This window comes from Amblyomma mixtum, chromosome 8, assembly GCF_055824585.1.
Source record: "Amblyomma mixtum isolate Tamu chromosome 8, ASM5582458v1, whole genome shotgun sequence".
NCBI lineage: Eukaryota > Metazoa > Arthropoda > Arachnida > Ixodida > Ixodidae > Amblyomma > Amblyomma mixtum.
In genome coordinates this window covers 6,844,777-6,966,672 of record NC_143019.1, presented here as the reverse complement: position 1 = coordinate 6,966,672, position 121,896 = coordinate 6,844,777, and the positions used below count along the sequence as shown (strand labels likewise).

Sequence of the window (121,896 nt, the reverse complement as noted above, 5' to 3'; positions counted from 1 at the left end):
TCGCTCTGACGAAGTTCAATTACTGAATGTTTCGCAAACGTGTCATTTACATAGAGTTAATATAACAAACTCATTTATTAGAAACACGGTCATTTATTAGAAACACGGCAGTTCGAAGGGCTGTTGTATCTTTCAAAACATTTACGAGAGTTGCATTTCGTTCAAGAATAGCGCTTCGAATAAAAGGACATTTCATCACTGGTAATTTTTCGAAAAAGTGGCGCAACGCGATCGCGACGCGTCACCAAGCGGCCGTCAGGCGCGCTCTCTGGCAGCTGTTACAAAACATAGGTGGCGGCACTTGTAACGACGGACGCAGACATTTGTGTTGATAATGGATGATGCCTGACCACCAGAAACTGTAAGTTATCGCCTCGTGCGTTTTTCACCCGCTTCGAATCGCATGCATTTCGTCGCCTTGGGCTCGCGGAAACGTCCGAGCACCCATTGCTACGCGCGACACTGCGAATCCTCGCGCAACCGGCGCCGTAGCAACGGCTTTTCACATGAACAACGACTCTCGGCTTGGGCTGCTAGCAGCAGCTAGCGGCGGTACGGTCGTTTGATAATAAACCGCTCCTTGCTGCGTTATTCACCTTTTCTTGTTTCGTTTCCGCTGGAAACGCCGCCGTATTTCTCATCGTGTGAATGTGGTTCTCGAGTTCTAATTCCACGAAGTGGGCGACGCATTCTCAGGTCGCCGTTTTTTTTTTTAAGCTCTCGTGCGACAACAAACAAAAACATTCTCACCCCCTCCGTGGCACATCGTTTGGCACGGTTGTTTCGACGCGCGCACATCTCGGTTTCTCACTCGGCGTTGTATTTCACTCCGCGACGGCTTCAGCTCGAGATTTTTTTCTCGCGCCTAGATATCGAAGCTGTAGTCTTCCCGTCTGGTCGAGCGACCCACGTTTTTTGTCGGGGTCCCCGAAAAAAACTAGCGTGTGGGAGACGTCGGTTGTCGGGACACGCAGCGCGTTGAACAGGTTTGTATAATAGTCTGACGACTGCAGGCCCGAGATCGTATACGCCGCCGCCGCCGCGCTGTTCGCAGTCAACGACAGGTTTGGGCTTGTGGCTGCTGCTCCGAAAAAATCAGTCAAGGCTGTTCTGACCAGCTCACTTTCTTTTTTTATTATCTTTCGCCGTTCCGATCTCGCGGCGAGAAAAAAAAACGCGGACACTACTCCGAGGCGTGTTTCAGCACACCACACGAAGTCGCCGACTTGCCAACTGAGCACCTTTTTCGCGAAGCGAGATCTCTCTCTCCCCCTTTCGAAAGGTGCTTGTGTGTCGGCGATGTCGTGTGTGTTTTCCCACGAGCGGCAGGGTTCCAAAGTCCCTGCCCGTCGCTGGCGTGTTCGGGACCCGCGACGAGGGAGCTCGGATTGCACGCATCTCGCTGCGGGTCTTGTCTCTGCTGCTGGGTTTCGGGCGTGTGTTTTGGTCATCGAACTTGGCTCGGCGCCGAAACGTCGGCCTTGCATGTTCGGCCGCCCTCCAGTCGTGACGGGAAAAGTAACGGCCTCGGAAGAACGACGCCGCTGTCGCCTTTGTATCTTGCGTTTTACTTTTTTTTTTAGGCGCGGGCGTTCCTACTTTCACGTGGGACGCGCGTAGATGCGCCCCTGGAAGTCTCTTTTCGTGATTTGTGTTGTTGTTTTGTTTGTTTTCTGCCTTGTTTCCATCGAGGGGATTTCCGAGGGTTATCACACAGTTCGCGGTACCTACGCGTCGCAACATGACTGGGCATGATATCAGTTTGTAGCCGGCGCTGCCGAACGACCTGGTATATTGAACCGAGATATGTGGAGGTGTATAGCAGGAGGAAGTATGAGTAATTTGTGTGAACGGAGTCGATACTGGTAAAACCTCTTCCAGCTTATTCACCCTTTTTGTGGTTTCCCTCGTGTCGCTGTCCTGTGCAGCTACAAATGTTAGTAAAACGAAAAAAAAAAAAAAAGACAATTCGTTCGCGTTACTCTTGTTTGACACGTCTCCAAAGGTGCGCTCGTATGTAAAAAAGAAATGAGAGACTTGCTTTTGAGACACATTTCTTGCCTTAAATGAAGCGTCTAACTTGCCTGTAACTGATAGGGAGTACTTTTTGAGAAGAAAAAAAAGCAAACTACAAAAAACTTTTGTCTTTACTGTCTGCAGACTACTGCTTACAGCAGTAAGATATGCATACACGCGGTTAGGTCATAAGACCTTTCTCACTGCATTCTTGAACTTCGTCATTTTAAGTTGTGAGCTCCGCACAGCCAGCTAAATGTTGACTTTGCATCGGATGTTTTTTCAGCAGAGTCACTTTGCTTCGGATGCAGCTGCTGGTGAAATCAGTGTAGAGGTTGGCCTTCACCGTGGCCATTGCCTTGCTGTTGGTGACGTAACAATGACACATTGGCACTTAGCAGGTAGTACTGCAGTGGCAAACAGGTGTAGGCATTCTTTACGGGTGAAAGGCTGTAAAGTACCCATTGTGCTTGTCTTGGTGTCTGTCTTTTGTGGTTAGCCAAAACGCCAATTGAGTGGATTCCCTCTTCACAGTGTAATGCTTCCTGAGGGCCTAGCAGAGGGCAAGAAATAGCAAAGAATGATCAAAAAACAAGCACAGGTGCAATCATAATGCAACGCTAAAGAAAAAAAACGATGTTTGTGATCCATCTTGCATGTGCACAGAATATTTGCTTGTAATATACTGCAGCTCGAGGACAAAAGCCTTAGCCTTAAGCAGAAGTCTTGGATCGACTCAGGCACGTCTTGTCACATATTTGCTATCCAGCCCCGTACAAAGGGCAGGGTTTCTTTGGTGCCCCTATCAGGGCTTTGTTAGTGTGCTCAAACAGTGGGCTTTAGTCCATAAGTTATGTACACTAAGGCACCATGTGATGTGTTCTCGTAGGTTGGTGATAGCATTTACACTACTGTTGTCACTTGGACTTCACTCAGTTGGGTTTCTGCATGAAGGGTTGAGTTGAGATATTTAAAAAAACCACTTGCTACCATTTTGGTTGTTTTTTTATTCTCTGGGCAGGTTTACTTGATTATCATCGCCTTTTCGGTCTTCCTTGGTTGATTTGTAGTGTCAACGCAGATTTTTGTTGATGTTGTAATTTTTGTGTAGAACCTTGATCAGTTGCAGTGTATTTGGCGAGAGTAGGTATGTGCAGCTTCACAGTGCCATTCTTGTTTGAGCAGAAACGGGGAAATTTTGGTATGGGTGCCTGAGTTTCAGCATTTCGTTTTGGCGGAGATTTGTTGGCAAGTCGCTGTTGCAGAACAGATTGAGTACATGTGCAAGGCATTGCCAGTGAGGGCTATAGACTGTGGACATTTTATTATTAGTGCGAATTATGCAGGCGCAATTTTTAGTTCAAGCTGTAGTGCAAGCATAGTGGCACAAGGGTCTAATTGAGGAGTGCATGAGTACAATGCGGGAAATGCATGCCACTTGCACATTGTTATGGGTGCTTCATATGCTGTTTCAATGGCTCTTGTGTTTTTGCCGTCGTTTGACGTAAGTTGCCTCTTGGTACGCTCTTGCCATGCAAGTGTCAGCTTAGACCTCGCTTGTGTTTTAGCCTTACTTGCTTCGAACATGAGCTTATGTTGGCAGCAGACCATTTTGTGTTCCTTGTGAACTCTTAACATTGCAGAACAGTACACAGAGATATCCTGATAAGGGATGCCACTGCTCATGTCTGGTGCCTGAAATCTGCAAATTGACTTGTCATTAAGGTGGCAAACATTGGACTTGGGTTTCTTCTGGAGGCCAGATTCAATATCTTGTTTCTTGGAACCCGTTTTCAGAATGAGTTGGTGTCATGTGTTTCATAAGTGTTGTGGGAAAGTTTTGATTCCTGTTCACTTTGCAAGACTGAGTGATGAAGATAAAGTTTGAAGATGATCTGGATGAAGTGAACAAAATGTGCAGGAGCATTTCTTTCAAGAGCTGCACAGCTTCAGGCCTGTTCAGCTGTGATGTAACGATGTGCACAATAAGAGAGTCACTCTCTGTACTGTGCAAGGATGCCAACCTTAATCTCTCTTTCAATCGTACAGACTCTTCACACCGTCTTTGGTCTTTTCCATCAGCGCATGTTCCAAGCTGAGCGGTCATAATCTTCCATGATACTGCAATTGGAGCACTGTCTTTTCCTTCTGGTTGGGGACAGAGTTCTGTCTTTTGCCACTACATTCTTTACTGCACCCATCTCCTCATCTGCATCTCAGGGCGCTCAGCTTGCTTGATGACTTGCCAATTGTCGCCAGCTTTGCTAAATGTATGTCTGGGCCATTTGGCAAGAACGCAAACACTGCTATGACCAGCACCATCACATCGTGTCCTTTTTGCTTTGGTGATGCAGTTCTGCAAACTTCTGCACTTCTGCATGTGCAGTTCCTCAACCATTTCCTTGAGCCATGCGTGAATCTCGTTGAACAGACATCCTCTGTTAACTATCTGCCCGGTTGCTCTCACATTGTGTCCAATCACTGTGAGTGTGCTGTTGAGATTGTTAATATCTAGCTACTGAAGCCTTGTGGCACAAGGGTTACTGTTTTGAGTAGAGATACATTCTCTGCTGCCGTCTCTTTCTCTCGTTATTTCTCATCATCATCATCAGCCTACTTACGCCCACTGCAGAACACAGGCTTCCCCCCATATCCCTCAGTTAAGCCTGGTAACTGTGCAAGCTGTAGCCGCCTTATTCCCACAGGCTTCCTGATCTCATCTGCCTACATGGCTTGCTGCCTTCCTCTGCTGCGCTTGCCTTCTGTCATTATTTTGGATTCGGTGACAAAGGCATGACTGAATAGCAGCACATCATCAAAGGTAGCTAAGCAGACGTCCGCAGGTCATGCAAGATATAGTGTTCACAGAATCTTAAACATGGGATTGCTATGATGAAAATTATGTGTAGTCGGGGCATAGTGCTCAGTGAATACATGCTCTAGCTGTCAGGAAGTTCACAGACTGTAGTGTGAAGCAGCATGACAGGACTTTAGAGATTCATTGCAGTATTGTGCTAATGAACTGGACAAGTAGTTATCCTTTTTTTAAGGTATCATGTTCTTGGGCACAACAAAGGTTCTCATTGTATCGAGTGTTGTCATCATAAAACACGAAAAAGTGGCATTGTTTCCAGGGATGAATCTGTGGGTCACTTTTGGAGGGGCTGGGAGGGGGGGGGGGTGCAGTTTTGCTTGAACCATGCATGTCTTGCACTTTTGTCTTCGATGAGGTTCAGCATGGTATTTGTATGTGAAATTTCATGCAGGAAGTTGGGGGGGGGGGGGGGGGGGGGGTGACTGCATTGCTTAACCAACCACTGTGCCGTTAGTGGTACGAGGACTTGGCATGATCGATCAGTGTGCACGTTGTGAGTAGTTACCACAGCCGGAGTTAACAAACAACCAGAGATGACACAATGGGAGATGGGGAGATGATGCAATTTGTGTAAAATATGAGTTGGAATAAATTGATGAGTGAAAGAAGAATGCTGTTGCATTTCCTCCACATCAGTGTGCCAGTTGACCACCTCTGTTTCTTTTTCTTTGGTGCTTTAGCACGTTTACCTGCCTTGTCAAGTATTGATTGATTGATGGTCTGTGCCTAGATTGGTCTGCATGGGTCCAGACTAAACTTGTGAGTGATGTTAAAATCACCTGTCTTGCACTCTCTAAGGAACAGTTTGCTTACTATAGTAGGTGTGGTCTTATTGTGACTTAAGCAGTGTAGCATAAATATTTAAAAAAAAATGAGTAGTTTTGTGGCGCAGGTTCTCAACCGAGATTTTTGTCTGGTGGCATAATTGATCATGAAAGCCTGCAAGATGGAAACTCCATGAAGAGTTCATAATGTGCTCCTTATCATTGAAATATTTTTTTTTATTTTGGGAACAAACAAAATGGTTGCTATTGTCAATCAAACCTGGGCTTTTGTTGGGCCCATCTTCATGAAAATAGCGTTTGTGTTAGGTGTCAGCTTGAAAGTGCGCGTGTCGTAAGAAACTGCACATTCTAAGAAGTGACCACATATTTTGTCTGATGTTTGTGGGGGTGGTAAATTGGTGCTAATTTATTGCATGCCTGTAATTCCTTTTTTGTACTATCGGTTTTGTTTTCCACATATAAAGTCTCTGACTAACTTTGACTGCTTCCCTTGCAGGCAGGAATTGTTAGTGTTTTCTTGCCTTGAGCTGAGGTAAAGTGTTCAGACATGTTGTAGGTCATAACGTAACGGAGAATAAGGCAGCTTGAGGCCTTTTATTCTGGAAGTCGTGGCATTTTGCAATATAATCTTGGATTGAGTGGATGGGGAAGTTGCTAGTTTAAATCTGCGTGATTTCTGTAGTTCTTATTGTTGCTTTTTTTCATACTTGTTTATATTGTTGCTTGGGTGCGTGGTCTCCTTTACGTCGTTACTTGAGGAAGGCCTGCAATCTGTACGGCATCATGTCACAGTGCCTGTTGTGTTGTCAGAAAGCAAAAAGAAATAGGGAAAAAGGTGCCCCAACTTCTGCATAGATTATTGGGAAGAACACTGCATGCATCGTACAGACGTTGTGAATTTGTTTTCATTAGGACAAAAGCAGGGGTTCCCACATGTCCTTCAGCAGGAAGCATGGCCACTAGCACAGAATGATTACATGCTAATTGCGTGTCTTGTATTGTCATTACCTTTGCTGTACCCTGCCTAGTACCTTTTCTGGTAGCATCCACCCATCATTGTAATGCCTCATACTTTCTGCATAGTCAGCATTAGCTTTCTCAAATGCGTGTCTTTGTTGACAAATTCCAAGCTTGACGATGAATGCGTTTACAGCTGCCTGTTTTAAGGCGAAAGCCTTTAATGTCTCATCGTTGTAAGCAGCAGTTGTCGACAGAAATGTCCCGCTTTTCAATTGGTCGAAACGGCCGAGACGTCACAGTGCGCAAATTTCAAACGGGGCCAATTGTACTTTGGCTAGTAACCATGCAACCAACTGAAGGGAACGTATAGTGATGCTTCAAGTCAGTGGGACTGAGCTTAGTTAATTGCTTAATTACCCAATTAGCCTAATTAACTTTCTAGTCAGGCCATATAAATAAATAAAACTGAGTAAGAAATTGGTCGAGCTAGGGAATCGGCGTGCGTGGTCTTCGGCGTGCGAGATGAGCATGCTATCCACTCGGCCATGCCAGCTTGATGGTTTGGAATGAACAAAGGCACGTCTAATGAATGCGGTGTCTCCGCTCACTCCCATCCTCCTCCCTTCCCTTCCAGCGAGGTTTAGGTGTCCACCGAGATATGAGAGACATATACATTTCCTTTCCTCAAAAAACTGACGAGCGAGGCGTAGAACCGAATGGGCAATGGCGTTCTCTGGACTCCCTGGCAGCATTGCAAGACGCTGTCACGTTCCACTCTTAGAGGCGAAGCTTAACATCTTAACCACACATCAGTGACCACACTTTAAGTCAAAAAATTGCCCCCCTGAATTTTGACAGGTGTTCACCGAGATATGTGAGACAGTTACTGCGTAATTTCCTTTCCTCAAATACAATTTTCATTTTCTTCATTACGGGCCCTCTTTGTCTTTCTTCTTTGACTCCCACTTCCTCCCTTCCTCTACGGTGCGGTTCAGGTGTCCACCGAGATGACAGAGAATTACTGCGCCATTTCCTCAAAAAGCGTTGCGTTCAAAGGGCAAGGCATCCGCATCGCGCCGAACGGGTGGTGGCGTTCCGTGGACTCCCTGGCAGCGCTACAACATGCTGTTGCGTTCCACTGCTAAAGGCGAAGCTTAAGCGTCATTAATTAGCAGTTAATTAATGTTCAGGCATTAATCAGTAATTAACCATTAATTAGTGATTTGTCATATCACTTAGTAATTAGTACTCAATTATATGTGATGCCACCAGTGCCACAGAAGCAGCGAAAGTGGTTCGGAAAACGCTTTCGCCTCTACGCACTTTAGACAGTCAAAGTGCCCCCTGAATTTTCATACCATTTTGGTATGTTGACGCAGATACCCTGCTGTGGAGTGGCATTGGGAATATATTGTTGAATCAGTCGTTTATGAGCGGTTTCATTTAACAATGGGCATTTCAGTAAGTGTCTTACCCTGAGGAAATCAGTGCTGTTACCTCTCCAGACAAAATTTGACTGAGCATCAGGCGCATGTGAGCTACGAAACCAGAAAACAGCGTGACGCATTGGTCGCATTGTCTGAAAAAGCAGAGCTCATTCACCTGTAACGTGCATAAAGTGCTTTGCAGCTTGTTGCAGAAATGAAACTTTTCATTGATTAGCCCCCTTCTTCAACTGAACAACCAGATTGACGCATGATGTACCTCCCCGCGTAGACTGCATGATAAACATAGCAAATAGACGTAAAATGTCAAAACGTGGTCATAGGAAAGGAGTGTGTTATGCTGTTTGAGAAACGCCTGCTTTTTGTTCAAAAAGATTAAACTATGGTCGGCACCTTTAATAATTCCAATAGTTCTTGCCTGTCCTCCTATTTTGTTCTTGTTTTTGAGATGTATCAGAATTGTTAACAAAGGGTTATGAATTAACTGGCTTGGGGCTCATCACCTGTGTACAGAACTTGATGTTCCATATCATGATATTAAATTTTGGCTTGTGCTGCAGACTGTGTAGAACCAGTGCCATGTCAACACCCAATCAGTGTATGCCAATTTCGTAAAAATTGATGTCCATGATGCGTGTTAGATCAAAAAACACTGATGGAATAGAGTCATTGCTAGAAGGAAGGGCAGAAATTTGAATGAACTTAGTGCTCACTGTGGTGAATAATATACTGTTAATAAATTGTTGCTCGTGAAATATGCGGTGGCTAGACTCCAAGCAGGAGTAAGAAAAAAAAAACAACTATGGGCCCACGGTTGGGTCATAAGTGTGCTGTTCTTGGAATCAACAGGTCAGTGGTTAGGTCAATGGTTTGGTTCTTCGCTAAACTAGCGGCGCTTGCTTGCTTGTTGTGCAGCATCTAGTGAAGGACATTGTTTTGGCAAGAGTCGTGAGGTGGCTGTCACATTGTGCAAGAATACGCGAGAATCTTGGAAGGTTTTTCTTGATATCTAATCAGGCTTAACTTTTGAGTGTTTTATGCTAATTATTCAGCACAAACGCGTGTCCTCCATCTCATAATCGGTAGTGCGGTAACAACCAAGGCTCACCAAGCAGTGATTTGTCATTCATCCTCGAGTGGATTCCGCTTTGACCTGTTACTAACTGTGATTTCCTCCGCAATTCTTTTTGCCAAGTTTTTGTGAACCTGTACATGCCACCTTTGATGTTAGCTGTTGGGCTATACTACGACTTCATGGATCCGTTGTTGCGAACAGTGCTCTCATTTCATTCCAGTATAATATTTCTCTTTTTCGAGAGCTCGCGTGCACTCGTAACCTTGAATTTGCGAGATGCAACAGTTGCCTGGCTTCGGATGAGCGGATGTTGCATGCACAGTCAACTTTTTTTTTTTCCCAGATCCAGTTGATATCAAACATGACGTCGTTGCTATGTGGTGTGTTTTAACCGATTGAAATCAAGCACGACTTCGTTGCCATGCGGTGTGTTTGAAAAATATAAAACATAGAAAATTGGAATAGCATCAGAGCACACTGCTTTCAGCTCGTGTTGACATTGTGTTAGGCCTGTGTGTTGACAGCCTTCCCGCTTTGCACGGGTTTGGTTGCGCGGCATGCTATCTGTAAAATGAACGAGCGCCTGCTTTGCGACACACTTGGCTAGCAGCGATGAGTCGGTCTGTGGTGTGCATTATGTTTTAGCTTGCCGAGAAATGACGCAGCTGTGAGGCCTTTTTTTTCTTGTTTGTTAGCTTGAGCCTGCCATTACAAAACTTGCTTTAGACAGCCTGTAGACTGCACATAGACTTTTGTCTACGTAGTCTATAGACTTTCTATAGATATAGGCTAATACAAATCCTATAGATAATCTGTAGATTTATGGCCATGCATTTTTTTTTTACTTTTTCTATAGACAGTCTGTATGCACTATGAATAAACAAGAGGAAATATCTATGGGAAGGGAATAAAGTCCATGAGAAGTGTGTAGACAGTCTATAGACCATTTTTGTAAGTGCATAGCCGCCCTCAGCATTTGTTGACCCTGGAAAAAAAATAGAGTGTGCAATGGAGAAGGCCAGGTGACTCTTGTTACGCGCGAAACTCAGGGACAGGCACGGGTGGGGACACATGCGAGTGCCCTCTGTACTTGCATTGTATGTGCCTGGTGGTCTGTGTGTTTGCAGATATGTCCTACTGAGAACTCCGGCGCCTCAACCCTTGTGGATGAAGTCCTTGCCGTCTTTGAGAGCATTGCCATGAGTGACGTCATTAAGTTGACGCCATCATGGCTGCTATACGTGCATCATGGTCCGGGGCATTGTGTGCCCTGTTTGGTGGGGTGCAAGATGATTGCCTTACTCAGATATTTTGTGCGGCAGCTCTGATACTGAAGGTAATGGGCGAGACGCGCGGCTGGTAATGGCGGCCAGTTTCCTAAAACTCTCTGATGCTAAAGGCCAGCAGTTGTTACAACTCCGTAAACGGCAAACCTGATTGGAATGGCGTGCAGTAGTGCGCGACAGAAGACTGGCAAACGGTAGGAAAAAATAGCCTCATTTGTGGCTAGGGGTTTCTGTCACTGTTCAGTTATAGAAATCTAACTTTACAAAGCAGCAGTTAAAAAGCATTGCTGCTGCTCCTGTAATCTGTGTCCAGCGTGTGCTGCATGGTTTCATAAATGAACGCGGACACCTTGTGTGCTGTTTAATCACTGCTTTAATATAATCACCCACAGCGGCCCAAAGGTATTACACTCTTTAGGAGGGCCTTGAAGAATATAGTGTGCTCAGACCGCGCTTCAGGCACTATTGCATTAATTTCATTTCTTTTTAAGGCGTCACCATCATTCTAAACTAGGTGGATTGCCAGGACAAACACCTTTCCCACTGACCTCCAGTTAACCGTGACCTTCTCCAAGGGAGGCTACCATACCTCGGAAGACATTGCATTAATTTTGGTGGGCAAGCAAAGTGAAGAAGAAAAAGTGATCCCCTGCCCCATGGCACTACCGGCTCGTGAGGCATTTCATTCGATGGTTTGGGGCTGTCCTAAGATGATTTCAAAAAAAAAAAAAACTCGCAGCGAAACGTTCGTTATGTCAGTTGTCAATGCACAAAAATTTGTTTGGAAGGTCGTTATATGTCTGAGGTGGCATACTAAGGTTTGTTACATTTGAGGTTGGCACCCAGCAGTGGGCAGGTTGCTCTTCCCGGGCGGCCAATCATTAGACACCTTGAGCATACCGTGTTACGGTTACCGTTAACGAAGTACCGGGAGCCCGCCCACCGCCGGTGGGCACGCGCTGATTGGTCCCGATGCTGCGTACGCGCGCGCAGCTGCCGGGTACCTAGCGCCATCTGTCGCCGTCAAGGCTATATGCGAAAGTGCATTGGCTGCACGCAGGCTCCCGGTACTCCGGTACCACTCTGGTACCGGTAACGGTAACACGGGGCACGGTATGCTAAAGGTGTCTGCCACGGTGGGCAGGTTGATGACTCCGCAAGGTCACGTGACCTATAGGTGGCCCTTCTGCCTCCTAGGTTGCCTTTCGGCCCCACTTGCCAGAGTGAAATTGGTAAATTGGTTTTTGAGGGAAGGAAGTGGCGCAGTATCTGTCTCGCATATATTGGCGGACACCTGAACCGCGCCGTAAGGGAAGGGAGGAAGGTGGGAATGAAAGAGAGAAAGAGGTCTCCGGAATAATTTCGACCACCTGGCGATCTTTAACGTGCACTGACATCGCAGAGCACACGGGCGCCTTCTGCGTTCCGTGTCCATCGAAACGCGGCCGCCGCGGTCGGGTTCATGCTCGTGTTTTTCGCCCCCAAAACCGACGCCGGATTTGCTGGGTAACGGGGCCTTTAACGGTATCGCGTTAATAACTGGGAAAGAGGGGTTATTGTACGCACTACAGGGATCACTGTGCTACAGGCCGCGTAACCTGGAGAGTTTTTTCGTCCCGTCAGCGCTCTCGCAAGCGGACTACCCACTGAATGGCGCGCGCTGGGCCCGCGAAGGCGAATCTGGGCCAAGGAAAGCGAAAGCGCGCGACGCGTGGACGGGGGGCGTTTCACGTGCGCGCGTCCTGGCGTTTTCTGTTCTGCGGCACTGCACGTCACTCCGTGAGATTGAATGTGTTATACGCGCTTGATCCTGCAACGAATGGGACGGACAGTCTTTGTCAAAAGTAACCAGGCTGCATGGTTTGTTTCTAGCTCGTACAGTGGAGCCCTACAGCTTCCCTGAAGCTGAAATTGTCGTTCAAGGTAAGGACTGGGGGTCTTCTTACCTTCCAACATCTTTTGATCTTTAGGAAGGCCACAAGGGCTCCACTATACAAGCTAGAAGCAAACCATGCAGCCTGGTTACTTTTGGCAAAGACTGTATGCATATGCGTTGGTTCTGTCGCGGTTTGGATGCACCACAACAGAGCTGGCGGAGCCAGCTATATTGCGGACTTTGTAGCAGAGTAAAAGCTGATAGCTGGGCTTCTTTGTTTTTGTCTTTATATTGGCGCTTATTCGGCACAGGAGCACGCTTTTTCGTTTACGACGAAATTTGAGGGCAGTCTTAAAATTGCGATATTTTTTTTGTCCCAACACTGATTCAAACGTTACGTAATAATGTCGAGAGATTGTGGCTGGGCTTTGTTTAATTATCCATATTTAGTTTTGTCTTAACGTTTTATGTATACGTAGCATCAATACGTTCACTTTCGCCAGACCTCTCCATGAGGCGTTGTGTGATGCCTCCACCAAAAAATTGGCAGCGGTTTAGCTACGGTTAAACCTGGAGTGACGCGAGAGCTCCGCCGAGCCGCCTGCTTGTACAGCTGCGACACCCCTCCCCCTCTCCACTCCCCCCCACCTCCACTCGACAAGCCACATGCGCACAGGTGTTGCAGCTCGGTTTCGCCGCCGCGCCGCTCCGCCGGCAGCTGCTCCGCACCACGTGACCAACCGGCTCAAGGCCACGGCGCCGTCACGGAGCTCACGGGGTGCCGCGCTGAAGGCTCGAAGAGCTGGCGTTGTGTAGCTCTCGCTACAGAAGAATGCAATAATAATGCGGCGCTATATAGACAGCAGATACAGCAGCGATGTGTCTCCTCAAGCCCACATTGACGGGATTTGAAGGCGCAGGCTCCTTTCCCAAGCTGTGCAACCCTAGGAAACCGAGCACCAGACCGGTGCATAGCTCGTACCCATTTTGAGAAAACTGGTGGGTACCCGGCCGGCAGCGGGAGTCGAACCCACCACCTCCCGAAATCGAGGCGGGAGCTCTACCACGGTGACATATGCGTCAAGGTACAATTATACACATGCATATGCAATGCACGTCTGCAGCAGTCGCTACGCGTGGACATGTCAAGCTTTCGGATCCGTTTTAGCCAAACGTGCTAATGCCGTCTACGACGGTATCAGCGCTGTGCCAGATAAGTTTTGGCTGTCAGCGACATCCCCTCTGACAACATCGGGGTTGTTGTCACCCGCCGTCTTGCGGGTCTTTCTGCTTTTTTTTTCTTTTTAGGTTCCTAGCTTTGTCCGCGAAAGCCGCATCTACAGAGGCTTTCGGCAGGTGCATACTGGGCATATCAGCAGCGAAGAACAGGGTTCTTGGCCATCGTGTACTCGCTGGTTAGGAGAGCCTGCAGGTCAGCGACTTTGGCGCCGGGAGTCGGCTTCAGGATGCGTCGACAGGTGCCTGGGAGGTGTACAGAAAGGGGGGCTCGCTTGGCCGACCTCCCTGCGTGCTGCTGGCTTAGCGTGACGCCGTGCATTGTTGTTGTCCCTCTGTCCGTTGAGCGACGTCGCAGCTGCTGTTTGTCCGTGCTCGCGTTTGAGAGAAGAAAAGGGACTCAGACGTCGCTGCGCTGCGTGTATACCCCTGGTACAAAGAAAGGGGGAAAGAAAAAATAAAGAAAGAAAAGGAAAAAGTCCCGTTGGTGAGCCCTGGCCCGTATCTCGGCAGTCGGCGCAACGGAAGATTGCAGCGGTTGGCAGTCCCCGCGCTGTCGGACTGTTGTGAGGCAGCCTTCCGAGTCGTGTGTGGTCGCGGACTCGTGTCCCTGTGCGAGTCGTCATTCATCTCCGAGCAAGCGCGACGCGTGTCTGTGGTCTCGCGTCCACATCGTCTTGACAGAAGCGCGCTGCTGAGCTCGCTTAACGGTGCATGTTTCGTGAAGGTTTAGCGGAGGGTGACGACGCCGGGTTTGCTCTCTTTTTTTGTTTGTCAAAGAGAAACCAGGGGGCGCGTCGGTCACGTAAACGTCGCCTTATCGCAACGCTTACAGCGATCGAAATCACCGTTTTTCTTCTGGGAACGAACATTTATTGGCGAATAAATATTTTCCTTGTTAGTGCCTGTGTTAGTATGATCACCTAGCGGAGTTCACGCGTGAAGTGTGTATACTTCCGAACTGATGCCGGGCGGCCCGCTCCAGCGAAGGCGTCCTGGAAATTGCGGTGCATTTTGCCCTCCTATCCGCGTTTTCAGTATACTTACTCCCCGGTTTCTTGTTTGTTTTTTTTTCGCCAGTTTCTTCTTTCTCGGAGAAAGTGGTCGTTATGTGTAAGTGTTCTACCGCGGCGGAATGCCGCCGACTCGATGACCCCTCTCGAGGCCTCGAAGTGCAGCTTACTTTGCGCTCGCGTGGCTTGACCTCTGGCGATTTCATTTTGCCGCGGCGTATTTTTGCTCGCGTCTGCGTCTCCTTCCACTTCTTTTATCGCCGAGCAGTGCTGCATTCTCTTTTTTGTTTTTCTCTTTTTGCTTTCGCTTGAAAATCTCTCCGGCACTGTGTGGCGTCGTCGCGGCCGCAAGGTCATGACTGTCTCTGCGGTCTCGTGGTATGATTCAGCGCGTGCCAAGCAGTGATCACCGCAACCGGCGACTCTAGAGGAGGCGATAGAGGAGGAGGAGGAGGTGATGGTGATGACGGTGTGGCTTGACGCGCCGTTGGCAAATGGTTGTCTGCTGAGAAAGTTCGGAGAAAATGCGGCCGCGCTTTCGAACCCCCCCCTCCCCAACCCAGACTGTCTTCCGGCCAGTTGAAAAGAGGGGGCGCTGCTCTGCGAGAGTCGATTTGAAAAGGAAGCGTTTAAAAGTGAGAGAGCAGGGGAGGAGGATGGCGGGGAATGCACGGGTCGGTTATTCGCTCGTTCTGCTCACTATGCTACTTTCATAAGAGGCTGCGTTCACGGTCTTGATGGAAGCCAATTTCCTGGCGCGAATGTTTCAGTATGCGTTGTGTCTTCCGCGGCGACTGAACGAAGGAAAGAATGAATTTGCGCGGCGTGGGAGAGACGTATAGGAAATGTAACGCTTAAACGTTCCGCTGAGCGCGCAGCGCCACAGCCAGCCACTGGTCCGCTAAAGCGGCGACTGCCGTGTTCGAATGCATTGGGGACCACGAAAATGTTTTTTTTTTTTTTCACTTGTTAGAGTTTTGCAACCGTGTAATGCTTCTAGCTTCTATTCTCGCCGAACTCACTTGAGCACCGTTCCGGAACCACGTTGAAGTTCGAAGCCAACGGTGAAAATTTTCCTCCGGGACCGAAATTTTCTCTCGAATGGTGTCTGTAGTCAGGTACAACTCAAAAATGACATCCAGTGAGGTCGGTCTATTCTCTGACAGCGCAGTGAGTGGCAGATGAAAGGGGACATTCCCCTCCCTCCATGGTAGGGGATAGTCCCCTCCTTGTATGTTCACGCTATAGGAGGCTCATGAGAATCGGCCGACGCCATTGGCTGGAATGGGGGGTCCCTTGACGGGGATAAGCTACTTCGTTCTTGAGTTGTATCCCACTACAGTAGAAAATAACGCATCTCCGACGTCTGACGCTTCGAAAACCACTCGCGGTCATCACGGCTGCGACAAGCGCTGCGTGTTCATGCTGCCATTTCTATTACAGAACGGTGCCACCGACTTAGCGACCAAACTGACGCCGATGGGTGCCGACTGCGCCTTTGGGATCCTCGTGTGAGTTTAGGCAAATCCTGCCCTCGCTGGGGTCGCATTGTGACAAGTACAGGCATAGGTCAAGGAAAACATTATCCGTATTCACTCAGTGGCTGTCTCAATAAGTGCGAGTGGAAATAACTCCACTGTGGAAGTAGCAACAGAATTCATTATTGTGTGCAAACGGAGTGTTCCCTTTCGTATTGGCGCTACCTGTACTCTGGTCCAGTATTTAGGGGAATCCCCCTACGTGGAGTACACTTGTAGTAAGTGACCTTATTAGCATCGGCACAGGGGCAGCCATACGGCCACAAAGGAAAGCTGTATACGACTTTCACAGAAACTTCATAGCTGAAGAAGACTAAAGACTGAAGAGGGCACTGCTCTGCATAGACTACAGACGGGCTCCTTCGTAAACTTGCATAAGCTACACAAGATACACCCCACAGATTCTAGGGGCATATGCCCAGGTCTCCTTGGTTAGAAGAGCCAACAGGCTTGCAGAAGCCAACGGAACCGTTGTGTGGGCGACCGCGGCGACGTTTATTAGAAGGCTGCCGGAGGGATGATAGCGGCGGCGTCCAGCCGAGGCCAAGGTCCCGAGCGTTCTCCAGCGCGTGCTAGCCGCACTTTGTCCTCTTCGGCATTGCACCGCTGCGGGTCGCTACACCGTGAATGTTTAGGGGAAATACCCCGCGTGGAGCATGGTTTACAAATTCTGGCTCTACCCTATAACTGCGCCACCTTGGGAGATTCCCTGGGCCGGCCAACACCGCTCGCGTGCCCTCTTTCAGTCGTTGATCAATTCACTCTCGCCTTACCGTGTGCTATAGCTGTCCCGGTTAGCTGAGCTGGCAGAGCGACTGCCTCGGTGAGGCGGTTGTCCCGCATTCGAATGCCGGGCCAGTACGAATTTTTCATGAGCTGCGAAGTTTCTGTGGAAGCTGTATAGGTTTCCCCTGTGGCCGCATGGCTCCGCTTGGGTGGATGCTAATAATTACTCCCTTGTGTGCCACTGCCGCTCATGAAGTGTTGTTGAAAAAACGAGAAAATTGGAGGCACTCAAGTTCCGCCTTAAGGGTATGACGCTATAGCGTATTGGGTCAATTGCCACAAATGCAGAAGGTCATTCTCTGCATTCATAGATCCATGAGACTCCTTTCTACCCCTCCTGGCGCAGTGGCGCAGCTGTTAAGCGATGCGCCACTCACTGCCCTGCGATGGCAGGTGCTCCCAGCGGTGGCCCAGGTTGCTCTTCCCGAGCGACCAATCGTTAACTGCCACCTGCCACGGTGGGCAGTTTGCTCGCTGTCTGGTGGACTGGGTGCGATGAACTGGCCGTAAGGTCACGTGACCTAGACGGCTCTGGGGAGGTTCAACAAGGGGAAGCTTTGGGCCAGTTGGTCAGACATGTTGGGGAGGAGGAATAACCGCAAACTTGACAGGACTGAAGATCGAGAAGAGGACAGGACGAGCGGTAAAATAAGGTTCAACAAGGGGAAGCTTTGGGCCAGTTGGTCAGACATGTTGGGGAGGAGGAATAACCGCAAACTTGACAGGACTGAAGATCGAGAAGAGAAGAGAGAGATCCCCTTGTTGAACCTTATTTTACCGCTCGTCCTGTCCTCTTCTCGATCTTCAGTCCTGTCAAGTTTGCGGTTATTCCTCCTCCCCAACATCTCTGGGGAGGGCATGCCTGAGTCATGCCTGTTATTTTTCGCTCACAACGCCGACGCCGGGTTTTCTGGGTAAGGGGGCCTTTAACAAGCTTTATCGCGTTAATAGACTATGAACGCTCACATGTGCACGTCTTTGTCCTGCGCGAGCGTACGCGGTGTCTGCTTCGAAGCGGAAGACTTCCATAGTCCGTCCGTCCGTCTGTGCAGAGGTGGCGCGAGAGAAAAGTTTCTTCCCCGCGGGGTGTTCCTGGCCGGGGGTCAGCGCTATTCTCGTGATTCGCTCAGGGATAAACCGCCGGCGGCACCGCGGTGCGTTATAAGCTCATCCGTTGCGCCAACACACCCGAGGAGTGGACTCTCTCGCTTCTTCTCTTTCGCGCGGATTCGTTGTCTCCTCCCGAGAAGGACGCATACTGCGTGTCTCCGCGCCTTATGCGCCGTGGCGCACGCGCATTTGGACGCCCGGGCGTTGCGGAAGGACGCGATAGCCACGCGTTTTCCTTTCTCGCCTGGCTGCGCGCCCGCCGTTATTTGTTTTCTTTCTTCGTTTTAAGGCGAAAGCCTTTAATGGCTCATACTGTCGTCCGTTAAAAATGCGCGTCACACGCATTTTACTCGGGAACTAAAAAAAAGATAGAAGGAAACCAATGGTTGCTTCAGATAGAGCAGGAAAAAATGAACCTACAAGCGAAGTTTGATGACTATAGAGTAATTAGTTTATTGTAGTAAAAAATGTCGAAACTGCGTCGAAATAGCGCGGACGTCGATATAGCCACGGGTACGGTGTGACGTCACATTCACCGGAAGTCGTCACGGCATAGTGAAAATTGTCACCGAATGGTCGGAAAAACGTCGTATTTGTGTCAAATTGGGTGGAAAAATGTGTAATGAAGCTTAGTTAACACTGAAGATCCCCGAAAGATGCATAATTTGGTTATCGATATAGCCAGCGGAACGGTGTGACGTTACATCCACCGGAAGTCGTCACGGCATGGTGTCCTCAGCTTTCGCCTCTCAGCACTTTAGTTGCCAAAATGTCCTCGCATTTTTTTTTGCTTTCTACGTTTGAAAGGCCTGTGGGTGGCGAATCTCTATTCGCTATAGGAGGTATTCACTGAGGCCGCGCTACCAGACGGCGCGAGCGTCGTCGCGGCAAGCGCGCCATGTTTGCGGTCGTTTCAGGCCAGCTCGCGCAGTGTCACGGTGCGCCATGAGGTGCCCGGCCTGAACTGTTAGTGATCCGTAAAATATTTGTATGTTGTTGAATACGTCAGCGACCACTTTTCTTTGTGGAGCGCGTATTGTGCATGAAGTTTGCAGCAGAATTCTTCTGCGCCGTGATATAACCGAGCTGCCTCAACTCGGCAGCAAAACTGGCTGGCTGCGCTGCACGCAAGAATGTACACGACTTGCAGCTTTTAATATCAGTTGATAACTGTCAGCTAGTCATGCAGGGCTCATCGTGGATAAACAGCCCGATTAATTACCGAAATTCCAAAACTGCCGCCGCAGAAATTGATAATTCAAGCGCCTGTAGTCCGCGAACTGCTGACGCTTCTCAGACGGTCTTTCAGCAGAAAGGAAAAGCGTCATAGCTGCCCTATTTACACGACAGAACGGTCAAACAAATACTGTCATGCGCTCGCAGCACGAACGGCAGACACAGCGAGAATGTTGCAGTTTTGACTGTAGCTACTTAGCGCTGCTTCGTATGCACAAGACGTTTAGCGCTTTCGCAGCAACGCAGTGTGCAGCCATTCCGCTAGATTCAGTAGTAACACGTCACTTTCAGCAGATGGAGATGACAAATTAAGCTACAGCTAAGCGAACAGACCCTTCGAATTACTCACCTCTTCAAAAACAGCACTTCGGCCGTCGGCACCCTCAGCACGGCTCTTGGACTCACCCGCTTGTCAAGTAATTGCACCCTCTCATAGGTTTATATCCTTTAATTCCTTGGCCTGCCAGCAGACTTAAGCCGTGCACAAGGTGGGCCTCGATACCGATGAATTCAACGCGCGGCAGCAGTCCTGCTGCGCCGGCGCCTCCGCTTTCTTACGGGCCGACCTTTTCACAAAGTGGAACCTTTTCAGCGTGACCGCTCTTTCCTGCTTCGCGCAGTTCCCGGAACACCCTCTCAGTAACGGGGTGTTACGGGCCGGACAGTAATTGTCTATGGCGAGACGCGAAATACTGCCACGTATCATTGTAGTGTTTGTTCGTTCACGCTCAAGGCTGCAGGAAAGGGTTGTTATCACTTTTGTTCGTGACGCGAGAAGCGACCAGACTAATCTCGAATGATCGCAGCCATGAAAGGCTGCATCTAGGTTTTTCCAGATTAGTGTAGATGATCTTGTCCTGCTATCTGGAAGTTTCCTTGCCGGCTTTAAATTGAGCGATGCCGCGAGCGGCGGACATTCGTAGTTCGACGACCGCCGAGCACGCCTGTTGCTTACGCCGCCGCCGAGTGATTCAGTTCTTTTGAGGGCGCAAGTCAGCCCAAATAAAGAGCTTCGTTTGCAAGTATTTCTGGTGTCTTCCTGACCGCTGGACTGCCGTCACTACAACGTGACATCTGGTGGAGGTGCTGGGTACCCTTCCATGTACCAGACACCCCCAGCAAGTCGCGATGCCAGCCCTTCGAGTCATTCACCGGAGGACTTGACTCCAGTCTACCACGCAGCCTCTTGGAGCCTCCAGCCATGACTTACGCCGGAGCAGTGCGCCGTCCTGCGCCTCCACCAGATGTCACGTTGTAGTGACGGCAGTCCAGCGGTCAGGAAGACACCAGAAATACTTGCAAACGAAGCTCTTTATTTGGGCTGACTTGCGCCCTCAAAAGAACTGAATCACTCGGCGGCGGCGTAAGCAACAGGCGTGCTCGGCGGTCGTCGAACTACGAATGTCCGCCGCTCGCGGCATCGCTCAATTTAAAGCCGGCAAGGAAACTTCCAGATAGCAGGACAAGATCATCTACACTAATCTGGAAAAACCTAGATGCAGCCTTTCATGGCTGCGATCATTCGAGATTAGTCTGGTCGCTTCTCGCGTCACGAACAAAAGTGATAACAACCCTTTCCTGCAGCCTTGAGCGTGAACGAACAAACACTACAATGATACGTGGCATTACCCCCCTTCCAAAGAAGCATCGCCTCGATGCTTTACAATGAAATTAAACACGGAGAATGCTTCGAGAACTTAAGAGTCCTTTAGCGTTCCTAATAATGTGTAAGGGCCGCGGTAAAAGCTTCAAGTCTGGCCGTGTCGTCGGTGTTGTCGTCGTATTTGTCGTCGTCGTAGTAGTCGTCGTCGTAGTAGTCGTCGTCGTCGTAGGGATCGTCGTCGTCGTAGGGATCGTCGTCGTCGTAGGGGTCGTCGTCTTCGTAGGGGTCGTCGTCTTCGTAGGGGTCGTCGTCTTCGTAGGGGTCGTCGTCTTCGTAGGGGTCGTCGTCTTCGTAGGGGTCGTCGTCGTCGTAGGGGTCGTCGTTGTCGTAGGGTTCGTCGTTGTCGTAGGGTTCGTCGTTGTCGTAGGGTTCGTCGTTGTCGTAGGGTTCGTCGTCGTCGTAGGGGGCATGGTCTTCTGTTTTCGTCGATGGAGGATCTTAGTTCTTGCGCTCAGAAGCAACCTCACCTCCAGAGGCTGCTTTATTCAGTTTAACCTTCGGGGCTGGGGAAGCGTCCACGCACTGCGTACCCTCGGCTAGGAGATACTTAGCGCGGTGACGATGTCGACGCAGAACGCGATAGGCAGCTCGGCGATGAGTGTCCTTCCCGACGCAAAAAATCCTCGATTTCGGCTGGTCGCTGGCCGGGTCGGGGTCGTGGGGCGTCGTAAGAGAATCCTCGGATGCCCATTCTCCTGTATGGGCAGTACCGGAGAATGTCACCGGTTTCTCCGCAGTGGAAGCATAGTTGGCGGCGCTGGTCGGGTGTTCTCCACTCGTCGCATTTTCTAGGCCGTGTGCGACGCTCGTAGGACGGGCGAGTTGGGGCGAGAGGGCGGCGCTCCAGCGCAGCTGGCTAATGGCGATAGGAGCTTAGGTGCCGTCGTCGAGGTGCAGGACGGCGCACTGCTCCGGCGTAAGTCATGGCTGGAGGCTCCAAGAGGCTGCGTGGTAGACTGGAGTCAAGTCCTCCGGTGAATGACTCGAAGGGCTGGCATCGCGACTTGCTGGGGGTGTCTGGTACATGGAAGGGTACCCAGCACCTCCACCAGATGTCACGTTGTAGTGACGGCAGTCCAGCGGTCAGGAAGACACCAGAAATACTTGCAAACGAAGCTCTTTATTTGGGCTGACTTGCGCCCTCAAAAGAACTGAATCACTCGGCGGCGGCGTAAGCAACAGGCGTGCTCGGCGGTCGTCGAACTACGAATGTCCGCCGCTCGCGGCATCGCTCAATTTAAAGCCGGCAAGGGAACTTCCAGATAGCAGGACAAGATCATCTACACTAATCTGGAAAAACCTAGATGCAGCCTTTCATGGCTGCGATCATTCGAGATTAGTCTGGTCGCTTCTCGCGTCACGAACAAAAGTGATAACAACCCTTTCCTGCAGCCTTGAGCGTGAACGAACAAACACTACAATGATACGTGGCAATACACACATTTCACACACCGGCTACTTAACGATGCGGCTGGCTACGGCGGCCGCGCGCGCGTGACCACCAACATGGCGAATGCCGCGCCGGCCGCTAGCGCCCCTTGCGGATGACGTCATGTGAATACCTCCTATAGTAACGGCCACCAGGGCCCCGTATTTTGGAAGTGTAAGCGGACGTACGTTCAACCTTTCGTGGCTGAAACTTAGTGCGTTCTCTTGCACCGAAAAACGGTAAACCCTTCGCGATGGCTCAGTTGTTACGACGCTCGGCTACCGAGCCGGAGTTCCCGGGTTCGAACCCGACCGCGGCGGCCGCGTTTCGATGGAGGCGAAACGCACAAGGCGTCCGTGTGCTGCGCGATGTCAGTCCCCATGAAGGTCGAAATTGTTCCGGAACCCTCCTGTACGGCTCTATTTGCTCTGTGTCGTCTTTCACTCCCTTCCTTACGGTGCAGTTCAGGCGTCCACCGAGATGTAAGGCAATTATTGCACCATTTCGTTTCTTAAAAAACCAATTTCAAAAACCAATTTTCACTGCCGCTGCCGCTTCCGCCCTGCATCGCATTAGAGAACTGTAGCATAGCGCGGTCTGCGAACCGGTTCCTTCAGGCGCTAACTGCGCATGCGCTGATTGCTCCGAGTGGCGCCCTCGAGCCAGTACACAGGAGCGGCTGGAGTGGCCGCGGATCGCGTTGTACTAAATCGGTCTATTATTAGAGACTTGTAGCATAGCGCGATCCGTTACTGTCATGCCCTTCCGTGTTGTGGGTCGCCACTGCGCATGTGCAGATGGCCCCGAGGGCGATGGCGCCAGATGCGGGCCCGCCTTCCGCGTCGAGACCAATCAGCGCGTACGCACCGGCGACCCGTGGTAGCGGACAACGGTAGCAGATCGCGCTATGCTATAACTCTCTATTGGTTTTAGCACAACGCGATTCGGTATCGTATTCCCCGCGTTGATGGCCGGCACCTGGCACCCTCAGGGCGAACTGCGCATGCCCTGTAGTTCTCGCTGAAGGGAATCGCGCGTGCTAAATATCTATTTGTAGGTAGTTTCAGCATAGAAGTACTTGAAGCTGGGCTTGTTGGTGCATATTCGTGAAAGATATGAGAGCGCAAAACGGCAACAGCGCTCGTTCTGTTCCCTTACTCGTCCGTGTTGCCGTTTTGCGCTCTCATGTCTTTCACAAAGTCATAGCGCGGTGCAGTTCCGCGAGGCGCCGACTGAGCATGCGCAGTGGCAAGTGTGTGCGCCTCTCGGGGCCATGTGATATTCACTTTTTGCATTACAACTGTTGATGCAGCCAAGTTGGCGTTACGGAAAAGTCTGGTTTGATATCGCTCCGTAGCCGCCACTTTGGAGTTCGAGGTTCCTGCCAATCGGCGCAGAATGGAGTGGACCGAGTCGCACACTGTTCTCTTCCGAAATACTGGCCTGGGTTCTCGCTTATAGTAGCCACTGCGGATTCGGGTCTGAACCTGACTGCGCTTATACAGCTGTCTCATTTCTTCGTAGTGGAAGAAATCTTTATCTCGGCCCGGGGTTCTGTCCCGGCCGCGGCGGTCGAATTTCGATGGAGGCGAAATTCTAGAGGCCCGCGTACTGTGCGACGTCAGCGCACGTTAAAGAAGCCCAGGTGGTGGAAATTCCCGGAGCCCTCCACACGGCGTCCCTCATAGCCTGAGTCGCTTTGGGTACGTTAAACCCCCCACAAAACCAAATCTCGGCCCGGGGATGGAATCCTGGACCAGACGGCTTTCTAGTGTTCAGTGCTGTCACTGCTGTATCATTCAGGGACCATTGGCGGTATAGTTTTGAGTTTCGTAAGCGACTCCAGAGCTCATGCTCTTGGAGCACTGCCCCATCTCGCTTGCACAATTCCTTCGTGCTCGTCACCACGTGCCCATTACAGTCCAGATGCAATATGGCGACGCACAGAGGGCGCTTCGTGCAAAGCGGTACACACTCTAGCGTCGATTCCAACCGCTCCGTCGCTTACCCCTCCCCCCTCTTGCTTCGCACGCGCCGTTCGCTGTCTTGCTTCGCGTGTACAGTTCCCCCATCGGCGTGTCTAAGGAGCGGCATAAACAAAACGTTTCGGTGTTTATGCAACGCACAGCCGGTCGTGTGTGCGCTCATACTCGGCATATACCTGGTCACGAGGCTGAGACGAAGACCCACCGCGTGAGCGCGCTTTAACTCGTAGCGTTGCCGGACCACGCCCATCCCGAGCCGCATGGAGAATGAGGGGCGCGCAGATTCGCGCACGTCTACTATGCCTGCCTCCTCCTGCGCGTCTTCGGCGCACGGGCGTGAATCGCTTTGCGTGTGAGAGCGGGCTTATTAAAACTCGCCGCACCCAAAAGCGTGAGCAAGATATTGCTCGCGCGTGAACTGCGCCGACGAAAAAAAAAATGAAAAGTAGTAGAGCCGCTCGTGTGGGTCCGTTTGGTTACGGGGTTCCCTCTTGGTGTACAAGCCTGCTGGCTTCTCTGGCTTTTGTCGGGCCACGAGCGTCTCATGTTTTCTCTTCGCTTTTCAAAGTCCTCCCTTTCTCTCTCTGACTATGCCTCCTTTCCTTTAACGCCGTGGCTTGTCTATAAAGCGCCGATTAGCTCGAGGCGGCGCGGTTCTTTTGTTTGTCTCGGCTGGCAGCGTGGCCAGGAAGCTCGGCTGTGTTCGTGTCTGGTGTCCCGGGACATTAGGCGTGAGCGCGGCGGGTCTTCGCCGAAGTGGCTTGATTGACGAGCTCCACTTGCCGAAGGGATCTCGTTACTGTATACGGCGCCTGGACACAACCGGCGCGTGACGGTGCCGGCGCGGAAGTGGTGCGACAGGTTGAAGCTGTCCAGGACAGAGGAACATTGGCCCGTTGGAAAGGATCTGCGTTTTTGGGAGGATACCGAAGGAAAGGAAGCTGGCGCTGATCGTTGGACTCTACTTATCACGTCACCTCGTGGAAGTTGAAGGGCTTGCCCTGCTGTCTTCTACGTCTCCTCGAGCGGACGTATGCGCCGATGTTTCCTTAGGGTTGCGAGGATTGCGGGTCCTTAATTCAGACTTCTGTGTGCTAGTAAGGTGGCAGGTCTTCGTTATCGTCGGTCTGGCAATACTGATTGGCTAGCTGGCGGGCCGCCTTATGCGAAGCCAGCGTTGGAGAAAAGAGCGGTCCGAGCTCTGAGCGCCAACTCCGCAGGAGACCGACTAGAGAGCGTTCGTTTTGCAGTTTTTCGTGCCACGGACAAGGGTTGACATCTTCAGGGTTTTGTTTGGCGCCGTGAAGGGTTCCCCTGAAGACAGCCAGACTTCCGAATTCCTGGTGGAAAGAACGTCTTGAGAAGCTCATGAGCCAGGCTGCAGCATAGGCGTCGGTGCCATTTGGATAGTGCATTCTATCTGCCGCTTCCATTCTGACTGTTGACACTAATTAATGATCGCTGGCAGCGCCAATACTTCTACCTAGCCAGCTGGTTTACTTCAGCGGTAGCCTTTAATTGGAGTTGTGCCCCAGTGTAAAAAGAGAAACTAACGCCCTCTCGCGCTCGTCGTTGAACGTTGCTGGACACTTGAATGCACTGATTTATTCGCCTGTCATCGATATACCAGCCAGTCACCATCAAGTCTTTGCCGGACTACGTCTTACAGAAGGGCGGCGAGATTTCGAAGCTGCGTCGCCGAAAACAGATGCGCTGAGCCTGCTGATGTCGAAGGATTAGCGTTTCCGGCCGTTGTTCGCCTGCCGTTGTCTCAGTAGTCTGCCACATTGGAATTGACCGGGCATCTCTCCTGTCTGGACAATCGGGACGTTTCGGAGAGTCGGGGCAATCTTGCGTGCGTCTGGCCGCTGTCCTCCAGCGCGGGAAGTGAACCACCGGGTTACGCGTCAAACTGCGGGCGCCACGAGACACGGCCGCCGCCACGTCGCAGCCGCCCCGGAAGACCTCGGACCGCAGCCCTAGCATCTCCGGCGCGTCCTCCAGGTCGGACCGGCACCACCATCGCCGTTGCAGGCCGTGCTGGAACCCGAGCACGTCGCCGAATTCAACGGGCGGCGGCGGCGCCAGGGGAGGAGGGCGGCAGTCCCGCACCCTGGCCGCTCTGGATCGCCAAGCTCCGGCCGAGCCGTCAGCGGCCGCGGAACTGCGCGCCGCCGCCTTGCCCATGTGGGAGGAGCTCGTCGCGCTGGTCGCCAGCGTCTTCATCTTCCTGGGCGCCCTGGTGCAGATCTTCTGGAGGCACGTCGTCCAGAGGAGGCGCCGCCCCGCCCAGGGACCCGCCGGTGACTCGTCAGCCTCCGGCTCGAAGACGTCCTCGTCCTCGCCCGCTGCCGAGAAGGTCCGGTCCTCTGGCGGCGGCAGCGCGGGTCCCTTCGCCAACTCCGAAGACACCGGCAGCGGCGGAAGCGCGGGGTCTTCACCGACGCCGAAGCAGCTCGCGGCGTCGTCCGACCTGGGCGAGGAGGTGGGCCTGGGCGACCTTCCTGCGGGGGACTACCCCGAAGACGTCCTGGAAGGCGTCGGCGACGGCAGTCGCGTCGTGCGTCGCGGTTCCCTCCGGCCTACGTACAAGGACCCGCCGCCCGTCTACAAGGAGCCGGTAAGGGGCCGGCGGCGCGCGGGCTACCCTGACCTAGCTATACTCGCCTCGTTTATCGCGCTGGCTGCTGTATAGTCCAGCCCGAACAAGTCGGGTTCATTAGTTCGCTTAGATCGTCGCGCAAGATGGGACACGTCGAGCATTGCCTTCAGACCTGTGCCGTCTGTTGGTGACCTGATTGGGGAAAGTACTTCATTTTGCTAGGGTATCGCTGTCGCTCGTCCGTCGTTGAGTTGTTTAGCCCAGCGGGGATTATGCGACCTAAAGGCATCTGTAGGATGTCCTGCCATGCACTCAGCGTTGCATGCATTAGCTGGGTAAGAGCGCGTCGGCGAGTGCCGTGGAAAGGAGATAGCCTGAGCTCGCTGTCGCTGTCAGTGCGGTTTATTTCGGCACCTCCCGTTGGAGGTCCGCGTCTTTCGCCTTTAGGGAATTAAAACCTTAGATATTTGTGGAGGCGAAAGCCCGCAAGTTACTTTTCCTTGCGACGGGTTAAGCGGTGCAACATCTCTCAGCGAAGCGCGAGTGAGAAAGAGGGTCGCCAAGCTAGTCGTCTGAACTAGACTGCGCAGCATGTCGCTCTTGCGAGATCGTGTTTGGTCGAGGACACACACACTGGGGTGGACATGGTGAATCGTTGCATGCCGGTCTGCTCACAAGGCTATTAATAAGGTTCACCGATGTTAAGCGTGCCCTGACCGTGTGCTGAAAGCGCTCACTGTGATCGTCGTCATCATTCTGTCCGGCTGCACCCTTCCGACCGAATCAACCTCCGTTTCCAATCAGTCATTCTTGCGTAACCGCCTCGGTGGCTCAGTGGCTTTGGTGTTTGACTGCCGAGCCCGAGGACGCGGTGTCGAATCCCGGCCATGGCGGCCTCGTTCCGATGGATGCGAAGCGCAAATGACACCCGTGCGCTGTGCAATGGGAGTTAAAGAACCCTATAGGTTCCGGAGTTCTCCACTGCGGCGCCCATCATTAGCCCATGTGCAGCGTCCGGACGTTGAACCGCACAAACTAAACCTCACGGTGCACCGCCTTATCATCAGCCTGACTGCGTCCACTACAGGACAAAGGCCTCTCCCGTATTTCTCCAATGAACCCTGTCCTTCGCCAGTTGCGGCCACCGTATCCCGGCAAACTTCTTAATCTCATCCGCCCACCCAACTTTCTGCCGCCCCCTGCTACGCTTTCTTCTCTTGGCATCCAGTCCTTACCCTTAACGAGAATCTTTTATGTTTCCTTCGTATTACACGCCCTGCCCATGTCATTATCGACTAGGATATCATTAACCGGCGTTTGTTCCCTCTCCCACTATGCTCTCTTCCTGTCTCTGAACGTCACACCTCTCATTTTTCTCTCCTTAGCTCTACTTCCGGCCTGTTCTGTGGTGGCGCACTGTGTGCCAGCTTGTGTGCCAACAACCGAAACGTTCTGACCCGCTACGGCTCCTCTGAGGGGAGACGTACTCAAAAGCCTTTTGCGCTGTATCGCGAGGAAACAGGATATTTAGTACACCTGTACAAAGTGACGCAAAGAAGAAGAAGAAAGAACTGAGCGTTAGAAATACGGTTACGTGGTTCCTAATTGTTAATCTTATAAGCATCTCCCAGCGCCCGCACGGCGCCGCGGTCACGTGTTCGAACTGGTGCTCATCTCCTTACAATAGCGCGCACTGGGGCCGCATCGAAAGGCGGTTGCAGCGGCGCCAGGAACGACGGCCACGCCATGGCGAGCCTGTAGCAGGCAGTAGAGGGACGGTCGGTGCAGCAACAGCGAGAGGAAGAACGCGTTGTAAAGGGGGGGGGGGGGGGGGGGGGGAAGCAGCGCTACGAGAGACCCCCCCCCCCCCCCCCCCTCGAGCAGAATCAGGGTCACGCACGCTCGAATTATGCACACGCGTACGGTTGCGCAAGACCCCGGCGAGGTTGGGACGTGTCCAACGCCCCCTCCTCTTCCGCCCTCGCTCCCTTCCAGCCTCCTCCTGTCTCTCCTTCAGCCCCGGTCGTGTGTATCGGTGTCGGCCGTGGGATCACTTGCCTTGCAGGCAGTGTAGTGTGTCGCGGTGCGTGTTTGCTCGCGCGGTCGCGCCTGTAATCACGCTAATAAGCGTCGCATTGGCCGCCGCATTGCCGCTGACACGTGCAATACAGCGCACCCCCCCCCCCCCCCCCCCCCCCTCCTCCCCTCGCTTCCACTGGCACTGAGTCGACTCGAAGAATGCCCCCCTCTGGGGTAATATTGCGGTATTGCGGCGAAAGTGCTGGCGCACGGACAAGGCACGTGCGCGTGTGTGCCGCGCTGAGCAAATATGGCCTAATCGATAGCAGCTGTTGCGTGCATAGGAGGCACACACACGACACGCCCTAGCGCTGAATTATAACGGGGCACCCCTTCGACCCGGTTGGAGCTTCAGCGGCGGTTCAAACGACGGATGTGTTTGTTCGTTTGTGTGCGTGTTTAAATTTCACTCCGAAATGACACTGTGGGCAGCAGAGGTCGATAACAGATTTTGTCCCTTTGGGAACAGAGTGCAGTCCGAAACGACAGTGGGAATGGGAGGAACGAGGTCGCCTTCTGTTTGGGCTCTCGGCTCTGCGGTTAGGGACGAATGTTTTAAGGGTGCGGATTCGACGAAAAAAAAAACCAAAAACTATTTCTGCGGGGTCGGACAACGAACTTCAGTGAAAAAGAGCTGAGGCAGCCTATGAGTGTCCAGCGTTAGCGATTGCGTCATTAACCATCTTCGCTATGCCCGGTACAAATTTTTCGTTATATCCGGATATCTACTTTCATAATGTGATCACATACAGTGCAAGAAGAGAAATCGTTTGACACCACTTTGAATGTCCTACGTCAATTATTTTGGCTGTAATGGACGTTTGAAGTTTCAAGAAGTCACGGTATGCAGAACCAAAGGTCGTCGTTGCGAATCCCTGTGATGAGCTACGCTCTTATTCATCTAGTAATCTTATGCTCCGCAGTGCGCTGAATCGTTTGATACCACTCCGAACATTCTACGCCAATTAGGTGGTCCACAATTTGTGTGTACCAGTGGTACCAGCCACTTGAATGGCCTTGTGTTTCATACTAACGCGACCCTGAGTAATGCGAGCATTAGAGCCAACGCTGTGAAAGCATTGGCACGCATTGAGGACATGCGTGCTCCATTCTGCGGGGGGAGTGCCAGCTGACTGATGAGCGATGCAATGCATAAATAACCTTTTTTTTTTTGTTGCGAATCTGTATCCCGCAATTTTTTTTTACCCACGACTGCGCATACAGGCAACTTATTGCCGCTCAACAAACCGTCGTGTTCCCCTTTAGGGGAGTGGAAGGCGTAGCTCGTTCCCTCGTCCCCCCCCCCCCCCCCTTTTTTTTTCGTGGTCGAAAGATATCCGCAATGATTTTTAAGCTCTCTTCAAAAGTAGAAAATATATCCGCGAAACGGTTCGATTCTCAGCGGTCCGCCGCGCGTGATTGGCCGCTTCGCTGCTTGACGTCGTCAGGCCGGCTACGTCACCCGGCGAAGCGGCCAATCACGCGCAGGGAACCGCGGAGAACCGGGCCGGTTCCAAAGCGAACCGTTTCGTGGATGTACCCCCCAGTTCTTAATTTCGCACCAATTCTCTCTCTCTCCCCCCCCCCCCCCCTTCCCCTCTACCCCTTTGTTTTCTGGCGCCCTGTACAACATGGCCTCAGCCGCGGAGGTATGTGGAGTTGCACAAGGACAGCTCGAGCGTGTACTTTGACGCACTTCGCTGTGTATACCGCACGTGTAGCGGCGAGCACGCGCAGCTATTTATTTTTGTCGGTGCTGTTTTAATTTTTTTTTCTTCGCGTCTGCACTTCCGCCTGGGTTTTGATGTACCGTCGCGAGCGCCTCTGCCTATGTCGCCGTCAGAGCAGTTGGTTCGGTCAGCTTAGCGACTGTAGAGCTATGAGTGCGATTCGTTCGCAGCATGTTCCTTGTCCAGGCCGTTGTCATTCCTTCCGAGATCCCTCCCAGCTCGATGGAATGGATATGTGGATCTTGGATACAGCGCGTGTGCTTGTTCGGTAAGCGCAGGTGCTTATTCTTGCGAGGCCTTGTCTTGTGAGCTGTCGGTTCTCGTGCAGACGGCGCCGGTGTACTCGTTCGAAGCTGGTATCAAAAATTCATGCTGAGCTTGTTGGTTCACTGTAGTCTTAGAAATGTCTTTTCCAGCCCAAACGGGACGACACAGAGCAGAGCAGAGAACAAGACAGAGCTACTGTTCCCCTTCCAGCCAATGGCGTCAGCCGATTCTCATGACCATGCAAGTGTCACAAAACAGGGGGTGGTAGATAAAAGGTGGTAGTCCCCTCCCTCCATAGTCAGGGATAGACCCTTCTCCCCATTGTGGCACCGCTCCCTGCATTGTCACGCTAGCAGGGTCATGAGAATCGGCCGACGCCATTGGCTGGAAGGGGGGGGGGGGGGGGGGTCCTTTTGAGACTGGGAAAAGCCTCTTCGTTCTTGAGTTGTATGCTACTATAGGCTGGCATATGCAGTGAGTATAGCAGTGAGCCAACCAGGCTAAACACATGCTTCCGCATGTCTGCTCGGTTTAACTGCGATAACACCATGACATTTTTTTTTTATTTTCGCCTATATCTAAATGCGGGCGCCGCGACTGGCATTCGATCTCGCGACTTGGGCTTGAGGAACAGCTGCCGAACGCTTAAACCGCGGCTGGTGCCCAGACGAGAGGGAAAGCTTTATAGGCGGCTTCTAAACGGATGCTTTATTGATGGACTGCTCGGGGTCCCTTTCAGAATGTAGATGATCCTTACGATGCTCGGGGAGGTCGGGACAAATTCGTATTCAACGGAGTGGCGGTACTGTCTCCTACGCATATGACGACGGCGCATTTCTGCGATCACGAACGCTATTAGCGATCATTCGCACTCTCGTGGTACTCTTACCAATTCGAGAGAAAAGTATACAACAGCTGTATCTTACCGGTACTCACCTATGGGGCAGAAACGCGGAGGCTAACAGAGGGTTCAGCTTATGTTAAGGACAACGCAGCGAGCTATGAAAAGGAAAATGATAGGTGTAACGTTAAGAGACCGGAACCGGTAGAGTGGGTGAGGGCACAAACGCGGGTTAATGACATTCTAGTGGAGATCAAGAGCAAGAAATGAGCTTTGGCAGGGCATGCACTGCAAAGGCAAGACAACCGCTGGTCCTTAAGGGTAACGGAGTGGATTCCAAGAGAAGGCAAGCGTTGCAGGGGGCGGCGAAAGTTAGGTGGGCGGATGAGATTAAGAAGTTTGCGGGGATACGGTGGCCGCAGCAGGCAAATGACAGGGTTAATTGGAGAGACATGGGAGATGCCTTTGCGCTGCAGTGGGCATAGTCAGGCTGATGATGATTATGATACTCTAGCCCCTCACAACCACTATCACTATGCCTTGCGCCCCCCCCCCCCCCCCCCCCCCCCCCCCTCAACTTCCCCGTGTCGAAACGTAGCTCGCGTAACTGCTGTCGCGCGTGTGACGCACACTTGGAAAGAGAGAAAGCCTCTCGCGTGACCGTTATGCATGCGGCGCTCTGCTCTGCGTATGACGTCATCGCGCGGGGACGGTCGCAACTAGCGGCAACCGCGTCGCACGTGTCCGACGTCGGCGCCGAGTCGCAACGCAGGCTGTAACACGTTGGACGTCGCCGGTAATTGGCGAACCTGCCGGCTTGGAAAACAAATGAAAAACCGCGCAGTAAGTGTCACCGCGTCTGTTCGCTGTGAAGGTTCGAAGCGAGGGGGGTGGCCTTTGTGAGGGGGGCAGCTGTGGGTTGAGCAATGCGTGGAAGTTGCTGACAGCGCGTATAGCAACAGCAGCATTGCACGAGGAAGAGGAAACACCTGACGAGGTGCGCTTCGTAAGCTGCCGGCGAAAAAAGCGAAAAAAAAATGGCACTGATAGACAAGCAGTGCCATTTTTTTTTTCGCTTTTTCTATCCTCTACCGTAGGAAGATCCCTGGAGAAAAACGGATGTTCTATGACGAGGCAAGCTTAGATTCTAACTGCGAAGATTTTTGCTGCAGCTATTCCCCCCCGCTTCTTTTAAGGATTCGATCTTTTTTTTTTGTATTTTGCTTGGGCGAGAAAAGACGCAGCCGACACAGAGGAGAGACATACGAGGTACGCGGTGGTCTTGCTGTGTCGTCTGCGTCGTTTTGCGCCGAGGCCAAGAAATTCAGTGATTGAAACTTCGCCCAACTAACCAGCTGCCTCCGCGCCTTCAGTGTCAGTCTTTCCAGGTCGAAATTTTTGTTGTCACTGTGCGCAAGGTGTCTGGAGGAAAAGCGGGTGGGAATTTGCGACCGCCCGCCAGTGCCCAACGATTCCTCGTCTCTCACTTTGTGACAACTGTTGCGGGGAAAGATATATCTGCCGAACAAGAAGGAAAAAAACTATTAGTTCGAAAAAAAAAAGAAAACAGAACTTGAGGTCAAGGCTAGGTGATCAGATTATCTCGAACCAGCGCGAAGGCCTAAGGGCAGTGGGCATTTTTTTTTTTTATCTGCGAAAAGGATAGCTTCGAACGCTTTGTCGTATTTAAAAAAAAAAATGTGTGCTATCCTTCGACCTCGGGGCTTGTTCGAGGCCTTCGTGTTAGTCTTTCACACTACTCGGGGCTATAGAAGCGCAAAATGGGCCAAGTGCTGATTGTTGCTAACTGGCGACAATTTTAAGCTTGCAAACGAAATTTTGATGCTTGCTTTTGAATGTGGGCACATTAGCTGGCATGGCATGAAGGTGGTGGTTTGGCTATTTTCATTGATTTCTTCGTAATTTGGGCATTAAAGGGCTGAAGACCAGTTTATTCGTGACATGAGCGCGCTCTGCTCAGGGCGTCCCTTTTCTCTTATTGCCCGGTTCTCGAAAAAACGGAACAGGATGTAGGCACGGTAGAAGTACTACGCTGCTGTACCCACCCCCTCCTCCTCTCCCTCAGAGAGCGCTCATCCGCTCCCGTCAGCGGCTCCAGTCCGCAGGTCCTGAACGTGACAGCTTATAGTGCGCTGTAATCGCCTTCCGTTACCTGCGAACGAGACCGTCGTAGTACATGTGTACGGTCGTACAACAAACAAACAAAACTTTCTGTTCGACCTGCTCCTGCTTGTTATGTATGTTCCAGATTCTGTTTCGTTCAGGCAAGCCGCCAGTGGAAGTATCCGTGGAAACACGGTCATCGTTAATGATTAATTGTTCGTGTGCCTGTTGAGTGCCAGCATGCATGTTGTTATCCTCGTCGTTCTGATGGCCAGGGAGGCCGGTAACTGGTGGTGATTGAAAACTGAATTTTTTTGTGGCGCAAGGGCATCTGTGGCCAAAGAGCGCCATGGCACAAGGCATTTTTCTTCTACTAAAGCTGGGGTCGAAGACCAAATTTCCAGGCATTTCACCCTAAAGAGGCCGAGCACCAGCCCAGCGGAAAGCTTGTACCCATTGTATAACCGGTGGGTACCCGGTGGCACTGGGGATCGAACCCCACACCTCCCGCATGCATGGGGGCTGCTCAGACCACTAGTCCGCCGCCGCGGTATAAACAAACGAACAAACCTTTTAGTCATACTTGCTCCTGCTTCATCTTTATTTCGTTCGGGCAAGCCGCCAGTGATGGTGGAAACACGGTCATCGTGAGTGACTAATTGTTGGTGTACCTGTTGTGGATCTTATCGTCAGGGTCTCACTGACCTCAGCTAAAGTGGCCGGTGCTAGCGCAGCGTAGGCAAACAAACACCGCCAATTTTAAACTGGGTCCATCACTGCTCATTTCCTTTCCTCTCGTTTCCTTTCCTGTTCGTATCGTTCGGCCTGTTCTGTTAGAAAGTGTTCAAATAAATAAATAAAGACGTCTGCATCAAACGAGAAAGGAAAACGAAGTTCTCTCTGCGCGAGCGCCCCCCCCCCCCCCCCCCCTCCCCCCTCCGTCCACGTGTCCAAGGTGGGAACGGACGGTCGCACTTCCTCGCAGGGCGGCTCGGAAACGGAGAGCTGGAAATTGAATCGCTAAATCATGTCGATCGCGGTGGGGGGGTGCACCGGAAACTGGCCAGCCCAGAGTCTGTCCCCTTCCGGGTAGCCACGTCGCCGCTTCCCGGGCGCGTTAATTACTGGCCCTGCCAATGGGCACTGCGGCCAGGCGTGTTCGGTTGGCGTGCATTGCAGCGTGCACCACGCGCCGTACAGCCGCTTATTACTGCGGGCGTGGCCCCGTGGGGGAGGGACGGGCGTTGCGGGTGGCGTGGCGATCGCCGAGTGCTACGCAGTGTACTGCGTACTGTGCGCTACGTGTTGTGCGCGCTGGCGAAAGGCGACACGCTGCGCGGTGCCCCGCCGCGAGTACCGCATTCTCCCCGCGTATAGGTCGGCATGAGTATGAGGTAATGAATGAATTCCATAAAGTGTGCAGTTATTGTGGATATGAGGAAGGCGGTTTTCAGTTGTGTTCTGTACAAACTGCTGCGTGTTCATGTGTGCTCCCGTATCGCCTTGCAGAGGGGACCGTGAGCTGATCACGCTGTCTAGCAGTTTTTATCGTGTTGGTGAAAAAATAATTATTATTGTTAGTAGTAGTAGCAGTATAGCGGCAGTACCAGTAGTAGCAGCAGTAAGCAGCAGTAGTAGTACCAGTAGTAGTAGTAGTAGTAGTATTAAAAGTTGCAAACGGCACTTTGACTGGTCGTCAACTCGTGTGTCATATGGCAAAAGCTGCACTGCAGATGCAGACGATCACAAATGACGCAAGCATAACTCACGCGAGACTCTCCCGTTTCGCGACACGTGCGTGCGTATTCTTCACTTCTGAAAACGTACTGCGCTATGCGTGGCCCAGCACCCGTCACTTCTACAATTCCTCCAAACAGGGGGCACCTTACGTGCGAGTGAATGCGGCATGTGCGCTCCTAGGAGCTTGCATCCTGCCGCGTCATTTCCTTCCGCTTCCGCGCGTCTTCGCCGCTCCCGCACATGGCGCGCACGTGGGGCTTTTGGGTAAAGGGGGAGGGGGACATCCCTTCTACTGCCCCCCTCCCACACACACACACACTCTTCGTTCATTCCACGCGTTCACGGGCGCATATTTCGCTGCTTGCCAGCACAGCGCGTGCCTGTTTGGCTGACCCGTCGTTGGAGTCTTCGGCACCGCTCGGAAAAACGAGCGAGGAGTAGGGTGGGCGTGGTGGTGCAGTGCAGCGTCCAGCTGCGACTAGCCCCCGGGGGTATGCACCGTCACGCCCTGTTCTCATTGGAGCCGGCGCTTCCAGCAGCGTGTTCGTGACGACGCCTTTTTTCTTTTTTGCTTTCTAGCGCACGTGCGCGACTGAGTGCGTCGGCGCCGATGCTTCTCGACTCGTTTATTTCGTCACGGTGGGAGTGTGGTTCGAAGGAGAATGCGGCTCATTAAAGCTTGGGCGCTTGGTTGTTTCTGCTGCGTTTCATGCTGGCTGTAGTCAACGGGGGACTGAGGGTAAATCTATCCCGTTTCTGTAGGTTGATACTGGAGGTTTCCCCATCTTCGTCTGTGACCCTTCCCCCCCTCCCTTCTACATCCTCGCATACACTCTAAACAGAAAGCAGTAAAAAGGGAGTAAAGGTGTTTCTATTACGCACTCTCTTTTATAAAAGGGAGGACAGGTCACTCCCCTTTTTTACTCCCACATAGGCGTATTCGTGTTCAGAGATCATCGTACCGTACATGTTGGGGTTTAAAGTCGCTGAGACGCTCGCGACCTATGAGGGTCGGCGTAATGAAGGGCTGAGCCGAATTAGTTTAGAGCATCTGGGTGTCCCTTAGCGGTAACCGATATCTCGCAGCACGAGGGCGTCTTCGAATTTTCCCTCCGTCGAGATGCAGCCGGGATTCGATCCCGCGACCTACAGCTATGGCTGAGTAGCCGAAGTCGCTGAGCGTCCGTCGTGGCTTTATGTTAATGAAGCCGGGGAAAATGGCAGCGCAAAAAAAAAAAAAAACGCTGGCGTAGCGAAGGCACAGAGACCTCAGGACAAGCGCTGAAATTGCAGAAAAAAAAAAAAATCGGAGCGTTCCGAAATTTGAGATTCGGCCTGTGGCGTAGGTGATGACGCCGAGTGTCGTGCGTCAGCTGCTTCGCTTGAATTATCCTGTTCACTTTTTCAATTCGTCGCAACTTTCTGCGATTAAGTTGCACAAAGTTGTTTTATCCTCACTGAGAACTGTTTGAGAGCAAGTAATTCTTTTGATTGCCATTTGTTTTGTTTCTGTCCGCTAGTGTATAGTTGTGCCTAAACGTCGAGTACCTGTATGCATTGTATTATCTCATGTTAACCGCTGTGTGCCGCCAAATGTTAAGGGCGGGTGCCCGTGGCCTAGTCAAGCCGTCAGAAGACAGCTTTTACTATGGGCACCCTGCCGTCATGCACTGCATGGTGGCAAATAAACTGATTATTATTATTATTATTATTATTATTATTATTATAAAAGTGGCGATGTAAAAGTCACATTTAGAATCAATGGTTTGGTTTCCCGGCTTATGCTCTGCGATGAAAAAAAAAAGTAAAGATAAAAACTCATCTGATGTCAGGGCAACGCCGAAACGGTTGGTGGCTGCGACACCTATTTGTCATTTCTCGCTCTTCTATAGCTTATAAAAACTTCGTTTTCTCTAAAAACAGTGTCTTTCTGAAGGGAAAGTCGTGATTGATTAGTCTGGGTTAACTTCGTTTCGCGTTCTGTGTATCTCTGATAAAATATCGGAAACGACAGTCTACTGTCAAATAAAGAGCCCGAGAAAGCATGGGGCGAGCGCGGCCATCCACGGCGCACTGAATTGGGGCTTAGTGAAGCGGATGGTCCTCCGAACGGCCTTTGCAAGAAAAGCGAAGAAAGAAATGTGGGTTTTGAAAGTGGGCTAATGGCCGAGATTTCGCGACTGCGGGAAAAGGAAAAGGGGGCCGTTTAGAGATCGGCTTGGCGGCGCGCGCCCCGAACCAAAGTTGGGGCTTTATAAAAAACGACGGTGATGCATTCGCTGAAGGGCACAGAAGCTCACTGTGCAGAGTTACACGAAGGCGCGCTCGCATAGCTCGAACCGCACGTGGCAGTAATAACCGTCGGCTGGGCGGTTGACGTATTCGATCCGATTAGGCTCGGGTATACAGTTCCGGACGCCACCGGAAATGGCTGCAGGCGCGTTGTGCCCTTGGGAGACTAGTCCATTGGAGCGTGTTTTGTGCTGTCGTCGGTCTTCCTTAAAAATGGGATAAATGGTTCACGGACTGTGTGATACGTGAGCACGGAGTCTGTAGGGAATTTCATTTCTATAGCATGCTTGAAGAGCATATGCCAGTTATTACTATATAGGTGTTTGTAACATAAAATTACGTTGGCTGGGTTTACGAAATCGATATCGCGATCTATTATCAGCAGTAACTTTAAAATCACTGCAGGAGGATGAAAAAAAGAGGAGGGGGGGGGGGATATTGCAACGATAAGGCCCGACTTTGTTTTATGCGGTGGCATGGAACCCTGATCGATGCGAAAACCTGGCGTCGTCCGGTATACTCCCGATTGGCTGGTGGGCAGTGACGCCATCAGTGACGCCACCAGACCGGAGAATGCCCATTGGATGGAGTGAAGTTACGTCGCCGTACTAGGTTCGCCTGTCAAGCCTGCACCGGCCAACCGTGAAAGATGCTGTAGAGGAAGTGCAAGCTGAGACTCGCAAGCCCCGTCAGTGCGTCACTTCCGGCATAGGCATCAACAGCTTCAAGTGCTGTAGAATTATCATCATGATTATGAATGGGATCAGATGTCCCGATATTATTTGCTTTTATTTTTATGCAGGTGGACGCGTTATCCTTTCATTCCTGCTTGCGCTGCCGGACTTTGTGTGTGTGTGTGTGTGTGTGTGTGTGTGTGTGTGTGTGTGTGTGTGTGTGTGTGTGTGTGCGTGTGCGTGTGTGCGTGTGTGTGTGCGTGCGCGTAAATGCGGGAGCATTATACGGCTCTGATGCGTCAGCAAAAAGCGTCCGCAATTTTGTCCGCGTGATTACGTCCTTCTCTGAAGATAAACGTATGCAGGTGGGGCTGTGACAGATAGTGGGTGATAAAATGTTGCCGTGGGAAAAATTTCGTTGATGAGATAAACGCGGAAAAATGCACTTAGACGTCAAAGTAGCCACGGACGTCGATATAGTACATGAACGTCAGAACAGCCACGGACGTCGATAGTATGTGGGCGTTTTCCTTTCGCGTTGCTCCAATGTGGAGAGTCGTCGCAGTGCTGTCGAAGGTTTTTGTTCCCCTCCCCCCCTTTCCCCTTTTATACGCGTCATGCGTTGTTGCATCACGAAAGAACGTCCCGTGTAGTATGTATTCTCTTCGGTGACTGTGGTCCTTACCGGGCATGCAGTGCCACAAGTCGTAATTCCTGTGAACGTACAAGTCGGATGAACGCAATAAGTGGCTCAGTATGTTTAACCTTATGTGCCCTGCCCTCGAACCATTTTTACTTTCTTTTTCTTTTTGTTTTTCTCGTTTGCAGCGGCATCGACTTCGACCTAGTTTTTCGGTATGTGGAAATAACGCCGTTTCTTTTTTTTGTCCCCCACTCGCAGTCCGCCGCGGCATGAGACCGGATGGATTGTTTGTGCAAACAGAAAGGCGCGTAATCTTGTTAGCGCTCCGAGCGTTTGCGCTGTGTTTGCATGTTCAGCGTGTTGATAGTATAGCGTTAATTTGACCCGAATGTATGCGTTCATCGACGCCCGATCTCCCACCGTGCATCGTGCGACCACCGGACTGCGGGGTGATTGTTAGGGAAATAACTAGAATAAGAATTGGGTAGAGCGCATATGACAGGTTCCCTGAGGTCATGAATGGCAGTTTACCCACATCCCCCAGGAGAATGTTTCGTCGCAGTATTTTGCGGCTAAAGTGTAGGGGGAAAGTTTTTCTGGTTTTATATTAGCACCCGCGTTAACTTCCAAGTCACTCGCTTTTTTTTTTGTATGTGTGGGTGAAATGAGGAGGAATTTACAAGGGATAGAAAGTCGGGCATTAATACTATAGCCACGCCCGTCACGGTGGCGCAGTGGTTACGGTGTTCGGCTGTTGAGTCCGGGTTTGCGGGCCGCGACGTCGGCCGCAGTGGCCGCAGGCTATGTGGGACGCCGTAGTGGAGGGCTCCGCATAATTTAGACCACCTCGCTTTATTTTTTTTTTCATTGTGCGATGCAATTTCACAGTACACGGGCCTCTAGCATTTCGCCTGCATCGAAATGCGACCGCTGCGGCCGGGATCGAACCCACGTCTTTCTGCTCAGCAGCCGAACGTCGTCACCTCTGAGCTACTGCGGTGGCGGACCGACCAAAGCGTTAGCTCTAATACTCGCATAACTCGAGGTCGCGTTAGTGTGAAACACGAGCTCATTCAAGTGGGGGAGTACCACTGGTACACACAAATTGTGGACCACCTAATTGGCGTGGAATGTTCGGAGTGGAATCAAACGATTCAGCGTGTTACGGAGCATGAGATTACTTGTCGAATCAGAGCGTAGCGCGTCACAGGGATTCGCACCGACGACCTTTGGTTCCCCCAAACCGTGCTTGAAACTTCAAACGTCCATTTACGGCCAAACTGCTTGACGTAGGACATTCGAAGGGGTGTCAAACGATTTGTCATCTTGCACTGTATGTGATCACATTATGAAAGTAGATATCCGGATATAACGAAAAATTTGTTCCGGGTATAGCGAAGATGGCTAATGACGCAATATTCGCTCGATGTTGCTAGCGCTCGATACTCATACGCTGCCTCAGCGTATTGCTCTTTTTTTTTTATTAGGTGCGTCGTGCGTATTCGGAGCTGCCGCTATCCCTGCTTGTTTCAGGTTGGCGTCGTCTTGTATTCATGCCCGGGGCGGCCGAATCGTTCGTTCGCGAGTTCGGCGCCATTTCTTCGCCGGTGGCGTCCGCGTGTCTTCGGCGACTGGGCCCCGGGCTGCAGGTTTTCTGGGGCTGCGTCGCGTCCTCTCTCTCCCCACAGCGTCTCCAAACCGAATTACGGGCGCAAACGAAAGCCTTTTCTCGAGCGCCGCGAAAACTCGCGAAGCCGCGGGGCCCGCTCGAATTCTGCGAGGCAGATATCCGCCTAGCGGCGCTGGTGTAGTACTCGCTTCTCCCCGGCTGTCGTCGCTGTGTTATCTAGGCACCCGTAGCTGTACACGCATAGACGCGCTCGTCGCTCTAGAGGGCGCTTTCCTGAAGCCGCTTGACTTGTAGGGTCCACAGTTAAAGGGAACATGCGATCGCGTGGCCTCCGCGCTTCGCGGCGCACCGCCATCGAGAGTTTGTGGGAATTGTCGGCACAAGACGCATGCGTAGTAAGCATAGCGGCTGGTCTTTCCACGCATGCGCCTCATGCCGCCTGTTCTCGCCGCATCTAGGTAGCAGGGCTTCGTGAAACGTGGAGGACCCTACTGTAGTAGTACAGTATACTTGCGGTGAAAAACAAAAAAAAAATTCCAAAAAAGCGAGGTCCTTACGCCGTGCACCGAAGCGAAAATGTTTGACAAACCTCGATGTTGTTGTTCGTCTTCGCTTGCTTTACAGAGAAAACTCTGATACGAAGCCGCCCCTCCTCAACCCCCTCCCTCGCCCCGCTCCCCCTGACGGATTTATAGCGCACTCCGCCAATGTTCTGTCACGTGACCGGGCGTTTGACGGTCTTTGCTGCGAGCATTCCAGCGTTTTGTGATGGTCGTTTGTTACTTTTCAGGTGGGATTGCGACGAATATATGTATAAGTGTGACGTGTCTCTGAAGTAAAACTCGGTTGAAGTTCCGCGATTACAAGATGCGTCCGAGTACAAACCATCAGCGGACCCGCCTTTCCCTGTTATGTTTGCGCCAAGCACGTTGCAATGGGCGACATCTGTAGCCTAGTTTATGGGTCACACAGCATAGCGTGCAGGCAGTTGGCGGTGTACGCCGTGAGCGCTGCCTGTAGGGGCGTGAGAACAGCGTTTGCCGGTCTCGTTGCCTGCTTCCCTTACAAAAAAAGTTTTAGACACTTCTATAGAGTGTCTATAGACTAATGCCATAGACAGTTCATAGATAATCTATAGATTTATGGCCATACACTTTTAGTAGACTTTTGTCTATAGACAGTCTATAGACTTTGAATAGATAAAAAGCAATATCTATAAGAAGTCAATAGGGTCATTAAGAAGTCTGTAAACTGTCTATAGACCATTTTTGTAAGGGTTGTCGCAGCCACAGCGGTTCAAGTCAGTGGCTGAGGTTTCATCTTCGTGCCTTCCAGTGAACGATATTTCTATAGCTGCAGAAATAAGATGCAGAGGTGGACCGGCCCTCAACGAGGCTGGTCGCATCTTCGACGCCGCTGTAGCACGGCGAGCCCAATGCGCGTTCGCGCTAACTGCAGCCGTGCGCCACGGATGGAATGTCTTGCCTTCAAATTACCACACCAATTCAGAAACCTAACCTTTCGGTGCACTTACCGAAGAGTTTTGACAAAGCGGTGCTATACTCGACGCAGTTATATTCTGTGCCACCACCGTAACCCGGCCAGTTATTGACGCCTGAGCAGACTGAAAAAAAAAAAAAGGGGGGGGGGGAGGATGAGGGGAAATGATCTCCTCCTATGCTGCGTTTAGGGATCCACCACCGATGTGCTCGTTTTGAAAGCACTGCGGTGCAAAACATAATATGTAAGAGCACTTAGTGAAGCACCTATAGCGTATGTTTTCCTTTGATTGCCGCACTAGCAACAGGACATAATTAAAAAAAAAATATTCGTAATCCGACGTAACCTCTAAAATATCCAGTTTTCGATGGTAACCTTTCGAACTCCGAACTACTGCACTACAGGTAATATTCGCGGTGTAATGCGTGCTATAGCCTTTGACGCTCGAGGCTCCTTTGTTCAAAGGCAAAACAAAATGCTAGTGATTTTAACCCGAAATTAACAAAGCAAAAATAACAAAATAAACAAAATTATCGCAAGCAAATAGGTACGCTATGAAGTTTCATGCTTCAGTAAATATGCCTTTCGATCTGCGGAGCAGCGTCAGGTGGCAATCACAGAATCGCGCACAGGTGTTGTAGTGAAGCCTATGTTAGTAAAATCGCAAGGACGTCCGCATGTTGTACAGATAATGCAGCCGTTTAATCGAGCGCACAGGAATGAGTCAGAAGCGCGGCATGCTACGGCACAGTACATGACAGAGGTAAATACAGCGCATGTCACCTATAGGGACCAATGAAGCTTGCCATACCAGTGCACGGTTGCACAGTTAGGAGTTCCGAACAGTGCTTAACAGCCTAACGCTGTTCATGCGCAAAAGAAAACCAGTGCAGGGATAAACTCAGATTGATCACATCCCCAGAACAGTTTCTTTTTTCGCGATATTTATCCACGGGTAGGTTGCGAGTCACGCCACAAGCAAGAGAGCGCGCCCGAATTTGCGCAGGAAGGAAAGCCGTGATTTCCGATGAAAAACCTGCCTCTTAGATTAATAGCATGCTTGTCCGATTATTACCTCAATCCGTAAAGCCTCCGTATGACGGCACATGCGTGTATGCAGAGTTTCCGAGAGAGACGCATAATCAAATGGCCACCGAACAGCAGGAAAAGCCAGCGGCAAGCAGCAAGTCAGCGGGAGCCGCCCCGTCGCTGCTTCGCAAGAGCGGCGACAGGCGGCGCAGCCGGCGCAAAGCTCATGGTTTCGGTTTATAAGTTCCTCTGCAAGGTCGCGATCGCTACTATAGTAGGATACAACTTAAAAAAACAGCAGTTGCTAACACTGGGCCCCGGTCCGCGGCGTCCTGTATTACTCCGCTGGCCAACCGCGACTATAAACGAAACCAGCCTTTTAATGCTTGACTATATCAAACAATCCACGTGTCAAAATCCTAGAGCTCATAATTTTTTTCTTGTGATAAGCTTCTTGTTTACGTAACAAGAAACATTTAACCAGCGGACTACTTTTTTGTCGTGGAGGAATTCCGTGCGCGGAGGCTGAATGTGGGCGGAGCTTCACTGCAGACTTAAGTTGTATCCGACTATAATTGCATGCTACGCCGCGCTTACCCCGCTGAAGGACCCTCGTTCAGTACGTAATATATTCGGCAGTACTCCGAAACAGTCGTCGCGCGATCAGAACACTCTTATTGAGGAACATTTTATTTGAAAAGCGTTACTCAGACTCATTTTTTTTTTCGAGAGAGAGAGAGCATGCGGGAAAAAGGCGAAAAAAAAAATAGATAAAACACACTGCCGAGCGCTTGCATCCAAAGGTGATGCTTCTGACGCATGTTCTGCTCTGCTCGTGTGTCGTGGTCCAGTTTCCGCGGTTCCAGTGTGGCCAGTCAGTACCACCAGTCCGCCCTGCAATCGGTCCTGCTAAATAAATGTGTTTGCCGAACTGGGCCGGCTCTCCATTTCCCGCCAACTCGTTGTTTATTCGCACGCGCCTTGATGATGGGGGGGCCTTCGCGAAGAGTGGAGGATGTGGGAAGGTTGGGGGAAGGGGGGGTCGAGATTATTCTCGTGGCTTCTTCGCGCTTGTGAAAGAATGGTATTGTTTTTGTTCTACTTCTCGAGAGAATGTCGGGAACTGAAATATCCTCCATTGTTCGGTGTATCGGCGTCCCTTTGTGTCGCGTCAAACCCGGCTTGCAAGCCGGGACATTGCGTCTCTGGTTCCAAGACGCGCGCTCTCTCCCCAGCTCCGGAAATTCCCTAGAGGCCCGTGTGAACAGCCGCCCAGTCCGGAAGGAATACCGCGAGGAAGAAAAAAAGAAAACAATAAATTGAAAAAAAAAAAGAGACAAAAACAGAGGCTCGCAGATAAAAGCGCCTGGCGTTGACCAGATAAGATATACGCACCTCTGTTATCCGCGCTGTTTGTGTGCGCGTATACGAATACGGCCTTGCGGTTAGCGCGTGATGCTCCTTCCAGCCAGCAAGGGTGACGGGGGAGATGCTCTTTGATGGCCTTATTTGCCACGCTTCGTGTCACACGTCTGTTCCTCCCCGACGAAAAGCTCCTGCGCGCGAAGAGCTCGCGCTCACGGGTGACTCGTGACGCCCGCGTGACTTCCACGTTTTGTTCTGCGTACTCCGTCGGGGCTGTCCATGCTTGTGTTTGGTTCTTCGTGACGTCTCCAGCCTTCGGTGGCCGCCGTTGGTCGTCCTAAATGTGCGTATGCAGTTGGTCTTTGCCGGTTTTGTTTCCAGTGACGCCGACCGGCTAGTGTAGTGAGCTTCAGGGAATGGGAGACGCGCTAGGTGGACCGTAAAGCGCGCACTCCTGTCTCTGCGCATGCGCCGCTGACTCCCCGCGGAAGCTGATGGTGGTAGCGAATCGCGCTGTGCTCAATATATTTTATGTTGTGCTGCCTGAAGCCTGCGCCTCCGGGCATTTTGCACATGCCAAAGACGGCTCTGAGCGTGCCCACTGTGTATTCCCCGTTCGCTAAAACTCTCGGCCGTACTACATGGCAGGCTGTACACTTAATTCTACAGAGCGAATTTTCCGTTGCGATCTTTATACAGCTTTAGGGCCCTGGAGATGAGAAGGCTGTACCCTGTACAAAAGAGTGCTTGTCGGTGAGTTCCACTGGCCATAGCTTGCGCGCATTTTTGCGTTGTGGTCAGCGTGGGAATGTGGGAAAAGTTTGGCGGTGCATTCTGTGAAGTGTAGTTGGCGAAAAAGCGTTTTTAAGTTTAAATTAACCGGATGTTAATGTGGCCGAAACGAATCTCCAAAGGAAGCGTCGTTGTCGGCCGCGCAGTTTCTCTTAACAGCGTGCGAAACCCACACCCCGATATGTGTCCTCTTTTTTTTTGTCGTTTTCTTTTTTTTCTCTCTTTCGCGCAGATAGCGCCTGGAGCACTTGTTTACAAACCTTGTGAAAGCACGTGGTACGGCTTCTTCTTGCGTGTAGTCGTGTGTGTTAACGCTCAAACTGCGACTGCGCACAGCACGTGTTTCCTTAGGTCGTTGTTCCTGCGAAATGTAAATGACAGGACAACGCAGTAAAGGTTCCGGCCCTGCCCTCCTCGCCCCTTACCGCCATTGTTTGATTGCAACTCGACAGGTGTTCCTTTTCCGTGGTTTTTCTCTGCGTGATGGTCGGGGAAAGACCGCGTTTTATTGCGAGGGACTGCTTGACGCCGCCTGGTTCAGTGTCGTTTCTGGAACGTTCCCTTTAGCTCTGGTGGTGAATTAATGAATACATTAGGTTTATGTGGGTTTAAAGGGGCCCAGAAACACAATCTTAGTTGACTGTTTTGCCTGCTGATGGCGTACAGTGAGTTACAATGATGCTATTAGCGTCTTTAACGCCGCGTATATTTAGTTTTTTAGTATTTTAATGTCCTCCCAAAAACACATTCAGGGCTCTGATGGTGTCCCCACACAGTGGCGGGTTTTAGCAGCGGATATGACATCACCTGGCGCGAGCTTGATGATTGGACAAACAGTAAATATACTGCAAATTGTGTGAATAAATAGTCACATTTTGTCACCAGTCTGCGTTTTATATTAGATCAACAAAAACAACTTGTTTGTCTTAGATAAAAGTCCTGAAAAGCAAGTAAAATAAAAATACACCACCAGGGGCTCTGGCATGATGGAAACGACGCTGCCAGCCTCAGCAAGAACGAGTTACAGAGAGCAGGCAACCATGGAGTGCAAACTTCCGCGACGTGCTCTGGCAGGCTGTTTTGATTGGTTGCGCCAGGTGCCGTTATCGGGAGAGCGAAAGAGTGGGAAGCCCCACCAAAATCGAGTTGGGGGCAGCGTTTTGTTTGCTTGTATTTTGAAATTTCTTCATTGAATAACTCCCGATCCTGTGCATCGATTCCTGTAATTCCTGTAATCTGTGTGACATAAAGAATCCACCTGCAGTATAGCCGGTATCCCCCCAAGCAGTGTTTCGCAGCCCCTTTAACCTCCAAAAGCGACTCGGACTATGAGGGACGCCGTAGTGGAGGGCTCCGGATGATTTCCACCACTTGGGGTTCTTCAACGTGCACTGACATCGCACAGTACACGGTATAGACACACTAACTGATCGCTTGCTTGATTGATTGCTTGATTGATTGGTTGATGAACTGGCACGATGGAATTAATTGATTGAAGGGTTGGCATTGAGGTTCATTGAAGGATTTACATTGATTGATTGAAGGATTGAAATTGATTGATTGATTGAAACACCCGCATCGTTCGGCGCGGGCAGTACCTGTGAAGGTGTGACAAGTGCAAAGGGAACAGAAAGCCCCGGCTGTAAGCCAGCGAGAAAAAAAGGGGGGGGGGGGGGGGGACGCGACGACGCGTTTCAGAACACACGACACGCCGTGTTTTAAACGCATCCCAAATGCGTATACAGGAAGTGCAGACGCCCTTATTCGTTGCCATTCGAAAGCGTCAAGCGTGGAATCTCGAGCTGTTCCTCTTTTTCTTTTTTTTTTCTTGTCATTCGCTTCCGACTTTTCACGCTTTTCGTATGGGGGCGGGGGGTTCGGTTCCTCGAAGGATCGCTGATCCGATCACACTTTGGCACGCGTGTCATGTGCGTGTGTGTGTGTGTATAATATAAACTTTCCATCCGGGTTCTCCCGGGCCCACCGAAAATTGGCTTCGCTTCGTGCAGTGGCGTCTACTTTTTTGCCCGGTCGTGCGCGGCGACGGGAGTGTGTTCGCCCCGCGACACGTTCTGCGATCTTTTTGCTACGGTGTTTTCGAAGCGGACATTTTTTTTTTAAATCCCGCCCACAACAGCGCGGCCTTTTTGTTTTTATTCTGGTGCTTTTTGTTGTTGTTGTTGAGCGTGCGAGATTCTTTCGGGCCGCAGTCAGAGCAGCTGACGCAGACGATGTTCGTCTCTTCTGTCGTACGGTGTCGTCGAACCCGCCTGTAGGTGTCGCGAGTTTGGCGCGTTTGTAATTTAAAGAAGGCCAGGGTGTACTAAGTTTTCAGGAAGTGAGAAATGGTTTAAAGAAGATTTCTATAGAAGATAGTGGATTGGGATCGGAGAGAGGGAAAGTTATTTAGCTTAGGGAGAGACGGCGATTGACATAACGGATTGGAGGTAGTCGCCTTAGGTGTGAACACTTATCAGGTTGCTGACAATTCTTACGGGCGCGATATAACGGTGTCTGGCTTCCTATTACGTGTGCGTGCGTGTGCGCGCGTGTGTGTGTGGGATACCAAATCACGGAAATCAAGTCGCATATGGGAATGTTTATTTTTTTAATTTGTGGGCTTAATCAATGGGATAAGTGTAATCGTTCTAACTGATCAGGAAGCAGACGAAAGAACAACCACATGCCACCGGTGCGATCAGAACCGACGACCTCCGAATTTCTCGTCCGTGCTCCAGCGACAGCTGCTGTTTCGAGGTTATGTATATGACGTGTTACCTAAACTTCAGAATGTTCAAGCCAATCTCCCGCGCGCGCACACACACGCGCACGCACGCACGCACCACGAGGGAAGGACTAATTATTCGTCAGTTTGAATGAACGGGCAATTCGAATTTTCGACATTTTCACAGCATACGTCCTCAGCCGGCTGTCACTTTTGTCTGCGCTGTATATAGAACGAAATTTGAGGGTTCGTCTGCGAACCTTCGTAACGTTGCGTGCTGCACGCCCGTTTTTGGTTTTTCTGAGCGCCCACTCTCCTGCTGTGTTTTTGTTTTTTCGAGAAGAGATGGGTTATTGTGCCGTGACGGACATCTGTGGTAATTTCGTCTGTCTCCCACTTCTCGTATACTCGTCTCGACTGCAGTTGGTGCGATCCACGGAAGTTAGACTTGGGTAGAATTTGGCGTTGTTTTTTTTTTTTTTTTCTACCCCATACTTCGAGTTATTTTGCTTTTATCGCTAAATGCGAGACCGAACTGCGCAGAACGCTCGCTTCAATAGGCCACCGTCACGCAACTCAATTTCGCGGTGCGTTCAATTTAGTTTCCCGCCTTTTCTTTTTCCTTTTTTTTCCAGCAGCAGACGACGTATCGTTGCGTCGCAGCGTCTTCCGTCTGCTGCTGCTTTCGGTCTTAGCTGACGACGACGACCGTACTTAAGCACTATATCGCGTCGGATTTCTTTCAGGCTTGGCGCTCCGGGGACGCCATTGAGCTAGCGTGTCGTGACACGTCTATCTCCGTACGTGTATATACTCACCGAGCACGCCGACGTCATCGCGCCTCTACCCAACCCGCACTTATTTCATCGCTCGCGAGTGATTGAACTTTTCTATTTTTTTTTGTTCATTTTTCTTTTCTCCTTGACCTGCGAACGTCGTTTCGCGGCCTCTGTACTCCACTGCTTAGAAGAGAGAGAGAGGAAAAAAAATCGTTCCAGTTTTCCCGAAAAGATCGTGTATATTTTATTTCTGTTATTTTTTTTACAGTCTCGCCGTCTTCCGGGCGTCGTTTAGAAAAAGGCCGCGACGACCGGTCCTGCGCGCTGTTAGAATTCCTGAGTGGAAAAAGAATAAAAAAGAGAGAGAAATGGAGGCGCTTTCGCTTTCCGCGACCTTTCGTTGGTGGCTCCAGCGGGGTACGGATTGCGCAACGCGCTTTCTTTCCCGGAGGACCTTGCCCGCGACGGCGGTGGGAACAGGAAGTGAGCGGCAGCCGCTGGCGACGTCATTCTCTGACGTCGTTCCCTGCTCTCTTCCGGTTTGGGGCGCGAGCGTACGACGCTCTCCCAAGGACGGAATAGAGATGTGTGTACGTGCAGGCTGCCGTCTTTCAATGCAGAATGCATTTTTGTTTTGTTAAAGAATCACCCAGTGCAACTCCGCGCAGTTTTCGTTCGTAGTAAAAATCGATTGTTTGGCTTTCTGTGGCATTGTTGACGTTCGGTCAGGATATGAGCTGTTTTTTTTTCTTCTTTGTAACTGCGGCTACCTAATTATGCATTAAATTTAGTTAATCCTTGCGGCAGGAGTGTCAGAGACCTGATACATGGTGACGTCGAGAGCCCTGCGCCCAATGCAGGGCAAAGGTCTCTCCCATGTCTCTCCAATTAACCCTGTCTTTCGCCAGTTGCGGCCACCGTATTCCCGCAAATTTCTTAATCTCATCCGCCCACCCAACTTTCTGCCGCCCCCTGCTACGCTTGCCTTCTCTTGGAATCCACTCTGTTACCCTTAAGCCCACTGTCGTACAGGTTTGAATGGAGTGGCCAGAGTCTTCCTGTATTAAGGCGAAAGCCTTTAATGACCCATACTGTCGTCCGTTAACAGAGGGTGTCGCACCTTTGGCAGCGTTTAACTCTCGTTAACTGAGGAACTAAAAGAGATAGGAGAAAACGAATGGTTGCATCAGATAGAAGAGGAAAAAATGGACCTAGAAGCTACGTTTGATGACTGTAGAGTAATTATCTAATTATAGACAAAAATGGCGAAATTTCGTCCAAATAACGCGGACGTCGATATAGTCACGGGAACAGTGTGTCGTCACATCCACCGGAAGTCATCACGGCGTAGTGAAAATTGTCACAGAACGGTCGGAAGAAGGTCGGATTTGTGTCAAATTAGATGAGAAATGTGTAGTTTAGCGTAATTAACACTTAAGATCCCTGAAAGATGTATAATTTAGGTACCGATATAGCCACGGGAACGGTGTGACGTCACACGCACATAAAGGTCGGAAGAAGCGCCGGATTTGTGTCAAATTCGGGGGTAAATGTGTAATTAAGCGTAATTAACACTTAGGATCCGCGAAAGATGTACAATTTGGGTATCGATATAGCCACGGGAACGGTGTGACGTCACATCCACCGCAAGTCGTCGCGGCATGGGGTCCTCGCAAATTTTTGTAGAGAACGTGGCCCAACAAGGCGAACGAAGTCGCTGTGTAATCCCCGTGCTTCGATCGACACCTTGACCTCTCGGACTTTCTCGCGCTTTCCGCAATATAAGCCGTGGGGGAGAATTGAGCGTTCCCGGTGGGAGCGCATTTGGCTTTGTAAGTCGGAATCAGTATACCGCAATAAGCTACGCTACGCGTGTAGGCCGACGGCGTGTGGTGTGTGTGTACTGTGCTTGTGCAACTGCGGAAGGAGCTTGTGGTTGGCGCGGGGGATGAGCCAAGCGGGCGACGCTTTAAAGCGACACCGCAGTCGTTAGACGATGGCGAAACGGGAAGTCCGAGGCTGCGCCGTTAATTATCGCCGGCCCGAAGCCAAGCCCGGATAGGGTGGTGACGCAAAAGGTTATCCTCTTGTGTGCGCAGGCGCGGCTTATTAAACGTGTAGTTGTATTTACAGCTGTAATTATGCGGGTGGGCCTGCCTTGGGTAAACGAACGGCTGGGCGTTGTATTATACCGTATATCGGCGATCTGCTACACCTGTACCTGCTGCTTATGCCCGGTGTTTCAAGTAGTTCGGCATTTTTCGACGCGGTGGCTCGGTGGTTATGGTGCTCGGCTGCTGGCCCGAAGGACGCGGGTTCGATCCCGGCCGCGGCAGTCGCATTTCGATGGAGGCGAAATGCTAGAGGCCCGTGTACTGTGCGATGTCAGTGCACATTGAAGAACCCCAGGTGGTCGAAATTGCCGGAGCCCTTCAATACGGCGTCCCTCATAGCCTGAGTCGCTTTGGGACGTTAAATCCCGTAAACCAAACCAAGATAGGTTTTTTGAGTTAGGACAGCGCTTTTTTCGGCATAGCATTGTCAGTGGTGTAACGCGTAAGAAATTAGCTAAGACGTGCTAACTTGTAGGCTGGTTGAGTATAGTGTTGAGTAGTCAACTTTTTAACCATTATTTACCCTCGGCGCTGTGGCGCAATAAATTTTGGCTACATCGCGCCAAAATGCACGCGCTGTCAATAAGCTTGCAGGCTAAGAAACCCCTCCAGTTTCCAACTTTCTATGAATTTCAAGTTTCTAAGAATGCTCGGAACGTGTAGATGGAGTCCTCGCGGTAAAAACACGAGTTCAGATTCCTGTTTAGTGCACCTTTAAGCTCCGCCTGAAAGGTATGACGCGATAGCGCAATTCCCATATAAGCAGAAGGTCATTCTCTGCATTCCTAGATCCCTGGGAGTCCTCACACCACTCCTGGCGCAGTGGCGCAGCGGTTGAGCGATGCGCCACTGCCCTGCGATGGCAGGTGCTCCTAGCGGTGAGCCTTGTGTAGCCCAGCTTGCTCTTCCCGACCGACCAATCATTAACAGCCACCTGCCACGGTGGGCAGGTTGTGATATTGCCACGTATCATTGTAGTGTTTGTTCGTTCACGCTCAAGGCTGCAGGAAAGGGCTGTTATCATTTTTGTTCCTGACGCGAGAAGCGACCGGACTACTCTCGATTGTTCACAGCCATGAACAGCTTCGCCTACGTGTTTCCAGATTACTCTAGATGATTTTCGACCTGTTATCTCGAAGTTTCCTAGCCGGCTTTAAATTGAACGATGCCGTGAGCAGCGGGCATTCGTAGTTCGACGACCGACGAGCACGTTTGTTGCTTACGCCGCCGCCGAGTGATTCAGTTATTTTGTGGGCGCAAGTCAGCCCAAATAAAGAGCTTCGTTTCCAAGACTGGTTGGTGTCTTCCTGACCGCTGGACTGCCGTCACTACAACGTGACAATATGACGCCAAGGTAGATATACCATGGTAGCGAAGGCTCCATAGACGCCCATTGGTCTAAAACATGGCGGCTCATGGGGGCACCCCAGCGCCCCTAATTTGGGGGGCAAACTACGTATGAGTGACGTTGAATGACGTCACGCATACCTACGCTTTTGGCGCGAATTATGAAGTGGTCTTTTTATAGAACCCGCATTTTCGAGCCGGTATCGCTTTAAGGTTGCCTTTCAGTGCGCACCAACCTTTGCCAGTCAAATGTGCTCGAGTTCCTGCTAGTTATGGCCTTGTTAATGTGCAATTGGGAACCCAATGAAAGTGACTGGCAAAGAAGGCAGCACAGAAAGGCAGCAACACTTGCAGACGGTGGGTAAGAATGCATGATTCGTAGTGGAAACCTTGGTGGAAATGCTGGTGCTAGTACTTTTGAGTATATCAAGGTATGATGCACAAAGCACAGGCTCAAGTGCACAGTTTGCAATACAGTGCACGGCAAGTATGGTTTTCATATTCATGGTTTATTACAGCAACCAAACAAATACAGCGATAAAGCACACCAACAAAAAATGCGCGTCACAGGCAGCTCAAGCAGTAGTTTTTTTAAGCTGGCTATTCATCTCAATGGTCACAGTGCGGTTAGGAAAAAGCCCTTAAGTTCCACGAACGTTGCCAGGTAGGAAATTGAAAAGTATAGAAAACAATGCTACGACAGCTTCCATTGAGGCAAACGTGACATGACATAGTACGCGCATCAACACATAGACCATGCAGCACACAGGGATTACTCTTCACATTTCATTTCTTCAACTGAAAGAATACAGCAGCTATGTTCACACCTGCATGACAGTATTAACAAGTTTTAGCATCAACAAATCTGCTCAACGCTAGAGCATTACACCATACATAGGGCCTGCGCACAACCTCAACAGCTCCTTCTTGTCGCTAACCGAAGTAATTTGAAGCAATTCTAATCAAACCAAAATATACATGAAGTGCAGTTTGAAGTGAAGTGCAGGGATATTCAATACAGCCACTCTTTCCTCGAGTAGGCACAGCATCGAGACGCAGCCATCCTGGCCGCAGATACACAAACAGTTCGAAGTGCTTGGAAGAAACCCTCAGGTCTCCCAGCTGGCACGGCGTCTTCTCCAGGCTGAGGTTGCGGCAGAACTCCACCCACGTTTTGCACCTGGACATGAAGCAGCATACACGTTATACACCTGCACCCAAATGAATACCATATACTCCAAACGTCAATACGCCAAGATTCCTTTCACCTAAATGCAGTACGTTATAACTATGGCAGAAAATGCTCGCGCCAAGCCTCCGCGCCTCAGAGTGCGGTTAAGCTCGCCTGATACCACGCGGCTAGCTACTTTTCTATGCTCAAAGAGTGACGAGAGCGATGCAGCAAAATGAGTCTAAAACTACATTGACGGTCATGTATACGTAGAACGGCAATAACTACTGCTGGGTGAATTCAGTTAAGGCACAGTCAATGCGGCGCACATACACATGGTTGAGTTTCGATACTTTCAGTTGCGAGGGGATCCTCAAATTGGCTTCACGGTGCTGCAAAACCCATTAATGTCATGCTCAGAGCTGTTAGGCAACGCAGTTGGTTTTAAATTGAACATGCGGCAAGTCAATTTACTAAAACATCCCGATAACATGAAGCCAAGTGCGTATGAAACGGTTACAGCTACGAATGGGCGCGGAAAGCCCGACAAAAGCATATCTAGAGCAGACGAAAACGGCAATAGCTCACCTGCGAAAGTCCAGAGGGAAGCGGTGCAGGCTTGGTAAGACACCCACGGTACAACCCACGCTGTCACAATGTGCCACGGAGCAAGGTTTCTTCACATGCCGCAACCTCATCTTGAAATGCAGAGCTAAGCGCTTGAAACGATGAGCGCGAAGCCTCGGGAAAAGGTTTCGCACTGGCCGTACACCGAAGGAAACGCTGCAGCGTTGCAGCGGGGTGCAGATCTTGCCAAACGGTGACAGAGAAGCGACGGGCAAGGACGACAAAAACTTCTTAAAGGTGCCATTTCGAGACCGGCGAGCTTAATTTGCACGCTTTCCAAGGCGCGCCATAGCAGGCAGCTGGAGATAAGAAATCGCTTCGTAAGCTCCCGCAGCCACTGTGGTCGGGGGGGCCGGGTACCGAAACAAGGCCTGCAAAATCGCGCTGGAAATGCACAGAGGGCGCAACAAGAGCATTGCAAAAATTACAAAATTCGGCTTAATATGTTTTGCTGAAATAGTTTATGTATTTTATAAAACGTGGCATTAAAATATTCATTTGTTTTTGTTGTTTTATAGCATTTTTATTTGTGCTTTTGAATTTCATTATATAAGTGTTTCGGCCGCCCAAAGTGGCTGTGCTGCAGTCGCGCTAGACCGTTTTTGGGCCCAGCCTTCGCCACCATTCTACATCCACCTTAATGACGCCGCAAGGTCACGTGACCTCGGTGGCCCACCTGCCTCCTAGGTTGCTCTCAGGGGATCGCCTGCCAAAGTCATGCTCGTGACATTTCGCTCACAACGCCAACGTCGGATTTTCTGTTGAACGGGCCTTTAACGCGGTCGCGTCAAAAAGGGAGTGTGCTTGAGGTTAGGTTGCTCCCTTTTTACTCCCATGCAGGCGTGTGTAGGCGTATTACCCTCTAATGGTCAGTTTACCTGTTCTTCGCTTGTCTTTTGTGACCACCTAGTTGTTCCTGAAAGCCGCGGTCAGGAGGAAGCATAGCACTGCTTTGTGTTCAGCGCTGTTGGCGAGCGAATGCATTGCTGGCTCTCTGGCACGTGGCTTGGCGGGTGTGGCAGAATGTGCTGTCCTTGAGGTGTTCGAAGATGCTCGCTGGCGAAAGTTTGGAGTCCGGCTTCCGCCAGTACTAGTTAGTGAAGGGACCGGTTATAAACGGGGCGTTGTTTTTACAGCTGCGATAAGGCGGCGGGCACGAATGCACTTGGCACGCGGCAGTAGTTAGGGGATTTCGACTTTCCTTAACCTGAAGTCCAAATCGGCCGTTAAAATAGAAACGCGCTGTTCGTCGAAGTGTGGCCCAGTGCTGTTACGATGGGCTTTCCTTAATTCAAACTCGCCTGATTCGAACTTCCGGTTCATTCGAACTGACGTCCCGATCCTGTCGACATCGCTTGTATGGTAGCTCAGAGGCTACTACGTTCGGACGGTGAGCCCAAGGTATCGGATCCGGCGCCGCGTTTTTCAGAGGAGGCGCCAGTGTGCTATGCCATTCACTACTCGATAATGGATCTCATGTGCAGCTTCGGGACCTCAAGCCCACCATACCATACATATCATACCATACGATACCATACATACCTTACCGTGCATGCCATACGTTAAAGAAATCGCAGGTGGTGGAAATTTCCGGAGCCCTCCACTACGGCGTCATAGCCTGAGTCGCTTTGGGACGTTAAAGACCCATAAACCGTACATAGCATACCTTACCATACGTACTATACCGTACCATACATACCCTAAAGTACCATACCGTATACCTTAGCATACCGTGCAATACCGGCCGCTGCGGCGGCTCAGTGGTTACGGCGCTCGGCTGCTGACCCGAAAGACGAGGGTACGATCCTGGCCTCGGAGGTCGCATTTCGATGGAGGCGAAATTGTCGAGACCCGTGTACAGTGCGATGTCAGTGCTCGTTAAAGGGATACTGAGGCGGTTTTCGAATCAGCTAACCTTCTAGGATTTTGAAGTAGTGTCATTGCTGATCACGTCTGTGAAATTATTTTTTCGATTTTGGCTAAAACAGCGGCGCAATCACCAATTAAAAACGCGATGTTCAAAATTCCCGCGCCCCGCGCGAGCGCAGGAGAGGGGAACAGCGGAGAGGGAAACCTCGTCCATGTCGGCCAGCGTGACGTCATGTTGAGGAGCCGGGGATGCTTCGGCGCACCCGAGCGCGCTTTCAGCGCGCGTTGTTTCTCGTGCTGCATGCGTTGTTCCTCGTACTGCGTGCGTTGCGACGTACAAAACGTGTCAGCCGATCTTGAGAATCAGATTCAACAGGTACTACTCTGCGTTCGTGTCCACGAACAACTACGGCCGCGACTGTGTCGTCTTCCACTGTTTTCCGCAATACTACAAGCTCGCAGCACAACCGCTCGCTGCTGTGACGAAGAATTCAAGCCGACTAAAGCAAGCTTACTCTGCTCGACACACTTTCGTAAGAGCGGCTACAGGCAAAGCTTGTCCTAGTGTGATCTCTGGAGATTTCTGTCGAAAAGGCGCGGCTTAACCATGACACAGTTCCATCGATTTCCTCGCGCATAAGAGGCGTGTCACCATTCCGAAGAAGCGCCTCTTTTAAAAGTAGAAACATGCTCACTTAGCCCCTGAAGAAACCTTATAGAGGCTTAAGCATGTGTCGCTCTCCTCAGCTTAGGTGCGGCCAGACCACCTGAGACGTGCTCAGCAAGGCTCGGTTAGTGATTTTATACTCGGTTCGACGTGTCCAAGCAAGCAAGCAAGCAAGCAAGCAAGCAAGCAAGCAAGCAAGCAAGCAAGCAAGCAAGCAAGCAAGCAAGCAAGCAAGCAAGCAAGCAGAGCAAAGCACAATAAAGCAAAGCAAGCAAGCATCGAAGCTCTTCATATGCGGCATCTCGTTTAATCCTAGCTAAGCAATTAATATGAAAGCGTTCGACGTTGATTTCGGATGCAAATTTATGAGAGAAATGAATGCCAACCGAGTTTTTGCAAAAAAAACACCGCAACCTTACTCGGTTTCTTCATCAAGTTGTTGCAGCGGGCGAGTTGCAGCTAGCTGGGCTTTTAAACACACATATAGTTGGCAACTACTTCACTGAACCTAAACTGCAAATCTAGGAAGGGCGAACGTTTCCGAGGCAGCGATTAATATTTTGTGGCATCTGCTGAACGCGCCAGGAGTGAAGCGTATTTGTGCGCGTATTTGGCTTGGTTTCCAGCGCACCATGATTGCGTCACTATCTTGTGGTCACATGCCTCGCAGTGCTTGGCCACTGCGCTTCGCTTATTTTGACACCAACTTTGTGCTCCTTAATCGTTCACTTGAAATACTTTCTTGCCCCAACCTGCAACGCCGGGTATTGAGAACAGGATTTACACAGTGCTTTGGGCCTTTTCTTTAGGATGACGCTCTTCCGGGCGAGCCAGGAGGCGTCCGGTGGTGGTAATTGACTTACTTGAGTATTGTTCGCACCCCTTCCTTTCCGAGAATACGAGCCGATGTTGTGCTGGCACCTTTTACGCATGGTCTGTATCGCGTCTTTGACGCTGGCGTATGCTTGTGCTAGGCATAGAATTTTTTGCTTGTGTCTTTTTTGGTTTCAGGCGATACGTGGAATGAGCAAACTGTAGTATCTTTTACTTCGGTGGTCAGTAAAAAAAAAATAGTCGCCGTATTCGCTTTTACAACGACACGGAAAGCTGCGATCTGCCCTCAACGCAGCGCCGGATCCGCATCGGCAGCTGCTCCAGTCCTCAAAGTGACGTCACGACCTCTCTTGACCAATCACGGGCGGCGGCGCGCCGCGCGGCGTGCCCCGCGGCACAGCCCGCATATTTCGGCTAAAAAAGGCAATTCGCGCTTGTTTTTGCCTTATTTGGATGCAATATTCCAGTATATAGCATGAAAAACTATAGGATGCCGCTGCCAGCCCGATTTTCAGAAAAAGTGCTTCAGTCTCCCTTTAAAGGGCTGGAGACACCAAATTTGTGGGTGGCGCGTTCTTTGTTTCAAACGTTTCTTATTGCACCAGGAAGCATGATATACACTCGAAGATTCATATATTCAGAGTGAATAATTTAATATCGCATTTTTAGGTGAACGATTTTCGGTTTCTGAACGCCGAGTTGGACAGTGACGTCACTATCGGATGCTCAACTGTTTTGCCTGGTCACGTGGGCCCACAAAGTTGGGACGCACCTACTGCTGCATCGTCTGCTTTCTCACACACGTGCTTGACCAGCGCATGAAAACAAACAACGGCATGGCTAGTTTCAGCAGCTCGGATTTTGACGAATCTGATTCCAATGAGAACATCGACTTTTTTTTAACGCACGATCGCACGCTAATATCGCCTTCGCAGGTTCGCGTGAGGATGCGAAGCACTGTGCAAAATGCCAGTAACTTGTATGGCTAGTTCGGCAATACGTTGACAAAAACTAACTGAGCGAGTGGCGGTTCGCAGCATATGCGGCTCGCTGGTGCGTCAATTGCGCTCACGTGGCTCGTCACTCGTACCTCATGGCGGCAGCTGTGCCCCGCTCATCGTACGTCACTGTATTTTGGTATGACGTCACTAAAACGTTGGTTACTCTATCAGCGTAGTGACGTCAGCGTTGATCACGCTAGCGATGGCTCTAGATCGTGAGAGTGAGCATTAAGGTAATCTTTGGAACCGAATTAAAATATTTTTTGAACTTTTGTTGTGTCCAACACCTGGCTCTCAGTGTCCTTGCGTACAGAGGAATCTCATAGCAGGCTTTTTATAGCCTCAAAATTTGATGTCTCCATGGACCCCTTTAAAGAACCCCAGGTGGTCGAAATCTCCCCATAAACCTAAGCCGAAATCTTACCACACATAATTTACCGTATACGTACTACACCGTACGTTACCATACATACCTTAGCCTCCCTTAGTTCGACCTCCGCATTATTCATACAATTGTTAGTCCCTTTCGCCTTCGAATTTTTGCGAGTCGACTGCAGCTGATTAGTAAGCGCCGCTGATATCAAAGTCCGATAGCGCGCCGACGAAGTGTCAGAAATATACAAGCCACCTAGTTCGCTACTTGGCCAAGCAGTGGGGTTGCTGTCGCACCTCTTCTTAGAGTTCCGAGCACGGCGATCTAAGCTAGTGTTCCGTGTATATTTGTCACGCAGAGGCTGTGCACCGCGTGTTTCGGTTCCGTCCTGGCCCGGGCAGAACGGGAATGCGCTCGGGAGACGCCGGCTCCGTTCCTTTTCTATGCCCCCCACCCGTAATAAGCGCGTATTTCGGACCACGCGTTGGGGAAAGTAATAAGCGAACAGCGGGGATCGCGGAAGCGCGTTAGAAACGCCGCAAACCGGCCGGGCAACATCTTATTTCTCTGTCATGCGCCGCGGTCGGTGGCAGCGCCCATCGGTAAGTGGTAGCACACACACACACACAGCCCGGAATAGAAGAAGAAAGGCCGGTTGGCGGGCTCCCTTACAGAGCGGGGAAAAGGAGTGCACTCTCTCGATAGAAACGCTAGCCCGCCGCATTCTGCCGCCAAGTGCCGCTTTCTTGCGGCCGCCGGGCGTTTAGGGCAGAGCCACTCGTTGGCGGCCCCGCCAGGATGAATGCACAGCGCGAGGGCGACGCCGGGGCGGCCGGGTTTGTTGTGCTGCGGAGGGGGTGAGAAAATGCGTGCGCGCGGTTGCTTTGGTACGTCGCCGACTCCGGGTTGAAGAATGCCGCCACGCCGGCGACGTGTGTGCATGGCCTCCGAGAGCGTTGTTAAGAGTGTGGGGGATCTCTGAGACCATGGTGTGTGGATGGTAGTGGCGGTGGTTACCGTTAGTGTCGCTGCTGATGATGATGGTGATGACGATGGTGTATTGCGTGCCGTTACCGCTGTTAGCGGGGATTGATATGGGCGCTGCGGGCTGGGTAGTGTTTATTTTGACCCCAATTTTATTGCGCACTGTCGAATGTTGGTGGAGGCCCGCGTGAATTCACGCCCACACCCCCACCCCTCCCTCCCCGCCTTCCTTGGGCAGTGATATTCCGTACCGTAGACGAAAATTCCCCCCAATTAGATAAAAGAAATTTCCATTTCAGGGTCGTTCTCCATTTCCAGTTCCCATTTCAGGCTCTTGAAAACTCCGTCAATTTGAAAAAAAGCCGGACAATTTGGTTTTGAAATGTTGCTGAAATTCTGTAAAATTTCTTTCGCCAAATTTTCGCTAAATTTTACCCCACAGATATTTTTGGAGCAGGAGAATTCTGCGAATGGAACATCACTACCCCGAGTTGCTGCTTCTAAATTTCGGCTGCTGACGGAGTATTCGATGACGTCACAGCGGCCGCCATTTTGTTTTCTTCGGAGCATGCGCAAGCCCGCCCGCTCGCGTTTAATGGGCTTGTTGCCTCCTGCTCGCTCGTTAAAGAACCCCAGGTGGTCGAAATTTCCGGAGCCCTTCTCTATACGGCGTCCCTCATATCCCGAGGAGGCGTTAAACCCACATAAACAAACAATCGTCCTTCTCGGGCCTGCGCACTGCTGAAGCGGCCCTCTGGGCAACAAAATGACGCCCGTGATGTCACGCGAATAACCTGGTCATCACCGACGTGTGGGTCACGTGGCAAGGTCACATGACCCCTTTAGTGTGACCTCTGGGTCACGATACTGCCGAGACGACGTGGTCAAGTATCGAAGTGTGCTTATATTTTCGGGACGTGGCTCTGTGCTTACGATGTGATGCGGTCATCAGAAGGGTCCGGTCAAGTTAAGGGGAGGAGAGCACCCAATATATTTCCACTATCGCGGGGGGTGGTCAAATAGGTGAAACAGAATGGCGTCACGCCAGCTCGAGGACCACGAAGCCATAAACGCGAAATAAATGAGGGAGCTGTGGTTGTTGAGTGGGGCGATAGAGGGAGACTGCCGAGGGAGAGAGGGGCAGACTAGAAAGCGCGATGTTTTGAGCGTCGATCGTTAACGGTCCGGATAAAGGCAACGCGGAAGAGTGGAGGATCGTAAGCCAGAAAGATGAGGGAGCGGTGAAAAAGGCTCGCTTGACGTCGTATGTGCGGTGCTTTGGAAACTGTGGTGTGGCTGTACCGCAGCAATTCTAGCGCCGTTATCTTTACTTTTCACATCTTCTTTATGCGCAGCAGCTCCGTCGTGGCAGGCACGGGTAAAGCGCAGACCGTTTTTTCAAGCTGTGCACTTTCTGACGCGCTTCGTCCGGTTTTTAATAAGCGTTTTTCTTTTCCTTTTTTTTTTTTTTGCTTGCGCGCCTCGTTCTCAACGTCTGCACGCGCTTGTGCATGCGTCTGCTAAAGCAGTTGTCGTCTGCTCGCGCGCGCGTCGTCTGCTATCGACGTCGCCGGCGGCGTTTTCCGAGCGCACAAAAACGCCGGGCGTTTTTCGCGGTCGGTCGCTCGGTTCCGCACAGTTCCGCGCCGTCCGCTGTCGCCTTCTTCTCCTTCCGCATCTGTTTTTTTGTTTCTTCTAAACTTCTTTAGAACGGTATATACACTCTCTCCTTTTTATCTCCGACGTCGTTGGCGCACTGCCCGTCTTTGTGAAAACCCGATACGCTCTCAGCTCTATTTTTTTCTGTTGGTGTTGCTTCTTTTTTTGCCAGAGTTTCGTCGTCTTCCCGGGGGCAGCGAGGGAGGAAATGTAGATACGTACAAAGGGAGAGAGAAGTAGTCTAGCCTAGCCGCCTTTGCGGTGGTCGTCGTCTAAGTTTAGGGCCGTATTTCTTCTATTTATTTTTTTCTCTCTCATTCTCCCCCCACCTAGAAGACCGGCCCGCGCGGACGACTATAGCAGACGACGCCGAAAAACCCGCTTTCATTTCTGTGTTGTCCGGTACGGCGCGCGCGTGTATGTGTGTGTGTTCGCGAAAGTTTTCGTCTGCGCACGCGAACGCGTTTTTTGTCGGAGATCTCGGAGCTTGCTAGCAGTGGATACGTCCTACATCTACCGGCTGTCATCGTCTGTGGATATATATTCGTCTCGCCGATCTCGACTGGGCCATTGTTCTTGATTGCGAGCAGAAGTGACGGCTTAGTCATTCTAGTGGTGACAGTGACGCAATTAGCGCGGTACGCGGTGTTGGAACCCCCCCCTGCGGAGCGCGATATGTGAATGGCGCCCGACTGTGGAGGTCTTCGACCGCGAACGCAAGTGCAGCCTCTGCCATTCCTTCCGCTCTTTTGTCTTTGCCCCCATTGTTTCTACCCATTTCCTCCCCCCTTATCTACCGGATTCCTCCACCTTTTCCGTTTTTGAACGTCATTGTGTTTCGCGGTGTCGTCGTGTAGTTGTAAACATTCGCAAGGTCGTCTGTGCCAGGGTACTTCTCGCTTGGAGGGTCGTCTTGTAGAGTGCAACTGCCTAGCATATTTGCTTGTTCGTTCCATGGGTGTCATGAAAGTGAATTGAGCCATGAAAGGGGCCCAGCTTGATGGGGGGCTGAGGTATGGAACTGCGTAATGCGACCTTTTTATTCAGTTAGGTATGCTCCTTTACCTATAACATACTGTGTGCAAATTGTTATGCAGTATTATTACTTCAGGAGAAAAATTCTCAACTGTGCCAGAATACTCCGTGCTTGGAGGGTCGTCTTGTAGAGTGCAACTGCCTAGCATCTTTGCTTGTTTGTTCCATGGGTGTCATGAAAGTGCCTTGAGCCTTGAAAGCGGCCCAGCGTGATGAGGGGCTGCGGTATGGAACTGCGTAATGCGACCTTTTTATGCAGTTAGGTATGCTTGTTTACCTATAATATACTGTGTGCAAATGGTTTGTGCAGTAGTATTACTGCAGGAGGTATATAGGTTCTTTACCTGTAACATACTGTCTACAAATTGTTTGTGCAGCAGTATTTGCAGGAGAAAAGGTTGTTCCCTGTTGCAATTATTGCCCTGTACATCCTTTCCACTTTTCACTGTTGTGTGCATCCGTAAACGATGTGACCAGTGCTACCGTTTCGTGGCAGTTGACGCTAGTGTTTGCTACCTGACCGCACATTTCAGAGATTTAGTGCTATATTTAACTCTTCTATGAAGAATATCAGAAGTTCTTTTTGCTAGGTTTTTGCTGGATGGCTTTCGTTGGCAAAAATTAAGTCATAAACTCGGTTTCCCGGCGCGTTTTCCTGTTTCTTCATTGCGGTCTTTGCATCTCGGCACTTCCTGCAGTAATCGTGGCGTTTGCTCACTGATATGCAGTGAGAGAGCCTTCTTGCCTTATCCAGCAATGCCAGTGGGTCATTCCTCGGCTGTGCTTTTGAGTGCCGAGAATGAGTGCAGCATATGTACGACTTGGAGCAAAAGTTTGTGCATGAGAGAGCGACCTTTTACCATACATGTACAGTCCTTGTCGGAAGTTTAAGACCCAAGGGTTTTGTTTCTGGACGATGCTGCGGGGGACTTGTTACACATTCCCGGCTTTCCAAACTTTTCAAGGCACATGGGGTACAACTGCGTGCTCTTGCTTTGTGCCGGCCAGATGTGTGTTGTGGTCTTGACTGTGTCGGTGGCTGGTGTGCAGGGCCGACAGCAGTACTACCACCGGCGCCAGTGCCAGCTGCCTCAGCAGCCGGGGGGGAGGCCAGTCGAGTGACAGCGGTGGATCGTCCGGCCCCTCGTCACCCCACCAGGAGGAGGCCGACCCCATCAGCGACCGCCTGCTGCTCGGACCCCCCAGCGACAGCCCCCACGCACCCGGCCACCACCCTCCGCCCGTCAAGTTCGGCGAGCTCGTGCTACTAGGGTGAGGGCGCCACTTGCACCTGTGACAGAGCTACGCGTGAAGACACCACGCATAGTCTGGCTATGGCTGTACTGCTTGAAACAGCAGAAGGGCTGGCCTTGTATTTTATTTATTTATTTATTTATTTATTTATTTATTTATTTATAGATACTGCGGTCTTGAACAACAAGACCATCGCAGGTAGGTGCATAATTTGTGTAACACCATTGAAGTCGTTAATCTCGGGGGCATTATTTATGGTGCAGATGGCACATTTTTAACCATACAGGCAACGGGCTGGTTACTAAGACTTTCTCAGGTACTCGTAACACGCAGCATATTTTTTGCGGGTAATTAAGGAGGGGTGCGGCTTTCAAATTGCGATAAATGCCCCCAAAATGATTTTCTTCTTAAATGATTCTGTGTGCTCGTATACCTCATTTTGTATGCTCTCCTGAAGTTTTATCGTCAAAATCCACTGGGAAATAATATGAAAAAAATTTGTTTTCTGAGCCGCTGTGGCACTACATATTGAGGAAGCACTCGAAAAATCGGCGCTTTTTCTCCATTCCGGATTTTTGACTAGATGCTCATCTTGTGGAGTTGGATTTTCTTTTATTTTCACATTTTAATCCCGTTTGTTTTATGTTGCACTTGCAGAAGTACCCTACATGGGATGGCAATCTTTTAACAGCATTAGTTCTTACTCATCGCGTTTTGAGATTTCGTGGGGTCTGCTACCACAGCGCCTGAGATCACAGCGCCATCTGTGGCAGCAACTAGAAAACAGCACATCTCGCACTGAGACTTGTAGCGCCATCTATAATAACATTGTAGAAACAACCACCTGCCGCATGCCAGTGATGACGTCACGGTCCAATATTGTGGATAGAGGTGGAACTACGTGAGTATGACGTCAGGGGACGAAATGGTGGCATAGCTAGTGCTCGTTACATCAACGCCTTCCAGATGGTGGCGGCCTTTTTTTTTTCATTTTGATTTTAGATTTTCCATGCCACATTTTGTTTACAACTTAGTCATGTCTATGCCAACTGCTTTGCAAAGAATGAAAAGAAAAAGAATTTGTTTTGCGGAAAAAAAAATCTTGAGAATCTCGTCATATAGGATGCATTCAGAAATGCAGTGAATGTTAAAAACTGTCTTCCACCACATTTTGTCAAGTCTGCAGTCTTTCCAGAAGCTGTAGAAGAGGTAAAATTTGTGGGAAAAAAAACAGTTCCTCGGATATAATGCTGAAGTTTTGTGTAAGTTTAAAAGCAGTGCTAACGTGCAAACAGAACTGACCACAATCAATCAAAAAATAAGGAAGTTGGTGTTGAAGCCCACATCCCGCTCTTAAGTGGGTGTGTGTGGGGGGGTGGAGGGGACCAGTGAACTGGTCTTGAAGAAGATCAGGGGAAAGATGCAAAATTGGAACTCAAGAAATAGCCCCTTCGTGTCACTTCGGGGCATGTCAGTGATGATTTTAACCTGTCCAAAGGGCAGCAGCATAGCCGCTCCTTTCTCGTGTCCCCTTGTTGTGCAGGTACAATGGGTGTTTACCCCATGGTGAGAAAGGTAGGCGGCGGAGCAAATTCTTCCTGTACAGGCGTCCCTTCCCCAACGGCATCAAGAAATCCAAGCACTACATTGTCAAGACACCACAGTCTTCTAAGGCAAGCGTCCTCCTCCTCCTCCTCCTTCTTTGATGTGTGGAATAGGTAGCCCATTAGCAAGTGGGGGAGGGTTGCTGTTCACGTCACAGGTTGCAAAAGAAATTATTGCAGTTTGGTGTTGTACAGGAAGATGAGCAGTGTGTGTATGTGTGTGTGTGTGTGTGTGTGTGGGTGCGTGCGTGCGTGTGTGCGTGCGTGCGGCGGGGGGAAGTATGCGGTTCGTTAAAGGAAACGTATTTATTCGACTCGACGTTTCCATCGGAAGACCGATCTTCTTCAGGAGTGATTTTACTTTGTTACTACATCCCCTTTTATAGGGGTGGGCACAGAATATGTAAATGAGAACCACAGAAACACTATATATATATATATATATATAGTCTAGTGAGAGACCTCAGGATTTCACGGATGCCATTGAAGAGGGCTCTGGGATAATTCCCTAATGTTGTATGGCTTGTAGAGAACATTTCTGCGCAGAAGCACATTTTCGCATGCCACTCTAATTGGAATGTGTTCGGTGGTCAAGGTATCCTCTACTGAGTCACTCACTGTACAGCGCTCGACATTTTTAAGATCAGTGAGTGCGGTGTAACAACATTGCCAAGCACAGGCTGGTGCTCGGGATATGTGGATCCTCTCTTTTGTGTCTTTGTTCTGCTAAATATTCTTGCGTCTGAATCTGGGTATGCCAGATAGCTGGCCGCTGCTTGCTGTGAAACCGTGGCCTCTTGTCAAGACCCGCACGTTCTCTCTCTCTCTGGACAGGCTGTCCTGGACAGCAAGCAGCACTCGATTTCGTTCACGCTATCGCGGACGCAAGCGGTCATCGTGGAGTATGTGCTCGACGAGGAAACGGACCTCTTCCAGGTGGGGGCTCCTGTGCTTGTACCGTGGTGTGCTGTGGTAGAGTGGCATTTTTTTTTTTTTTTTTCGACCAGCGAGGTGCAGGAGAGGGTGATGGAGGAGGAGAGTTGAGCGTGCGCTGCTCAGTCACGAGAAAAAAAACGGATTCAATTAAAAGGGAGCACTAAGGCTGGGCTTACGATTTTTTTTTGTTGCTACTGAACTGCTGAACAACTCCTTTGGCTGCCTCAGCCAGTGGGTGCCCCAGTCATGCCGAGCTTATGTGGACACTTCGGTTCCTGGTCAAAACTGTCCATAAAGCGAGTCGTCAGTAATAACAAATGAAGAAGAAAAGAAAAGCGTGTTAAGAAAAAACACTTTACAGTTAATGAGTAATTACTCCCTTATTACTTTACAGTTAAGGTCTGCTTCTGTGCATGCATGGTGAGCAGTGAAATTGAAATAGGACAAAATCTCGAGAGCTACATGCGTATTAACCTAGTCTCCATTATCTTAAATAAGGTAATATGGTGACGCATGATAATGCCAGGAGGGGTGACGTATCTTCTATATTACGATTTCAGCGTAGCAGAAGCTGCAGAAGAGGTTTTTTTTTCATAGCCGTACATGCAGTGTGGCGAATAATAAGGCATACTGAGTGTGTCCCTTGTCACTGTAAAGCACGAAGAGAGAAAAAAGGCCGTCATTCTGGCATTTTCGCTTTCTTACTGCTGTTTGCTGGTGTCCTGCACTCAGAATACAAGAAAGGAACCAGCTGGTTGGGGCAGCTGAGGTTTTCTTCTCACCACTGTCCATATTAACGGGGCAAAAATACCTAGGCTTCAATGGCCTCCGCACATTTCCACCCTGTCCATTGTCCAGACAGTGAGTTTCCGTATCAACGAGGCGTAAATGCATTGAAAAAGTTTGGTCTCTAGAAAAACTGGCCATAGTACGCTGGTTTCTGGGGGTTTAAAGGGGCCCAGAAACACAATCTTAGTTAACTGTTTTGCCTGTTGATTGCATACAGTGAGTTATAATGGTGCTATTAGCGTCGGTAATACCGCGTACATTCCGTTTTTTAATATTTTATTGTCCTCCCAAAAACAACTTCATGGCTCTGATGGTGTCGCCACACAGTGGCGGGTTTTTAGCAGCGGATATGACATCACCTGGCGCGAGCTTGATGACCGGACAAACAGTAAATATACTGCAAATTGTGTGAATAAATAGAGACACATTTTGTCACCTGTCTGTGTTTTATATTAGATCAACAAAAACAACTTGCTAGTCTTAGATACACCCTGCAAAGCAAGTAAAATATACACCACCAGGAGTGCTCTGGCATGGAAACGACGCTGCCAGTCTCAGCAAGAACGAGTTACAGAGAGCAGGCAACCATGGAGTACAAACTTCCGCGACGTGCTCTGGCTCGCTGTTTTGATTGGTTGCGCCAGGTGCCGTCATAGGGAGAGCGAAATAGGAGTGGGAAGCCCCGCCAAAATCGAGTTGAGGGAAGCGTTTTGTTTGCTTGTATTTTGAAATTTCTTCACTCAATAACGCCCGTTCCCGTGCATCGATTCCTGTAATTCTTTTTAAGTCAGCATCTGTGTGACATAAAGCGTCCACCTGAAGTATAGCCGGTATCCCCCCAAGCAGTGTTTCGCAGCCCCTTTAATGTCCCAAAGCAACTCAGACTATGAGGGACGCCGTAGTGAAGGGCTCCGGAAATTTCGACCACCTGGGGTTCCCTAACGTGCACTGACATCGCACATTGCACGGTTCTCCAGAATTTCGCCTCCATTGAAATTCGACTGCTGCGGCTGTGATCCAACCCATGTCTTTCGGGTCAGCAGCCGAGCGCCATAATGACTGCCCCACCGCGGCGGCTGTCCATAATGCGAGTCGTTCATATTAACTGATGTCGTTTTAACAGGAAATGACTGTACTGTGCTGGGGAACAGTCTCGGCAGGTGTTGCACCGTGCATGTTGGGTCCTGTATGCATGAACACCAAGCCTCTTGAGGTATTTGACATGTTAGTAGACATGCCCTAGGCAAGAGGTGTGGAAACAAAGTGTTGCACTTTGTGGCCTTGAAATTTAAACTTCCTCATTCATGTAATGAATATAGTACAGATTTGTCCAACACTGTCTGAGCCCGTTACCAAAGACTTCTTGCCCATCAAAAACGTTAGGGCAGTAGACTCTCCTTAATCCGAACTTACTTCATTTCTACTGCAAGCGTATTCGAACTGACACTTTCGTCTGGTCATCATCAAGCATATATCGAAATGGCTCCCCCTAATTTGAACAAATTTTCATTCTTTTTCGAGTTTGAATTATAACGAGTTCACCGTACATGTAATTCACTGGTTCTAAATCAGTGCATTTAAAATTAGCAGCGGGAGTGAAAAACAATATAAATGCAAAGAAGGTGATAGTTTAATGCATTTACTACCCACCCTTGTGTGCCCAGATTGGCCGCTCCTCGGAGAGCCCCATTGACTTTGTGGTGATGGACACGGTAGCCGGGGACAAGGCGGGTGCCTGTAGGGTGGCCCAGAGCACCATCTCCCGCTTCGCCTGCCGCATCCTGGTGGAGCGCAACCGGTCGCACCGGTCGTACGTGTTCGCCGCGGGCTTCGACTCGTCCCGCAACATCTTCCTCGGGGAGAAGGCGACCAAGTGGCAGCACGAAGGGGAGATAGACGGCCTGACCACCAATGGGGTCCTTATCATGCACCCGCAGGGTTCCTTCTGCGGCGGGGCCACGCCAGGCATCTGGCGCGAGGTCTCCGTCGGCGGCAACGTGTACGCCATCCGCGAGTCCCGGTCGGCCCCCAAGAAGGGTGTCAAGGTGAGCCTCCCTCTTTCGTGCTCTGGGGAATCGGGAGTAGTGATTGGGCTGTGCCTCATTTCCCTTTCAGGCTTAATGAATCACGTAACGCTTGTGTTTGTGACCTTGCAGTACCAGTATGTGTTGCCTTGCTTGTGCACAAGTTCAGAAATTTAGGCTACTTTGTATGCATTTTCATGTGGGCATTACTGAACTAATCGGTTAATTGTGACAGATCTTAAGTGCCATGACTGGAAACTTCATTTTACAAAACCGTTGCCGCATTTTCGTTCTCTAACTCGCTGAGACTTCGAGAGGTAAGCATCACATTTTGCAGTATGATACGTGGCTGGTAAGGGGAATCGCCCCCACACCATCCGCGCCTAAAGAGCGCTTCAGACTCGGTGAAAATCATAGCCAGAGGGTACTGGTGCCTCACAGCTTCGACCGCGGTTTTCAGTGCTACCACTTCGTTTGTTACCGCTCTTTGTTTTCGTCCAAACACTCACCGAGGCTTTGAGAAAGGTGAATGATACGTTGAGGAGTAATATGTTTTGTAGCGTGAGCTACATTGGCCACAGTCTCGCCGTTTCGCGTGATCCCTCCGTCGACCATACTGCGCATGCTCGAGGTGCGTTCGCCATCGCCTTGCCGCGCATGCTCGCCGCTGCCACTGCTGCCACCGGCGTTGAGCCACGTGATGTCACTGCTCACTCTACGTATATCCTGGCATAGCAGAGCTAAGCCACTGCCAACTTTTTTGCGGATGCACTACTCCCGCTACCTCCGTGGCATTGCCTGCTATTTATGAAATGGGAGTGTATACGTAGGCGGAATGGTGCTGCTTATTTTTTTCCTTTCTTTGTACAGAAGTGAAAGCATGAATTTGCCGACATTGAATTGGAGTAGTCAGTGAGTGTGTGTGTGTAGCTTGTGATGAAGACGTTGCACGGCTGACGCTGTGAGCCCCCCTACAGCCATCGCTCGTGTGTGTCCCTCCCAGATTGAAGACGAGACGAACGTTCTGCGAGACGGCTCGCTCATCGACCTCTGCGGAGCCACACTCCTCTTTCGGTCGGCCGAGGGACTCCTCAAGTCGCCCACGAAGCAGCACCTGGAGGCCCGCGTGGCGGAGCTGAACGCGGGGCGCCCCCAGTGCCCCGTGGGGCTCAACACGCTGGTCATTGCCAGCCGGGCCACCTTGAGCCAGGGGGACAAGCAGCCCTACGTGTACCTGCACTGCGGACACGTCCAGGGACTCCACCACTGGGGGCTGCCCGAGGGGGCCTCCAACGTGCGCACCTGCCCCATGTGCCTCAAGGTGCCTCCTCATCCTGAACTGTAGTTTGGCATGCCGTATATGCACTACATGGTGTGCGTCGTGTGTGTGTGCTGGCTTGGTTTATTAGGGTTTAACGTCCCAAATCACCCCAGGTTATGAGGGACGCCGTAGTGGAGGGCTCCGGAAATTTCAACCACCTGGGGTTCTTTAACGTGCAGTGACATGGCACAGTACACGGGCCTCTGGAATTTCGCCTCTACCGAAGTTCTACCACAGCGGCCGAATTTCGATGGAGGCAAAATTCTAGAGGCCTAGAGGCCCGTGTGCTGTGCGGCCGCCGCGGTGGCTCAGTGGCTATGGTGCTCGGCTGCTGGCCCGAAAGACGCGGGTTCGATCCCGGCCGCGGCGGTTGAATTTCTTTGGAGGAGAAATTCGAGGCCCGTGTATTGTGCGATGTCAGTGCACGTTAAAGAGCCCCAGGTGGTCGAAATTTCCGGAGCCCTCCACTACGGCGTCTCTCATAGCCTTAGTCGCTTTGGGACGTTAAACCTCATAAACCAACCAACCAACCGTGTGCTGTGCAATGTCAGTGTACGTTAAAGAACCCCAGGTGGTCGACATTATTCCGGAGCCCTCCACTACGGCGTCCTTCATGGCCTGAGTCGCTTTGGGACGTTAAACCCTAATAAACCAAGCCAGTATATATATATATATATATATACACACATATATGCGCGCGCGCGCGCGCGCGCGCACACACACACACACACACACACACACACACACACACACACACACACACACACACACACACACACACACACACACACACACACACACACACACACACACACACACACACACACACACACACACACACACACACACACACACACACACACACACACACACACACACACACACACACACACACACACACACACACACACACACACACACACACACACACACACACACACACACACACACACACACACACACACACACACACACACACACACACACACACACACACACACACACACACACACACACACACACACACACACACACACACACACACACACACACACACACACACACACACACACACACACACACACACACACACACACACACACACACACACACACACACACACACACACACACACACACACACACACACACACACACACACACACACACACACACACACACACACACACACACACACACACACACACACACACACACACACACACAGTGTCCCAGCTAACTTGGACCAAGATTTAAAAAAAAATAAAAACTAAACATTCTTTAGAGCTGAAATCGCTGGATGTTGTTAGGGTTTATCTAAAGTTACAGTACCTTTTTTTTTGCTCGTCCTACTTGAATAATTACTCGAGATAACTTAATTAAATAAATTAACTTTTTAAATATAGCTTGAAACGTTGAGATGCCAACAGGAAAGTTGTGGAGCTCCACAAATATGTTCAACCCAGGCACTTCAAACGAGATAGACTTAGTGAGGCTGTTCTCGCTGTGCTAGCCGATTAGGTGTGCTAAAGTGCACCTTTAGCAAGTGACACTCTTTGCAAGTACACTTTATTTTGCGTGCTTGACAGGGGGGGGGGGGGGTATTGGGCTCTGCAGGTCTGTAGTTGCATTGCAATCAATGCTAGGAAATGGCAACATGAGACACGTACGCTACTGTGGTCTGTAGCTGTCAGCATGAATTCAAGACCAAACACCAGGCGACAGTGCCATGGCTTCGAATCGAGGAGAGAAAATTGTAATAATGATCGTTTGTTGCTGTTTTCGTTGGCTTGGTGTTAAATTTTCATGTATCGGTAGTCGATAGCTGAGTCCGTGAGTGAAGTCTTTTTTCCCTCCTCCTCTCTTCTCTGCCGCGCTGCAGAAAGGCCCCGTGGTGAAGCTGTGCATGGGCATTGAACCGGCCTTCTACGTGGACAACGACCCACCGAACCACGCCTTCAACCCCTGCGGGCACATGGCCTCCGAGAAGACCGTCAAGTGAGCTTCCCCTCCTCACTCGGTTGCTGCGGTACTCCCTGCTAATTTGAGGAGGCCCGAGCAGTTTTTTCAGCGAAATTAAGTGCCACAAACTTCTGCAGCCATTACTGACACCCCTTGTTCTTTGTATGGGCCATGATCTAGCTGGACTCTACATACTATTATGCACAAGCAGTTTAAGTGTCTTTCTTTCATTGTTTGGTTTTGTGTGTCCCAGGCCTTTGGTAGACGCAGTAGTTTCTAGCCTGAAGGAGGTCCAGTATATCTAATACAGTAAAGCCCCTTGATTTGGATTTTGTGGCAGCGGATTTGGATTTTGTGGCAGCGGAAGGAGTGTCCGAATTAACCGAATGTCGAATTATTGAGGGGGTCAGAAAAAAACGCAACATAGTGCCCCACGTTGACTTACCTTTATTTAAAAAAAAAAAAAATCGGTTATTGTTGACTGCCTCGTGCGGGAAACTTTCATCCCTGCTACTCTACTTTGCACACTTCTGCCAATTGATGCAGTGCGTGCGCGCCGACTGTAGAACCTGCGCATATGTCTTCCAGAGCACTCAGGGCCTCAACAGCCTCTGTCACTGTGTGACGCGTTAGTTCATCACACGCGTTGTTGTCATCTTCGGAACTTTTGTTGTACCGGTGGTCTACGGGTCGCTGTCTTATATTCTTGAGGCACCTTGGTTTCTGTGATTTTCCAGCTGCTCTGTGCTGGTCGTATTCGCAGCAAAACTGCCACCCTGTCCTTACGTCACTTGCTGCCGACGCAAGGGTCCCCTTTAAAAGCGAGTGTCCTATCTGGCGGGGCCTTGTAGAAAAGTGCCGTCTCATCGGCATTGGACCCATTGCAGGGCTCATAAGCTGCGAGGTGCCTGGGAAGCTCGGCCCTCGAAATGTTCTCCATGCTTGCATCCACAGCACCTTTCTCGCCACAGGCACTGCGGAAGACCTAATTATGCCTCTTCTTGAAGCGGGTTCAGAGCACCCTTCCGATGCACTGAAACCTCCGATGTCCATCATTAGGGCAAACTTTTCCCACTTATGCGCAGATGAGAGGTCCACTCAAGAGCAGCTGTGAATTTCGCATACCTACAATCCTTCGAGGCAGTGCTTATTCCAGCTTCGAGTATCATCATCATCAGCCTGACTATGCCCACTGCTAGGCAAAGGCCTCTCCCATGTCTCTCCAATTAACCCTGTCCTTTGTCAGCTGCGGCCACCGTATTCCCGCAAATTTCTTAATCTCATCGACCCATTTAACTATCTGCCACCCGCTGCTACGCTTGCCTTCTCTTGGAATTCTCCGTTACCCTTAAGGACCAGCGGTTATCTTGCCTTCGCATTACATGCCCTGCCCAAGCCCACTTCTTCCTCTTGATTTCAACTAGGATGTCATTAACCCGCGTTTATTCTCTCACCCACTCCGCCCGCTTCCAGTCTCTTAATGTTACGTCTATCATTTTTCTTTCCAATGCTCGCTGCGTTGCCCTTAACTTAAGCTGAACCCTTTTCGTTAGCCTCCATGTTTCTGCCCCATAGGTGAGTACCGGCAAGATACAGCTGTTGTATACTTTTCCCTTGAGGGATATTGGTAAACTGCCATTCATGATCTGTGAGAACCTGCCCTATGTGCTCCACCCCATTCTTATTCTTCTTATGCCGTCAACGCACTTCCTCACCAGAGCAGGATTTGGCCACCCTGGTGTAGTACTACTTCACCACAACCTTCTATGAACAACCCAGTTAACCCTCGGCCCGTCAGTGATCCAGCTAGCTACAACTCCTAGTGACGCATGTTTGATGTCACCTGTGTTGTTACGGGGCCGGTGGAATGCCTCGCTGTCTTGGCAGCTCTCTCGCTTTGGCCTCTAGCTCTCTTCTGTGGTCACTGGCGCTGGCCCCTGCGATTTCACCTCAACTCTTTCCTGGGGTATTTGTTGGGGAAGGGGAGCAGTCAGAGGCAGTTACATTATCCCACGAGTTCATCAATCAAAGCTTCACAATCTACTCCGGTCTCCTTTTACATAATAAATTTTTCTCTCTCTGTCTTCGCAACCATCGTTGGAGAAATAGATTCAACCCTCAACTAATATTTATTGCTTACAAGCTTAACGTAGCAAATGGCCAAATTGACAATTTTTCAGGCCAGTTTTTCTCGGTAAAGTGATTTTGTTAAAAGTTTGTGGATCTCTCGGACTGTTTGCTTACTCGGGCAATTTTTCTGGTGCTGCCGAGCCCCAAAAATCGGTCAGTGACTCTATTCGGTGACAGTTTGCTGGGAAATTCTAGTCGTTAGTGCCGCTACCATCTTCACTTCTTTCCTTAGGTAAGGATAAAAGACTGAGGGTTTTTTTCTTTCTTTCACAGCATCAGTTGTTATCAGCGTACTCCTAACCTCGATGTCATGGCCATCGTGTCTGCACGACATGGTGTCATCACATTGCAAGGTCACGTGACCCGTTTAAATTTGTCACATGGTTGATCATGTGACCCCTTGGCCACGTTACACGGTCAGGTGACCTGTTAATTATCTGCTAATTGACTGATCGATTAACAGATCATGTGGACGTGCTGCCGCGGTGGCTCAGTGGTTATGGTGCTTGGCTGCTGACCTGAAAGACGCGGGTTCGATCCTGGCCGCGGCAGTCGAATTTCGATGGAGGCGAAATGCTAGAGGCCCATGTATTATGTGATGTCAGTGCATGTTAAAGGATCCCAGGTGGTGGAAATTTCTGGAGCCCTTCACTACGGCGTCCCTCATAGCCTGAATCGCTTCGAGGCGTTAAACCCCCATAAACCAAAGATCATATGGACAATTAATGTGACTGACAGGTCACATTAATCTGCCTTCTTGTTCCTTGTGCATACAGCTGATGCTGATGTCACATGACCTGGAAACTCCCTTTCGGAATGGAATGTTTGCCCTATGCTTTGACTGTGATGCACCACTGTGGTCCTCTTCCCCCCCCCCCCCCCTCTCTCCAGGTACTGGGCGTCAGTGTCCATCCCGCACGGCACCAACGGCCTGCAGGCTGCGTGCCCCTTCTGCGCCACCCAGCTGGAGGGTTACCCGGGATACGTGCGCCTCATCTTCCAGGACCACATCGACTGACCGCCCGACCCCACGGCGGCCTCCAGAGGGCGCCACTGGTGCTGGGGGAGGAGACAGTTGCCACCGACAGCAGTCACTACCGAGCGTCGGGAGAGAGGGAGAGTGAGGGCGCTTGGTGGGGGATAAGGGAGGTGTGATCGCTTCCCGCTTTGATCGTCCCCTCCTCTGCGACCTCCGTTCGGTTCCACGAGCGACGGCAGCTGCCAGTGCCAACGGGAGACCGGCATCCAGAGGTCGGTGATGGCCGTGGTTCTGCAACAACTGCAGGATGCACCCTGTCTCTGCCTGCTGAGCAGTCTCGGCGCGAGGGGTTCTGCGGTCGTCGCGTTCTTCGGTCGTCAAGAGTGCTGTGACTGTCAGAGGGCTGCTGCTTTGTTGGAAGCCGTGCCGTCAGCTAAGCAGTTCCACCGTGCTAAAGTGGCTAAAGTGTGCTTGCATGCACCTGTCCACCGAAGCACCCAGTCACGGCCCTCTCTCCAGGAGTCTTGGACCCCTGTGGCGCACGATGGGTGGCGATCGGTGGCAGCCGAGTGAAGACGAAAACGCGATGGAAGCGCTCGCGGTGGGCAATAGGTTTGCCATCGGGCCAAGCCGCCCAGTTCAAGGGAAAATCAAAAACCTCTGGAATGGTTAAGCCAGCAGATTTGGAACAGCTATGCCGGGAGTAAAAGCAGCCTTTTGCAAACGATTCCATTTGGTGCGCAAATGGTATCGGCAGGGCTTTCTCCCAGTTCCTGTAGGTTTTCTTTTGTTTTCCTCCGACTGGGACCGTGCGCCACAGGTGTTCATTCCTGGTTCCACTACTAGTTTTTGCACTTGGCAAAATGTTGCATGCGTGGAGAGGAGGCGAGCTGTTTTTTGTCGCATGACTATCTTGTTCTATCATGCCGTGATTTGCGCAAAAGTTTGTGGCGGTTTGGACCCATATTGAGAACTGGCGCGAAGTTAGTTGTAATGTTGTCACATATTTCATATTTCATGCCGTAATTCCGATGTGACACTGCGCTGTTTTGGAAATGGACTCCAGCCAGGTTGCATCGGTATAATGTTGTCACCTTTTTCCATCGGATCAGGGTTTGACTGATGCCACAGAGGCCCCAAACTGAGGCTGTATTTGAGGGTAGGAGATGTTATCATTTGTGGACGGCTTGCCCCTGTTCATTACGTGAAATGTCGAGGGGCAGACAGGATTGCATTGCAATGTCTCGCATTACATTGAATAAAGCAAGTGTACTCGTGGCGGTGGAAAGAGATGCCACATGAGGCATATGTGTGCTTTTTTTTGGCCTCTGAATAGCACGGCGTAGAGTTTGCTATAAGCCAGCTCTAGCCATGAAGTGGGTAGATAATGACTGGCACCGCTCTGTACATTTCGTTGTCCACAATGGCCTCTGCTAAAAACATCTTTGCGAAAGGACCAAGCAGGTGCAGTGTTGTTGTGAAATTGCTGCTTTTTTAGAAAAACAAATAAAAACTGAAACAAATAACACACTTTAACACTACCACGAATGATGTAGGTGCAGTTTTTCTTTTCTCAAACGAGAGAGGTTTGTGTGCTTCAGAGAGTTTCTTGCACCGTTTGGAACGCAGAATCTCTAGCTGTGCCAACTTCAACGTTACTTTTGGAGTCAGCGGTTGATTGTTCTTGGTGTGGTTTGTATTCTTATTTTTGTGTGTGTTGAACACATTTTTGTTGTTGTATTTTCTTTCTTTCCACTTTCATTTATCATGTCTCATACCATGTGATGGCTGGTCTGGATAGGAGCTGTGACGGATATTTGAGATTTTGGATATTTGACTTCATCGGTGATGCACTTCAGACTTCGTTTGCTTAGGTGACGAGCTCTTTAAGCTGAAAACAACATTACCCATTGCCCTGCCAATGATGCATCGAAGTTCAATCCTTAAATAAATGATTCATGGCTTTAAATTTTCTAGTACCAGGCTTCGAAAGGGCCCTAACCCCCTCCTTAATTTAGGCGAGGTACCATCATAAATGTCTGGGCCAAGTTGTGCAGTTGTATTCAGCAGGTAATGCTCGAATGTGGAGTGCGAAAGTAAAATCTCCTTTCTTTCTTGCCGTTTCTTTTCTCACACTGTCATGACGTAATACAGTAGTCGGCTATGGGGAGGTCAGTTTCGGCACTTATTCTCGCTGCCGCTCAGGGTAGTGGCAAGAACAGATTTGCCATGCACAACAACACCGGAAAATGGCAAAAGCGGAATATTGTGCAGTGCTGGAATGCCGAGCTCCACGATGTCTTGGTGACATCTACCACTAACCCTTCGACTCGACATTCTTCTGAACAACAGACAGTCGAATGCGTTGGTGCATGTTCTATACTTGAAAAAGAGCTCAGCCGGCAACACCTGAAAGAAGACACACAAGCACATACTACCAGCTGTTGTCATCTGAACACCTTTTCACGTCAAGGCTCTACATGCCTTTTAAATGGAAAGTGAAACACGAAACACAGAGAAGTACAGGCCTGAGAAGATATTGCCTCAAGCTGTACGTTGCTCGTAAATAAAGTTGACGTACTGTGGACAAGTGCATGGAAGACTGTGCATTAATTCAGTCTGCGCAATTGCCAGGTGGCTAAGCCTTTATTCTGCTGATTGCAAGGTTGTGGGATCGATTGTCCACTGTGGTGACCAAGTTCTAAGAGGGGGGTGGGGATGAAATCCAAAACAAAAAGTGAAAAAGATAGGCCGTGTGGTCTGTGGTACGTCGGGGCACATTGAAAGAACCCCAAGCGGTCGAAGAAAGTCTGAAGCCTTCCGACGTTGAGCCCCATGTAGCACTATAACACAGCACACTGTATACGTTTAATTTGTCCAGTCTTGTTTCTTGTTTAGAGTAAATTTATTTTGCGACATAACATTCAAGTGCTCTGCAGTCTCCAAGCCATGGTCGACAAGGTGGTTCAGGGTCCCTTTAGTGTGTTCTTAGTTGACAGGCAAAGCTTGAACACAGGGTCCTCAGTCAAAGTGTGGGCGTGAATTCATAGCTATCGGTTGTCGCAGCTGGTTCTAGCCAGTTGCACTCACTACTGTCAGCAAAGAGACCTGCAGAATGGATGTATCATCCAGCATGTATGACAGTGTTGAATGGGTGTGTTCCTTTTCCTTTGCTGGGGTTTTGCGTTTTGAGTCTTTGGAATGTTTTTTTTCTTCATGTGTTTCATAGCTGTGCCAATTTTCTCGTGTCAGATTACTTTTTGCATCCGTGGCGTTTCCCGTTTGCTAGATATTCGCGATAAGACATTCCGATTGACCCTCTTGTGTTGCGTCGGCACTTTCTGTGCCTCCTAACTTTGTTTCCGCATCATCAGGCTTTGTATCTTGGCGCTCCTTTGGTGTTTTTAAGAAACCATCATCCACCTGTTCATCCACTGAGCATTTCTCATTTGCTGTCAATCATAGGTGGGGTACGAAGGAAGCCACTATGTTCCTTTGATCTCTGTTGAGGATGTACTTTGCAAGTCTCGCTGGGGTGCCTTTGGTACAGTTCTGCTGTCCTGTTTCAGTTCTGCTGTCTTGCGTTTCAAGGCATCTGTGGAACACATTTTCATTCAATTTCTGTTATTCGTACACAGTTGCCTGTCCTTTGATGCTAATTCAGGGATAAGCACATGTTATTAATTATGATGTCTACTGTGGGATGTGTATCCTCTGTCATCAGGCTTTTCACTCGGATTAAAGTGAATAGAGATAGAAGTACAATGGGCTACCCTCAGTCGCTCTGTGCAATGCCTGACAAGTGAACCATATCACACCGATCTCTTACGGTAGCTGGCGAAATGTGTACAGACATATTGCAAAGTCTGGCTCTCGCATATTCAAATTTGCCATCAAGTGGCTTGCAAGTACAAGCGCCGAAACTCTAGGGGCATACAGGGTTCGTCAGAAGTAGGCAGGCCGTTTAATGCAAACTGTTTTTCTTTTGTTTGGTTGTGTGCTGGAGCAAATGGCGGAACGTGTTTGACGTTCCTAGTGAGGCATAAATGTCATGTAAGAGAGTCCACTGAGCTGCCTAGAATTTCGGAAGCTTGGGCAACCTTAGCTTGCCTTGCTTCCATGACAAGGAAATGCTAAGTGGCCTACATACTTCCGACGAGGACTCCAGAGGCAGCAGCCCTTCGCAGTCAAATTTGCTGATGAGTGCAGCCTGGAAGGAAGCCCATTGCTGGTTTTTGAACACAAAAAATGGCGCCATTTGAGGACAGGGTTAATTGGAGAGACATGGGAGAGGCCTTTGCCCTGCAGTGGGCGTAGTCAGGCTGATGATGATGATGACCTTCCGGCTGCTATCTGGTGCTTTTTCTTTCATCTAATTATTTGCTTTGAACACAAGCAGCAGTGCTCTCTACAAGAGGAACGCGTGTGTGCGAGTTTTTGCTTTTGGCAAAGGAGCTTGTGTTTGCAGGTAATTGTGTGGTTTGATGTCCTCTGCGGACGCTCTGCATAGAACACTTGAAACAATTGCCTTCTGGTGGTGTCAGGTGCGTGGAAGATTTTTGGTGTTGCCGGTCTATCTGCCTTAGCTGTCATTTTTTTTATTCTGATCGTAACATGTTAATTTACGTGGCGTATTTCCCTGTGCAATGGAATTTAATTATGTTCCATTGCCAGAGTGTCGTTGGCTCAGCTTTGCCGCAGGCATCTTTCTAAGAGTTATTGCATGAATTTTTCTCTTTTGTAGTTTGATACATCTTTTGATGGTTTAAACATTCAGTGCGGAACTCCAGTGTTTAGTATGGCACAGCTGCAAGAACATTCTTCTGAAGGACATCCATTGCGTGCGGGAGAATTCTTTCTTTGAACGTTTCAGGTAATGGAGTTTGTCATAGATAAAATGGAACTTTTGGATTGTTTTTTGTGGGGGGGGTGTCAGCAATTTCCATGTCGACGACCTTTTTCCACAAAGCACCTTATTTAGGGCTTTTGCTCTTTCAACCGGGGCCACGGCGGTCGAATTTCGATGGAGGTGAAATTCTAGAGGTCCGTGTACTGTGCGATGTCAGTGCACGTTGAAGAACCCCAGGTGGTCGAAATTTCCAGAGCCCTTCACTACGACGTTCCTCATAGCCTGAGTCACTTTGGGACCATAAACCCTAATAAACCAAACCAAATCTTTCAACCGTCTTGTGCTCTTTTCTTGATGGTTCTTCTAGAACACTGCTCTTTAAACAGCGGGCACCTTTATTTGACACCGAGGATGCTGAAGCAATGGTGTTCCTTTAGCTGCATTTGTTTTGTACTTGGATACGAGTAGGATTACACACCAGGTTACAATGCATGCGAGGTGTTTTGTGGTTTTCGATTTTCATTTGTTTGTTGTTGACTGTTCTCACTTTCTGCTGCTGAGTGTGTGCTCTCTTCTGGTGTAGTCTCCATGAGTTTGTCTCGCGCCAAAGAATGTGTTGCGTATAGCCTACACATAGTGTCTCGCACACTCATGACGTTTACAAATTCCTGCCTGGCATGGAGAAAGAAATCTTTTTGCTTAATGGATTTACAATTCTCATGTTTAATTCTGGTTCTATTTGAGTTCCGTGTGGAACCAAAATGCTTAATTTCAAGCCTGTTTTGTGTATATAGGTCTCTGCCTACGTTTTCTTGCATTATTGTTGGTCAGTGACATTTCACAAGTGCATTTCATTGCGTGCCATTTGAGTGTGCACACATTTTTTTTTTTATATTTCTTGCCTTATGAATAATGTAAACCTCCTGCGTCTGAAACAGCACTTGGTCTGTTTGGTGATTGTCTTGGGCTTAAACTATGAAATCGTGTCATCATCCCAACCCCCCCAAAAAGAAAAAAGTCATTCCATGATCGAGTTTTGTTATGGTAGGTGTTTTCTTGTTTCTTCGTTTCTTCTCTTGCTTTCTTTCACCTTTGGCTTGCCAGTTTTTATTGGTCTTGGTTTGTTTTATTGTGATGAGTTTGTTTGTGGAAGCCAGTGCATGAGATTACCCAAAGTTTCAGTCAAATCTGCATTTCTTTTACAACCATTGTTCATGTTCATGCTAAATTTCTCTGCGGCTTGTTTTTTTTTTTTTTTAGAAAAATGAATATATGGCTCTGGCAAGTGGTTAAGGAAGTTTTGTGTGTTTTATCTTCATCATTTCAGTACCGTGTTAGAATGGCATATTCTTTCTTACGTAGCCTATGCAAAAATGGGGAGAATGATTTCAGCTTGCATTTTCCATCCACAGTTCTCATTTTTGATGCTACACCGTTATAAAACGCCGTTAACTCCATTGTTCACTAGCAACCTGATCTAGCGCACATATGCATCAGAGTGACTGAATTTGTGCCTGGGGTGTAACTTGCTTGCCTCTGAATCAGGCGTTTCCTAATGCCATGCTTGTCCAGGGAGAAACAGTGAGCCAGCTCACACAAAATATGCAGTTTTCACGCATTCATCGTGATGCACAGTCAGATAATAGTAACAGCAAAAAACACTTTTAACCACGTCAGACAGCTTGAAGTGACTGAGGCTGCAGTGACCATTAGTTGTCGTGTAAAACTTCTACACGCTTTACAAGGGGGCATGTGATATTAGGGCTTGTTCAGCGCTGTGGTGTATAAAATGCAGCTTATCTGTATTTAAATGCACCGTTTTCGGAGGGTGACTGCTACACTCTAAACAGAGAGGAGTAATAAGGGAGTAAACTGTCCTCCAGAACTCCCACTGGAGAAATCTTACTCCCTTTTTACTCCCATATAGGCATATTTGTGTTTAGACTGTATCGTTTCCTGGTTTTCCAATTCTGGGGTATTTAAGTGCAGTGTCTGTCCGTACTAACTCCGAGGAACATATTTTGGAGTTAGAGGGGAGTGCAGTTTGTGGTCCTGCCATATGTTTGTACTTACTTGGCCATTTTTGGTTCCTTTTGTTTGTTAGGTTTTTCTTTCTTTAGTGAGACCACAAGCTTGACTGCTTGTCTCGAGGGCGTGTTTTTTTTTTTGGGGGGGGGGGTGTTTCTGATGTCATAGGTGCCACAAGGTATCGCCGACAAGAAACTTCTTAGTGCTGTGCTTAACAAGTTCCTCAATTTCTGTGTGCCATCAGCTGAGCTTTTGCACTAGGCGTCAGTTTGGTTACTATACTTTGTGCAGTGAAGTCTGAAGGATGTTTTCAGTCCGATTAGTTGCCGACAGTAATTGATCGTATTAGCAGTGTGTGACATGCAGGGGAAGAATTTTGGGGTACTCTTAAGTCTCGTATGAAACCAGAATTGCATACTGGCTGAAACCAGCTTGAGGAACAGGATTATCATGTAGGACAGCCATAAGCTTCGTGAAGCGATTTGGTTTTGCCAAAGAACTTGAGTGGTCCTTAAAAGATGGTGCTTGGCTTCTTACAGCAGGCGCCTGTTGTTCTTGGTAACAGTCTGATGGTATCCCTCATTTATTTCTGATAGAATTGCTCTTTCCTGTTTACATCTATGCACATTGTGTGAGGAATGTAGAACATTGTTTTAGCATGCATCAAGCTTAGCAGATTCTTTTTTCATGACTTGGGCTTCAAGAAACTGGCAAAAGACATCCAGGGCTGTGCTACGATGAACTGGCTTCTGGGCTGATGGTCTTTTACAGGCGAAAAGGAAATTTGACAGTGTCCTAGCTGTGTTTCTGAATCGCCAACCACCAGCTTATTTTTCGCCGCTGTTTTTTATTGCCTACAGAATGTCACACCTGGGAACTGCATGACCGTGTACGCCGTATCTTAAAGGGCATAGTTCTTTCACCACCCTCTTTTGGTTCATGGAGATTGGCGCACTGTGCCATGAATGAGGATGCTGTGGATTTGAAGAAAGCAATGGAGTTGTGCCTTTGGCTGTACTGATTGAAAACAAGATGATGAGCATTGGTTTCTGTAACATTGTTTGCTTCTGTCTGAGCTGGTTGCAAAAGATGTAGGCAGAATTAATGTTGTTTACCAACATTGCCTTCTATAAACTTTTGATTAGGGCTGCACAGTGGCTCCATTGCTATTTGGGGCAGGGGGTGCTTGCGTATGCACTAGTGCTACATTGACTTCCCCTGGCTACAGAATCGCTACAGAACCAACACTGTGTTAGTCAATCTGTACACTGGTATCCGATTTTCCTGGTTTTTCTTGGCCATGGTCAAGAATGAGGAACATATCAGAAAAAAAGATTCTGCTTGAACATGTTATTGAACCCTCCATTTCTTGAAGGATAGAAGTTTTGGAACCCAGACGGGTGTTTTTTTTTTTTTTTTAATCTTGTCAAAGTGACAACTATCACTGTTTTGCTAACAAGCGTTTGCCAGCCCCACAGATGGATTCAGTAATGCCATGCTCTCGCACTGCTCTGCCTTCCTTCAAGTGAACGTTTATTTAATCAGCGAAATGCGACGCGACTGCAGTGTATTTAGGTGAAGTAGGAGAACGGCGCTTGCTTTTGAATGCCACTTCTGTTTGTTTTGCGCCTTGCGCTGCTGCGTGTCTACGATGATGGATGTCGGGTGCACCGTAGTGAGGAGAGAGAATGCACGCTGTTTATTATTAACCTCTTTTTGGCAGTGTACAGACGAACGTTTTTCACACAGACACACACACACACACCCACTAAACCCACTTGTGTGTATGATAATGTTATGCCTTTGCCGCTCGTCCCCTCTGCGGTCTGTCGTCGCGTTGGCGAGGACCTATTTATCGAATGTGTGTACGAGTGTGCATCCGAAGCTATGTAGATACGATACCTTACCACCACTGGTATTTCTATGTACCATAGGAAAATAAAGACCATTTTCAACAACACTGTCTTTCGTTTCAGCATGTGTGGCTGGCTGCGTGACTGGGGCAGTCTTCAACAAATTTTTCTTAGTATACTGTAATCTTTTGTGCCATGGGTCAGTGATAGGCAGTGGAAAGCATGTTTGCTTTGAGCTAAAACGACTGTAGCTTCTTTGTGGTATTGTGTTTTTTAGAAGTGGCAGGAAAGAATTGATGCACCGTGCTGTATGGTTGCCTTTTTTTTGCCAGAATATACTCGTTATATGATACCCTTAGACTAAAGAATACATTAGAGATGAAAGGAGCTTAATAATATGCAAGACAGGGTAAAGACCTGAAGATAGCATCCCAGTAACTTGGGTATATGGGAATATACCGGTAAATTGCATTAACAGAAAAGTAGACTACACAGGCATGCAGTTAACGGTTCATGGCAATGCTGCCATATAGTTGCCACCGTCTGTTCTGCAGCTCTGCACCCTTTTCTATGTTTGACTACAGTATGCTGTTTGATGGCCCTTTCCCCAGCACCCTCCTGCGCTGCTGGCGCGCAAAACCGGTTTCAGCACGTCGTATGAAGAGGCAATGTCCACGCCAAAAAGAAATGGGCAGTTAAAAATAGAAGCATACTGTGAGCCGCGGCGGACGTCAGTTAGTCTAAATATCACACTAATTAGGAAGCTGATTACCTAAAGTTAACTTTTACATGAATACTATCGATTTCGATCATGGCTTCCTGAAAAAAAATATAGAGGAGGCGGTCGTTCCATGGACTAGACGATGCCGTGTAAGTTTTTGATAAGAAAAAGTAATTCGCTAAAGATCTGCGGGGCTAGATCTGAAGCTTTCTTTCGTATGAAAACGAGGTCGTATGTAACCATAGAGTTATTGCACTTATGTTATAGCACTAAGGTAACGACCGCTGATGGCTTGTTGCAATGCATAGAGTTAATACAACCAACTACGGTCTCTACGGTGCCAAACTCTGAACTCTGTGAGCTCTCGATGTATGGCATATATGCACTTTCTTTTGCTTCGTCGCTATCAGATATAACGGCCACACAGTTCACTATGATTCTAATACTTTTCCTTGCAGCCAATAGCGAAGAAAAAAAATGCGCATGACGTGGTACCACGGAGGAAGGAAAAACTAAATTTTCCTTCCTCCATGCGTGGTACAATGGCAATGAACTGGGTGCCATAGGCACTGAGCTTCCTCTTTCGCACGTGCGCAGTTTCGGTTTCTTGCAGAAAATTTCCTCACGTTGCAGAGCTTCTTTTCAAAACCTTGGAGCTAACCATTGGCACTAACCACCAGTGTTAACTTAATGGCTTAAGGTTTTAAGTGACATAAGCCACGTGCCACATGAGACGCCCTTCGTCACTCATGACACTTGTGTGCACGATCAGACCCGTCGAAAGTAGCAAATATTTTGCACGACGCTTTCGCGCGCAAAAGCGAAACCAAAACGCGATGAAACCGAAACTTGCCTATTCAAAACGAAGAAGTGAGTTCCGGTGTGACCCCTAGTTCCGGTCACGGGTTCTGATGTTTTGACGGTTTTGACGGGCACGTTGCCTCTGCACGTGTCTTGCTAGTCGTAGTTTCGCTAGTTTTGTCACGGAGTGCTGCTTGCACCGAGGTGACCTTTTACAGAAAAGCAAGCACTGCCAAGCACGCGAGCACTTGGAAGTAAAACCGTGCCCATCACGTTTTGAGTTCGTCGCCGTGACCCTCTCCACCGCCTCCGAAGTTATGACAAACTTTCTCTCGCACGACAACATCGCGCAGGAAGGCGATACCTGCGTGGTGTACTGCACTTTCGCGCACATCTACTCGATCAAGCTCGCGCGGGGCGAAGTGTTTCAGACCAAGTACGGCGCGCTGAAGCACGACGAAGTGATCGGGCGCACGTACGGCACGAAGGTGCAGTGCTCGCGCGGCTACGTGTATGTGCTTCGCGCCACGCCGGAGCTGTGGACGCTCACGCTCCCTCACAGGACGCAGATCCTGTACACGCGGGACATCAGTATGGTGACGCTCCAGCTCGACCTGAAGCCCGGGTCTGTCGTTTGCGAAGTTGGTAAGTCTTTCGAGCCCGTCGCAAGCTGCGATTCGGCGCTCGTCGGAAGTGCTGAATGCTTGCCTGAGCTCATGAACTGCTGCTGAAAGGTGCTAAGCATGGCCGTGCAGAAAACGATCGGCGCTAGCGCTCATGTTGGTTTCGGGTTAGTCGTATCAGCTGTGCAGAGATGTGGTCAACTTATACGACAAAATCACGTGTACAAAATTTACCGTGGTGCTTGTGTGCTGACGGTGTGACTTCTCTAACTTTGTACTACATGACGCGATATTAACGCAGACGCAATAATATTCCAAAGTTCATTTGCATGACACTAGCAAGACAGCTTTTTGTGACTTGGACGCGACAGCGCTTGAACGTGGTATGCTGTGATTCTGGGTGGGAACGCAGATGTACTTGAGTAGTCAGTGTGCTGGCATGCCCTTGCGAGGTGACTTGTGACAGAAACTAGTATTTTGTATGCAGTTTGCTGCACTGGAATAAAATAAGTGCCTAACAAGAAGGTCTTAGAGTGCTACCAGGGGTCACATGCCATCCAGGCCTTTGAGCACTCGTTCAGTCATGATTCCAGTGCGATTCGCTCAGGAGGGCAATAAAGCAAACTAAGTGCTTGCTTGTTGACCCAAAAATACATGGGTGCACAAGTACCACACCCGGATAATCTGCTTAAAACCAAGTGCAAGTCGCAGATCTTGATGGTGCTTGACATCTGTTACATTTGTCCTTGCATGGCTCCAAACCCCATTCTTCACTGCTTTTTTATATTCGGAAAGCGGAAGAAATACATCCTGCTGGCCTCCATCAATCCATTAGTGCACTCCACTGCTCAACAGCTTGATGGCTTTGAGAAAAAAACAGAGCAGATTACACCACATGATTGGATCCACTGCACCATGCCACCAGCAGCAGAATGTTTTGCCAATCACAGCAAGTCACGCCCTTTGTCCGTCCCTTGAAACATCATCCGTGACTTAGGCTGGGAGAGGTCTATTCTCTTGCACATATGCCTGCTCTGTTTAAATGCACGGCCTTCTCTCTTGAACTTTTAATCAGTAAACACAACAGGAAATAAATGAGTTGATGTGAGCTTAATAGGCTGCTTCTATTCTCTGTGGAAAAAATTAAGAAAATCCTGGAGACACAATCCATGCATCCAGGAGCTCACAAGTGACACTGATGCTGACTGAGATGCATGGTAGATGGATTACAGGTGCTTATCAGTTTTTATTTCACACCTTTTTTATCAAAGGTACTGGCAGCGGCTCGATGACGCATGCCCTTGCCCGGACTGTGGCTCCAAACGGCCATGTGTACACATTTGACTTCCACGAGCACCGTGCTCAAGTGGCCCAAAAAGAGTTCCAAGAGCACGGCCTGGACTCTGTTGTGACCGCGTCACACCGCGACGTCTGCCAAGACGGTTTTGGCATCGAGGGACTCGCTGATGCTGTTTTTCTGGACTTGCCGCATCCTTGGAAAGCAGTAGAAGCTGCAGCAGCAGCTCTGAAACCAGGTTCTGGTGAGTGGAACAGTTCGAATTGGTCCCGTCTTTGTTTGCACTGCCATGGAATTTGCATGCTCTTGATGCCACAAGGTTCAGTTGAAGTTGTGACACCGCAACATAAATGCTCGGTGTAGTCGATGGTTCGATGGAAATCCGTCGAGTCAGGCATTGTGCGATGAAAGGAAGAAGGAGTCATTGATCACAGTTTATTTAAAGAACATTTGAAAACTGCTGTCGGTTTCGAACGCTGCAGTAACTGTAGCATCAGCTACCTTAAAGGCATGTGTTCCGAAACTCTAGGTCATAACATTTTCAGAGTGTTCTCCTTGTTGGAGCAAAAGAGAGTGTATGCATAGCGCACTTGCATGAATGTAGTGTGGTAGTCTGCAGGTGACATGCCATGTGAAAGGCCACAGGTGGCATAGGAGAATAGAACAGAGGTGTGCTTGTTGTACTGAGACTAATAAACTTGACCCCCATTCAACCGAGGCTTGTCTTTAATTGAAAGCAGAAAAAGAAAAAGCTCAGTTGAATACTGTATTGACTGTTATATAAAAAGATTCATAGGTGCCTACAGAGACATGAGCGGTGTATCAGAGGCATCTGGGAGGTTCTCAGAGGTGAGGAAAAGGCAGTTTGGGCCTAATCCTGCAGCTTATCAAAGACATTGCAAGGTATCCCTGTGGCAGGATGCACAGAATTCCTGAACATTAGCTGCCACCGATCCTTCTGTAAGGCTCAACAGTGCTAAGAGATTTCAGTGTTTTTTCTTTTAGAAAAAGTTCATGTTTGGCATGAAAGCACTGACTTTCTGCCTCTGGCATTCCTGCTAATTACACACAGAACACTTTTCAAAGTGGTTTAAATCGCTAAGGCACACAGTGTTTTCATATGAAAAGTTCTCTGGTCAAAATTACGCAACCATAGAATTCAAGAGTGAGATCATTTGTAGACTGATTGTCATTCTGCCTTTCGCGCACAAGAAAGTATGATGCGTGCTTCAGAAGTGCACATTCAAGATTATGTCTTAAATCTTATTGGACTGCACGGCAAGGGTGAAGCTAGAAAATGTGAAAAAGAAAGTAATGAGCTCCTTCATCGCACGAAAGTCTTGAAGTGCTGTCTTTATTTGTGCGGCCTGATTGCTACCTGCAGTATCATTGCAGTCATCTTTTGTTTGTGGTGATGAGTCAAAAGTCTTCTGGGAAACTATTGACTGCTTGAGACATGAAATAAGAGCCTCTGCAAATGAGCGGAGCCATGGGCGTCCGGAGGGGGGGGCAAGGGGGGGCGGCTGCACCCCCCTGGAAAATCACTCACTCGAACCGTGAGTGATGGCCGCACGCCAGGGGCGGTGGTGCGCTCAGCCAAAAGGGTAAAAGCAGCCCCGCTTCGACGCTTGGTCACATCTGCGAAATGCCGCGTCCGGGCGCGCGTCGTTCCGCCGTTTTCAAACCATGCCACTGCCAGCTCTGCTGAAGGACGACCTGTTGCAGACATGCAGCGGCACCGGCGAGCATGTGCTTCGAGCCGTCTTGAGATGGGTGTCTGTTTCTTTGATCTCTAGAGAGATAGCGACACGGAGGCAGACAGTGCACAGGGCACAGGTCGCTCGCTATAATCATGATACGTTCGTACGCCGGCCACCGATGAATTCTTGAGGGGGGAAGGACAAATCAGCCGTGTCCACCCCCGCTTTGTCGGGCTGCTCAGGGGCAAGCGGGCGACGAGTTGGCGCCGCCGCCGCGCGCTGTCTCCTCCGATCGACGGGAGAGGTCGGTGCGGTAGAAGCGCCGCTTTCAGAACCTTCGGCAAAGGGGATTAGCTGCTTTTGTTCACGGCGACGCAGTCTCCAGAGGCGCCCCCACACCAGCGTTCCTTGCGTCTTCTCCGAAAACCAGCGCCTTTGGTCAACGCAGCCCGATGGCGCCTGCCTGGCTCGCCTGTCACCTCTGGCTGGGCCTCAAATCACAACAGCGCCCATGTACTGTGCGTGTCAGTGCATGGTAAAGAGACCCAGGTGGTCGACATTATCCGAAACTCTGTACTACTCCGTCCCTCATAGCCTGAGTCGTTTTGGGGCTCTGAACCCCATAAAAGCACAAAAACAAATTTTCCGGCCGAATTAGTTGCGGGTGTCCCTTCCCCTCGGAAGTCGCGCGGCGTTCCTTACACCCCAAAAGTGCGCATTCGTGGATATTGTGGCAAGTAAGCCCTTGCACGTGTGCGCGCCTCTGTGTTTGTGCTTCGGTGTTTTTAGTGGCGGGTTGTCAACGAAGGTGAGAACAACCAAGACAGCGGACGAGAAAACGACGAGCGGCGAGCAGTGTGTGTGCGGTTGCTCGACTGTGCGGATGCGCGAGCAAGATGGAGCGAGGTGTATGAAGCTGCGAGCGTGCATTTATCTTGTAAATAAGTTTTCGTTGTATATATAGTCATCTTTTGTTTTCAACGTACTCGTTCAACCATTTTTCCAATCAATATATATGATGACTGTGCACTGAGAGCGTGTAATGAAGCACAGAAATGAATTTATCACCCGTGTAACTACGCAATTCGCCCAGAAAAATCCGAGGCGCCTACAGTTGCTGTTCAAGGAAGACTGACTGAGTGACTGTAGTTGCGTGTTTGTGAACATATTGCGCTGTGTGCTGGTCATCAATTCGGGCGAGTCGAGAACCCGTATGCAGTAAGACTGAGCACTTCGAGTATTGATAGTATCTTTTTGCATTTTTATTAATTTTAATTGTTTCTTTGTTGATAAACTCCAATGTATCTCTACAATCCGCGCTTTAATTTGCTGCTTGTAATTTTCTTTCATGTGTGTATTTTACTTATTTTTTATTTATATATAAATAAATAAATTTACTCCGCAAATAGTGCCTTTTCGCTACGAATATACCCCCCCCCCCCCCCTCCGGCGCCAACAACCAATGGGCCCCCCCCTGCAAAAAATTCTGCGGACGCCCTTGAGCGGAGCTGGTTCTGCCTTTGGCTTAGACAAACACCCTGATGCAGTTTGCACTGTGCATTTTTAGAACTTTTTCGTTGGGAAAATGGGGGCCATTGCAGTTCTTTCGTAGAGAAAATTTCTCGTTTAGTGGGTCCCTGGACTTCCTTCCTTGAAGTCTACCCTGGACTTTCTTGCCTAGGTGGCCAATGATTCACCGATGTAGTAGACGAATATTGTTAACCTGTTTGACAGAGTGTGTTCTCAACTGGTGCAGATTTACTCCAGAACGTCCAGACTTTCAAGTGGCGGCTAGCTAGGCCGTTATACCCTTCCCGGATGAGCAGTGAGGCAGAGCTTAGTGATCGCCTCTGATGTTGAAGGTCTGCATTGGGTGCTCTGTCAGTGCAAAGTATAGGTTCTGGCGTGGGTGGACCACTTTGCCCACCTGTGTAGACTATTCCAGATATGAGGCACTTGAGCATCTAATCCCCGAATGCCTCACTACAGCCTCTATAAATACTTGCCTCGCACTCTCGACTCGGCGACAACACCTCAAGAGTGCATATCATTGTCTAAAAGCCTTTCGAAGCACTGCAGTCCCTCCTGGAGTACACTGGGAGATCTGGCCTGGCATCCAGGGTGTGAGAGTCCTCCCCTCCCTCCGTTTCCTACTCCTAGAGATATGAGCTTTAAACACAAGAGCTGTGTTTTTGTATCAATGCGACAGTAGGCCATTGCATTTCCTAATGCATCTCTTTGAGCCAATGCCTCACCATTTTGCATGTGCCGTGCCAGATCTCGTGGGACATGGCACCACATGGAGTGGATGCTGCGAAGGTAACAAAGGGGACGGCCGCTGACATCTTGTGGACGGCATAATTTCCGTCACGGGGGGATCTTTAATATGCTCTGACATTGCGCAGCACACGGGCGTCTGTGCGATGTCAGGCACCATACCTTGATTTTTGTTAATCCGCAACTCGTGTGGGATTCGCTGTAGTGTATAAGGTATAGATGATGGTTAGCGCATTATGCGAATAGGCAAAACAAGAGCATTGTCATTGAACGTTGGTACTGTCCTAAGAACATTAGTACCAGCACAAAGTGTGCATATGAAACGTCGCACAAATTTTGCCGTTGAGTTAGCGGATAGACGCCACGCGTTGCGGTGACGGTGCGGTGACCCAGAGTCATTCGATTTAACTGCCGGTCTTTTGCTGCTACACAAAGTTTTTCAATGGCACTGTGCTGAGATGCTATATTTGAGCACACTGGCACCGCATTGTGGTGGCGGTGCGATGCTGATGCTTGCGACATTGGGCTGTTTTTATTTTTGTGTATTTCTTGGCGCATTCCTCGGATCCTGGCATAGTGATCTAGTCCCAGGGCCTTGCGGCAGATGTAAAACACTGGCTGTTGAGGCATGAGCAAGTGTCACAGTTGATGGCGTATACGCTTGATGTCGGGAACGTCAGCCTCACAGTGAGGCTGGCGTTTCTGACTTCGGGCTTTTTTTATTTTTTTCATTTTCTCTGACGCGGCACGAAATTCACTGAAAATTGGTTTTGGCTGCTGATTCCAAGGACGTGCGATTTAATCATGGCCGCCAGAGCAGAATTTTGATGGAGAAATCATGCGAAAAAGTAACATTTTAACACTAATGAAGCTAGCAAGTTCAGAAAAATTTGAATTCAGTATTGGGAATGAGCTGTGGCAACTTACTCCGAGTTGAATAAATTGCTCTCGCTTTGAAATGAGAGTATATGAACAGCCATTGGCTTTTGTAGGTGCACTGGAGGGGAAGCTAAAGCAGGGTCTATGCGGGTCTTTGAAAACCTTGAAAACCATTGAATTTGGAAGAAGTGTTTTCAAGGGCCTTGAGAGTCCAGGAATTTTAATGGGGTCCTTGAAAACTAGAAGAGTGCGGTGAGGGGCTAGTTGGTACGACATTATGAGAACAAAAGTAACTGCGCAAAAGGACGGGACAATTGTCCCGTGTGGTTCTCTTTCTCTTGTCCCGTCCTTTTGCGCAGTTACTTTTGTTCTCATAAGGTCCTTGAAAACCCTTGAATTTTGGTGTTCTGAGGAAGGCGGCCATGGAAAAACGCTAGTATCCATTAAGTTTTGTAAATTATCTTGTTGGAGATAACTTTACTGGAGCTCCACGTTTCTGCCGTCCCTTCGGCAAGAGCTCTGTGTAAACGCAGACGAAGCCCCACTGTCTCCGCCCGATGCCGCACATGGCTACCGTCACCCCGTAACCTGCCCCAAGAGCAAGGTTTGGGCGCGAAGCGAAAAGACACAGTGCGAACGCAGTTCGGGCACAGTACCTGGTGCGCCGTAAGCGTAGGGAGCCTACACAGTTGCGACGCAAGCGGTTCACCGGCACACAGCAAGCACACATGCATCGCTCCGCTAACGCAACGCAGGATTCACCTAAAGTCATTCTGTAAAATTTTCACTCCATCATAGAAAAAGCAAATTTATAGGGGCTTCAGCGTCACCCACAGCTGTGCTGCCATGCAGGAAATTTTCTTTCATGCGGGCAACAGCGATCGATTGCCACTTGGCTCGCTATATATACATACATAAGGTTCGCACCAGAAAAGTCGAAACAGCTTTGTTATTAGAATGATTTCTAGCAAAGACTGAGCATGCTGGCTCAGGTGCCAATCATTTCGCAATGATGCCGCGTGCTGGCACGTCTGGCGACGGACTAAGCTGCTGCTTGGCCGCTGTACTTGTTGCTAGGGCTAGCCTGTTTCACACCAAAACCGCAGCCGACGGCGCGTCTAAAGCGACCAGAGCTGAATGAAAGGTCTGCTTTTGGTATGGCTAGATGTCAAATCCATCATCTTATAATAAAATAAAGATGTGGTCAAGTTCCACGACGCTTTCAACAGGGAAGCTTTCAGACGCAGGACAGATGTGAGGTGCAGCTGTGATTAGAAACAGCAGAAATTTGTTGGTATCGCAGTTACCGCTCTTACTAGCAACTCTTTTTTGGTAAACGGCCCTCAAGAGAAGTCTTTTATTTTAAAAGTCTCTTGTGCAATAAATGCTTGATAGGTGAGATGTAAGAAATGTTTCTCTAATAAAATGCTGTGTTGCTAAGTCCTTGAAAGAAATAGTCGGGGGTCCTTGGAAGTTCTTGAAAGTCCTTGAATTTCATGGCTGAAAACCAGCATGAACCCTGTAAAGGATATCACCATTCAAAGCCCTCCACACTGTCAGCTTATCGATTTTCAGGACAAGATCAAAGAGTGGAAAAGGGCCAAGAAAGGGCACCATAATCAGATGCACCTTGAAATCACACCGCTAAAGTCAATTTTAAACAGAAAAATCACAATTTTCGTAAAGCTACGTTACGTTGGTGTGCTGGATGTTCCCTCAATCGCTGTTTGCAAATGTTGTTGGTGTTGGCTCTCTAGTTGCCTCGCTGTTGACATTCTTAGGTGGTTGTGGCAAGATGAGCGCGGTGGTTTACATAGCTTTTCACAAACAACTGCTGCTCATTTGTATGACGCGGAACACAAGCTGCGCTCTACGTATGCTAAATAATCTTATTTCACTTGATTGGTGGAAGTGGTGCCTCGCTCTAAGTTGTGAGCCAGTGCCCTGATGTCTTCTTTCAAAGCTTTTGAGTTGTCTAAAAAGTGATGTCAACAGAACTACCGCTCTCAACCACTTTAGCAAGTTTATTTATTGTGGCCACCAGCTGTGTAGTGGTTGAGATTCTCTGCCGGAAACCATATTGCATGTTAGTTACTATTCCTGACTACTCCAAGAAGCTGTTAAAGTATTTAGCAACTACGTGTTCTAGTAACTTGCAGCAAGTTAGAGAGATAGAGCGGTAATTACCAACCTCTATTTGGCTGCTATTTTTAAACAGCGGAATCACCCGAGGGATTTTCCGTTCATCTGGTACAGTGCCTGATTCAAGGGATTTATTAATTAGTATTACCAAGAACTTAACCATCTTTCTGTGTATATCTTAAGAAAGGTGGTGGGAATGTTATCTGGTTCTGGGATTCCTTGGCATCTGACTGCAGGAGCAGCCGTACGAACCCTTCCCTGCTAATAGTAATGCTCTTGTCAAGACTGGTCGCATGCTTATAGTTGAATGCCACGCTAGGTTTAGTGAGTGCACTTTGGAAGTAAGCGTTTAAAGCATCAGCTGTCTTCTTGTCTGTAATGGTAGGGCCATCCATAACTACTTTGTCAAGTTGTTGAGTGCTCTTACTTGACAGAAACTGCAAAAATTTACTTCGATTCTCACTGACGAAACGGCTGCCTCACTAAAGTAGCATTCTCTTGATTCGTGCAACTTTGATTCAAGGGCAATCGTAAGTTCTTTTATGACAGCAGATTAGCACTTTTTGTCTCTGGCAACGTTTCAGTTCACGCTTAAGATGAATTATTCCCATAGCTATCCAGGGATTTCTTTTCTCTACCTTTATTTTCTATCCGGAACAAAGTTGGGCTAGCAGAAATAACAGAGAGACCTAAACCTTGCCCAGAATATCAGATGTCTGTAGTGAATTTTCTAACTAGGAAGCAATACATGAATGATCAGCCAAAGCAAAATTTTTCATTGTTGCACACCTAGAAACGACTTGCTGGGAGCTGCGTGAGAGGGTACAAGTGGAAACTAGCTTGCAGTCAGATCTATGTACTTCAGTAGTAAAGTTTGTTTTACCATGCGAGCAGAGGATAAGATATCAAAGACTGAAGTTGTTGTTTCAGTTACGCTAGTGGGGAGGTGAACTACCTGCTCTGATCACAGCTTAACCCCTTAACCGTTTTGTTATGTCAACGAATTTCTTAACAACACTGCTTATTTTTTTTATTCCTGATTTCGATTAATATTGCAATAAAAACCATGCATTCGATCTTTAAAAAAATATTTGAAGCAAACATGAAGTCAAATTAGCATATTGAAGTTTATTATTTCTCGCAATACAGAAAACCAACTTCCTGCAGGTAATAAGTGATAAATATATTCAAGCAAGTCATCAGGGGAGCTTATAGTGGTCTAACCGGGAGCTGCGAAAAAAGGAAACCGAGGGGGTCGCGTAGGGATGTTGCTGACGTCGATCTACATCCACTGACGTGCGCTCGCGATGTTGCATCAGAGCTGTCCTCTTCTTCATCGGAAGAGCTGATCAGCACAACGTCATCACTATCGTCCTCGCTTCCTGAAACAATGTACACTTCGGTGTCTGAATCACCATCGTTTGAAGAAGGTGACGAGGAAGAAAAGCGTCTTTTCCGAGAAGACGGCTCAACAAAACACGCATCGCCTCCGCCGGACGCCATTTTTAAAACCCAGGTTGCCATACGAAAAATACGTTTATGCGGTAGAAGAAAACGAAATTATCAGGTCAGTGCTGCCATCTGTCGAGCAAAATGCCATCTAAGCCACACACGAGCGCTGATCGTCCGAAACGCTGAAGGGAAGAACATATTCAGCGAGGACGAGCTACAGTCGTCCAAAACGGTTTGGGGACGGCTTGGCAAGGACGACCGTAGCTCGTCCAAAACGGTTAAGGGGTTAAGCCAGTTTAATGTCAGACAGGGTGTCTGTATTCTGTCCTGCCAGTCACTGATTCCCATCAACATTTCGAAGATTGAAATCTCCAGCCATTATTATGTTATTCTTTTGGTACTTTCCTAGCTGAACAAAGAGTTTTAAAGGGGCCCTTCAGTGTTGATCAAGCATGTAGTATTTGTTCTTTGCATGCATAGTGTATGGGACACTGTGATGCCTGAATTGTTAAGAAGATTGCTGGAATAGTAATATTTATCATTTAAATATGTTGATTCCCTGAATAATCGCTTATTAGTAATTTTTATTTAAAGAGTTATGACATTCTTGTAGCTGCCTCCAATATAAAGTCTGGGAATTCTTTTGTTACCGAGGTGCTGCATATTGACGTTGAGTGTTTTCCTTCTTGTGCGTCCTTCCCCCCGCAGGCGGTCGCGTCTGCTCCTTCTCCCCGTGCGTGGAGCAGGTGCAGCGCACCTGCCTGGCTCTGCGGGCTCGTGGCTTTGTGGACGTGGTCACGTGGGAGTGCCTCGAGCGGCCCTACGAGGTCAAGCAGGTCACCATGGCCGACATCCGGGACATGGCCAGGCCACCTGCAGGAGGGCACCCCGAGGCAGCAAAAGAAGAGGTATGGTAATATTTAAAAGCAAACAAAAACAAACAAACAAAACAGTGGACGGTATTCAAGTTTTTTTAACTGTGATAAAATTCTCAACAAAAAATTATATGCACCAGGATGTCTGATTGTCCACGATTGTATTGAGACCTCCTGTGCATGATAAACGTGACGGCTGTTGATAATGCAACATGAGAAGCATGGTAACACGATTAACAAATGGCTTTTGATAACGTAATGAAAATGAAGCTGAAAGTAGCATTTTTGTTGCTCTCTTCTTCAGCGTGCAGTATTTTTCTCCGTCTGAAACTTTCGGAGGGAGATGTTTTCATGTTGCCATGAAATGCCAGCAGCCTCCGGTTCTTTGTTTTGCAATTTTTCATCGGAAATCAGCCGTTATTGCTGCTGGTGCAACGTAATTCGGCCTAGTTGGCGCAAGTGACCTTGTGATCATAGCCTGATTGGGTGCTATTGCTTGGTACATGGTAAAGTGCGTTTCGAGCAAATTTTGAATCTGGATGTCTAAAAGCACATGCCTCTGATGAGACGGAACAAAAATGACGACATGGGTTTTACAAACCACGGTGGCATGCCCATGCGCGCAGTTTTAGAGCTTATAACTGTGAGACTTTTTTTTTCCAACAAAAACTTTATAACTTTGAAAATCCCGACCATTTGGAGCCACCTCGGCTGCATCTTCGGGAGTGACAAAGACCAGATGGACCCGGGCTGGCTTGGAAACGTCGATGCTCTTTCAAGTGAAAAGTTTTGGTTGAGGAGAATGTCTGAGCTTATTATAAGTTATTCTCAACCAGACAGGCAGTTCCGTCAAAATATTAAGTTTTACATTTTTAGTGATTTGTATCGTTTCGCTTGAAAGGCAACGTTTGCACTGTCAAACCGAAGAACTGTTGAAACAAACCTGCACAGTTGCTACCCTGAGATATTCTGCGTATGTAATGACTGTTTAGTGTTTCTTATTCTGAGCAATTCACCACTTCAAAGGTGGCATTTTAAAGGTTTCCGGGGAGTCCGAAAAAGGGCATTAACTTTTTAATTGCTCGTTCAAAGTTGTCTGCAGTTTTTTGACTTACTGCATTATTTGATGGCAAATGCTTCTGTTGGCACTACCATCTTGGGTCGACAAAATCCCCGGCCAATCTGCAGTTGTAAAAAATGCTATTGTTGCCTCTTGCCTGCTCTCGGTTCCTCCTGGGTCCTGTAATGACTGCATGTGTGGAAGTTTTCAATGGCTAGTGACTGCATCGAGGTGTTTGGTGTGTCTTGCCACCGTACGCAGTGGCACATGTCAAAAACTTTTGGTTTGGGTGACAGGCCACAGTTACCCAGCAGCAAAAAAATTAAGGGAACGATCAATTGAATCGATTCAAACGAAATGTGATAGGATTTTCATTTCGCTCTCCAATCTGTTTCGTTTCTGATTCTGTTCCTATTCTTATTCAATTCTTATTCATACTTGCTTGTTTTATTCACTTTTGCTGAGTAATTCTTAGTGAAGCATTCCCTCCTCTCTCATACATGTGGAGAGGGGGTTCTCCTTCCACCTGCCAACCATGGCAGGGGGAGAGAGGGAAATCCCTCTAAACACCACCTGCCACGGTTCGCAGGTGGAGGCATCACACACGCCAACGCTGCTGACGCCGGACAGTTCCATCGCAATGAAAGCCTTTTGTTCTGTATTACGTTAATCCTTCGTCCTTTGCGCGGACTGCACACTGTGGAAAAGCGGTATAATGTCGGAGCGGTTGTGCTTGTTCCCATAAAAATGCCAAGTACATGCGGATTTGCGTGGAGCAAAGCGGTTGCTGCACAAAGTGTAAAAGGCTGTAACTGTAAACTTAATTCATAGTTCCGTGCAGGGCACAGGTTATGTTTAAGGTGCCGCTTTGCTGTGGCAATTCCTACATGCGTAAGACTGGCCTTTGCCTGAATGTTTGTTGAAATGGCCACCAGAACTCTTCATTGTGGATGGCGTTCTCACACCTTTGTGAACACGGTGAAAAATGAAATCGTCACCAACTATTCTTCGAAGCCATTTATGCTGGATGAAGGCTGCAACCAGCTCATGTGAAGACTTAGAAGTCTTCTTTATGTACCGACACCGATCTGTGAGGTAAGCAGGATGCGGTAGTGCTGTTGTCCCCGGCTGAGTTGACTGGGGGTGTAAAGTAGGGTAAGTGCCCGTAGGAATACATCTAAACAAAAGTCTTCAAAGCAGTTTTCTGATTTCACAGTGACCTAGGGTGTTGTATTTTCATGAAAAATAACTAAGTACATTCTGGCAATAAACGCGGTGTATTTTTAAAAACACCCCGATATGTACGCGTGGGAGTCCGTGCCAGTGGGTGTACTGGGTGGGATGTAAATCAAACTTTCCAAAATAGTATTCTTGTCTCGCATAGTCAAGTACCGGGCAAGTATTTTGAAGGAGAGTGGGACAGAGTATGTTGCGTCATGCTGAAGTTATCGCTTTAAAAATGCCACAGTGAATGTGTGCTGTGAAGCCGGACATACCTCCCAAAAGCACTCGGTGCTTCTGTTTTTGTTTTGATTCCGGTTCTTGAGGAAGGGTGGCTTCAGCACTGTAGTGAATTAAAATGATGAAGCAGTGATTTTATTGCAGTTTTTCCATGCCTCGCGTGACCTATAACTCTCTTTGACGTCATAGTCATCATTTTGCTGTTGAAACCGAAACAGCATGACAGCAAAATTCGATTATAAGTTATTTAGCGGCCATAGGTGAATACGACACGGTGATTCATGCATAGTAGTGTCTTTCGCATCATTCTAAAGAAAACATGCCACCAAAATTAGGTGTCTGTACTCCTTTAAAACTAGACAGCGTTAGATGAAAAAGAAGTTTTGAGACGCCATGGCAACCGTATGACAGGGAGCCCCGCGCTGTAGCAGACGGCCCGCACAGATGACACCCTGGCCACCTCTGGCTCCGGCGGCTGCGAGCACCACGTACGTGTGTAAGCATGTTGTTGGTCGTCTGCTTCATTTTCGTGGCATGTTTCTCATGCTATTTGAGGGCTTTCTTCAATGTAAAGCTATACAGGGTGCCTAAATTGAATGGCAGGATTTGCAAGATAATGTAGGTCATGAGGCAGCATGTTGAACTACACAAGAAGCTTGAGCTATTTGGGGGAACACCCAGCAGATAAGAGCACCTTTTGGATATATGCCCAGTTTCACAACACATATTCATCGTGGCATTTTAAAGTGATTTGCCTCGAAATGACGCAACATACTTTGTCACACTCTTCTTCAAAGCACTTGCCAAGTGTTAGTGAATGGCCGCCTCCATATGTACTCTGTGAGATGAGAAAAAATATTTTGGAAAGTTTGCTTGCATATCTTTCTATGGATCGCACTCCCGCCCTGTACCCAGAGCCGAGAGGGGCACCCATGTGCATGTATCATGATGTTTTAAGAATAGCCCGCCTTTTAAATGATGATTCAAACCTTCACAATCCGTTTGACGATGCACAGTCTACGTCACCCTTGTCTAGAGCTCTTGAGCAGTTTCACCACGTTTTCAAAAGTGGAATTAAAAAGCAGTGCTTGGTTTGTGGGCAGGTTGCTCCGTGCCCACCCTGCTTTCAGGTTCGTGTGACTGTACTTCTGCGCAAGCATATCATTTAAGAGTTAGATGCTGTGACGTGTTTACTTTTATGCAGGGGAGGGTACCACTCGAGCACTCTACACATGCATGACGCAGACTGCACTTGGTTATTGTCCACAAAGAGACGACATCATACATATTCGCTCTGGAATCAGAAAACTGCTTTGAAAAACTTTTATTTAGGTGCATTCCTGTAAGTGCTAACCCTACTTTACAACCACCGTTGGCTTCGGTGTTTGCTAGCACCCCAAATGTTTGCAAACACGGTGTTAGTCTATAGCAGGCGGCATTAATATCTACATCAGGCCGCCTTCAATCTGTTTGACTATAAATGGAGCTTGCCTGTGCGGAGACCTCGTTTTTATTTTACGGAGTGTTTACGGACTGTGCAGCTTTCTATATCATCGTTGGATTTTTGCGAACAATCTCTCCGGGATCTGCCGCAACAGACCGGCGTGTACACAATGGCCACACTGGCACCGAGTGCGGCCACGGGCTGGCAAGCGATGCTTCGTGTCGCCTTCATTAGGGGGCGCCCACAGAGGAGTGCCCACTCTTCTCAAGAAGCGCCGGTGCCGCCGACATTGCCGCCACCTTGAGCTCTAAGTGATGGCGCCCTTGATGTCCCTGAACCGGACATGTTGCTGCTTCGCCATTATTTCCGACATCATGGCATGTTGGCAACACATGTACCGACCCATCGGGCCTATGCTTCCCTACACGTCAATGGCCTCACGCCGGTGGTGAACACCCCTACTCCAGCTGGGTTACTTTCGATACCGCAGCGCTTCTGTGCATTGCATCATCACCTTCAGTGCACTGTTGTGCTTGCCAGCAGAATGTCACGCCAGACGCCTAATGTGGTCGTGCCTGGGCGTTCCGCCCAGCAGTGCCCCTTCTTTTTTTTACTTATTTAAGGACTAAAGAAACATTAGTGTTCAGTGGCTAGCAATACAAACCTCTCTCTCCTCTTAAACTCTTGTGGCCTTGTGACAACCGCCTTTTAGTAAACCTTGTCCCTTACGTTTTAAATTTGCACTACTGGCTGTTCTTTTTTTTTCTGTTGCAGTGTTTAGTTCTTCATGGTAATCCTTGAATCGTTCATTAGGAACTTGGGCATACTATTGTTTTATTTTTTTTTTATCACAGCAAGCCACACTGAAGACCGAGGGGACTCCAGAAACTGAACCAATGGCCGACGACCAGGAGGAGCCGCCAGAGGCTCCGGTCGTGGCCGGAGCTGCAGGAGATGCCGAAAAGGAATCCAAGCCAACAGGGAGGAGACAGGGTGCCAAGAAGCGGCGTGGCCAGTTGGACGGCGGCGATCCATTGTCTTCCGCGCGGGGCTTCTGCTTCCAGACAGCCATACCCTCGTTGCAGATACCGGGCCACACGGGATACTTGACGTTCGCGACTCTGCTGGCATCGTAGCCCGTGTGCTTTCGGGTAAATGTGCAGTGATTCCTATCACTGAGTTTGTCATGTAATAAGGGAGTAATTACTCATTGACATCCACCCGAGCGCAGCCATACGGCTACAAAGGGAAGCTATGCAGCTTTCCTTATACAGCTTTGGCTGCGCTCTGGTGGACATCAATGAGTATCTACTCCACCTTGGGGGATTCCCCTAAAACATTTGGTCAACACTGTTCCCACTTCGAGTTATTGATCAATTCGCTCTCGCCCTGCCATAAGCTTGCCGTCCCGGTTAGCTCAATTGGTAGAGCGACTGCTCCGGTGTAGCGGTGGTCCCGGGTTCGAACCCCGGACCAGGACGAATTTTTCTTTAAATACGAAGTTTCTGAGAAAGCTGTATAGCTTTCCTTTGTAGCCGTATGGCTGCGCTCGGGTGGACGTCAGTGAGTAATTACTACATTATTAGAAATCTACTCCACCTTGGGGGATTCCCCTAAAACATTTGGTCAGTTTGTCATGTACATCGATGAACTTCATTGTTATCTAATGCAAGGTAGCTTTAAGATGTACTTCGCGTCCTTCTATTTTTTAATTATTTGTAAATTGTATTTTCAATGCTCTGCCTTGTTTTTAAAGCCAAGTGAGAGTTTCAGAGGCCATGGCAAAATACCATGATGCCAATGGCAACGTAATTTACCCGGGGAAGGTCCTCTTACAGCAGTGACCTAAAAATTGAGGAGATATCAATCTATCTAGGAGCAAATTTTGTCACATTTTGTTTTTTCTCGTGCATCATGTGCTATTCTGTGTGCAGGAATCTCAGGGTCCATGGCGTGATGCCCCGGTGGAAAGGTTGAGATGGTGACATGGCTGCCATGCTGACTGCATCATGGTGAAATAAAATGACACGTGAAATCGCATAAGTCACAGCACACTCATAAAATGGAATTAAAGCACGTTCACATTTTCGACAAGCGCACATTTCCTTTTTTGTTTTCACACATGCACTGATGCACCATATGCACACACATACGCTGCTGGAACTGATATTTGGTCATCTTGATTATAGAAGGCCACTTTTTCTCCAACATTTTGTGAATTTTACTGTTTTTCGTCGCATCAATTTGTAGTGCTGGTAGCTTTCAAGTGTGTGACACCTCACTCCACTTCAAAGAACAGTTCTTGGAAGCTCATGCATGGTAATATTCCTGCCACGTGTTAGAGCACTGTTTCGGGATTGCATTGCACTGTTGCAATTCTTATGTGGCCTGAAATCTCTTCTGTTTCAAGAGAGGCCTTTGCTTTTGGAATAGGGAGAAGTCGCAGGGAGATGTACTTGGATTGTGAGGGAGGTTTTGAGGGAGTCCTAGGGCATGTTTATATCTTGTTGTTTGTACAGCAATGCAGGAATGCCTCTTCAATAAAAGGTATGGCTGCTGTCATGTGGGTTAAGTGGAAACTTCCATGCTGAATTTTTTTTTTCACGTGGTTAATCACGTGACCACAGCTGCCAAGGTGGCGGCCGGCTTTAAGAATGTGCCGGAAGTCGCGCTTCTGCAAGGACTACTGGGAATCTTTGGTTGACGGCGCAGCCGCTAGTAATGCTGGGCGCAGCCGCGTCATCTGCTACACTGTCTGCTGCGCATGTGCAAGCACTATGAGACGGCGGCTAAGTGGGGGGGAGCAGGGGGGAGTCTTCACACCCAGCTTTGAAAAATGTGACGTAACCGTCTCTCCCAAGTTAGTTCCTTCTTCCATGTGCTGCCTCGACATTGCCCCGCAGATACAGCAAACTTTTGTTGCCGCCAAAAGTTTCGAAGTTTAGACTTTTACACTCAATCTCAAGAAATGTTCTACACATATTACATACACTTGTTCTCACATCGAAAAAAACTTCATGCGCGGTCTAAGCTGCATAGTGCTACGCAGAGTGCCGGCGCCACTCTCATGCCCTTAGACAGTCGCTGGCGCCTCTAGCGGCAGTTTCTGTCTCTATGTCATAGCAGCAGGGAACCCCAAGGCCAGTTAAAAATATTGAAGGGCTGATATTACGTAGTAGCGGGCGGCTACAACGATGCCGGAGACACTACTCTGAATGAATCACTGTGTGGTATTCGTCTACGGCCACGAACTAATTTATAATAGTTTTTTTTTTGTCCTGCTGTTTCAATTTCAACAGCTGAATGATGGCTGTGACGTCAAAGTGTAGTTATAGGTCACGCGAGGGATGAAAACCTTCAATTGCTGCCTCAACATTAGTTATCATTCTGGCTCTTGAGGAAGGCTGGCTTTAGCTCTGGATAGTGAATTAAAAGGATGAAGCGGCGGTTGTATCACAGTTTATTCATGCCTCACGTGACATACAACCATACTTTGACGTCACAGCCATCGTTCAGCTGCTGATACCGAAAGAGCATGAGAAAGAAATTCGATTATAAATTATTTAGCGGTCGTAGGGGAATACCACGTGGTGATCCATGTATAATAATGCCTTACGCATCATTACAAAGAACAAAACACGCACCAAAAAGCTAGGTGCGTATACTCTTATAACTGCAGTGAATCATGGTGCTGCTTTACACTCATCAACGGTCGTCTAAAGCTACCAAAGCTAAGGGAATGCTCACTTTGACTTGTTAACCTACATCACAAAGAGCTGTGAAAAGCACTGCCAACATTTGCTATGTAATGTGATTTTACACTGCTGATCAGAATAGTTCTGGATCGTTCCCACCGATACTGCAGGCACTAAGCTATGTGGACGCGTCTGGTTTCGGGATTACTCCGGTCAGACCCGCCCATCCTCTTGGGAACCTTGGAAGCAGAATTATAAACAACAAGATGGAGTTACTCCCCGTCGCGCACTTTCAATATAGTGCATGCCTAGAATATTCTAGGCACTATACTTTCGAACAACCTTCCTCGGCCAGCAAAGATTCAGCGTTGACTAGTAAAAAAACTTTAAAGTTTGTTAAAAAAAAAAGAAACCTCAAAATACGCAATATGGAATGGTTTCTTGTTCAGTATTCTTGGGGCCTCTTTCCACAATGACTTGCGTTTTGTCTGCTGCGTGCGTGCACGTGCGCGCACAGCTTCTGTTGCGGAAAAGGGTGCAGCCAGCCCATCTAAATTTACCTGCGCCCGTCCACTCATTCGTGCGCTGTGCTCGGCTCATGCTGCGCTGTTCCGCGTAGCGTTGAAGCAATGGCGCATCAAGTATCGTCGCAATATGGAATAAACTTTCTTTCTGTGCCGCTGCAACTCTGGCTTTTCGCCATGCGCAAGAAATTTCAAGTACAAAAACTGCAGAACACTACAGTCTGTTCCACTGGAGAATTGCGAGAGCATTTGTGTTTGAGCGTGAGCAACTTTTTTGCGCGTTATCGCTGTCACGTGACACTTATCACGCCCTTGGATACAGTTCTCTAGAATATTCTAGAGCACTGTACCTTGGATGTCGTCAGCATTTGCACTTACGAGGAGTGTCACTTGCTGAAAGTGCACTCTAGCACAGCTAAACGGCGTAACGTAAGTGCACTCGCCAAAGTGCGCACTCACGTTGGAGTGCGTTCACAGAGCACACTTTGAAGGCCGAGTGCGTCGCCTCGCCAGCAGCGACTTCAAAGGAGTACGTTTATTGTACATTCTATAACACTGTTTTTCGAAAAAATTCGTTTGTTATAGCTACGAGCGAAGCAACAAAGCAAAGGAACGACTTCATATTACATAGTTCTTATCATATGCAACCATGGAGGTATGCAACATCAAGGGCGTCCGCAGAATTTTTTGCAGGGGGGGGCCCCATTGGTTGTTGGCGCCGGAGGGGGGGGGGGGCATGTTCGTAGCAAAAAGGCACTATTTGCGGTATGAATTTATTTATTTATATATAAATAAAAAATAAGTGAAATACACACATGAAATAAAAATTACAAACAGCAAATTAAAGTGTGGCAAGGAGAGATACATTGCAGTTTATCAACGAAGAAACAATTAAAATTAATAAAAAATCCAAAAATATACTGTCACTTCGTGGAGAAGAGTGCTCAGTATTGCTGCATACGGGTTCTCGACTCACCCGGATTGATGACCAGCACACAGCACAATATGGTCACAAACACGCAACTACAGTCACTCAGTCAGTCTTCCTTGAACAGCAACTGTAGACTCCACGGATTTTTCTGGGCGAATTGCGTGATTACACGGGTGATAAATTCATTTCTGTGCTTCATTACACGCTCTCGGTGCACACTCGTCACACACATTGATTGGAAAAACGGCTGAACGCGCACGTTGAAAACAAAAGATGTCTACAACGAAAACTTATTTACAAGATAAATGCACGCTCGCAGCTTCATACACCTCGCTCCATCTCGCTCGCGCATCCGCACAGTCGAGCAACCGCACGCACACTGCTCGCCGCTCGTAGTTTTCTCGTCCACTGTCTTGGTTGTTCTCAGCTTCGTTGACAAACGGCCACTAAAAACACCGAAGCACAAATACAGAGGCGCGCACACGTGCAAGGGCTTACTTCCGTGCGACTTCCAAGGGGAAGGGACACTCGCCACTCCGGTAGGAAAATTTGTTTTGTGTGTTTTTATGGGGTTCAGAGCCCCAAAACGACTCAGGTTATGAGGAACGGAGTAGTACAGAGCTCCGGATAATGTCGACCACCTGGGTCTCTTTACCGGGCACTGACCTCGCACAGTACACGGGCGCTGTTGTCATTTGAGGCCCAGCCAGAGGTGACAGGCGAGCCAGGCAGGCGCCATCGGGCTGCGTTGACCAAAGGCGCTGGTTTTCGGAGAAGACGCAAGGGACGCTGGTGTGGGGGCGCCTCTGGAGACTGCGTCGCCGTGAACAAAAGATGCTAATCTCCTTTGCCGAAGATTCTGATAGCGGCGCTTCTACCGCACTGCGCTCTCCCGTGGATCGGAGGCACAGCGAGCGGCGGCGGCGCCAACTGATCGCCCGCTTGCCCATGAGCAGCCCGACAAAGCGGGGGTGGACACGGCTGATTTGTCTTTCCCGCCTGAAGAATTCATCGGTGGCTGGCATAACGAAGGCGAAAACAAGATGCACTGTGCACTGTCTGCCTCCGTGTCGCTATCTGTCTAGAGATCAAAGAAACAGGCACCCATTTCAAGACGGCTTGAAACACATGCTCGCCGGCGCCGCTGTATGTCTGCAACAGGTCGGCCTTCAACAGAGCTAACGATGGCGTGGTTTGAAAACGGCATAAAGACGCGTGCCCGGACGCGGCATTTCGCAGATGTGACCCAAAGCGTGGAAGCGGAGCTGCTTTTACCCTTTTGGCTGAGCCCACCACGGCCCCTGGCGTGCGGCCATCACTCACGGTTCGAGGGAGTGATTTTCCAGGGGGGTGCAGCCGCCCCCCCTTGCCCCCCCCTCCGGACGCCCATGTGCAACATCGCTCCCCGCCGCCATCTTGTCAGTGGACGAAATTCTGGATAGTCTTGGCTGTTTTTTTTCCTTTTTTTTCATCGTTAAAGACTGTTTAACCTTGTTTTTGCGCTATCACGTACGTTAAGCAATCAATTATTATGAGCTTCTTTTCTTTTTCTTTTCCATCGACCTCTTTAGAAATTCCGCTCATTTTTTGCCACGGTTTTTTTTTTTTTTTTTTACTACGAGTGCACTTTGCTTCCCGCCCAAGCAACCACCGATATCCTTCGGACGGCCGACAGAGGTCTGTTTCGGATGTTCTGTACGTCCGCTGAACATCCGCAAACAGCCAGTAGACGTCCGTCGGCCATCCGAAAGGTGGCCAAAGGTATACGGTTCGCCCGCCGACGGACGTCCAGTTGAGTACGTCCATTGGCGGATCTTTCTCGAATATTCGCATATATTGTGCATGCGTGCTTTTTACACTCCGCGCGATGCAATAAAACCAAAAACAATTTGATGCATAGCACGCATATTTTATTGTGGTTGATGATACATCAGCAGCAGCAGAGCAATGAGTTATATTCGGAAAATTTCTAAAATGTGACTCTTCAAATGTGGCAAGCTTGGGACACACATCCGTAATCTTCCCACCCACAGGATTTCTGAAATAAAAAAGAACGCGGCAAACATCAGTCATGTGAAACAAATGGCACAATGCAGCAGCCCAAGTAAAAACATTGGAACCAATTAATAGAAGTGTTTAATGCTGCAAGTATAACAGACAATGCACTTTAACAAACACCTCAATAAGTATCAGGCAATAACAGCTCTCACTTTTCCACACCATAATTGACAATGCATCTGTTCTTTATTTATTCTCATGGGCCTTAGGGCACTAACCTGCGCAGCACTGTACACGACTGTGCACAGAAAGCCGCAAAGCTTCCGTTGCGAACCACTGCGAACTACACGTGCTTCCTATAGACCTCTTGCATTGCCCAGGGGGCGCTGCGAAAAAGGTGCTAAAGAGCGCCCTCTGCCCTCGGCTGGGTAGTACCGGGCTCTGGCGTCTGCTTCGGAAAGCGCGTTGGCAGTACGGACCCGCGACTTTCGCTTGTGCTGTGCCATGACCTACGGCGAATATCGGGCGCCGAAGATTTTTTCAGGGCTGGCACGCTGTGTAAAGGGAAGAAATTATGCAACGCCAAGTACGTGTACTCTGTTCAAGAAATAAGCGGCGAAGTTTCAGCGCGGTGTCAATCGCAAGTGAAGAGAGTCGCGTACGAAGTTGAACTTCATGTAAAGTCTGCACGCTTCGAGATTTAAGCGCACCAACGCGTTGAAATACTTGCAATATATGAATTCGCAGCAGCGCTAAACAGACATGTATACGGGACTGCTCGAGCGCACGACGGTACACGCCGCGCCAGCACCGGTCTTTCAGCATGCCACGAAACGGTGGGCCTCCTGCAGTCTTTGTTCACTGCATCTCGCTAAACAAGTATACATAGTCATGACTGCCTTGTAGTAGCCGCCGTCTGTTCCTTCAGCAAATGCTAACATGATGCAATGCATATATGAGCTCGCAGCCGAATAACGCTGCAGCGCGAGCTCGTGCGCTGCGCGCTTGATGTCGTTTTCTTGCTGTATTAACACGTTTTGGCGGGCTAGTTGGTTAAGCATCTTGAATGAACAGCGCGAACGAAGACGAGCACAAAAGACAAGAAAACGGACGACACAGCGCTGTGTCGTCCGTTTTCTTGTCTTTTGTGATCGTCTTCGTTCTCGCTGTTTATTCAAGATTCTTGATGTAGCTTTTCATCCTTAAAACGACATCGCTCGAACACGTTCGCTGCTATCAGTGATGCCGCGCTGCCACATACGTGCTGGTTTGAGGTCGACAATGTGCACATTTCACTCTCGACGCTGGGCTGCTCGTAGTGCGCAGCGAAATCGCACCTAATCACACCCCCCCCCCCCTCCCCCATTTGTGGTCATTTGCACGCACCTGGCCACCTCACCACGTTGCACCGGTCGAATTGTCAATTGTCTCAGTGGCCGGGTCTCTAGTCGTGAATCGCCAACCATGCCTGCTGATATGCCGATTTGCCTTCATAGTGATTATCTGAAGTGAGATGTTGACATGACATAATTATACCATTCATTTTTTTTTGTGCTCTTTGCTGTGTTGTGCATTTCCTTGATATGATCTCTAAATTATGCTGTTCGTTTCTCACCTTTTGCTGCTTGCTCTGTTGTGTATTCCCTACTGTTTGGTGATTGTCATGGTACACTTTTTGCTGCTTTGCTGCTTGCTTGGTCCAACTGCCTATGTAGGGATCTACTAGACAAGTTGTGTTGTAGAATGCATAAATTCTCATTCTACGCCTGCATATGCGGCTGCTCGCTAAATATACATTTTTAAGAGAGGTAAGCGCCAAAAGAAGACGAAAACAAGGAGGATGAGACCGGCTGTAGACCGCGGAGAAGATTGTAGGTACATATGAGGGATGACTGGCATTGTTTTGCTCGTTACCCACAAAGTGGCTTGCATATGCTGGTGTTCGGCACTGCATCCCACGGTTTGCCGTGCGGACTGCATGTGCAAAAAGAATGAATTTCAGCAATGCGGATAACCAAACAAACATCAAGAAAGGCGAAGCAGCCAGCAAACGCGAAGGTTCGCTTACTCAGTGCGTCGAACTGCAGCTATCCAGCGCGCCCGGCGCTCCGCTTCGTGAGACCTTGAAGGAAAACGGTGGAATTTGATATTGGGATTCAGACCCTCTTGATCGTGGCAGCCCACGACGCAGCAGTAACGACGGTGATGCTTTTTCGAGACTGAGCGAGGTCTCTCGGGCGGATCGGCGTCGCAGATTCCTTCTGCTGCCTGCATTTCGTCCTAAGGCACACGGAGCGTCGGTTTTCTAAAACCTAAGCCACGGCCAGGCCGCGGCGTGGTTGGTCACAAGTGACGAGCCTTGTCGCACTCACGAGCCTTGTCGCACTCACAAGAGTGCAGAAAAACGTGCGAATCGACGCAAAACGCAGGCTAGAAAGGTACGCCGCCATAGCCAGCGCTCACTACTACCCAACCTGGTACTACCCAGCCAGCTTTTCCTTGCTGCCACCAGGCGCCGCCACGTTACCTCAAACTCCAGCGCAAGAGGCCTATGGGCTGCCTTTCGCGCGTTGTCACTCTTTATATAGGCACAGTGAACCTAGCGATGCCTTAAAAATTAACAAGATGCGAAAATACTCCGTCCGGCATCTTTGAAGAGGAGTGGGAATTAGCCGCGCGAGTTGAGTGCTCCCGCATCTGTGTGATGTAGGCTCCCGAAAGTGTGAGAACAGCACACACTTGTGGAAGCCATCTCCTCGCGCTTACTGCTCCCACTGTCCTGTGAACGAATGTTATATGAGCATGCTGCATTGTCCTAGAAGCAAGTTCCAAGAAGTGTACTGGATACATACCTTCGTAGGCAATCACATGTGCACATGGGCGTCCGGAGGGGGGGGCAAGGGGGGGCGGCTGCACCCCCCTGGAAAATCACTCCCTCGAACCGTGAGTGATGGCCGCACGCCAGGGGCCGTGGTGGGCTCAGCCAAAAGGGTAAAAGCAGCCCCGCTTCCACGCTTTGGGTCACATCTGCGAAATGCCGCGTCCGGGCACGCGTCTTTATGCCGTTTTCAAACCACGTCATCGTTAGCTCTGTTGAAGGCCGACCTGTTGCAGACATACAGCGGCACCGGCGAGCATGTGTTTCAAGCCGTCTTGAAATGGGTGCCTGTTTCTTTGATCTCTAGACAGATAGCGACACGGAGGCAGACAGTGCACAGTGCATCTTGTTTTCGCCTTCGTTATGCCGGCCACCGATGAATTCTTCAGGAGGGAAAGACAAATCAGCCATGTCCACCCCCGCTTTGTCGGGCTGCTCATGGGCAAGCGGGCGATCAGTTGGCGCCGCCGCCGCTCGCTGTGCCTCCGATCCACGGGAGAGCGCAGTGCGGTAGAAGCGCCGCTATCAGAATCTTCGGCAAAGGAGATTAGCATCTTTTGTTCACGGCGACGCAGTCTCCAGAGGCGCCTCCACACCAGCGTCCCTTGCGTCTTCTCCGAAAACCAGCGCCTTTGGTCAACGCAGCCCGATGGCGCCTGCCTGGCTCGCCTGTCACCTCTGGCTGGGCCTCAAATAACAAGAGCGCCCGTGTACTGTGCGAGGTCAGTGCCCGGTAAAGAGACCCAGGTGGTCGACATTATCCGGAGCTCTGTACTACTCCGTTCCTCATAACCTGAGTCGTTTTGGGGCTCTGAACCCCATAAAAACACACAAAACAAATTTTCCTACCGGAGTGGCGAGTGTCCCTTCCCCTTGGAAGTCGCACGGAAGTAAGCCCTTGCACGTGTGCGCGCCTCTGTATTTGTGCTTCGGTGTTTTTAGTGGCCGTTTGTCAACGAAGCTGAGAACAACCAAGACAGTGGACGAGAAAACTACGAGCGGCGAGCAGTGTGCGTGCGGTTGCTCGACTGTGCGGATGCGCGAGCAAGATGGAGCGAGGTGTATGAAGCTGCGAGCGTGCATTTATCTTGTAAATAAGTTTTCGTTGTATGTATAGACATCTTTTGTTTTCAACGTACGCGTTCAACCGTTTTTCCAATCAATGTGTGTGACGAGTGTGCACCGAGAGCGTGTAATGAAGCACAGAAATGAATTTATCACCCGTGTAATCACGCAATTCGCCCAGAAAAATCCGTGGAGTCTACAGTTGCTGTTCAAGGAAGACTGACTGAGTGACTGTAGTTGCGTGTTTGTGACCATATTGTGCTGTGTGCTGGTCATCAATCCGGGTGAGTCGAGAACCCGTATGCAGCAATACTGAGCACTCTTCTCCACGAAGTGACAGTATATTTTTGGATTTTTTATTAATTTTAATTGTTTCTTCGTTGATAAACTGCAATGTATCTCTCCTAGCCACACTTTAATTTGCTGTTTGTAATTTTTATTTCATGTGTGTATTTCACTTATTTTTTATTTATATATAAATAAATAAATTCATACCGCAAATAGTGCCTTTTTGTTACGAACATGCCCCACCCCCCCTCCGGCGCCAACAACCAATGGGGCCCCCCCCTGCAAAAAATTCTGCGGACGCCCTTGCATGTGCACTAAGCCTTCTTTAAACCAAGGTCGACGCAGTACGGGATTCCGGTGTTCCAGAAGAGCTTCAGGCGCTTCCTGTATCTTTCGAATTGCTTAAGTTACATACTACTTTCGTCCACAGACCGAACAAAGCCACACATTATAACAACAGAGCTATAAAGCTCTGCGCGACAACACTACGTGACCAATCAACAACAGCGCTGCGGAGCCGTACTGATGGATTGGATTGGACTGACCGCGAACTGACATCTATGATGATAGTGATAGCAGAATGCACGGGAGTTTTGATTCTTACGAATGGTTTCAATGGGTTTCAATGGCAAGTTTAGCTAGCAAAACGGTGGACATGTCGCACAACTCCACTAATTTGGAGAAGTTTTATAAATATAAAACTAGTCATTGAGTTCTTGCAAAATTCTGCAACACCTGCTTTTAGCTCGTTGGCGGCTCTTGCACTGCAGGTAGGAGTGGAATCGCACCAATTTACAAACGTCTTCGCGTCAAACCCTCCAACTGATGCAAATAAAACAGTATACATACACGAAAGACGCGAATTTTCTGTGAAAAAACGTCCATATGGCCTGGGAAAATACTCGGCCTTACATCCTTCGGACGTACACCTCGTCTCTCATGCGGATATACAAAAGTGGACACTGCCCGTATGTCCGGTGGATGTACGAATACGGATATCCGAAATCGGATTGTGTTCGTACGTCCGATTTCGGCAAAGGAAGTTCGGATCTAGCTCGTACGTCCGACGGATATCTGTGGTTGCTTGGGCGTTTAGCGCCGCGTACACCTCCATGGCCGCGTAGCCTAAAATGTAACTCCAGATGCCGAAGCGCACTCCCAGTTGGTGCGCGTAACTTTCGTCCTTGACAGGGGTATAACATCAGTAGGCGTCCCCAACACACAACACACTTTACCGTCGTACACACGTACAGGCGCGGACAAAAGTAAACGGAGCACGCAACTGTCTTCGAATATTTTTCACGCGTCACCTAATTGATATTTCCAGCAGTGGTACGCGCGTCCGCAGAATTTTTTGCAGGGGGGGCCCCATTGGTTGTTGGCGCCGGAGGGGGGGGGGGTATATTCGTAGCAGAAAGGCACTATTTGCGGAGTAAATTTATTTATGTGTATATAAATAAAAAATAAGTAAAATACACACATGAAAGAAAAATTACAAACAGCAAATTAAAGCGCGGCTAGGAGAGATAAATTGGAGTTTATCAACGAAGAAACCATTAAAACTAATAAAAAATGCAAAAAGATACTATCACTTCGTGGAGAAGAGTGCTCAGTCTTGCTGCATACGGGTTCTCGACTCACCCGGATTGATGAGCAGCACACAGCACAATATGTTCACAAACACGCAACTACAGTCACTCACTCACTCAGTTAGTCTTCCTTGAACAGCAACTGTAGGCGCCTCGGATTTTTCTGGGCGAATTGCGTAATTACACGGGTGATAAATTCATTTCAGTGCTTCATTACACGCTCTCGGTGCACACTCATCATACATATTGATTGGAAAAACGGTTGAACGCGTACGTCGAAAACAAAAGATGACCATATATGCAACGAAAACTTACTTTCAAGATAAATGCACGCTCGCAGCTTCATACACCTCGCTCCATCTTGCTCGCGCATCCGCACAGTCGAGCAACCGCACACACACTGCTCGCCGCTCGTCGTTTTCTCGTCCGCTGTCTTGGTTGTTCTCAGCTTCGTTGACAACCGGCCGCTAAAAACACCGAAGCACAAACACAGAGGCGCGCACACGTGCAAGGGCTTACTTGCCGCAGTATCCCCGAATGCGCACTTTGGGGGTGAAAGGAACGCCGCGAGACTTCCGAGGGGAAGGGACACTCGCCACTCCGGTCGGAAAATTTGTTTTCGTGTTTTTATGGGGTTCAGAGCCCCAAAACGACTCAGGTTATGAGGGACGGAGTAGTACAGAGTTCCGGATAATGTCGACCACCTGGGTCTGTTTACCATGCACTGACATCGCACAGTACATGGGCGCTGTTGCGATTTGAGGCCCAGCCAGAGGGGACAGGCGAGCCAGGCAGGCGCCATCGGCTGCGTTGACCAAATGCGCTGGTTTTCGAAGACGTAACGAACGCTGGTGTGGGGCGCCTCTGGAGACTGCGTCGCCGTGAACAAAAGCAGCTAATCCCCTTTGCCGAAGATTCTGAAAGCGGCGCTTCTACCAAACTGCGCTCTCCCGAGGATCGGAGGAGACAGCGAGCGGCGGCGTCGCCGTCTGATCGCCCGCTTGCCCCTGAGCACCCCGACAAAGTGGGGGTGGACACGGCTGATTTGCCCTTCCCTCCTGAAGAATTCATCGGTGGCCGGCGTACGAACGTATCCTGATTATAGCGAGCGACGAAGGCGAAAACAAGATGCCCTGTGCACTGTCTGCCTCCGTGTCGCTTTCTCTCTAGAGGTCGAAGAAACAGACACCCATCTCAAGACGGCTCGAAACACATGCTCGCCGGTGCCGCTGTATGTGTGCAACAGGTCGCCGTTTAGTAGAGCTAACGATGGCGTGGTTTGAAAACGGCGGGACGACGCGCGCCCGGACGCGGCATTTCGCAGATGTGACCCAAAGCGTGGAAGCGGGGCTGCTTTTACCCTTTTGGCTGAGCGCACCACCGACCCTGGCGTGCGGCCATCACTCACGGTTCGAGTGAGTGATTTTCCAGGGGGGTGCAGCCGCCCCCCCTTGACCCCCCCTCCGGACGCCCATGTACGCGCATGCTGGTAGAGGAGGTTGGTACGTGGGCTTCCTTGTGGACAAACAACGCTTCATTACCAATGGCGAAAGCATGATTGCATTTCGAACGCAATAGCGTGCTCCGTTTACTTATGGCCGCGCCTGTACCATAACACGTTCACTTCGTGCCCCTCTATAACGCTCGTGAACCAACAACCCTTGGTGGCGTGTGGTGGGCTGTTATCTGATGTTTTGTGGCATAAGCATATTCAGATTTTCCTTTTCGGTACTATTTTTATGGAACAAACAAAAGAACAGGAAGACCCTTCGTGGCGTATCCCGTAACCTGGATAAGTCGGGCTTGGCCTGTCAGTGTGGGTGTACTTCTATGCAATAATAAAAAAGAAAAAACGAGCCTTCGTGGCGTATGCGTTCGGTGCTCGCCTGGCACACAGAGAGCCTGGGTTAGTACCGCAATGCCGGCGAATTTCTTGTTTTCGAATGGTCATTTTTGTGCGGACGCGCTATGATGACAGGTCTTGCTTGAACACGCCAGTCATGAGACAACATGCGTTCGCATTAGAAGACATTTTATTGCCTCCCGTCAGCGGGTAAAAGCGTTAACGCAGAAACTTCCTGGTCATAGAAAATTCCATCAGATCACCGATGCGTAATGACATGCCGCTTATCCACTGACACAATGCAGTAGTCGTCAAAAACTAAAATATAACACGTGGCATGGTCAAGGCTGCACCACAAAGTGCATTAGACATAAAACTCGCAGATTTGCCGTACCACAAGTACGCAACAGGTATGAAAAGCAGTACTGATGGAAACGTTGATTACTTTGATTGTATGCAGTCAAAGTGCGCCCCTGTGTTTTGTTACAAGACGCTCTTGTAGATGGCGCCAGCTGTACCGGCAACGCACCCTCCGCTACCTCCGCTGTCGGAGAAGCGGCCAGCCACCCTCTCAGGCGATGCGCCGATGCGCCGAGCGCACGGGCCCGACCAAGGCCCGACGGCCGCCGTCCTCCTCACCCTCTTATAGACAAGTGGCAGACGACTCGGATTCCGGGGCGCCCCCACTTGAACAGCTACGCAGCAGACCCAGCCATGTATTCCTCCTAATCAGACCTATGTAGCCCAGACTGTAATAAACGTTCAATAATCCCCATCTAAAAGAAGTCCTCAGTTACTAGAGCCATCCTAGATTAGACAGGCACGAAAAATGTTTCACAGCAAGGGTTTGTCACAGTCTTCGGTGTAGAGCCCGCTGCGGATGAACCATGATGTGCAGTGCGGCGCGGTCAACGTGTTTGAGGCAGATTGAAAGCCTACTCGCTGTTGAGCGTGCCATCTGTTCGCAAATACGCGCACTTGTTTTCTGATGGGCTGATAGGTGCATGTAGCAACGACTCACTTTCACACGAGGAATGAAATAAATAAAAAAAGAAACAACGCCGCATTCCACGTCACGCCATAGGCGGTCGTGTTACTTGATGCCGTACTGCTTGGCTGCCCCGATGCAGTCTCAGCAGGAACACAACCAGGTAAAATCCACCGGAGAAATGCTGTCTCCTCGTTGTAACGGTGCGTAAAGTAAGTTATACTTTCTTGAAATCGTGGAGTCCAGCGCACTATGCGGAGGATTGGGCAGGCAAGCGTGAGCTTGCTTTTCAGGTCTTTCGCGGAACCCCTTTTGGCGACCATTCGCAAGCACAGGCGTGTGAGCTTAGGAGCCGCGGGAACCTCGCTAATGAAGGCGAAGGCTATGAGGCTGCAGACACTCTGCAGCACCAGTGTGCGCAGCTGTGTCCAGAGGTGGGCGATTGGCGACATGTCCTGGTGGCAGCCGGTCCGCCACATGCCCATGTTCCGGAGTCGCAGTTCTTGGAGCGAGGCGCAGCCGACCAAGAAGTCCAGCGTACGGGTATGATCAAGTTCGCACAGTGTCAGACGCGTCAGGTGCCGCAGAAGGCGGAGGGAAGCGAGCGAGGCGTCGTTGCAGGTTCTCAAGTAGGCAGACGTCGCAGTCTTGTCGGTTGAGGCCAGAATAACGGACGTCCAGCTCACGCAGCCTGAACGACGCTCGGCTGAGCAATTGCAGGCGTCTTGGATTGCAAAGTGCACAGTAAACTAGAGCCAGGGAGCGGAGATTGTCGAGGCATCCAGTGGCGATCACGGAACAGCAGTCGAAGTCCTGGCTGAAATGAAACTTCGAGAGGTTCAGCTCCGTCAGGGCAACGCATGATCTGATGAAGTTGCACAGGGCAGCCTGGTTCTGGACGTTATCGCGGCTAAACATGCGCCCTGTGTTGAACAGCGACATGAGCGTAACGGCCTTCACATGGCGGCATGTCCAACTGCGCGCTGCCCTGAGAAGGCGAGAAATCGTTTCCTTCCCGAGTTCTGCAATGAAGGCCGTCAGCTGCTTGTGGCTCTTGATGTCGGTGGTCGAATCCAGTTCGGCGAGAGAGAGTGACGCACTTGAAGCTACGTCCGTCGCTCAGTTTCAGCATGACGTTCCCGTATACCTCGAAGCACTCGCCGAAGTCTGCTAAAAGATTCCCTTTCACCGCGGAAAGGTACGCAGCTGGCATTCCGTAGCTGGGCGGGTACTCGCTAGTGCACGTAATCTCGTGGTAGTTGCCGCGCGTTCCAACTCTGAAGGCGGCGAGAATCCCGCATGCGACGTCAGAGACCGAGCCCTTTCGCTCATGGAAATGGAGGAACCGGAGTCCGTGACAATGTTGCAGTGCGGTTTCAACAAACGCGATGCTAGCGGGTTCGGAGATGACCTCAATGTACATGCGCGTTAGAGTCACAGGCACGGCTGAACATTCGCACGTACTCCAGTCCTCCATCGCCATCGGGGGGGCGGAGGGAATCCATCAAGAGGTTCCTCTAGCACTGACCAGTACAGGCTCTCTAGTCTCGGCAGGTTGTCTCGGACGATTCGAAACAGAGTCGCGGGTAGTAGGCGGTTGTGAACGCATCGCAGCACTACGAGATTCTTGCACAGCATGATTCCTTTTGCGAGTCTTTGGGAATTGGCGAGGACGTAATGGCTGACGTCCAGCTCTGTGATGGCTTCAGATCGGAGTTGCATCATTACGGTCGTGAAGACGGTCGTCAGGTCGTTGATCGCGAAGCGTGCTCTGCGCATCCAAGGGCCGTCGTTCACAAGCTCCTGTAGTGCCAGTTTAGTAGACCGAGGATGAGAGTTGAGACTTCGTTTGGAAGCGACATGAGAACTCTTGGTTCTTTTTGCAGGTCTTCTGCCCGAGGTGGCTTGACACGCACGGCAGCTGGATGTATCTTTATCGTACGGTGCGACGGCTGTCAGATCCTGGCGATAGCATGGGTGTGACCGTAGTCCTTGAAGGACTATGCTTGAACTAAAGCTGAAGGTAAAAAAAAGTACCAAAATGCAATGCAACATCGAGAGCAGCGTTGCGATTTATTTTCCCAGCATGATAATCGGTCTTTCAACGGTGAATAAAATGTACACTAAGTTTATCCCTCCCGGTGGTCACATGAACCGGCCGCGCCGTTAGGGCAGGCTTGAGTCAAGCACTTGAAAGAGAGGCGGGTTACTGAAGGGCTCTAGGTTTATTTCGATCAACTGGAGTTCTTTAACTTGCGCTGTCATCTCATAGCACGCGAGCGTCTTTTGCGTTTCGCCTCTGGCGAAAGGGGACCTCCATGGCCGGAATCTGATCCCGCGCCTTCGGGCTTAGCAGCCATATGAGCTTGCCACTGAGCCACCAAGGCGGGTCTTTTCACAGCAGCGAAATTAGACTTGGGATAGGCAGCAGCAGCAGCAACAAGCACGAGAACAGTAAATGAAACTAAGAGGGTAAAGAAAGGGGGACTCTGCGCCGCATCCGAATCTAGCTTATTGTTATTTTTTAAGGAATGTTATCAAGATAATGGACAATGTACCGCCAGCCTGCAGTGTCACCACAACGTATTCAGGAGAATCACGATATGCGATGTCGTCATATCGGCGGGGCGTCTGGAATTCGGATTTCCTGATGCAACGGCGCTGCTGTGACTGGCCGGCTCATGATGCGTGTATACGCATTCGTAATTTCTTTTGCTGCGAGGCAATGCTGCCGAAAATGGAGCGTGGCAAGTAGGCACAGGGGCGTCGTCCGCCAATGCCTTTTTTTTAAGGCCAAAGGTGTGGCCCATTAACAACGGAACCCTGCGTCGTTGTCGGCTTCCAGGAAAAGCTGTTAAGAATTCCGCCAATGACGTCATCGGCAAAGAAAAGACATTTCCCCTCGAAGGTGCGGGGAATTCAACCAGATTGCAAGGAGAGCACGCAACCCACAGGCCACAAACCCCCATTTTTTGAAGCGAAAGCTCCACTACGGGACCTTGGGCTTCAATCGGGGACCGTGCAAATTTGACCTTCAGCTGAGTTAGAGGTCAAAGCATGAAAAAGATAAAAAGAAATTGAATCAATATCCATCACTGGGAGCCGAACCAGCGGCTGCGCGGACTTAGCGAGACCACTATACTCCGTTTCATACATCAAGGTGCAGCGCTGTCAAAGCTACAGCTCTTGTTTACGCTCCCTGCATCCGCGATAAAAAATAGTGCATGCTCGTGACGAGCGGAAATAATAATTGCTTTGTCTGCAAGCTTAATATATATTACGTTTGACATCAATTTGGTAAAGAACAGCTTTCTTTTAGAGGGAAAAGATCGGAATCAGTAGATTTATATGTTTCGTTTGTCGTTTTTGTTCGTGTCGCGTTTTCGCCTACCCGCAACCCTGCCAGCTGTGCTCTCCGTGCTGCGCATCTCGTTTTCAGAAAATGGCGTCCAACGCATTGACCTCGACCACCTCTCCGGAGCGGCTTTTTTCGAAGATTCGCACTTCGAAGATGTCCAGACACGCGAAGCAAGTCATTTTAAACGTGTATGCTCGGAATAGAGCCCGTTTCCCGCAGAAATCCGTCCGGGATATTGTGAATGTTGTTAGCGAGGATACGGGAGTGTCTCCGCGTACCGTCGCAAAATACAAGGCGGAGCGCCTTTGCGGTATTGAAGATATTGTGAGCAAAAAATGATATCAGTTGGCGTCAACTACAAATTCCTAATTAAAAAAAAAACTTCGCGAGGTGGATTTCAACCTACGTACGTGAAATGCTGCAAAAAAAAAAACAAGTATCGAGGTGGATTCGAACCGACGCCGCCGAAGTTCCTAGTCGTCCCAAAGCGACGCCTTAGACAAAAAAAAAAAAAGCCTTAGACAACTCTGCCACGAAACTTTTTTTTTCTTTATTGCCTTCAAAGGCGTGGGAATACAGTGCATTACAACATATGTGACTATTTACATGGCTATTTACATGGCTACAGCACTCCTCGCTTCCAGCGACCATTCCAACTTCTTCAGTTGGGATAGATTCTGGAAAAGGGATACAATTTCTTCGTCAAAACCTCGGTCTTTTAACACATCGTAAATTTTCAGGACACTCTCAACAAAATATTGATACACAGATCTGGCTCCAGGATCGCAATGGCGATATGCCATGGCACTACGCCACACTGCATGCAAGCCAAGCAGAAAAATGGTGTCATATGGAGCTCCATCGTCTTCGACAGGCAGAAACATAATGCCGTGCGGAGTGAGCGGCAAATCTTTCTTTATGGTTCGCTGCAACACGTCCCAAAAGAAGATTGCATTATTACAGTCGACAAAAACATGGTCAATTGTTTCCTCCTTCCTACACAGAAGGCAATGGGTGCCCCACGGGACGTACATGTCTCTTTCATGTAACCAGCTTTTAACAGGTAAGGTACCTGTGTGCAGCTGAAAGAAGAAAGTTTTTGCTGAAGGCGTTACCCACATTCTTCTTACCCTCTTTAACACATTTTGTCCCGGTGAGGCCCCAAAGGCCGACCGATACAAGGGAGCGGGAAAAAGGACGTGTAATAAGTCGTTCTTAAGCTGCCTTTTCTTCACAGTTGTCAAATATTCTCTGGAAAAACGGGTGACAAGGAATCGATAAGATGCGACAACCTCACGGAGGTAACGGGACACACTGTAGCGACCACCTCCGGCAGAGGAGATTACAAAGTCTGGGAGTGCATTTGGCAACATAAACTGAACAAAACACCGGAGGAAAGGGTTTCTTCTTTCGCGGAGAAACATGAAGCGCATGACCACTTGGCTTAAAAACAAGTGAGTGAGGGAGAGACC

The 121,896-nt window shown here is 49.5% G+C and overlaps 2 protein-coding genes and 1 long non-coding RNA gene across 7 annotated transcripts; 2 read left to right on the top strand and 1 right to left on the bottom strand.

Annotated features, from left to right (window-relative positions):
- Nucleotides 1-261: 261 nt before the first annotated feature.
- LOC149331222 (protein pellino-like) lies at nt 262-81,947 on the top strand. 5 transcript variants are annotated; one of them, XM_089556392.1, is made up of 9 exons: nt 262-361; nt 63,858-64,079; nt 64,227-64,259; nt 65,605-65,734; nt 66,500-66,601; nt 69,055-69,435; nt 70,418-70,735; nt 72,617-72,732; nt 75,718-81,947. In XM_089556392.1, the coding sequence occupies exons 1-9, from the start codon at nt 339-341 to the stop codon at nt 75,842-75,844; spliced, it is 1,452 nt and encodes a 483-aa protein (XP_089412518.1). In that variant the 5' UTR covers nt 262-338; the 3' UTR covers nt 75,845-81,947. The 5 variants fall into 5 exon arrangements, with proteins under 5 accessions (XP_089412518.1, XP_089412515.1, XP_089412519.1 ...); XM_089556389.1 differs by lacking the exon at nt 262-361 and adding an exon at nt 30,764-30,993; XM_089556393.1 differs by lacking the exon at nt 262-361 and adding an exon at nt 44,824-45,173.
- Nucleotides 53,076-54,717, bottom strand: LOC149331223 (uncharacterized). The gene is made up of 2 exons (XR_016284836.1): nt 54,347-54,717; nt 53,076-53,767 (listed from the first exon to the last, which is right to left on the bottom strand). It is a non-coding gene; the product is annotated as an uncharacterized LOC149331223 (long non-coding RNA).
- Nucleotides 81,948-86,176: 4,229 nt separating the features above from the next.
- LOC149331221 (tRNA (adenine(58)-N(1))-methyltransferase catalytic subunit TRMT61A-like) lies at nt 86,177-103,366 on the top strand. The gene is made up of 5 exons (XM_089556388.1): nt 86,177-86,702; nt 87,952-88,221; nt 97,136-97,335; nt 102,122-102,418; nt 103,202-103,366. The coding sequence occupies exons 1-4, from the start codon at nt 86,375-86,377 to the stop codon at nt 102,401-102,403; spliced, it is 1,080 nt and encodes a 359-aa protein (XP_089412514.1). The 5' UTR covers nt 86,177-86,374; the 3' UTR covers nt 102,404-102,418; nt 103,202-103,366.
- The last annotated feature ends 18,530 nt before the right edge of the window (nt 103,367-121,896 follow it).

Coding starts and splice junctions, on each gene's coding strand:
- LOC149331222 (XM_089556389.1), top strand. CDS start 30,800: ATGTACCGTCGCGAGCGCCTCTGCCTATGTCGCCGTCAGAGCAGTTGG. Junction 30,994..63,857: donor ACAGCGCGTGTGCTTGTTCG/GTAAGCGCAGGT, acceptor GCTGGTGTGCAG/GGCCGACAGCAGTACTACCA. Junction 64,260..65,604: donor GAACAACAAGACCATCGCAG/GTAGGTGCATAA, acceptor CTTGTTGTGCAG/GTACAATGGGTGTTTACCCC.
- LOC149331221 (XM_089556388.1), top strand. CDS start 86,375: ATGACAAACTTTCTCTCGCACGACAACATCGCGCAGGAAGGCGATACC. Junction 88,222..97,135: donor AGCTCTGAAACCAGGTTCTG/GTGAGTGGAACA, acceptor TTCCCCCCGCAG/GCGGTCGCGTCTGCTCCTTC. Junction 97,336..102,121: donor CCGAGGCAGCAAAAGAAGAG/GTATGGTAATAT, acceptor TTTTTATCACAG/CAAGCCACACTGAAGACCGA.